This window comes from Lagenorhynchus albirostris, chromosome 16, assembly GCF_949774975.1.
Source record: "Lagenorhynchus albirostris chromosome 16, mLagAlb1.1, whole genome shotgun sequence".
Classification (NCBI taxonomy): Eukaryota; Metazoa; Chordata; class Mammalia; order Artiodactyla; family Delphinidae; genus Lagenorhynchus; species Lagenorhynchus albirostris.
Window position 1 is genome coordinate 10,746,328 of NC_083110.1, and position 144,179 is coordinate 10,890,506.

The 144,179-nt window shown below is 41.2% G+C and overlaps 1 protein-coding gene and 1 pseudogene across 2 annotated transcripts; both read left to right on the forward strand.

Moving 5' to 3' along the window:
• The first annotated feature begins 10,619 nt into the window (after positions 1-10,619).
• Positions 10,620-20,541, forward strand: LOC132507539 (zinc finger protein 33A-like; annotated as a pseudogene).
• A 15,713-nt stretch (positions 20,542-36,254) lies between these two features.
• Positions 36,255-82,393, forward strand: BMS1 (BMS1 ribosome biogenesis factor). Of its 2 annotated transcripts, none has more exons than XM_060126966.1 (23): positions 36,255-36,294; positions 38,199-38,408; positions 39,138-39,328; positions 40,331-40,410; positions 43,901-44,089; positions 44,726-44,868; positions 45,609-45,730; positions 46,042-46,235; positions 47,293-47,432; positions 49,437-50,197; positions 50,413-50,514; positions 51,421-51,578; positions 56,643-56,724; positions 71,755-71,828; positions 72,429-72,605; positions 75,782-75,970; positions 76,059-76,239; positions 76,442-76,500; positions 77,515-77,637; positions 78,403-78,550; positions 78,880-79,055; positions 81,154-81,315; positions 81,848-82,393. In XM_060126966.1, the coding sequence occupies exons 2-23, from the start codon at positions 38,233-38,235 to the stop codon at positions 82,076-82,078; spliced, it is 3,858 nt and encodes a 1,285-aa protein (XP_059982949.1). In that variant the 5' UTR covers positions 36,255-36,294; positions 38,199-38,232; the 3' UTR covers positions 82,079-82,393. The 2 variants fall into 2 exon arrangements, with proteins under 2 accessions (XP_059982949.1, XP_059982947.1); XM_060126964.1 differs by lacking the exon at positions 36,255-36,294 and adding an exon at positions 36,501-36,520.
• The last annotated feature ends 61,786 nt before the right edge of the window (positions 82,394-144,179 follow it).

Consider the following 144,179-nt stretch of genomic DNA (forward strand, 5'->3'; position numbering starts at 1 on the left):
CAGCTGGGCCCGCGCGTCTGGAGCCTGTGCTCTGCCGCGGGAGAGGCCACGGCGGTGAGAGGCCCGTGTACCGCAAAAAAAAAAAAAAAAAAAAATATATATATATATATATATATATTTACCAATAAAGATTTTCACTATACATTTAATGAAAAGACAGTCACACGGCATTATACCCTTTGTAAAAAAAAAGTCAGAGTTGGTGCTTAAAGTTAACTTTGAGAGCAGGGGTCTTCTTTTGGATTGTATTTCTTTTTTGGATTTTTTTCCATTTTTGTTTAATAATTGTGTAATTTTTCGAATCTAACGTATTTTGCAACCCAGGAGAAACCCTGATGATCATGGATATGACACTTTTTAATTGTTGGCCTCTGTTTTCAGCTTTATTTAAATGTTTTACGTATATCCATAATTGAAATGGACATATTTGTGGCATATATTTGTTGTAGTTTTATGTTAGTATAGAGTCAGGGTGTGATTATAGCCCATTTTTAAACTATGTCCTTGGAATTGTAAAAGAGCAATACCTCCAGAGAGAAGAGATTATTTGGGGGAGCACTAAAGGAGGGACCATTGAGGCTAATGGATGCTGAATTCAGAAATGTGACATATTGGGCCTGATGACACTGGGGAAGGAAGGTGCAGCCCTTTGCTCAGCACATGTGCAGTTCACTGTCTCCAGCCTCCTAAGGCTCCAACCTTTGTCTTCTGGAGACCTGGTTCAGGACAGAGAACGGGAAAGGAAGTTTGTGCACTTTTGGGTTCTGTGGAATTTGGCAGAGAGAAAAGGAGTTGAGACTAGCTTACAGTGGGTAGGATCCAAAATTTCTCCAAATGCCTCTGAATTGGGCCCATTAATGTTTTAATTTGTGTCCATAATATTTTTGTGCCTACCCTGGACTTACCTTCAGATAAAGGCCTTTGAGGATAGGCTGTGCTCCAGGGTCTGTGTTTTAGAGTGAAGGGGAGGGTGCAGAGGAGAGAGGGTGAGGACTGGAATTGAGCAGGGGATCAGCTGTGGTTGCATTTGTTACTTTCTTTGAGGAAAGCTCCCTATGTCGGTGGCCAGATGTGTGCAGTAAAATGTATACGTCTCTATTCCAGAAGATCTTTCTGAAGCTGTGTATGCCAGGGCGTGAGGTCCATGAGTGTGATTGAGAAGGGTTGTTAAAGGCTGTCCGGTAAGAGCTGGGCCTGTGGGGTGTTAGTGGTCTGTAGTAAAGCACACGGTTCAAGAGCATAGACTTTGGAGTTATTGTCTGCATACACGTCCAGATTCTATTACTTAATACATTTGTGAGTCTAGATAGGCAGTTTAACCACTGAAAACCTTAGTTTATCCCTGCCTAAAATGTGAATGACGGCGGTACCTACTTTATAGAGTTGTAGGACTTAAATAAGATAAGCAAGTAAATTCTAAATATATTTATTCAATCAATAGATATGAGTCAGTTTCTCAGTTGATTAGGAGTTATTTGAAAATCAAACAGAAAAAACTCTGTGGAGAGTTACATCACCAAGACAGCGAAGTAGGAGACCCCAGCCTTCCCCAACAAAGGTCAACAATTAGACAAGTTATCCAGGAACAAAAACAGCTGTGGGAGAGCTTAGGAATCCACTTAACAAACTTCAGCAACAGAGTAGAACAAAAAACCTGAGAAGAACTCCTCAAAAAGGGAAGGAAGAATCACTTCATTTTGCCTGCATCGTCCCACCCCGCTGGCCCGCGCTGCTCAATGCCAGACGGACCAACCTAGCTAGAAAGAGCTCTCACTGGAAAAGGAGGAGCAGGTGAGCAACCAGCCTCCCCAGCCTTTCAGGGTTCCAGAGGAAGGACCCACTTCAGTTTCACTCCACCCAGAGACCGGCACAGGTGAGATGTATAGAGGTAGCTAGGAACACGGAAGAAGAACAGAGGCTACCAGTATCACCCACACAGCAGTAGCAACCACGGTTCCCAGTGACCTGTTCTGCAGAGGATCCCAGCAGCTTTCCCACTGAAGAAACCAATAGGCAGCACAGCCACAGACTCCCTGCAGGTGTCACCAGTTTTTGCCCAACAGGTATTTGCATTTACAGACACCAGCTGCCTGAGTCCGCCTCAGGCCCTTCTGCTCCACCCCCGTCCACCAGAGCCTGAGATCCACAGCAGCGGCTAGTGAAGGCCTCCGCAGCCGCAGGAGTGCAAGGCAACAGCCTAGCCCTCACAGCTAACCCCCACGACCATATGCACCCTTGGGGTTACCTCCTCCAGCTGTGCATTTGCATGCTGCCAGCCCAACTCTTGTCAGCAACTTCCATTGCCATGTGCACACCTGGTATGCCGTCCCGCGGCCATGGAAGTGCATGTTGTCAGCCAAAGTCCCCATAAATGCTGGTGGGCCTGGATTCAGCCGTATCTCAAGTCACTGGCCTGCACCGCTGGGCTCACAGGCAGCTAGGCCCACTGCCAGCTGTGCACCTGCACCTCCCTGGCCTGAACTTTGTCACTAACATCCGCTGCTGTGTGCCTGTGGCAATACCTTACAAGAGTGCACGGCAACAGGGCCCCATTAACTGCATCGGGGCCCAGATTCGGCCCTCTCTCGCCACTGGTCTGCACCACTGGGCTCACCTGCAGCTACCCCTGCAGCTGTGCACCTGCACGCTCCTGGCCTGACTCCCTTCATTGGCCTCACTGCCATGCAAGTGCCTGTGGAGACACGCTGCAGCCCCAGGAGTGCACACCAACAGCCAGGGGCCCCACGGCAGCCAGTGTGCCCACAGTTGGCCGAGGTCCTTGTTTCTGGCCCTGGTCCTCACCACTCTGTGTCTGCAACCAACCCCTGCCACTTCACAGCAACTGCGGCCGGCCCCAGAGCTGAGTGTATGCGTGCCACTGGCTCTGGCCACCACTGCTGCCTGCCCTGATCCTTAGCTGCTGGACCTGGAGGTGCTGCTGAGAGCCCTATCAGTCCTTGCAGCCACCGGGGACCCCCACAGCACCCACCAAGGGCCACATAGTTGCCAGTGCCCTGCCCCCAGTGGCCTGAGCCAGTGAGACATCACACCTCCCCTCCACCAAGCCAGAGCTGCCACACACTCTAGCACTTGGCACCCTGCACCAGTAAACCTGCATCACAGAACATTCTGGCATGTCCCCACTCACAGGTGATAGTCTTTCCTTACTAAAGTCAGTCCATAACGTCTGCAAGAGGTGACTGCTTGTTCATATGTACAAACACCTATGCAAGGATACAGGGATCAGGAAAAATTAGGGAAATATGACAATACCAAAGGAACACAGTACACTTACAGTAACTGACCCCAAAGAAATAGAGATTCATGAATTGCTTGATTATTCAAAATAATTGTTCTAAATATCCTCAGAGAGCTGTAAGAGAACACAGATTAAGAATTTAGTGAAATCAGGAAAATAGTACAAAATCAAATTGAGAAGTTCAATGAAGAGAAAACATGAAAAAAACCACAACAAGATTTTAGTTGAACAACACAATGACTGAAGAATTGAATAGCTTCACCAGCAGACTGGATTTTAAAGAAGAAAGAATAAATGAACCCCCCAAAAAGAAAAAATATCACTTGTAATTTATCCAGTCAGAGGAGAAAACAAAAAAAGAGTGAAGAAAGACTATGGGACTAATGGGATACCATTAAGTGAAACAATGTATACATCACTGGAGACCCAGGAGAAGAGGGAGAAAGAGACAGAAAGCTTATTTAAAGAAATAATGGGGCTTCCCTGGTGGCGCAGCGGTTAAGAATCTGCCTGCCAATGCAGGTGACATGGGTTCGATCCCTGGTCTGGGAAGATCCCACATGCCATGGAGCAACTAAGCCCATGTGCCACAACTGCTGAGCCTGCACTCTAGAGCCCACAAGCCACAACCACAGAAAGCCTGTGCGCAGCAACGAGGACCCAACGCAGCCAAAAATAAAATAAATGAATGGAAGGGAGGGAGGGAGGAAGGGAGGGAGGAAGGAAGGAAATAATGGCAGGACTTCCCTGGTGGTGCAGTGGTTAAGAATCTGCCTGCCAATGCAGGAGACATGGGTTCAAGCCCTGGTCCAGGAAGATCCCACATGCTGTGGAGCAATGAAGCCCATGCGCCACAACTACTGGGCTGTGATCTAGATCCTGCTAGCCGCAACTACTGAAGCCCACACGCCTAGAGCCTGCAGCAAGAAAAGCCACCACAATGAGAAGACTGCGTACTGCAATGAAGAATAGCCCCCGCTCACTGCAACTAGAGAAAGCCCACGCACAGCAACGAAGACCCCACACAGCCAAATATAAATAAATTCATTTATTTATATATTTATTTTTTAAAGAAAGAAATAATGCCTGGAAACTTCCCAAACCAAGAGAGAGATTTGGACAGCCAGTTACATGAAGCTAATAGATCACCCTATAATTTCAATCCAAAATAATTTTTTCCAAGACACCTTATAATAAAACTGCCAAAAATCAAAGCCAAAGAGATAATTTAAAAAGCAACAAGAGAAAAAAATTTTCTCTCATACAAGGAAACCATCATAAAGCTATCAGTGGATCTTTCAACAGAAACCTTGCAAGCCAGGACTGAGTAGGATGATACACTTGAAGTGCTGAAAAAAAAAAACTGCCAATCAGGAATACTTTACCCAGCAAAACTGTCCTTCAGAAATGAAGGCACGATACTCTCCCAAACAAAAGCTGAGGGAATTCATTACCAATAGAAGGAGTTATTCAAGTACAAACAAAAGGTGCTAATTAATAACATGAAAATATACAACACGCTGGTAAATATAAGTATTCTAAGTCAGACTTAGAATACTCTAACACTATAATATGGTGGTGTGTTAAACATTTAACTCTAGTATAAAGCTTAAAGGACAACAGCATTGAAAATAGCTATAGCTATAATAGTAAATGGATATACAGTACAAAAATGTAAATTGACAACAACATAAAATGGGACGGATAAAGAAGTATAGCTTTTATATGCGATGGAAGTTCAGTTGTTTTGAGCTTAAAATAAACTGTCATGTCAATAAAATGTTTCAAGTAAGCCTCATGGTAACCACAAAACAGAAACCTATAGTAGATACACTCAAGATAAAGAAAAGGGAATCAAAGTATACTTTATGCAAAAGAATGAAATTGGGCTGTGTATATGCAAAAGAATGAAACTAGACCCCTATCTTACATCACTCACAAAAATAGAAATGGATTAAAGTCTTAAACATAAGACATGAAACTGTAAAACTCCCAGGTGAATGCATAGAGAAAGAGCTCCTTGGCACTGGCAATGATTCTTTGGATAAGACACCTGAAGCACAAGCAACAAAAGAAAAAATCAACAAGTAGGACCGCATCAAGCTAAAAATCTTCTGCACAACCAAAGAAACAAAATGAACCAGCAAACTATGGAATGGGGGGAAATATTTGCAAATCATATATCTCGTAAGGGGTTCATATCCAAAATATATTAGGAACTCACACAACACAATGGCCAAAAAACAAAACAAAACAACCCCCAAACAATTCGATTTTAAAATGGGCAGAGAAACTGAATAGACATTTCTCCAAAAAAGACATACAAATGATGTCGAAAAGGTGCTCAGCCTCACTAATCGTCAGGGAAAATCAAGTCAAAATGACAATGGCATATCACCTCACACTTGTTAGAATGAATCTTATCAAAAAGACAGTTAACAAAAATGATGCTGGTGAGGATGTGGAGGAAAGGGTAGTCTGGTGCACTGCTGGTGGGAATATAAATTGGTAAGGCTACTAAGGAAAACAGTACAGAGATTCCTCAAAGTGCTAAAAATAGAACTACCATATGATCCAGCAACCCCATTCATTGTATATCCAGAGGAAATGAAATCACTATCTCAAAGAGATACTTGCACTCCCATGTTCGTTGCAGCATTATTCACAATAGCCAAAATACACAAACAACCTAGGTGTCCACTGACAGATGAATAAACAGAAAATATAGAAATAATATATACATATTATATATATATATATACAATGAGGTATTATTCAACCATTAAAAAAGAAGAAAATCCTGCCATTGAAACAACACTGATAGACCTTGAGGGCATTAGGCTAAGTGAAATAAGTCGACAGTGAAGGGCAAATACTGTATGTTCTCACCTATATGTGGAATCTAAAAACTCATAGAGGGCTTCCCTGGCGGCGCAGTGGTTGAGAGTCCACCTGCCCATGTAGGGTACACGGGTTCGTGCCCCGGGCTGGGAAGATCCCACATGCCGCGGAGCGACTGGGCCCGTGAGCCATGGCCGCTGAGCCTGCGCGTCCGGAGCCTGTGCTCCGCAGTGGGAGAGGCCACAACAGTGAGAGGCCCGCGTACCGCAAAAAAAATAAAATAAAAATAAAAACTCATAGAAACAGTGTAGAATGGTGTTTGCCAGGGGCTGAAAGGTGGGGGAAAGGGGGAGATGTTGGGCAAAGGGTACAAACTCATTCATAAGATGAGTAAGTTCCGTGAATCTAAGGAAGAGCATGGGGACTTTATAGTCAACCATATTGTACTGTATAATTGAAAGTTGCTATGAGAGCATAGCTTCATTGTTCTCACCATAACGACAAAATGGTAATCAATGTTAAGTGAAGAATGTGTTAACTAACGTTACTGTGGTATACATTTTGTAATATACAAGTGTATCAAATCATCACATTGTACACCTTAATCTTACACAATGTTATATGTCAATTATATCTCAATAAAGCTCGGAAAAACCTCTGTCTTCTTATAGAGCTTATTTTCTAATGGGCACAACAAAGTACAAACAGGTACTTATGACTCACTCCACAGATCCACTCCCACATGAAGCAAGCAAAACTGATGAAAAAAAATTTTTTTTTAAAAAGTAAAGTCTCTGGAAATTGTCCTAAAGGCATATGGCGAAAAAGAAACATTCAAGGAAATCTACTTAAAACTCATTAAGAACAGCAAGAGTTTGTCATATTTGAACCTCAACTAGCTCCCCTGCCCCCCAGCTCAGTGTGACAGTAACTCCAGTCACTTGCAGCCAAAAGAACAGCTGTCTTGCCTCCCAGCTCCCAGTCGCATGCAATGGCATCTATCTGGGAGGGGCAGGCTCCCAGTGTTTCCTGTATTCCTCCAGCAATCTCTTTTAGAGGCTGCCTTGTAGGCGAGTGCCATTTAAAGAGAAGTCAAGAGCTCCTGTTCCTCCAGACCCCACTCCTGTTTCAGGTGTACCATGCTGAGAATACTGAGGCCCCAGTCACCCTCATTTTGACTAAATAGGGTAGAGCTTCCAGGCCAAGAGGGAAAATGAGAAGACCACAGGCTACTATGCCCATACGGCACTATGCGCCTAAAATACCTGTGTCACAGAGAGAAGAATGCCGCTGTGTCCACTCCTACATCTGGGGCATGGCTCAGAGATTTTTGCCAAGGGGGAAAGGCAGGTCATAGAATCAAGAGGTCCAAAGCTCTCTCCAAGGAACTGACTTTATTTAAAAGAGTGTACAGGATGGTTAAGCCTAAAGGCACTCAAAAATCAGTGAAGGTATGGTGAAAAGCAATTAAAAAGAGGCTGGTAGTTTCATGAGAGATCTAGGCTAAACCACAGAACAGGTAGTTTACTAGAGAGAAGCAAGGAAAAGACGAATAATAGTCTACCTGAGATCAAAATGAGCCCCAAATACCCAAAAACTTTTCACAGAAAGGCTTGGGTAGTAAATTGCAGTTAATTTAAGTCAATTTTAGTTATTAGCGTAGTAGTGGTTATCCATTCCCCACTTCCTAGTCCTGTGGCAGTCAGCTATTCACATGTTCCTGGAGCATGCAGGTTGCAGGAGCCTTGCATGCAGCTTGCAGGAGACAGGGTGGACATTAAGAACCCTGTCCTCTAAATATGAGGGATTTGTGCTATGTTTGCTCACTGCTGCTTCTGATTGTGGAGAGGCAGACACGGAGACAGGCAGCCACTGTTGCACCCCCCATACCACTGCTGTAAGCCACTCCCCCTCTGAATAAACTGACTTCTTAGGATTTAAAGGGCTGGCACTCTTTTCTCCTTCATTTTTCTCTTTTTCACCCTTTGGGAGTCATACATTTAAAGACGAGGATATTCAAAAGCAACCACAAATACAGGAAAATTTAGAAAGTACCACACATGCCCAAGGAGAGGTGCAGGCTCAGAAAAGACTTGAGAAGACCTTAAGTTTTCACCTCACACTGATCCCAGCCCAAAGACATCCTATAACAATTAAACAAACAAATAACACACTTAAAAGCCAGGGAAGGGAGAAAATCTGATCTTCAGAGACACGACGTTGTGCGATTCAAATGTCCAGGTTTCAAGAAAAAAAAAAAACAAAAACCACGAGGCATACAAAGAAAGAGGTAAAAAAGAATTTAAAGAAAATGTCTCTGAGAAACACCAGATGGTGGGCGTAGTAAATAAAGACTTTAAAACTGAAACATGCTCTAAGAGCTAAAAGATGATATGGACAAAGTCAAGAAAACAATGTATAAACAAAATTGAAATACCAGTAAAGAGGTAAAAAAGGAAAAAATTCTGGTGCTGAGGACTTCCCTGGTGGCACAGTGGTTAAGAATCCGCCTGCCCATCACTTTTAAGAAAGCTTACAATTGGGCCCTGTACCATCTCAAGTCCTCTGTAGCTCCTCTTGAACATTTTTTGCCATAATAATAATTATTATATTTTTTTAAATTTTTATTTATTTATTTATTTTTGCGGTACGCGAGCCTCTCACTGTTGTGGCCTCTCCCGTTGCGGAACACAGGCTCCGGACACGCAGGCTCAGCAGCCATGGCTCACGGGCCCAGCCGCTCCGCTGCATGTGGGATCTTCGCGGACTGGGGCACGAACCCGTGTCCCCGGCATCGTCAGGTGGACGCTCAACCACTGCGCCACCAGGGAAGCCCTGAAAGTTATTCTTTTAAACAGATTCACTCAACGGCTCCGCATCCCACTGCGGTGTTTTGCAGTCTCTTGCAGTCCTGAAAGAACTAGCCTCAGTGTGCTACAGAGCCAAGCCACGCGGGGTAGAGAAGCCTCCTCTTTCATGCATAACCCTTTAAACTCTCCGGGAGGGTGTAGCACCAGGGCTTATGGGAAATGTAGTCTTACGTTCCCTGGCTCACACTGCGCGTGGTTCAGTAAGCCCCTCTGCCGCGGCTCGTCCTGCGCACGTGCAGTTCACTAGCCCCGGTGTCTCGCTTTTCCGTGTCTTGCGGAGAAAATCCTGGACCGTCTAGGTCTGCGCGCGCTCAGAGAGCGGGTGCTGCCTGAGTCAGAGCTGCGGGTGAGCCCGAGTTGGGTGAGGGCCGAGGGGTTCCGGTGCGGCTTGAGGACTGGTGGGAGGTAGCAGTGGGAAGGAACCCCGCGGTGTGACCCCCGGTGAGAGAGCCTGCGCGGAAGGATGGGGGCGGCCTCGGCTGCGAGGAGGGATGGCGGGGTCGGGGCGCCTCTGTCAGGGGAAGGGGCGGCCTCGGTCGTGGGGATGCGGACGTACGGAGCCCCGAGAGGCTGCCGAATCCACGCGACTGCGGGAGGGGGGGCGTGAGTTTTGTATCCAGGCGGAGCCAGGTGTAAATTAATTACTGCTGGCAAGATGATTGATCTACCTGAGACGAGGTTTTCTCATCTGTAAAACGAGAGTATTGATATGTACCACACGGGGTTGTTCTGAGGATTAAGTTTTTACATACGTTTTGAAAATACGGACGTAAAGTTTTTACATATAGCACATAACGTATAGTTGATATTAGCTGATAAGGTGTTTGGAAGATACTTTGCTGTTTTCATTAGCTGTTTTGTTTAATCTTCACAACAGCCTTTATGTAACTGTTTTCTATTTTGACAAAAAAGGAAAACTGAGGCTCAGAGGGTTCAAGTGAAATACACCAGGTCACACAGCCACGGTAGATATCCAGCCTAAAACCAGCAGTGTATTCCTCACAGCACTTCCCGCGGGGCACAGGGAAACAATCCCAAAGTGTGTGGAGTGAATCTCACCTTGTGGTCAGGTATTCTGGGATTTCTTGCCATCTCGGAACCCTTGGGGCAGACTACATAATGTGTTGCTTGGTCTGCAACACTGTCCAATCTTCAGCATCCTCAGTGGCCTTGGAGTTTAGACAAGTAAGTTCTGTGACATTTGGAGCCCGGAATGAAACTTCTAAATAAGATGATTTTGTCCTTTAAGCCTAGGTTCCTGTTCCTTTGCAAGTAACAATCTTTATCCTGCTCAGAATGAGCAATGCTTCGCTAATATCACTGCATCCAGAAGACCTCACCATGATGGTGAAAGGTCTGGACCAAGTTTCAGGAAAGATAGGTGAGTGGGGCCCTGAGAGTGGTGGGCAAGGAAGTGTTCATTCTTTGGAGGGTTCACGTGGGCATGGTCTGCAGAGAGAGATCACTAGGCCCAGCTTTTAATAAGCATACCATGCCTTCAGCCTCCACTCACTTTCTCCAAATTCTGAGCTGCTCTCCTGTGACATCTGTCATGATGTGTGCCCCCTAGAGGGATGCTGGCTGCTGCATCTACCCTGACATCATAGAATAGGGTCATCTGTGTCTGCTTCATTTCAAAGCTGAGAAACCTTGACTGTGAGTGTACAAGTAACCTGCCCATAGACGCCCAGTTTGTTAGTGGTGGAGCCAGGAGTAGAAAAAGGCTGTCCATGTTGTAACGGGTAAGTCATCCACCAGGTTTTATTACAACTCAGTTAGAAACAAACAAGTTTTTAAATAGACCTTTTCCTGAAGGAACTCCCCCATCCCTTTCTGCAGGGTGATTTCTCTGACTCGAAGGGTAGGCAACTCAGTAGGATATAAGCAAACATATCTTGAGTACTTTTCCGTTGATGATGAAAATAATGGTTTGTCTTCTGATGTAATATTATTTGTTCAATTAGTCCTGAATTGGTTCTAAAAGAAAAATGAAATTAATAAATCATTAGGAAGTAAATCCGGGGTTAAATTGCTCAGCCAGGCTCTATAACTTGGCTGTCAGAGTTGCATATGTGAATTCTCCCTCCACATAGTTCTTGCTGACTCCTCAGAGACCAGAGAAACTTTTTCCCACAGAGGGGCATTTAACCAGCCGGTAGGCAGAAGTTCTTAGGAAGCTCAAAGATTCCTAGCAGCCAGATCTCACATGACCCACTCCTGTTTTCTTTTCCCATAGCTGTACATACAGCCTTCTCTGTACTTTCCCAAAAGGAACAGAAAAAGAACAAGTCCCCGGTGAGTTGTTGTTTATTCATTTCTCACATTGTCTTCCATTGCAAAAATGATTCAAGATTAAAATGATAAAAATTATTAAGGAATATATAGAGTTAACAGATCTAAAACAAGGAAAAGTCAACATTTAATTATATGGAGATAATCATAGCTGCTTTGTTAGTGTGTATATCACACATATTTTATAACTCATTTTTACAATAATAATTATGTGCAGATTTATCTCTGATACTTTGTACAAAAGGAAAATGCTTTGCTTTGACTCTAAGAATAAACAAAAGTAACTCGTCATGGAATATAAAGACTTTCTGGCCTGAAGTCTGAAAACAATTTCTTTGTCTTAATGAAAGTGTGGTAGTTGACAACCGCACTTAACAAGCGTGAAGTGAATGCTACCTCTGTTTCTCTTCTCTGACTGTTCTTTAGTGGGCACAGGAGGCAGAGAGCCAAAGCATGACTCAGTTGATGTAAGGTGATGATTTCTTCTGTCTGCTTCTTGGTATGGTCTTCTTCCTGTTGCCTTTTAGCAAAGCTTATCCCCACGCATTCCTCCTCGGTCCATTATAATTCTTAGCTTACTATTGTTCTTGACTAATTTCATACCATGTGGATTTTTAACTATATCCAAGGATGAGACAACCACTCCAAATCTGAAATTCAGAAGCTGAATTTTGTGCCTCGTTAAGTAAGTAAGACCTATCACTGGTCAGACATATTTTCAAAGCAAACTGTTGATTTTTTCCTATAGGGTTTTTGGAAAGAGTTAGTATATTAGTTTCCTATGGCTGCTACAACAAGTTACTGCAAATTTGGCGGCCTAGAACAACAGAAATTTATTGCCTCGCAGTTCTGGAGGCCAGAAGTCTGAAATCAAGCTGTTGTCAGGGCAGCACTCCTGCCTAAGGTTCTAGAGAAGACTCTGTTCCCCATCTCTTTTGGCTTCTGGTGGCTGTTGGGAGAGAGGGAGGAGATGGAATGGAAAGAAAACCAAGGTGAAGAAAAATATTCCTTAAACCCTGTATCAGTCAGGGTTTTCCAGAGAAACAGAACCAATAGTGTGTGTGTGTGTGTGTGTGTGTGTGTGTGTGTGTGTGTGTGTGTGTGTGTACACATATATGCGTATAACACATGTACACATACCCATATATATTCATACATGTATATATTCATCCATTTTAAGGAATTGGCTCGCGTGATTGTGGAGACTGGCAAGTCTAAAATTTGTAGGGCAAATTGGTAGGCTGGAAATTGTCAGTTATAAATATATATGGAATTTGAAAAATAATACAGCTAATATTTAGTACCAAGTTCCCCTTCCCTGAGTTCCTCTAGCTGCAGGTCTAGAATGTCTCCAGTGGCAGCAATGTCAGCAGTCCCACAGCTATTTCTTCTAAAACACCATTTATATTCAATTTGAATTTCATTTCTAAAAAACCCCTTTCATTTCTTTATTGCTCCTTCATCTTTGTTGGCCAGTTCCCTGTTGCAGTTAACTGTTTTTGCAAATGTCTTATTGCTGAGAGACAAGAGGCAACACAACTACATGCTTTGCTGTGTGTGGTGAATGCACAGCAACCAGTCACAGGCAGACTTTGGAAAAACCGACATGATTGATCATTGTTCATGATGTGTGTCTGTTATTTCGTAGTGATTTGTGGACTGAAAAACAAGCAGTGAAGTTTCTACTTTGTGCAATTACAGTTATCCTAGTAACTAAAAATCTGACCCGTGTTGTTGGGCTGGTGTTATTTAACTAAATTGTGGTGACTGAAATTCATGCCTATTAGAACCATGCGAAGTTGGACTATCTGTATAGACATAAACATTCATACATACCTATCTATTAACACAAATTTGTAGATGCTTAAAAGTTGTGCCTGGCAGTGTAGGTTATCAGAGACTTAGGAGAACTCTTGTGTAAAGGAATAATCCCAAGATTACACATCATCTATTCCCTGAACAGACCAGGGCATTTTTAAAAATTTATTTATTTTTTGGCCATGCCATGCGGCATGCAGGATCTTAATTCCCCAACCAGGGATCGAACCCGTGCCCGCAGAAGTGGAAGCGTGGGGTCTTAACCGCTGGACCGCCAGGGAAGTCCCTAGACCAGGGCATTTTATATCACTGAAGCCCCAAACTCAGTTCTCTCCTGATTTTATGCTATTTGTTAATCCAGTTTGCATCCATACCAGTTTCTAAGCTTTCTGAGGGTAGAAACAGTGTTTTATGTACTTTATATATCCACAGAAACTAGAACACTTTCATACATATAATGTATTTTATGCTTGTGTGGACATCTGTGTATGTATATACACTGTAAGGGAGCAAAATTTGCCACACCAAAATGTGTCTCTTCGGCATGAGGATTAATTTAGGCTGATTATTATTATTAGTTTTTTACATCTTTATTGGAGTATAATTGCTTTACAATGTTGTGTTAGTTTCTTCTGTATAACAAAGTGAATCGACTTTGTATACATATATCCTCATATCTCCTCCCTCTCGCGTCTCCCTCCCACCCTCCCTATGCCATCCCTCTAGGTGGTCGCAAAGCACCGAGCTGCTCTCCCTGTGCTATGCGGCTGCTTCCCACTAGCTATCTATTTTACATTTGGTAGTGTATATATGTCCATGCCACTCTCTCACTTCTTCCTAGCTTAACCTTCCCACTCCCTGTGTCCTCAAGTCCATTCTCTACGTCTGCATCTTTATTCTTGCCCTGCCACTGGGTTCATCAGTACCGTTTTGTTTTTTTTAGATTTCATATATATGTGTTAGCATACGGTATTTATTTTTCTCTTTCTGACTTACTTCACTCTGTATGACAGACTCTAGGTCCATCCACCTCATGACCAACAACTCAATTTTTTTCCATTCTATGGCTGAGTAATATACCACTGTATATATGTTAGGCTGATTATTTTTAAGAAACAGAAGACTCAGGAAGTCTTTCTTTTTACCTAAAGAATTTAGATATAGGGCCTATTCCTGGAGTAGAGCTGTCACCAGAGAAGCTGCAAAGAATGAAGGCTATATGTGGTTGGGGAAACTCTACAGCAGCGGTCCCCAGCCTTTTTCGCACCAGGGACCAGTTTTGTGGAAGACAGTTTTTCCATGGGATGGGGGCGGTGTTCGGGGATGGTTCAGGCGGTAATGTGAGTGATGGGGAGCAATGGGGAGCAGCACTTTCTTGCCCACCACTCACCTCCTGCTGTGCCGGTCCAAGGCCCAGGGTTTGGGGACCTGTGCTCTACAGGGCCTAGAGATCAGTGTCTATTCTGTGTTCCATTGTCTCTGCAGGCCCAGTAAACCTTTGTTCACCAAACTTCTGCTTTTCCATTTCCATGTAAATTGCCTTCCTCCCCTTTGAAGTCCCAAATCACTACCACTAACATCCTTTTTTATCTTTTGCTCAAGATGGTATTTAAAGTGAGGGTTTCAGCCATTTTGGCAAGTTACTTAGCTTTCCTGGGTCTCTCCGCTGTATACATTTTATTAAACTTTTGTTTGATTTTCTTTTATTAATCTCTTTCATGTCAGTTTATTTTTTTTATGGAAGTATAGTTAATTTACAATATTATATTAGTTTCAGTTATATAGCATAGTGATTCAGTATTTTTGCAGATTATACTCCATTATAGATTATTACAAGATAATGGCTATAATTTCCTGTGCTATACAGTATATCCTTGTTACTTATCTATTTTATACATAGTAATTTGTTTATGTTAATCCCATACCCCTCCTCCTCTCCCTCTCCCCTTGGTAGAAATGTAAATTGGTGCAGCCACTATGGAAAACAGTATAGAAGTTCTTCAAAAACCTAAAAATAGAATTGCCATACTATCCAAGGAATTCCACACCTGGGTGTATACCCAGAAAAAAATGAAAACACTAATTCAAAAAGGTACATGCAGGGCTTCCCTGGTTGTCCAGTGGTTAAGGTTTTGCCTTCCAATGGGGTCGATCCCTGGTCGGGGAGCTGTCCCGCATGCCTCGTGGTGAAAAAACCAAAGCATAAGAAACAGAAGCAATGTTGTAACAAATTCAATAAGGACTTTAAAAATGGTCCACATCAAAAAAATCTTTAAAAAAAAAAAGGTGCATGCATCCCAATGTTTATAGCAACTTTATATATAATAGCCAAGACATGGAGGCAACCCACGAGCCCACCAACAGATTATTGGATTAAGAAGCTGTGTGTTACTCAGCCATAAAAAAAGAATGAAATTCTGCCATTTGCAGCAATGTGGATGGACCTAGAGAATATTTGCTTAGTGAAATAAGTCAGGCAGAGAAAGACAAGTACTGTAGCACGTCGCTTATATGCAGAATCTAAAAAATAATACAAATGAATGCATATGCAAAACTGAAACAGACTCACAGATACAGAAAACAAGCTTGACCTAGAGAATATCATCCTTCCTTTTATCCATGTGGTGTAGCACATTGATTGATTTGCAAATGTGGAAATATTCTTGTGACCCTGGAATAAATCCAACTTGGTCATGTTGTATGATCCTCTTTACATATCATTGGATTTGGTTTGCTAATATTTTGTTGAGGATTTTTGCATCTGTATTCATCAAATATATTGGCCTGTAATTTTCTTTTTTTGTAGTGTCTTTGTCTGGTTTTGGTATCAAGGTAATGGTGGCCTCATAGAATAAATTTGGGAGTGTTCCGTCCTCTTCAGTTTTTTGGAATAGTTTGAGATATGTATCTGGTAGAATTCCCCTGTGATCCCCTGACCAGGGATCAAACCCGTGCCCCCTACAGTGGAAGCACTGAGTCCTAACCACTGGTCCGCTAGGGAATTCCTAAAGGGAGTTTTTAAATTACAGATTCAATTTCACTTCTAGTGGTTGTTTTGTTCAAATTGTTTGTTTCCTCTTGACTCAGTCTTGGCAGGCTCTGTGTTTCTAGAAATTTGTCCATTTCTTCTAGGTTGTCCAATTCGTTGGCATATAACTGTGTCAAAGCCTCTCTTACGATTTTTTTTTATATCTCTGTGGTATCCAAATTGGAAATGAAGAGGTAAAACTCTCATGTCAATTTAATTCTTAGAGCAGCCAGAAGAACCCAGAAGGGTGGAGAAAAATTTCTTCCTCTCTGACAACATTACGCATGAATTAATAGATTAATTGGGTATTTTCACTATGTTTCTCTTTGTCCCACCACATATACACAAAACAGGGAATATGGTAAACATAAAAACTTTTTCTAATAAACTCAACAGTGAACATGGTGAGGAATTAGTTCCTAAATATCTTTTTCTCTGTCATACAGTTGTGAATATTTCAGATTGATCAGATATATGCTCTTACAGGGATCAATTTCATTTGAGAATGTGACTGTGAACTTCACCCAGGAGGAGTGGGGTCAGCTGGACCCTGATCAGAGGACTTTGTGCAGGGATGTGACGCTGGAGAACTACAGAATCCTCATCTCATTGGGTAAGCAGAGCTTCTCTAAGTAACAACATCAGACCTATCCTTTCTTTGTTACCAAAGCATATGGATCTTTTGTAGAGGTTAATGATATTTAGGTTTGGACACTAGGAATATTGTTTGTGTTTTCACCTCCCCATTGAAAGATTCCAGTGGGCTCCTTCATTGTGCAGTTCCTGAAGCTGGTCCTTGGTTTTTCTTCTGAGTTCCTGAAGCCAGGCAGTGTTCTCTATGTCCTGTATCACTTTCCACTATCAGGGCATTGCATTGCCAAACCAGAGGAGATCTTCAAGTTAGAGCAAGAAGCACCATGGATATTAGAGGAAGAATTTGCAAGCCATTGTTACCCAGGTGAGTAATCCAGGGGAAATTAGATCCCAGGTGGTTGTTTTAGATATAAGCATCTTTGGAGCATTTTGAACAAATCTATTTAGAGGCTCCATCTGTTTGGAATTGACTAAGGATGTTTAGCCTACATGCCTCAGATACCTAAATTCACCACCAGATATAGTCTCACACATAAATGTTTTCTTTTTCGCTTGGCTTTTTAGGAGTTTAATCCCTATTACCTGTACCTTGAATTTCATTCCTATCTCATAATAAATATTTTATCTTAGTTAGTCCCCTTTCCTCTAAGCATTCTCAGTTGCCCACATTCCCTTCTATCAAGGACTTCTTTTGTTTTCAGGAGTTAATTAATTAATTAACTTAACCAATACTGCTTGAGCACTTGGTCCATGCCAATCATACTCTAAATGAAATAGATACAGCAGTGGGTGAAATAAGTCCCTTGCTCTCAGGGAATTTACTTATTAGCAGGAAACAGACACAGGAACCTGACTGCCCTGTGAGAAAATGATGTACAGGTGTGGCAAGAGTAGAAGCAAGGAGACCAGTCAGGAAAAGAGATAATGCCATTGACTAGGTTTAGGGGGACAGAGTGTATAAAGTGATGGAGTTCTGGGTGTATGTTGACAGTGGGGTTAACAAAATTGGCACATGGACTCTAATCTACCTCCTCTAAATACTTCATTCCTCTGGTAATTTCTTAGAACAACATCCTTGTCTACTTGTGCTCCCTGTCACATTTACTGCATAATTCTCTTGATTGGGCATATTTTACTGTGAATTCCACTCTTTGTAATTCATCCATTCTTATTGAACCTTTAATTCTCTATTCCTGATGTTTCTTTCACCCCTTCTATCCATTTTGGAAGGTATATTCGTGAAGGGCCACATAAATATATGTACATTCATTGCCAACTTTACTCTCCCCTTTTCTACCCCAGTAGCTTTGATTAGTTGGTTCACTGTCACCCCGTCCCCTCAGCTCCTCAGAAAAGTGGAGGAAATGGAAAAATTTATTTGGAACTTTTATTTTAGAAGAATGATTCTGAAACCAAAGAGTCAGATAAATAGTATTTGTGTATTAGCCCAATTTCATAAGTAGTTTAATTCATAATGTATGTTTAATTTTTCTTATTTTTAGGTGAATTGAAAGTTGATGGCATGATGAAGAGCAAAGAAAACCAAGACAGACATTTATGGCAGGCTGCATTTATCAATAACAAAAAAGTAGTTACTGTGAAAGAGAATGTATTAAGAAAACCATTTAATTTTTGCATAGACTGTATTCCTTCCAGAAGAATGCCCAGTAAATATAACCTAGATGGAATCAGTTTAGAAAATACATCAGAGTTAACCAATAATAATAGAAACTATTCAGGAAAGAAATCTGATGATACCAATGGGTGTGAGAAATTGATTCCTGAAATTAATCATGAGAAAACTCATATTGGAGAGAAACTTAATGATTTTAATAAAAATGAGAGCACTTGCTATCATAATGAGGATTTTATTCAGCAACAGGAGAGTCACGGTGTGGAGTAACTATTTGAATATAATGAACACATTAAAGAGTTCCACGGTAATGCCCTCTTCATTACTCAAGAATGAACTCACACAAGAGAGAAACTCTGTGATTATGGTGAATGTGAGAAAACGGTCAAGGATGAGTCAAACCTCATGTTACATGAGGTAATTTACTCAAGGAAGAATCACTATAAACTTAATGAATGTGGGGAAACCTGTGATAAGTCAGTCCTCTGGAAGAAACGTCATAGACTTCACATGGGTGAGAAATACCACGAGCGTAACGTATGTGGAAAAGCCTTCTTCCAGAAGTCAAACCTCACAGTACACCAGAAAACACACACAGGAGAAAAACCCTATCAATGTAATGAATGTGGGAAATCTTTTTACCGTAAGCCAGCCCTCACTGTATATCAAAGAATTCATACAGGAGAGAGACCCTATGAATGTACTAAGTGTGAGAAAACCTTCTATCAGAAGTCAGCTCTCCATCGTCAACATCAAAGAATGCACACAGGGGAGAGGCCTTATAAATGTAGTTAGTGTGGAAAATCTTTCTCCCAAAAGTCAGACTTGACTGTGCATCAGAGGTCTCACACAGGAGAAGAACCTTATAAATGTTATGAGTTTGAGAAATTCTTCAGTATAAAGTCAAAACTTACTATACATCAGAGAATAGGCTCAGGGGAGAAGCTCTACGAATGTAGTGAATGTGGGAAGATGTATCATATGAAGTCAACCCTCAATAAACATCAAAGACTTCACACAGGAAGAAAATATATGAATGCAGTGAATGTAGGAAGACCTTCTGTGGGAAGTCAGTTCTCCTTAAACACCAGAGAACTCATACAGGGGAGAAACCTTACGAATGTGTTGAATGTAGGAAAACCTTTTCTGAGAAGTCAACCCTCAGTAAACATCAGAGGATTCATACCGGGGAGAAACCCTTTGAATGTAACAAATGCAGGAAAGCTTTCTGCCAAAAGTCACAACGCATTCAGCATCAGAGAATTCATACAGGGGAGAGACCCTATGAATGTAACGAACGTGGGAGAATGTTTTGCCAGAAGGCCTCCCTCAATGTACATCAGAGAACACACACAGGAGAGAAGCCCTATGATTGTAACGAATGTGGAAAATCTTTCTATAATAGTTCATCCCTCGTTAAACATAAGAGAATTCACTCAGGGGAGAAACCCTATAATTGTAATGAGTGTGGGAAGAAATTCAGCCACAGACCCACTCTTGCCACACATCAGGGAATACACACAGAAGAGAAACAATGTAAAGACATTTATACAAAACACTCCTCCCACAATTCAGAGCCTTTGGTATGACAGAAACTATATCTGGGGAAGAAACTCTATGCATGTAATGAATGTGAGAAGTCCTTCTGCCAGAAGTCAGCCTTCAGTTTATATCAGAGAACTCACACGGAAGAAACCTTGGCAGTGTTTTTATCAATATACATTTCATTTTGCTACTCAGCACATTGCTAATCTGTATTTCTGAGTTTCTCTTGCAACCACATGGGACAATGTGAATGAGAACTGGCCAATGGAATGTGAGCATAATGATGTCATTCACTTCTAGGTCTGAGACATGATGGGCTCCGTGGCAGTCCTTTGTGTTCTCTGTTCTCTGTGGGGTAGGAATGTAGTTGCCTTCCATTGAGAGGTCTGTAGGCACTGTATGTTGGTGAACTCACACAAGAGTGGAGACTCCTGTCAAAATCCTGAATGCTTAGAAGCCTCATCCATGAATCAAACTCACTGTAATGGGAAAAATCAGAGTCAAGAAATCTATTGGTTACAACAAATGTAGAAAGGCTTTACTAAAAGGTGATATTTCACTGAACCTCAGGTAAATCAGAGTACAGTAAAACTTTATAAACGTTTGGCTTTCTGAAAGTTTTCAGTAAAACATACTTTATTATAGTTCAGAGAATTTTTACTGAGGGAAACAATTTAGAAAACAAATTTTTTTTAGAAAAATGTTTTGGTAACAAAACTTTTGCTAAATATAATAAAATATTTATATGTATGTAGCCGCTGTAGTACATGTGTTTTTGTAAAATATCACAAATATTTCGAATGAATCATGTATACAGCGTTATGTATGTGTGAAAATTCCTTGAGCTGTGGGAGACTTTTATATGAGTGTATTGTATAATATTTTCCGTGTTTAAAATTTTCACTGGAACCCAATAGAATCAAACTAAAACATCAAGATCCTTAATTTAATGACCATTATGACATAATTATCATTGTAAATGTCACTGCAGTCTTTTATATTTTAACTATATATATATATATTTTTTTAATTAATTTATTTTTGGCTGCGTTGGGTCTTCATTGCTGCGTGTGGGCTTTTCTCTAGGTGTGGAGAGCAGGGGCTACTCTTTGTTGCGGTGCGCGCATGGGCTTCTCATTGTGGTGGCTTCTCTTGTTGTGGAGCACGGGCTCTAGGTGCGTGGGCTTCAGTAGTTGTGGCATATGGGCTCCGTAGTTGTGGCTCGCAGGCTCTAGAATGCAGGCTCAGTAGTTGTGGCGCATGGGTTCAGTTGCTTCATGGCATGTGGGATCTTCCCAGACCAGGGCTTGAACCCGTGTCCTCTGCTTTGGAAGATGGATTCTTAACCACTGTGTCACCAGGGAAGTCCAAACACAATATATATTTTATGTGAGATTATATGTGACACATTTAAAGTATCATGCTACATGACCCTTGAATAACGCAGGGGTTAGGGACACTGAACCTCTGTGCAGTTGAAAATAAGAGTATAAATTATAGTTGGCCTCTGTATCATGGTTCCACATTCACAGATTCAACCAACCATATATCATATAGTCCTGTAGTATTTACTATTGAAAAAAATCCACATATAAGTAGACCCACACAGCTCAAACCTGTGTTGTTCAAAGGTCAACTGTACACACATCTTCTCTACTATGTCCTGGTGTATATTAATGGGTATGGCCATTGTTACTGAATGGTCTGTTCAGTAAAGAAGCCAACAGTATTTTCGCCAGCCACATGTTTCTCTAATAACAATTATTTACATACAAAATAGAGGCTAAGTTCACAATTTTTACCTCTAGCATAAGCCTGAGTTTAAGAAAGCAGCTGTGAACAGTAATGCTTGAGAAAACAACCCCCTCTTTCAATGTCCTGAAATGTTTAAATGGGGACCCTAAGTAGGTTTGAGTGTACCAGCCCAGTTTAGATGGAATTAGGAATTATTTGTATAGTAACATGCTATATATCGTTGTCTTTACTTCCTAGTATTAGCAACCATGGTATGGTGCAGAAGTTGGCAGACGTTTTCTGTAAAAGGCCGTATAGTAAATATTTTAACCTTGTAGGCCACATGTGCTTTCTGTCACTTTTTTTTTTACAACCTGTAAAAACCATTCTTAGCTCATGGCCCATTGGAAAACCGGTTGTTGGCCAGGTTTGGCCTGTGGGCCAAAGTTTGCTGACCTTTGATGTAGCAGTTAAGGGCATGGACTCTGGAACCAGAGTTACTAGACTCAAATCCCAGTTCTACTGCATATTAGCTGTGTGACCTGGGCCAAATCCCTTATCTGTTCTGCAGTTCCTTATTTGCAAAATGATGATAATGATATTACCTACCCCATAGGGTTCTAGTGGAGATTAGGTAAGTTAGTAAATGTAAAGTACTTAGACCATTGGATAGAGTGTAGTGTTAGCTTTTCTATGAGTAGCATAATTTCCTTGCAACAGATTTGTAGGAGCTTTTACAGACTTGTGATCAGTTATTCACCAGCTGTCTCTCACTTGTTCCATGCCAACAGAATGTTGTTTTTGTTTCACTGTCCACCTTTCCTCTGTATGATACAGGAGTTAATGATCTAACGTAATTTATTTTCAGCTTTTTGACTATGACTGTTAAATAAAATTGTAAGATACAGTTGGCCCTCCATACCCGAGGGTTCTACATCTATGCATTCAACCAACCACGAATTGAAAATATTTGAAAAATAAATTCTGGAAAGTTCCTAAAAGCAAAACTTGAATTTACTGCATGCCAGCACTGTTTACATACCATTTACATTGTGTTTACAACTATTTACATATTATTTGCATTGTATTGGGTATTATTTAATCTAGAGTTGTGTTTACAACTATTTACATATTATTTGCATTGTATTGGGTATTATTTAATCTAGAGTTGGTTTAAAGTACATGAGAAGGTATGCATAAATTATATGCAAGTAATACACCATTTTATATAAGGGATTTCAGCATCCACGAATTTTGGTATCTGATGTGGGTCCTGGAACCCTTTCAGGACATTTGGTCCTGTCCAAAACATCCATTGAGACATTTGGTCCCTGATCCATTAAATAATGCAAACATTTAACTTCATTAAAAATTTATGTAATTTTTGTTGTAATTCATGATGGATTTTGGATTTCACATTTATTCTTCCTCGTCGTGAAGTTTGGCAGGGTTACTCTTCAGTCGATGACCAACTGCTCCTGAGTATATATTGACCTGATTATTGGTTTCATGTTCGTTATATCTGCTAACAATTTTGGTTATATGAATTTGATTTTGTTAGTATCGTTGTGAAATTGGTGGCCCTCTTTGAATGTGACCACCAAGAACTGGGTGATAACTTATTCATTGCTTTGCTATTCATCCTTTAACACTTCAGTAAATCTCCAAATTGAAGGATGATGCACTACCATCAGCTTTGGAAATTTGTTATGCCAGCCTTTCACTGTGTTGTTTGTCCTCTGATCACCAGTTAGTACTGATGTATACACATTCCAAGTTTCTGGTGGAAATCTTGCAGTTTCTGGTTTTCTGCTTCTGCCATGCCTTCCATGAACATACACTCTCTCTACATAATCCATTAGGTATCTAAATTTTCTTTTGCAGTCTCCACAGTGTACTCAAAAGTTTCATTTATAACTTCCATAGAAAAATGGAAGTTCAAACAACAGGGATGTACAGGTGTTACTGTACACTGTCATATACCCTGGCTTTAGATCCAAAGAAGACATTTTTTACCACAGTGATTGTGTAACAAGCATCCTTTTACTTATGCACTTGGTAGGGGTAATTGAATCTTACTGATATTTGCAATCTTGAAATTCATCATGCATGATGAAGGGTTAATGTTGAGGTTTCTTTCCCATGCAAATTCAAGTACTTTCTCATACATGTATATCTGTGTCTTCTCATCCTTTCATTGTCAGTGCATAAATCAGTGGCATAGTATAACCCAGTACTAGACTGTGCACAGTAAATAATTGAGTGACATGTGTTGGTGTCATCTTGAAGATGCCATCAGTGAATCTTGTTGTACTGGCACTGATATAGTGAATATTGTCATCAGTTGTGTAAATAAGAATTCTTTTTTCATCTTGAGCACCAGAATCGTGCATAAAAAATGGTTTGCCTCATCTGGTCACTTTACACTCCTCTGGAATTTCAGTTCCATGCAATGATGTTGGGTTTGGAGGTCAGTGGGTTCTGGAGCTCCCACCATCTCCCCTTTGGAATATATTCAGGGTTTCATAAGCAGGTATGAGGAAACTGACATTATTAATTCAGCATACTTCCTAACCAGCAACCCCAGATTTTTATAATCTTGTTCATACACGAACTGCATGTTCCTTGGGAGTGTCAGTAGCTTCCATCATATTCTCTGAAAAGTTGATAACTCAAGAATGCAGTTCAAATGAGACCCCCAGGAAGCTCTCAGATGTCCTAGACTATGCCCCCCAATCACCTTTTCACTGGTTCAGTCTGCCTGGAGAGCAAGGTTAAAGAGTTGGAGCTGAGTGTCAGAGCTTCATTTGGAATTTTGTGATCAAATGTGTGGACTCAGCAATTGCTCCTATGACAACTTAAGTGGCCATGAAAAATCATGTAGATGGCTCCAAGAGAGGTTCAAGGGAATCCATCTGATCCTTCCTTGTCTTGTGATCTTTCTTAGCACAGAACAAGGAGCTTTCCCTTGTTGGCTCAATCAGAGCCCTTTTCCTCTGAAGTGAGGGATAAAGGACAAGATATCAGGTCTCTTTCTGCTTGAGGATAGGTAAGGACAATGATCTTTGTGTGGGCAGGATAGCTTTAACACCTAGAACTGTCTGAGGTTTTATTCAAATAAAAATCGCAAAGATTTGTTCCTTCAACTTAGGAGAGATGCTAGTAACAACTAGGCTGGTTTGATGAGTTACTATTGTAAAAGTTGCATGCGAAGAGTTAACAAATCAGAAGAGATACTCCTCAATCTGCCCTAGGTTAAATTTGTAAAGGTAAAGTGTTATTAATATAAATATTTCAGAAATTTTATGCTTTATGGATATCTCTGGAGATTTGTCAGTGCCCTCTCTGTTGATAATATGTTTATAACCTTAGGAATAAAATTCTTATGAAGTACTTACGTACAGTTCTTCAACAGAGAAGTGTATTCTCATTCTGTTATTATTTGCTACAGATATAAATTAACCACAGCCACCAAGTGTCTGTCATCTGCAGGTAGTTTTTCATTCTGAGGCTTGCCTGAGCACTCTGCTATAAGCTCAACAGGTCAGAGTTTCTGTCTTCAGCAAAGGACAGTCATGGAGCCCTATGGTATAGTACTGTCCAAAGTACTTCAATGATGGATACTTCAAAGAATAGACTCCTGGTTACAGCTTCTGAGATAACATCACTTGGACAACTTCAGACTTTACCAGTGGACTCGGGATTTCCAAGACTCTTCAGCCCAAAAGTAGATGGCTTCAGGAGAGCAGGCTAGTAACCCAAGACCCAGAGGAACAAGAATATATTACATTGGATCAAATGAATTGATGAGAAAAATTTTATTATTGCTGTTCATAGGAATATTTTATGTTGTTTTAATTTTCTATTTCCTGTATGTTATGGGATGAATTGTGTTCCCCCAAAATTCATATATTGAAGTCCCAACACCCAGTACCCCAAACATGACAGTATTTGGACATAAGATCTTTAAAGATATGATTAAGTTAAAATGAGGTCTTTAGGGTGGCCTTAATGAATCTGACTGAAGTCTTTATAAGAAGAGGAAATTTGGACACACAAAGAGACATTAGGAGCACACACAAACACACACACACGGGAAAGTCCACATGAGGACACAGCAAGAAGGTTGCCATCTGCAAGCCAAGGGAGAGAGGCCTCTTGAGAAACCAAACCTACTGACACCTTGATCTTGGACTTCTAGCCTTCAGAACGGTGAGAAAATACATTTCTGTTGTTTAAGCCACTCAGCCTTTGGTATTTTGTTACAGCAGCCTAGCAAAATAATTCACTGGATTTATGAGGAAACTTTTCTATTTATAATCCAAAACAATTTAGTAGACTCTGCTTTTGTAAACTGAAACTGAAACATTAAAACAGTCCAGTTCCCTGGACTGCCAGGCAAGTCCTGGGTATGATGTCATTTTTAAGGAACAAGGTCTATTTATGAAGCCAGTGCCTACAAAGCCCTCGAAGGAAAACTAGCCTGATAGTGTCTTACTGAATTCCAGCCTTACCTTGCAGTCAGAAAGATGATTTTCTGGAACGCCAGGAACATTCGCAGATTTAGAGGATTTTGAGAAAGAGCAATTCACCCAAATGTCTAGGTACCATAAATGTGATGAAATTTGGTGGAGTTTCTTGGGATGGGTTTCCTAGCTCCTGGGATACCAAATACTAGTGGCTTTAAAAAGTACTGCTGACTATCTCGGTAAGGCTAGATCTTTAGCATGTAACAAAAAGTTTCACATGGATTCAAGATTTAGCATTTAAAAACTGACCTGTCAAAAGTATTTTAAAGTATTAATAAAATGTTCTGTCGCTTTTGTAATTATTTACTGAGCATCAACTATGTGCCAGATCCTGTTCTATGGTTTAGGCACAAAGTGAGCAAACGAGACAAAGTTCTAATCTGAACAGAGCTTGCATTCTTGTGGTGGAAGCAGCCAGTAAGCACAGAAGGTATTCAATATAGTAAAAAAAGGTGATAGGGTTCTCCAGAGAATCAGAATCAGTAGGATATATATATATATATATATATATATATATATATATATACATGAAGCCCAAGGAAGTCACTTTTGAGCAAAATGTGTAACTCTTCAATGGTCCTTGGACATCTAATGAAATAAAAATTGAAACTATGCAATGTGATGACACAGAAATCACTGGGGAATTTACTGAAGGTAATTTAGAGCCGTGGGTGTGAAATCAAAATTGTAGTGCATTGAAAAGTAAGGTAAAGTGAGAAAATGGAGACTGAAAATTGACAATACTTTTAAGAAGCATCTCTTTATGAGGGAAGAAAGAAAAAGTATATGGCTGCTGGATAATGTGAGGCCAAAGGAGAGAGGCCATTTAAAAAGCTTTTTATTATAGAAGTTAAAAAAATATATACAAAAGTAGGGGGGATTGGATGATGCCCTTCACTTGGATCAACAAATGTCAACATTTTGATACACTTCTTTTATCTTTTTTTCTTTTATGTTTTCTTGTCAACTTTTAAAGCAAATCTCTGATACCATGTCATGTTACTCCTACATACTCCAGTATGGATCCTAAAAACTAGACATTTTCTTGTATAACACCACAGTGCTGTTATCAAACCCAATAACTTCAGTAATTCTTTAATGTTATTTAATGTCCAGTCTACACTCAGAATTCCTGATGGTCTCAAAAATATCTTTTTATAGTTGGTGTGTTCAAATCGGGATTCAAACACAGTCCACACTATGCATTTGGTGGTTAGGTCTCTCAAGTCTTTTTTAAATTGAATGCTGTCTCCCACCCCTCTTTTTTATGCCATTGACTTGAAGAAAACAGGTCCATTGCCCTGTAATATATTGTTGATTGTTGATTTGGCTGATTGCTTCCTGGTGGTGGCATTTGAAATTGTTCTCAAATCCCTTGTATTTCCTATAAGCGGGAAGTTAGAACTGAAGCCTTGACTAGATTCAGGTTCAGCTTTTGAGGGCCCGAATACTTGATAGGTGGTGCCGTATACGTTGTCATCATCATATGAGTAGACAGTCGTATAATCTTTGACACTCACACTTATAGTGACCCTAAGATTGATCACTGGTTTTAGGTGATGACAGCTTGGTGGTTTTGTAAAGTTCCCCATCAAGTTTCTTCTAATTCTTATATCATCATTAATAATTATTGCATGAAACAATTGTTTCATGAGGGTCAAAAATGTATTTTTCTAATTAGATCATTTCCGTATTTATGGTTGGAGTTATTTAAAGGAAAATTGTCCATCATTAATCTCAGAGTAAAGGGTTGATTTTCTAGCTTTCTCCAATGCTGACCAATGAGGTTCTGTTTTTCTTCTGCTCCCTCTCCATCTATCTCCTGTGTATTATTTGAATTCTTGGACTTTTACATATTTAAAGGTTTTCAATCAATTGCAGTCTATTCTTCTGTGCTTAAATGGTCCCATCTTTGGTCACTGGGAGTCCTTTCAAAATGACTCCTGTGTTCTTTTGACCCCACTGTCCTTTTGTTGAAATAAGGGTTACTGACAATAATAAGGCAACTACTGATCTGTTCTCCATCCTTAGAGTTTTGCCTTTTCTGCAATGTCATATTTTGGGGGCTGACTGCTTTCACTTAGCAAAAGGCATTTAAAATTCATTCATATTGTTGTGTGATTCCCTTTCAATACTGAATAATATTGCAATGTCTGGATGTATCATACTTATACATTCACCTGTTGAAGGACATCTTGGTTGCTTCACTTTTGGGTTATTATGAATACGTTTTTGCATGGAGATAAATTTCTAGTAAGTTGGCCAAATACCTAGGAGCATGATTGCCATATTGTGTGGTAAGAGTATATTTAGCTTTGTAAGAAATAGCCAAACTATCTTCCAAAGGGGCTGCACCATTTTGCATTTCCACCAGCAATGAATGAGCATTCCTGTTGCTCCACGGCCTCACCACCATTTGGTCTTGTAGATTTTTTTAAAAATTTAGTCATTCTAATATGCGTGTAGTATTATCTCATCGTTGTGGTAGACTTACTTTGAAAATCGTTTGGCAGTATCACGTGAGCTCCTCTGATCTGGCAATTTCACATATGTACCAAGAGACATTGTTTATAAGAGCAAAACCAAAAGCTAGTAGCAACCCAAACATATAGTAGAAAAATGAATAAAGTTATAATATTATATTCATATAATAGAATACTATGTAGCAGTCTAAAAATATTTAACTTAATACATAATTTATGGAAGTGTACATAGCAATAAAACTATAATGAATATGGTATTCATAATGATAAAATTATTAATAAGGGTTGCTTTTTCCAGGATCTCATTGAGGAGGGCACATAGGGAGCTTTAAGGTTATTGGTTATATTATTTTCCTTAAGTTGGGTAATATGTATGCCTGTGTTTCATTCTTTGTATCAAATATGTATTTTTTACATTGCATTTTTTTATACTGGTGGCCAGGGGCATTGCACTATTTCATAATGCAAAGAAATAAGTACTTGATAGGCAAAAATATTAATTCTCTTTACCCTAAATGCTTGCAGTCTTTGCTCATGTGTCTTTTTCTCATATGTAAACCTCTTCCTTATCTTCTTCAACCATGTTAACCATTCTTTTTTTTTTTTTTTGGGCTGCGGCATGTGGGATCTTGGTTCCCTGACCAGGGATCAAACCCATGCACCCTGCATTGGGAGTGCAGAGTCTTAACCACTGGACTGCCAGGGAAGTCCCTATGTTAACCCATTTTTTAAAATTAATTAATTAATTAATTTTTATTTTTGGCTGTGTTGGGTCTTTGTTGCTGCGCAGGGGCTTTCCCTAGTTGCGGCGACCGGGGGCTACTCTTCGTTGCAGTGCTTGGGCTTCTTATTGTGGTGGCTTCTCGTTGCAGAGCAGGGGCTCTAGGTATGCAGGCTTCAGTAGTTGTGGCATGGAGGTTCAGTAGTTGTGGCTCGTGGGCTCTAGAGCGCAGGCTCAGCAGTTGTGGCGCACAGGCTTAGTTGCTCTGTGGCATGTGGGATCTTCCTGGACCAGGGCTCGAACCCGTGTCCCCTGCATTGGCAGGCGGATTCTTAACTACTGCGCCTCCAGGGAAGTCCCTGTTAACCCATTTTTGATGAATCTTCTGAAAAATGCCCTGACAGCTCTAGCCCATGCTGTTCTTTCCCTTACCTGAAATCCGATAGCTTTGCCACTTGTGATAGTCAATTTTATGTGTCAACTTGAGTAGGTCACAGTACCCATATAATTCATCAAACACCAGTTCTGATGTTGCTCTGCAGGGTTGTTTTTTTTTTTTTTTTGAGATGAGATGAACATTTAAATAAGTAGACTTTGTTAACCAGATTGCGTTCCATAATGTGGGTGGGCCTCATCCAATCAGTTGAAGGCCTTAAGAGAGGGAATTCTGTCTCTAGAGACTCAGGCTGCAACATTAATTCTTCCCTAGGTCTCAGACTGGCGGCTTACCCTGCACGTTTCAGACTTGCCATTCCCACAATCATGTGTGCCAGTCCCTTAAAATAGATTCTCTCTCTCTCTCTCTACATACACACACACTCCTATTCTGTTTCTCTGGAGAACTCTAACATGTCACTTACTGTATATCCATTTTTGAGATAACATATTAAAAGCATCTGGAAGTGCCTGTCAAATTGTAGGTACTTATAAGCATTCATGTTTTTTCTCCGACTTCTGCTTTCTATCTTTATTGTTTAACAGGTTCATGTTTTGTTTTCCTGTATTAGTTATTTATTGCTGTGTAACAAATTACCCCAAAACTTAGTGGCTTACAGCAACACTTTTATCTCACAGTTTCTGTGGGTCAGGATCTGGGCACAGCTTAGATGGGTCCCTCTGGCCTAGGGTCTCTGACAGACCACAGTCTTGGCTGTTATCATCTCAAAGGTCGACTGGGGAAAGATAAGCTTCAAGGCTCACTCACCATGGTTGTTGGCAGGATTCAGGTCTGTGCAGGCTCTTAGCCTGAGGGCCTCAGTCCCTCACTTGAGAGGAACACTTGGAGGCTGTCCTCAGCCTGCTTCATGAAAGTGTGCAATCTGAGATGGCAGGAGAGAGTATACCCACAGGAAGGAAGTCACAGTCATTTATAACTTAACCACGGAGGTGACATCCAATCACTTTTGTTAGATTCCATTCATTAGAAGCGAGTCAGTAGGTCCGGCTTCGAACTCCAGGGTGAATTCAAAGGTGTGAATTACCAGCGGGTGGGGGTCATTGGGATCATGTCAGAAGATGCCACCACATTTTCATTTAAATCCATTCATTATTCAACAAACAGGTATTATATATGCCAGGCACTGTTCTAGCCACTTGTACCAGTGAATAAAACATACAAAATTCCCTGCCTTTAGCAGAGAGAGATAGTTAATTACATGTTTGTATGTTTCAAGGTGATAAATGCTATAAAAATTAGGTCAGGATAAGAGCACTGGGGGTGAGGGTAGGAAGTCAGAAAAGGCTTCAGAGAGAGGGGACAGTTGAGCAAAAGCTTAAAGGAGGTGAAGGAACTGGCTACATGAATATCTGAAGGAAGAGAAACCAGTGCAGAGACTCAAAGGCAGGAACATGCCTGCATCTTCAAGGAAGAGCAAGGAGGCCAGTGGCACTGAAGTCCAGTAAGCAAAGGAGAGTGTAATAGGAAATGAGGTCTGAGAAGATGGGACCGAAGTCTGCAGAGCTGGGAGGTTATTGTAAGGATTTTGACTTTTTCCTGAAGTGAAATGGATGCCGTTGAAGGGCTTTGAGCAGATGAATGACATGATCTTACTTGTTTTATAAACTTGAAAATTAAATATAATATACACTCAGAAAGCACACAAAGCACATGTGTACAGCCCAATAAATATTTACAAAGTAAACATACCCATCAGTTAGCACCAGATGAGGAAAGAGAACGTCACTGGCATTCGAGAAGCTGTCCCCAGGACCCAACCTAGTCATACATCCCCTCCTCTACAAAAGTAAATTATCTTGACTTCTATTGCCTAGTTTCAAATTTTATATAAATGGAGTCATACAACATATTCTCTTGTGTCTTGCTTCTTTTGCTAAATATCATCTGTGTTGTTGCTCAAGGCAGCTTATTTTCATCGTTACCTATTATTCCATTGTATGAATATACTATAGTTTATTCCTGCTTCTATTGATGGACTTTTGGGGTTTTCCAAGTTTGGACAATGCTATGAACATTCTTGTACATGTCTTTCAGTATATATTTCTGTCTCTGGCTTGTAGAGTAGGTGTATGCTCAGTAATAATAGATATGCCAAACCATCTTCCAAGGGGTTTATACCAGTTTAAATTGCGACTGATGCCTTATGTTTTTACAGGATCACTCTGGCTGCTGCATTGTGAAGTGACTGTGCAAGGGTAAGGGTGGTTGGAGGAGGACTAAGAGGCCGTGCAGTAACCCATGTGTGGTAAGATGGGGCTCAGCCCAGAGCAGGAGTACTGGAGATGGTGATACGTGGTTGGATACTGGTTATATTTTAAAGGTAGGATCAACAGCAATTTCCTGACAGGTTAGATATGGAGGATAGAAAAAGAGAGGAGGCCAGGATGTGTCCACGGCATTTGGCCTAATCATGTTTATGGACAGAACTGTCATCACCTGAGATAAAAGCTGGGCAGCCGGTTAGAGAGAAGATCATTAGTTCCATTAGGGCCTGTTACGTTTGAGATGTCTATTTGACATCCAGCTGGATTGTCAGGGAGGTGGCTGGAGTTCAGGAGAGAGGTCTGAGTCATTGATACAAATTTGGGAGTCGTTGGCAAATGATATTATATTGATCAGGGTCCAATCGGGAAAAAGAAACCACACTGTAATTTGAACAGGCAAAGTTTATGTTAAGAATTATTACAGGATGGTATTTTACAATTCAACAGTTACAGGCTACGACTTCTATGGAAGTATCTCTTTCTCATTTCCCTTCTTCCTCAACCCTCTCCTTTCCTTTCCTCTTTGAAATTTAATCTGGTGGATGTGGACTTATTGCTGCTGAGAGCCATCTTGATACCAAATGAAGCCTAAATACATGATAAAGGAAAACATAACCGCAAATGGAGAGATGTGCCATTATGTGTGCCCTTGAATCAAGCTTTTCTTGAAGTAATTTATACTCTTGGGCCTGTCAGCTCTATTAACCAATACATCCTCCATTTGCCCAATCCAGTTTGGATTCTATTTTCTAATACTACAGGAAGAGTTATAATACAGATGCTTAGTTTTCAGTGTGTTTGCAGTATTTTCTTGAGAAATATTAGTTTCTCATTTCTCCTGTATTAGCCTTGGTGTCAAACTACCTGGTTTAAGTCTTGATCCTGACACTGTTAAGAAATCACCAGCTACTAAAGCTCTCTTTGCCTCATTTTCCTTAGTAATAAATTGACAATAAAAATATACCTTACTGACTGTGGTTTTGTGAGGAATAAATGAGATGAAATGTAAAATGCTTACTAAGGTGTCTTTCCCATGCTAAATAAATGTTAGCTATTTTTACTGTTTAACAATTAAATAGTGGTTGTTATTATTTTCCATTGCTGAGAGATATTTGATTTATTCTGCAGTGTGTTTTGCTACAAATCTGCATATTTTTAGCCTTTAATTTCCCAATTACTGAATTTTAAGGCTTATAGTGTGTTCCAGAATAAGTCATCCATATCACTATTGCTGAAGTGTGTGTAAACATAATCTCTTCCTATAACTTATTTTGTACATGTCATTGGTGACATATCATAGCCTATGAAATTCTCTTATTTAAGAAACTTATAACAAATGATAAAAGGAGAATATAAAATTACTGAATTAACTGTGCAAAAAACCCCAAGAATTATTAACTACAACAGGGAATTAGAGCAATGAGTAATGGACTTAGTAAGAAGTAAAGAGAACTCTAAAGCCTATAAGAACAGCAGATGTGAGGAGCAGCCGCTACCCTAGGGTGGAGGTGGAAGGCCCAGGAAGAGGTCCCTCCCCCAGCCCCATACTTGCCCCCCAACCGCTGAGATCCAGACCTCATTGGAGGGGTGTGGCCATGGCCTACCAGTGTCAGGGGAGTCCCTGTGGTGCTGCACCACTGGAACTTGTTGGAAATCCCTCTTTAGGTGCTGGGGAAAGGGGCGGTGTCTTGGGAGAGTCACGCCACGACAAAACTGCTGGGAAGTTGGGATGGGGGAATGGGGGGCTGCTGGCCACCACATACCGGAGGAGCTGGCCCTGGAGAAGTACCCACCTTCAGAAGCCCAGCCAGGAAGCACAGCAGAACCAGGAAGAAAGACTGCTTCCTCCTGCAAAGTCTCTCCGTCACCCTCTATTGACAAAACCTAACATCATACCAGTGTCAAAGTAAATATAAAGGGCCTAACTCCATTTTTGCAGAGTGGGTAATGAAGGATGAATTTGTAGCACAGTTACAGTCAATCAGTGACTGATACAGATGGCATATAAAACTAAAAGACAGAATGAAATCACCAAGGGAATAAGTATAGACACAGAAGAAGACCAAAGGCTGAGCCCTGTGGGCTGTCACTTTAATAGGTCAGGCAGGAGTGGGAGAACCAGCAAAGGCCACCGTGGAGGAGCAGCCAGGGTGGTAGGTGGTATTCTGGGAGCAAAGTGAATCAAAGAATAGGAGGAGAGGAACCAGAAAACATATTGACAGTTCTTTTGTGAAATTTTGCCTCAAAGGGGAGCAGGGGAAAGGTGCAGTAACAGACAGAGGAAATGGGGTCAAGTGGAGTTCGTTTTGAAGATGAGAGAAATAACTACGTGCTGTGTGATGGGAATAGTCCAATAAAGACTGATGATGCTGGGGAAAGAATAGACGGGCTGGAGTGACGCCCTGGAGTAGTAAGGGATGATGGGATCCAGCACTCAAGTACAGAATTCCTTTAGGTGGACACAGGGGTAGTTCATCTACAGTAACAGGCAGGCAGCAGAGAGGGACACAGCTGGATGTGGTGGAAGTCTTTGGTGGCGGGAGTCTCCACTTCCATTTTCTCAGTGAAGTAGAAAGCAAGGAAGGGGGAGGTGGTGAGAAGGATTGAAGAGGGAAGAGGAGGTGTGAAATACACATTTAGAAGAATGGCATAGACCAGGCAAAGTTAGAATTATTAAAGTGAGAGTAGTCAGCATGGTTCTGGGTTTTCCTCCAGCCATGCACTGCTGTAGTATGGAGTAGATGGGCAATTGGCTTTATCCAGGGCTCTCAATTTACCAAGCAGGTATGATGAGGCGACAGGGAGGTGAGGGAGTTGAGGATGCAAGACACTGCTGATAATGATTGACCATGGAGTTTAAGCTAGGTTACTAGGGAGGGAGAAGTCATAAGGGAATAAGGTAGTACGATGTGGGTTGGAGGTGTGGGTAGGGTTACGAAGTCTTGATTTCAGGGCATTAGAGGGAGTAACCTGTAAAGAAAGCAGGTGGTGGTTATAGTGGGATGCTTCCAGGGTTCCATTCCTTGAACGGGACAAAGTCTAGGGTGTGTGATCACAGGGAGAGTGAGAGTCTGAGGTAAGAAAGAGGATAGAAGTGGGATTCATGGAGCCAAGAGGTTGTTAGAAGGATTACGTACCTGTACACTGAAATCTCCAAGAAGTGAGGGGAACAGTGTTGCAGGGTGTCACAAAATTATAAGCTCTTCACAGATGAGAGAAGTGTGTGCCCTATACAGTAGCCTCCCAAGCACAGCACAGAACGTGTAGTGTAGGCGGAGTGAATACCTGTGGGATGCTGAACAGGTCCGCTGTGGAAAGGCATGAAGCATAGATGAGCCTAGTTTTGTGAGGTAGAAGAACTGAGCCTCGGGTGCTTTGGTGGGATCATATTGAAAAGAAAGCCTCCAAGACAAGAGGGAGATTCAAACTCTGAAAATGTACCTAGCTTTGTAGGCACTAGGGCATTCTAGCTCACCCGAGAGGTGGGAATGGGCAGAGCCCTGGGAAGGCAAAGCTGTGCTTCAAGAAAACGGCAAGACGGGCATCCCCCAGGGAAAGCTCTTTTTCCTGCAACAGAGAAAGGCCAAAGCATTTCGTGCTGGGTCAGAGTCTGTCCCTGCCCTAAGAGGCTGTTGGTCCCAGCAAAAGAGGGTCCTAGCACTAAAGACGTCCGAGAAATCTCCAGCCCTGTCATCTTTAAGGATGAGCAAGCGGACCAACCATTGAGACTCCCAGCCGAGTGCTATTCCATTGGGCCAGTCGGAGGACGCAGTGCCTGGGGCTTCAGGAGTGGGCCGGCGCAGTGACTCCGGGATGACCAGGATAAATGTGTTATTTCTGGCTGTTGTCCCGAACCAGGGAGCTGGTACCATGCCGCACCGTCACCACGGCCTCCGGGTGAACTCGGTCGTGCGCTGCACCCGGGGCTCGGAGACTCAGGGTATCACCAGTGCCGTGCGTACGCTGGGCTGCGAAGCGGCGCCCCGCGGCGCGGCAGCGGCGGCGGGGCGGGGCTCCAGGTGGAGAGCACCGCGCAGAGTTTGCCTGCGTCCGCCCTCAGCCAATCACGAGCCGCCCTTCGGTCTTCCCCTGAAAGTCGTCCCTCCGCAGTTCTCTTTCTTTGGCCTCCTTGTTTCCCGCCGGCGTGTAGAGTCCTCGGGTACGTTGCATTTCCGTTTCCGGCGCTGTCTGTGCGGGCCTGAGGAGGAGCAGCAGTTGCGTTCCCGGTAACGGTCGCGTGCTGGGTTAGGCGGCGGCGGTGGGGTCTTCGGGGCTGGGACTCCGGGAGGGTCGCGAGTCGCGCGCGTGGTAAGGTCCTCGCTCGGTTCTCTCGGACAGTCTGCCCCCGGGCAGCGCCTCGTGGCCCGGGCAGACATATTTGGTACCTGCCGGAGAAGTGCTGAATGAATTCACGCAGAGAGCCGGGACCGGGAGGGGAGGTGACAGGGAGAGGTGAGAGGTCGTTTCCTACCGGGGTAATCCTAGCAGGTGACTTAAACCGGAGCCAGATCTGTGGACTCCAAATTGTGCTTTTCCCACCTCTATACCCCGAAAAAAGGAGGAAGGCATCAGTACAAGTCGGAACCCAAATATAGTGGAGAAAAAAAATAATGTCTCTGGAATTCTACAGCTGTTTAGTGAAAGCGTTCCTAGAACCCAGCTCTCCTGACTCCCGGCTAGGATTTTTTGACATTATGCTGGTATATGTGGACTTTCTGTTTCCTCTGGTGTGTGTCCGTGGGAAACCTCTGGCTGACCTCCAGCGGTTGTGCAGACTTCTGATGCGGCCCTTATAGCATGGTACAGAAGACATGGGTTTATATTTCTTCCACTAGTTCAGATCGCAGCTGTAGCCGTCTCCATGCACAATGCCTGGTGCATTATAGGCCGATGCAAATATATATCGAACTGAAATGAATTCAGTACCTTAATTGAATGAAGTGACCCCCCCCACCCCACCCCTTCTTTTTTTCAAGCAAGCGCAGCAGATTGTATGCGACCCAATTTTCTAAAGAACTCTCTAATCCAGTGGTTTCCCACTTATGGGCCATAAATTCCTGGGCCTCTCAGAAATCATTGTAAGGGTTTCTACAAATCCATGTGGTGTCCAGGCATCATCCAGAGTCAGTCAGATCTCACGCACGGAGATACTGCTGTTTTTTAAAGGCATATAGATGAGTATTAGAACTTGAAAATTTTACATATTCAACAGTTGTAAAAGTAATACTGCTATTATGTTGGAGGGTTGTTAAAATGATTTAGTTTTTCAGAATAAAATATCTTAAAAATAGTGTAAGTTTGGAGGCCACTTCATTAGTCCAGTTGATATTTAGGGCTGAGTTAGTATGGTAACCACTAGTCACATATGGCTATTTAAATTTAGAGTTGAGTTAATTAAAATTAAATAAAATTTAAAATTAAGTTTCTCAGTTTCACTAGGTACATTTTAAGTTCTCAGTAGCTACATGTGGCTGGTGGCTACTGTGCTGAAAAATATAGAATATTTTCATCATTGCAGAAATGGACAGTGCTAATGTAGACATTTAGGACAAATAAAAAGTAACTTAAGCAGAGGTAACTAATTTATAGCATAATAGAGATAAGTGAAATTGGTGATAATTATTTTGTCTTTGGCTGCGTTGGGTCTTCGTCGCTGCGCCCGGGCTTTCTTTAGTTGCAGTGAGCGAGGGCTGCTCTTCGTTGCGGTGCACGGGCTTCTCGTTGCGGTGGCTTCTCTTGTTGCCACGGGCAACACGGACTTGTTGCCACGGACCACGGGCTCTAGGCATGCCGGCTTCAGTAGTTGCGGCACGAGGGCTCAGTAGTTGTGGCTCGCGAGCTCTAGAGCTCAGGTTCAGTAGTTGTGGCGCACGGGCTTAGCTGCTCTGCGGTGCGTGGGATCTTCCCAGATCAGGGCTCGAACCCGTGTCCCCTGCATTGGCAGGCGGATTCTTAACCACTGCGCCACCAGGGAAGTGCCAAAAGTCGGGATAAAATTAAGCAGTTTCCACACCTGTTGGGTAAACAAATACATATCTTTTCGTAAAGAAGTAAATGAAATTTACTGTTTTTCTCTGGGTGTTTTCTGGATTGTAAAATGCTTCCCCTGCCCCCACCCAACTCACTGTAGGTTAGAGTTAGTTGTGGATTGGTAAAAAGCTACTATGGAGACTAAGGACCAGAAGAAACATAGAAAGAAAAACAGTGGGCCCAAAGCTGAAAAGAAGAAGAAACGTCGTCTGCAGGATCTCCAAATTGGAGATGAGGAAGATGCCCGGAAGCGAAACCCCAAAGCATTTGCAGTCCAGTCTGCTGTGCGGATGGCGAGGTCCTTTCATAGGTATGTTTAGCTGGAGTCTAGTGGTTCTTCCAATTATTCTTTTTAAATAGTAGGAGCCTCTCCAGAGGTTCGGATTCATGAGTCTGTTCCAACTCTGAAGGACATGGAGGTGCAAGTCATATTTCTTTTACTGAAATGTGAGAAGTCTTTGCTGTGGATGTCACTTTGCCTCCAGCATCTGCACACTGATGGGGTTCTTTTGTCCAAGAGAAAAAGAGTTTTTCTTTATAGAATTTGTTTTGTTTGTAAACTTTAAACAATCTCTATGGTAACAGGTGTGCTTGTGTTATTTTCTGGATATGTTTCATATAATTGGAGTATGTAGTATTAAACAGCTTTATTTAATGGGTCCTTATTATATGTACTTTAAAGGCAGTGTACTTTAAACATTATTGAATTAACTTCTCCTAGTAGGAGAGCCAAATTTAACCCAATAGCCTCTCCTTTTATTTATTATGGTACACTGCCTCCATGTTTGCCTCTTGTTTTCTTTTTAAACTATTAAAGTCAACTAATAAGGCAATCAGATTTAAGGTGTATATAGTTTTCAGCTCTGCTATTGTGTTGTATATATTTACTGAAGTGGTTATTTGGATTGGCGCCAGAAGTCAACAAGCTAATTGTATTCACATATTGTCCGTTCTGCTCTCTTTAAAGTTTGTGCTTCTAGGGATGATGCTTTTTATATTTTGAAAGTGAATTTACTTTTTTTTTTTTTTAAACAAATAGGACTCAGGATTTGAAGACAAAAAAGCATCACATTCCAGTGGTTGATCGAACTCCACTAGAGCCCCCACCAATAGTGGTAGTGGTGATGGGGCCTCCAAAAGTTGGAAAGAGCACTTTGATCCAGTGCCTCATTCGGAACTTTACCAGGCAGAAGCTGACAGAGATCAGAGGCCCTGTGACAATCGTGTCAGGTAGGAGGTGCTGTCACAGACTGACATGGCAGGTGTTGTCATCTGTGGGACATGCATGTCTTTGTTTAACATTTTCTTCACTGGTAAATGGTAAAGTAATATTGTCACTCCATGTTACTGCTCTTGTACTTTTCTTAAGGTGGCTGTAGCTTCAGAAAAGGATAGATTCCCAGAGATAATAATGGTGTAGATGTATACCTATTGTAACTGTTGTATGCATTTGCCAGCTGTGCTCCTCTGAAAGGCTTGGCAGGCCTGGGCAGGCTGGCTTGGTTATGGTGAGCACCTTCATTTAACAGATAATGAGTACCTGCTATGTACCAGGTGCACCTGTTTGCCCTCCTGAAGCCACGTTCTTGTGGAAGTGAGGGAGTTTTTCCTTTCTTTTTCCTGTGAGAACTTGTCTGCTCTGGGAAATGGTGATGTTTCTAAAGTCTGAGGGAGGATGAAACAAATTCCCAGATGGCAGTGGTAGAATCTGAAATCTCTTCTCATAGTAATAATATAGTTGGATTGAGGCTTTTCTTTTTCTTTAAGGCATTCCCATCATTTTGACTGATTTGTTTTTAGCTTAATTTGAAATAATGATTGCTCCATGAACATTCTGTTGCATTAGGTTTGAGGGTTTTTTCTCTGTAGTGAGAACAGGGGAAGCTTTGATAGAGATAGAAGCTTTGGCCCACTGCTGAACAGTAGGATCACAGCCATCATGAAGCCTACTTGTCTGCCCATTCCAGTTGGAATTTTACCTATTTGAGCACTTGATTCCTATGGGTAGGCTTTTGATATTATTTTAAAATTAGAGAACCTAACAAGAAAACTAATTTACTTTATTTGATATTTACTTTATTTGATCAGTTTTCTCCTATAAAAATGAACTTCTGGCATACTCTTGTGAATGTACAAGGTGCTTTACTAGATGCAATTAAAAATAATAATTAGAGTTAACAGATTTTTTTCCAAGGCTTTTTAAAAGTAAAATTTTCGTCTTTTCACTTATAGGTAAAAAGCGCAGACTCACCATTATTGAATGTGGATGTGACATTAACATGATGATTGATCTGGCTAAAGTAGCGGATTTGGTAAGTCATTGGGGGCAGCATGGGTTTCTGATGGGGATTTACAGCAATGTGATAAGTTATTTATCCCATGTTGAAGGGAAGAAAGATTTAAGATTATTAAAAAAATGATGAGTATCATCAGGGATACAAAAGATGTGTTTGAATTGATGATGACAATATTTGTTATAGTAAAAATAGAATGTGCATAATGAAATGTATTCTGAAATCTAAAAGTAGACCGTAGGTCAGAGAAAACCTTTAATGAATGTAGCTAATAAAAGCTCATTAAGATATGCATACATACATACAAGTTTATAATAGTACCATTTCTTGGACCCTTACTAGGCACTGTGCTAACAGCTTTCTACAAATTTAGCTCATCTAATCCCCCAGTATGCCTTAGAGGTAAGTAGGTGTTATCTCTAGTTTATGTATGATGAAGTCGAGGCTCCCAGAATTTAAGCAATTTTTCTGAGGATGAGAATTCTGCTCTTGATGGTGCCAGAAACTCTGTTCTTAATGATTATGATAAAATATGGATCTTTTTACCATATTGGGTAAAAAATCTCATGGATTACTCTTGAGAAGTTGTCAGAGTTTATAATAGAAAATCTGTACTGCACTCAGCATCTGGAAATTGTACAGCCTTGATTGCATTTACAGAAATGTTAATGTCTATTAATTACCTTTAAAACTAGCAAAAATAGGGCTTCCCTGGTGGCGCAGTGGTTGAGAGTCCGCCTGCCGATGCGGGGGACACAGGTTCGTGCCCCGGTCCGGGAAGATCCCACATGCCGCGGAGTGGCTGGGCCCGTGGGCCATGGCCGCTGAGCCTGCGCATCTGGAGCCTGTGCTCCGCAACGGGAGAGGCCACAGCAGTGAGAGGCCCGCGTACCGCAAAAACAAACAAACAAACAAAAAAAACTAGCAAAAATAAGCCAAAAAGGAAAAAAAAATTAAACCATATTGATTAGGAAGTGCGGGGTAACGGATACCTCGTTGGTTTTTTTTTTTTTTTTATTTAACACCTCTGAAGAGCTGTTTGGGACAATGAGCTACAGATTTTACCCTTTGACTCAGGAAGTCTCCTAAAACTAAAATAAAAAGTAATTTAATATAGATGTTACAGTTGTACCATCTTAATATCAGAAAATAAGTCCCATTCAAATTTTGAATATGTAATGCTGCCATTAATAAAAATAAGTGTGTTATTGCCAACACAAAATAGTATAAACTTATTAAATCTTGTGTACTTGAAATGATTGAAATAGTTCAGCATGTCATTAGTTTCTCTTTTATGTAACGTATATTGTATACTAATCTTAAAAGCATACACATATTAAGAAAGATGCCTTTCATATGCATCTTTTTAAGATTTAAAAAGGAACACATGCATTTGGTAAGATACTCAAACTGTGCTACAGGGTATGCACGATGCATGATTTTGCTTTCCTTGCTCTGACCCCTAGTCTCTCAGTCCCCCTCAGCAGTATTTTCCAGATACGTATATAAATACACATATAACCCTTTTAAAGCACACACTGTTTATCATACACAGTGTTCTGTGCTTTGCTTTCTTTCACTTAGTATGTCTTGGAGGTATAAAATAAGCACTAAGTTCAACCTCATTATTTTTAAGTATTCTGTTGTATGTACCATTATTTACTTAGCCTAGCTTAATTTTTTTTTGTTTTTGTTTTTATTTTCGTTTTATTTATATTTGGCTGCAATGGGTCTTTGTTGCTGTGTGCGGGCTTTCCCTAGTTGCGGTGAGCGGGGGCTACTCTTGGTTGCGGTGTGCGGGCCTCTCATTGCAGTGGCTTCTCCTGTTGCGGAGCATGAGCTCCAGGTGCGTGGGCTCTAGGCGCTTGGGCTCTAGAGCGCACGCCCAGTAGTTGTGGCGCACGGGCCCAGTTGCTCCACGGCATGTGGGGTTTTCCCGGACCAGGGCTCGAACCCATGTCCCCTGCGTTGGCAGGCAGATTCTTAACCACTGCACCACCAGGGAAGCCCAGCCTAGCTTAATGTTGATTGCTCTGTTCTGGGTTATAAAGCTTCCAAAGTCACAGCGAAGGCACACAGTACATGGATTCGCGCTTGTGTGTGTGTGCGCGTACACATGTATGAACATTGGAGGAGTAATAGAGGCTTTACTTATCTTTAGTCGACAAAGATTGTCAGCTCAGGGACTGTTTGCCACCCACCTGTTCTGACTCTACAACCGACTGCTTGCAACTTGTCACGCCATGGTATCAAATGGGGTGTAGGAATACTCCACAGCCAGCCCACACAGCTATGCTTCCTCACAATGCTCAGTGGTCCACCTTCATGTATTTTGTGGTTTAGGATTATGAATGTTCTCTAGTTTAATCAAAGATTAAGTTTTTCTGTTCTTTTTTTCCAGTTATTTTTAGTTAACTACAGAAAGATGAGGACAGAGATGTCTTAAGTCGCTAGGAATCAACTGTGAAATTGTTTTGCATGTTTGAAGAGTATAAATTTTAAAAATTGGTCTTATGTACTTGTATTTTCTTACAGATTACCATCCATGACTATCCTTTGACTCAGTTCTGAACTGGTAGACTTTTTTAGTTTCTGAGCAATTGCGTGTTACCAATTAACTTCTAAGGTAGAGCTTTCTTACTACATACTTCCCAGTGGAAAACTTTTTTTCCCCTGAGGAGATTGAAACAAAGATGTTTGGCTTTCTTCGTGTTTTTGATGTTTTTCATTGATTACCACTTCCTCCCATTCTTTTGGATATCAGAGATCTGTTATTTGGTTTCCTTGTTAGAGATCTGTTATTTGGCTTAAGAACACCTTACAAAAAACTTTATTTCTTGGGCTTCCCTGGTGGTGTAGTGGTTGGGAGTCCGCCTGCCGATGCGGGGGACGTGGGTTCGTGCCCCGGCCCGGGAAGATCCCACATGCCACGGAGTGGCTGGGCCCATGAGCCATGGCCGCTGAGCCTGCACGTCCGGAGCCTGTGCTCTGCAACGGGAGAGGCCACAACAGTGAGAGGCCCGTGTACCACAAAAAACAAACAAACAAACAAATTTTATTTCTTGAAGTGAGGACTTTTCAGGTAAGGGCCAAATTAGATCTGGCCCTTTCTAAGTTATTTCTCATATATGCACATTCTTGAAACATGGTTGAGACTGTGTCAAGGTTGCCTTTTAGAGCAAGTCAAAGGATAGTGTTTTCTCTATCGTGGTGATTCCCTAAATAATCATTTAATTTAGTCTAGAGCAGGAGTTGGTGAACTTTTTCTATAAAGGGCCAGATAGTAGATATTTTAGGCTTTGTAGGTCCCAGTTTCTATTACAATCACTGAACTGCGGTTGTAGCACAGATGTAGGTGTAGACAATATGTAAATAAGGCAACCTGGCTGCGTTCCAATAGAACTTTAGTTATAAAACAAGTGATGGGCCAGGTTTGGCTCATGAGCCATAGTTTGGTGATGGTCTATTTTGGGTAGCCTCCTTGAGAAATTGTGTCTTCTGTTTTTAGGTTCTGATGCTTATAGATGCCAGCTTTGGGTTTGAAATGGAAACGTTCGAGTTCCTAAACATCTGTCAAGTACATGGCTTTCCTAAAATTATGGGCGTTCTCACTCACCTAGATTCCTTTAAGTATAATAAGCAACTGAAGAAGACAAAGAAGCGACTAAAACACAGGTTCTGGACAGAAGTCTACCCGGTAGGAAGCGAATTAGTTATTGAATACTAACACTCTAATCCTTTAAAAATAGAATGAGTGGGAGAGATTAACAAACATCTTTACAGGATCACCTCCTTAGTTTCCTTATTATATCTGTTCATAGTACCTAGAATATTTCCTTGAGATAGTCTTTATTCCGGACCTCTTGATGTGTCTCATTTGTCTCTGCATCCCCCAGGACCAGGCAGTGTCTGGCTCTAAGTATTTTGGATTTGTGATTTAATAGAATTTGTCCAAAGTTTTTCCTTGTTACAGGACCAGGAACTATAGCGCACACATACTGCCACTCCTTCCTCTCCCCCATACTATTGTGTTGTGTCCCATCGGTCATAAAATATTTTCTGTGCCCAGGAGCCTCACTGTTTCTTATGTATCCATACTCCAGATAGATGCCACTGCTTGACTTGAAACTAAATATATTTGCAGTTCTGTTCATACAAAGCCCTAAAAAGATGAGTCCTGAAAGAAGCCAGAGAAGTTCTGGAAGCATTGGCATAGTGGGTCACTAGAAGTCTCCCTTTCTTAGGATTGCTTCTTATTTAAAGGGCTTTATTTTGGTGCAGTGTTGACAAGAATTTCATTGAAATTTAATTTTTTGTTTTTCTTAATATTTAGGGTGCCAAGCTATTTTACCTTTCTGGAATGGTACACGGAGAATATCAAAACCAAGAAATTCACAATCTGGGCCGTTTTATTACAGTTATGAAGTTTAGACCTCTTACATGGCAGACTTCTCACCCTTATATCCTGGCAGACAGGTAAAAAGTGAATGCAAACTTTTTCTTCCTGACCCATATGTTGCAAAGCTAAAAAGTTTGGAAAAGAACAATAATAGAGCTTATTTTGTCTTATTATTGAATAGTGGTGAGAGAACTGTACTTGATGGAAAATATCTACTTTTTTTGTATCATTACTTAAAGATGCTGTGGCTTCAGGAGTAAAGTATGAAATGTTTAGAAAAATGTGAGGATTCTGAAGCATTTAAGGCTACAGGATGTGGGCCCCATCCTGCTTTTTTATCCTTAATTTTCAGTGATGCTGCCTTTGGACCGTGGTGCTCCAGTCACTCAGATGTGCCCTGTGCTTTCCTTCCTTTATGCTTTTTTCATATATTTTGTCAGCCTGGAAAACCCTTTCTCCACCTGCCAAAATCCAAGCCACACTAAAAAATCCAGGTCAAAGCTTAATCTTCTTCCATAAATGGTTTTTCTGGATATGTTCTCTACTTTTCCTCAACTCCAGGCCCATGTTGTTTCCCATTTTTGGTGTCTTGCTTGTGGAATGTGTATCCTGTAGAGCCTGAGAGAGATGCAGTCATGTGTTTTTCCCTTTGCCCCTGGTAGATGGTGAACTCTGCTCCCTTATTTCTGTATTTTCTATACTTTTCTAAACAATATGTGTAGTGGATTACTGAATGTGATGAATCACTGAAATGTGAAGAGAGGTACAAGAACTATGACATTTATTTCTGCCATATAATTGGGTTTTATTTTTCTAGGATGGAAGATTTGACAAACCCAGAAGATATTCGAACAAATATCAAGTGTGACCGAAAGGTGTCTCTTTATGGTTATCTAAGAGGAGGACACTTGAAAAATAAAAGCCAAATTCACATACCAGGTATCCTTTTGTTGTAAAATATACTATATTTGTAAAACTCTTGGGATGACTTCATTTCTCAGGAAAACTGAAAAATGGCCAAACAAGATAGAGCCATCTTCCTGGAGGCTTTAAGAGTTAACTCAGGTCTGCATTGGCCACCCAAGGTGTTGAGTTGACCAAATTTCCTCTGCTCTGATGGTGTTTAGCTAAAGAGATACAGTGCTAGTGTCAAACCGTGCCCTTGTTGTGGTTGAAGCCTTCCGACTGTGGGCCATTTCTGCCACCAGTCACTTGTCAGCTGAAGCTATCTTCCTGTGTCTGTCTTCCAGGTGTAGGAGATTTTGCTGTGAGTGACGTCAGTTTCCTCCCAGACCCCTGTGCCCTTCCTGAACAGCAAAAGAAACGCTGTTTAAATGAGAAGGAGAAGTTGGTGTATGCACCTTTCTCTGGAGTTGGTGGTGTGCTGTATGACAAAGATGCGGTCTATGTCGACCTTGGGGGCAGCCATGGCTTCCAGGAATCGGTGAGAGGGAAGTCACGGGAAGTTATGTAGTCACCTTTTATTTACTGAAGCTTTTTCTCTTTAGTCACATTTATGATAAAGGCCACAGTGCATATTGTAAATGTTCAATATACTTAAATTGCACCAAGCAGAAAGTAAAAGTCACATCCTCCATACTTTCCTGCTGCCGAGACACACGGGATCCCATGTCCCCAATGTGAGCTTTGGAAGCAGTTTGGTGCCTGTACTTCCCATTTCTCATCATATAAAATCAATATGTTTTCTAGCTCTCTTTGGTCATTCTCTTTTTTTTTTCTGTTTTTCTCTAAACATATACATATTTATTTAGATTATATATCTAAATTATATATTATTTGCAGATACCATATATATGGTATTTGTGTGTGTGTTAGAAATAGTATTTGTTATATGGGATCCAACTGTAAATGCTTTTGCAACTTTTTGAGGGCACCTAAGAATATGTGAATCTGTTTTTCCCCTGTTAGTATTCATAGAACTGCTTCAGTTTTTTCATAGCTGTGTAGTATTTCATCGTATAGATAAACTTTGTTTACTGAACCAATCCTTGGAGGGCTATGGGGCTCAGTCCCAGTTTCCCCTGGTTTGAGCAAGTACTATAGTGAGTGCCTTCGCATATGCAGCTTTGCCCACTGGGAGGGGTCTTTTTATGCAGTAAATTCCTTGAAGTGCAATTTTTGTATCAAAGGTAACAGATTTTTAAAAAATATAGACTCCAGATTTTTATTTCTTTGACTGTTCTGAAATGGGATTTTTCTGTAAATGCTTTCTGTAGCATTGGCAACACAGTATTTAGGTTATCAGACTGTATACTCCATGCACTTTGGAAAAGTTTAATGAGCACAGAGATCAATTTTAGGCCTTGTAAGAATTCTTCTTTTTCTTCGTCTTTTTTTTTTTTTTTTTTTTTTTTGAGGCAGTAAGAAAGGTTCTCAGGAACTGTGTTTAAGGTAATTTTGAGAAACTGATTGAAACCAGTGTATTTTTCTTCAGAATCCTTGTGCATTCCTCACTTTCCCTTTCTTGGTGACCTTGACAGGAGGAGGTGAGGCCCACCCATGAACTGGTCCAGAGTCTCATTTCCACCCATTCCACTATTGATGCCAAGATGGCTTCAAGTAGAGTGACACTGTTTTCTGATTCCAAACCACTGGTGTCAGAGGATATAGATAATCAAGGGTAAGTGTGCTGTTTTTGTGTTCTTAAAAAAAAAAATTATATTACATAAGGTTATATCATACATCATTCTGCCATCATAAAACGTTTTGGTGGGATTCATTCCAGGTTGTTTGGTTTTGCTTTTTGCTTTGTACATGCTTGTATTTCTGAGGGCTCTTTACTTACGTGACATTACATGGAAGTATTTTCTTGAAATCATATGAAGGATTCAGTTTTTTAACAAACTCAGAATATTCCTTAAATTTCACAAAACCTTTTCCATAGGTTGCTTTTGTTTCTTAGGAGTCTTGAGGCCACTTCGCTTTATTTTAACGGCCAAAATAACAAGCAGAGTCAGGGAGCTTTTTCAGGTTGCTGTCCAGAAGCCACATACCTTGTCTCTAAAATTTTTACTTAGATTGTGTTGTAATATCTCCTGTGGCTTAATTTCCACTAATATAGGGCTTATGTGAATTATTATCAGTCTGGGTTGGGAATTTGTATATTTATACATAGTGGATATTTTGGTTTTATTGTAGTGGTTTATGACTGCCAATAAAAATTAGTCTGAAAATGATTGAGATCATCTAATGTATCATTTATTATAAGTATATACAAAAGCAGGAAAAATTTTTTGGAAAAAATGATCTGCTGCCCTCTAACTAGCAGATGGTATAGCATGGTAATTAAGTGCAGTGGGCCTACTAGTTTGAGGAAATCAATTAATTTCCTAATATCTCACAGGAGTTGTGATGATTAAACACAATAGTGCACATAAGCTACTTATCATGGTGCCTGACAGATAAGAAGTATCACTAAACGATCCCTGTTATTACGATCATTATTATTAGCTCTTTTCATTTTTGAGCATTCCTGTAATTATCCCTGTGTACATGGATACTCTAACATAGTTACAATTATAATACAGGTAACATTTTTATATCTATATTGTGAACATTTCCTTTTTCTATATAGTTTCTTATATATAGTCATCATTTTGTTATTATTGATGTGTTCAAACTTATCCATTCTCTTTTAGTACAATTTTTAGTATTTTTCTAATTGTTTTTTTACAGTTTTATATAATACTGTTACATTAAATAGCTTGATAGTTTTTTATTTCATCCCATATTTTTGGCATCTTGATGATTTTTCTTTATCAAGCATTGCATTGGTGATTTCAAAATGGGAATATTTTTAGTTAGCTGGCATTCTTTTTTTTTTTTTTTTTTTTTTTTTGCAGTACGCGGGCTTCTCACTGTTGTGGCCTCTCCCGTTGTGGAGCACAGGCTCCGGACGCGCAGGCTCAGCGGCCATGGCTCACGGGCCCAGCCGCTCCGCGGCATGTGGGATCCTTCCGGACCGGGACACGAACCCGTGTCCCCTGCCTCGGCAGGCGGACTCTCAACCACTGCGCCACCAGGGAAGCCCTGGCATTCTTTAACAAAGAGCTTTCACCCCTTTATTTTAGTATCACTGTTGACGAATGGAGTTTTAAAAAAATATTTGTTATTATCCCATTGCTATCACTAGTCTTTGTGATGCTTATATTGTCCCTTCAGTCTGTCTTCTGTGTCCTTTTGGTGTGTCCCTGTTAGTGCTTGAGCACTGTTTGCTTTCTGACAGCAGGATGTTCCAGGCTTATTTTGTACTTTCCCTGCCTTGGACCTGCAGTCAGCCATTTCTCTAAGGATCATCTGTTTCAAGCTTGGAACTAATGGGTCTTCTAAAAGATCTATTAAGCACTCACTTCCCTTTTGAGCAGTTTCTTTCTAAAATTAGACGTTTTTTAATAAAGGTTATCTCTTTATTTTCTCTATAAGTTCTTTTGTAGAGTGGTATTATGGAAATATGCATGAGTTTGCTTATTAACTATTCCAGTATTCATCACATCATTCCTTTATATGCTATGTCATTTAAAACCATTCCTTGACATTATTTTCTATTTCTTTGCATATTTATTGACTTGCAGATTAGCTGGTTATTATACAAACGGAATTATTTTGCATTTTCTCTTTAATATAGGCTGTGGATGCCAAAAGAGGAAAAGCAGGTGGATTTAAAAACTGGTCGAGTGCGTCGGAAAGCCATTTTTGGAGATGAAGAAGATGATTCTGGAGATAGTGATGATGAAGATGATAAAGAAATGTCTGAAGGTGACAGGTTGGAAAATAGCTCTAGTGATGATGAAACAGAAGAGGGGGAAGATGCTGAAATGACTGGTAAACAGTATATGTCTGGTAAAGGTATCAAACGGCAAAAACTTGAGATGGAAGAAGACGTTGAGGTGGATTTGCCAGCGTTTGCTGACAGTGATGATGACCTTGAGAGAAGCTCAGTAGAAGAAGCAACAGAGGAAGCTGATGAAAGCATTGAAGAAGAGGATTCCACTGCAGAGGAAGAGAGGGATATTTTAGAATCAAAAGCTGTTAGAGAAGGTGGTAAGCCAGGACTGTTACAAACTAATGATCTGAGTGATAGTTTGAATCTGGAGAAGTCTTTGACAATGAAAAAAGCAACCCTCACCACTTCAGATTCAGGTCATTGCACAGCTGAAGAGGCATTTGCATCTGAAGATGAATCTGAAGAAAACTCTCTCAGTACAGAGGAGGAGGACTCAGAAAATGAAGAGGTTATTAGGAAAAAGTTTCCAAAGCCTTCTCAAGTGGTCAGTAGTCAGAAACTGGGGTCAGAGAACCTAACTGATGAGACCAGTGATATAGAAGACTTACTCAGAGAGGAAGAAGATTATAAGGAAGAAAATGACTATTCCACAGAAACTTCAGGTATGCTTAAATTTAATTTAACTGCCGTTACAAACTTGGCACTGAAAATGTTCTACAAATAGAATGTCTACCATTTGGGGTCTGCTGTTTTGGAGATTTTGTTAACTGTTCAAGTATTACACCTCATTAAAGGATTTCAGGATGAATGAGTGATGAGCTTGAAGCAGAGAGGACAGACAAACAGAATTAACTGATGTCTGCGTTGGTCCTTTCAGGTGCCCTCAAGTGGAAGGAAGACCTTTCCAGGAAGGCAGCTGAGGCCTTTCTGAGGCAGCAACAAACAACTCCAAACCTTCGAAAGCTCATTTATGGGACAGGTAAAGGAGCTCTGGTTCAGATCTAGAAACATTTTAGTTTCTTAGACTATTTTCTGAAAAGGAGATGAAGAAATTGGTTAGAGGATTTGGGCGGTACTTTTGATATCCATAAGATATTCCTGGGCGTCATAGTTTATATTTGGCAGATGTTTTTAATCATCAGCTCATGAGGACCGTAAATCAGTCATACGAAGTAGATTTATGGGTTTGCCATAAAACTTTTGATAAGAATAGTCTTCATTATGTCATTTTGTACCCCCTGTAGAAAATCCTTCATGAATTTTTCTGTAGAATTTAGTACCAGAAAAATAATTCTGCCTGAAAAGGTGTTTTTTCCTCTCTGAGAATGAGTGCTCTGTATTACTCATTCTGTTTTTTCCTTTTGCCTTTCTCCTCTGATTTTATATTTTATTAAATTTGTCTATATGTTCTTTTTGGAAAGAGCTTGACTCAGTAATGCAGAAAATAAAGTGGTGAACCTGATATTGTGGTCCCTATTTACTGTATGGTTAGAACAAGGCCAAGGAGTATATGTGAGGTAGGAGCATGGAATCGGGGGTTGGTATTTACTGACTTCCATTCAGGTTTTGTCTAAGTACTCTTAGTGATTAGAGACTCAGCACTCTTCAAGAGAAACTCTTTATGATAATTGAAAGCTCTGTCTTTAAATGTCCCCTCCCTGCCCCATCCCCCAGTATTCTCCCTCCTCAATGGACACTTTGCTGCTGCCTTGCAGGAGGGCAGATGTCCTCCAGAGCTGCTCAGCAGTAGTTCCACGGCCTTTCTGTGTCTGTGGCTGATGCGCTTAGGGGCACACACCATACCTACTGCAAACAGAGACCCTCAGTCCCTAGTCCTCTAGTGGGTGGATTTATTCTCACTTTTCTATCATGTTGGTCTCTTTAGTGACAGAGGATAACGAAGAAGAAGATGGTGATACCAAGGAAGAGCTCGGAGGGTTGTTTCGTGTCAGCCAGTCTGCCAGCGAGTGTAAGCACAAGGCTGACTCTTTGGACTGCTCCAGATTTCATGTGGAGGTGCCCCATGATTGGGATTTAGAGGAGGTGAGGCTGAATATAAATAGTGTGTTTGACTTATGAGAAAATTAGGGAATATTTTTAAAAGATTATGTGATTTCAGTATTGCCTACCTGTTATTTGCTTCTTATTTTTTGTGTTTTTTTAACATCTTCATTGGAGTATAATTGCTTTACAATGGTGTGTTAGTTTTCAACTCTTAGTGTGAATAGATAGTATTGTTAATCTTTATTTTGAAGCATTGCACGTAGGTTTTCATACATTTGAGATACTTTGTGTTTTATAACTAGGAGATACGTAGTATCCCTGAGTTAACATTTATAATTTCTACTATTTGTAAGCAAACAGGAATCCATGACACTGGTAAATTTTCTTCCCCCACTCATCACCCTCTAGTCACACTAGAGAATTCATTCAGTTCTTAAACTTGCCAGGTTTAATCCCATCATAGACCTCTTGTCTTCTGTTTTCTTTTCTGAAATGTTCTTCTGATCTTCCCAAGGCTGACTTCTTTTGATCATTCGGTTTAGCTGAAATGTCACTCCTCAGGGAGGCCCAATGACTATCATATTATGTATTTTAATTCACTGGGTAGCACTTGTGCACTTTACGAGATTTTTATGTAAGCATTTTTTGGGTAAAATTTAATACAGATTATAGAAAACCACATAAAAGTAATTGTTTAACTTAATGGATTACTAGGTGAGTACCTCTGTAACCACCATGTGTCCATCCTAGTCATAGGCCTATCCTCCCTGCAGAAGGAATCACGACTCTTACGGTAATCATTTCCTTCTTTTCTTTATAATTTCATCCTTCAAGTATGTATCAGTGAACACCAAAGTTTAGTTTTACCAGGTTATTTTTGTTTATTTTTCTCTATGCCTTTTAAATCTCTCAATCTACAATATTCCCCTCCACCCATCTCTTTTTTCCTTACCTTTTCACTTGTTTAAGAAACCAAGTATTTGATATGTAGAGTTTCTCATATTCTGGATTTCCTGGGCGCATGGTATCCCTATGTGCGGTCTGTCAGACTTCACTCTTCTCTGTATGTCCTATAAATTGGTACAGAGCAATACCAATAGAATTGTCTATGGTGATGGGTAAAGAATTGTCTTATGTGGCTACTTGTGGCTGTTGAGCACTTTAAATGTGGCTAGTGAGACAGAAGAACTAAAATTTTAATTCTATTTAAGTTTTGTTTAATTTTAATTAGAATTTAAATAACCACATGTTGTAGCTACCCTCTGGACAATGCATCTAGAAGTTTGATTAGATTTAGGTTTGAGGTTTTCGTTTTTTGTTTTCGGATTTTTTGGCAAGACTGCTTCCTAGGTGGTGGTGATTTTTCATTAGGAGGCACATAAAGTCATCTTGTGATGTTAGCTATTGATGCTCAATGCCTAGATCCGTTAATTTGTTAAGGATGTAAAATGGTGATATTTTGTTCAAATTCCTCTTGTTAGCTGGAATACTTCTATAAAGAGAAACTTCTCATCTACTATTTGGTTACCCAGTTCCACATAAGCAGTATAAATGCTTGATTATTTTTATCAGTTTCCAGAACGATTCTCCAAAGGTGACTCTTTTTTTTTTAAGTTTTTTTTTTTTAACTTATGACTTTAAATATAGTTGACGTGTTTCCTTTCACTGCACTTGTTATCCTTGCTGATGATCATATTTATCGCATCTGTGACCAGTGAGAGTCTCTTCAAATTGGCTCCTGAGCCCTTTTGACATGATCCTAGTAGTCCTTAGATTGCTTCATTGCTGTCTGATATGATAAGGTGTTCCAGTATCATCTTGTACATTTCTGATGCCAGACTTGGAAACAGCCATAAGAAGTCCTGATTTTTCTTAGTACAAAATGGTATTTCAACATCACAGTCTAGGTCTATGTATACTCATTGCTATGGGTTGGTCATTGTTTCTAGGCCTTTTCAGTGACCAGAGCTAGGAAAATTCATACATACATTTTCAATTCAGATTCAGGACTACAGGCTTCTTACTTAATCTCTTTTATCTCCTGTTTATATCTCTTGTTTTTCCACTGTAGAATTAGTTCCTGTTTGAACTTGAAGATGATTAAATTAGAAAATTGTGTAATTATTTGCTTTATCCCATTTATACATAGAAGTGTCAGAATAACATTACACATGTTTCTATTAATATGATTACTAAAAACAGTTAAAGTTTTTTCCTTTATTTAAAAAAATATATTTATTTATTTGGCTGTGCGGGGTGTTAGTTTTGGCACGCGGGATCTTTGTTGCCGTGTGCGATATCTTTTAGTTGCAGCATGCGGGATCTAGTTCCCTGACCAGGGATCAAACCTGGGCCCCCTGCATTGGGAGCACGGAGTCATAACTGCTGGACCACCAGGGAAGTCCCCTGAAGTTTTTTTCTTATATGTTCTCCCTTTTGTTTTTTCAAAAGTGGCTACACCATTTTGCATTCCCAACAGCAGTATATATAGCTTTTGAGTCCTCCACATTGGAATAACATCACCAACACTTGTTATTACCTGTTGTTGTTTTTCTTGTTTTTTATTGTTATAACCATTCTAGGAGGTGTGATGTAATATCTCATTGCAGTTTTGATTCGCCTTTTCCTGGTGGCTAATGATGTTAGACATCTTTTCATGTGCTTGTTTTCCATTTGTATATATTATTTGAAGAAATATCTATTCATACTATTTTCCCATTTAAAAAAATTGGGTTATTTGTCTTTTTATCATTGAGTATGTATTCAGGATCCAAGTCCCTTATCAGGTATATGATTTGCAAATATTTTCTCCTATTCTGTAGGTTATCTTTTCTGTGCCCTTTGAAGCATGAAGTTTTAAATTTTGATGAAGTCCAATTTCTCTGTATTTTTGTTGTTGTTGGTATCATATCTAAGAAACCATTGCCAAATCCAAAATCGTGAAGATTTATTTCTATGGTTTGTGTAAGGGTTTTATAATTTAGCTCTTACGTTTAGGTCTTGGATACACTTTGAGTTAATTTTTGTATTTGGTGTGAGATGAGTCCAACTTCATTCTTTTGCATGTGGATATCTAGTTGTCCTAGCACCTGTTGAAAAGTCTGTTCTTTCCCCTATTGCCTTGTCTTGGCACCCTGGGTGAAAATCACTTGACCGTAGGTACATGGGTTTATTTATGGACTCTTAATTATATTCCATTGATCTATACATCTGTCCTTATGCTAGTACCATACTATTTTGATTACTATTGTTTTGTAATAAGTTTTGAAATCACGAAGTGTGAATCCTCCAACTTTGTTCTTTTTCAAGATTGTTTTGTCTTTTCTGGATCCCTTGGGTTTTCTGTATTTTAGAATCAAAGAATTCTTTGCAGAATCTTCTGCAAAGAAACCAACTGGGATTCTGATAGGGATTGCACTGACTTGGGTAGTATTGAGACCTTAACAATACCAAGTCTTCTGATCTGTTAACATGGGATGCCTTTCCATTTATTTAGATCTTTCAAGAATGTTTTGTAGTTATCAGAGTATAAGCTTTGCACGTCTTTTGTTGGATTTATTCCTAGTATTCTTTTTGATGTGATTGTAAAAGGAATTGTTTTTTGAATTTCATTTTTGGATATTCATTCCTAGTGTATAGAAATAAAGTTTACTGTTGTGTATATATATATATATACATATATATATATATTTTTTTTTTGGCGGTACGCGGGCCTCTCACTGTTGTGGCCTCTCCCGTTGCGGAGCACAGCCTCCGGACGCGCGGGCTCAGCAGCCATGGCTCACGGGCCCAGCCGCTCCGCGGCACGCGGGATCCTCCCGGACCAGGGCACAAACCCATGTCCCCTGCATCGGCAGGCAGACTCTCAACGACTGCGCCACCAGGGAAGCCCTACTGTTGTATATTGATCTAGTATCTTGCAATCTTGCTGAAGTCATTTATTCTGATAGTTTTTCAGTAGATTCCTTAGGGTTTTCTATATACAAGATCATACCACCTGTGAATAGAGATAGTTTTTCTTTCTAAACTGGATGCCTTTTATTTTAATTTCTTGCCTAATGGCCCTGACTAGAACGCCTAGTACAATGTTGAATACAAGTGATGAGAGGAGACATCCTTGTCTTACTCCTGATCTTAAGGGGAAAGCTCTCAGTCTTTCACCATTAAGTGTGATGTTAACTGTGGGGTTTTTTATGGATGCCTCTTATCAGATTTAAGAAGTTCCCTTCTAAGTTTGTTGAGGGTTTTTATCTTGGAGGGTCTATTTTTAAAAATTTATTTGGTCCCTGGTTCCCCTAAGTCAATTGTTAAGCTTCATGAAAGCAAGGATCTTTTGGAACAGTTTGCCATTCAGTGCCTGCAAAGCTTCTTGGCTCAGAGTAGATGTTCAGTAAATACTGAGTGATTATAGGCATGAAGGAATGAATAAATGAGCAGATTTGCTTTTGCATCCATTGTAATCGTGCTAGCTTCAAGGCTACTCTTTGAGAGTGAGGTTGTATCTGAAAAATGTGAATCATGATCAAAATGTGATTGAAAGCCGGGACCCATGTGAAGATTTCTTTATATGTGCTTTTGAGCCCTTGGCAGTGACTGACATGTGCTGTCCTAAGTCAGGTTCCCCAGGAAGCAGTCTGAAATAGAGAGTTGTGTACAAGTTTTAGCCTGTATTTGAGAGGTGCATCCAGCATCCACTACATGTGTGTACTGGATGATCTGGCAGATCTGGGACTGGGAGCCTCATCAATATTCTTTGTACTGTTGGGCTCATACAAGACATTTTGTCTTTGGCAGAGGAGTTACGTTTCAAACAGCCATGATAAGTCTGGATTAACGAATTAGTAAATATCTGTTTCTTTACTTATGAAGTCACTGGGCTGACGTTATTTTCCCTATCCACTGGTTAATTCTATAATATTTATGTTTTTATATCTGTTGTTATACTATATACATCAAAGTTATTTCATAGGTCCACTTGGAATGAAAATATCCATAGAACTGTCTTGAAAAGTATTTAAAGGCAAATTGTCACCTACTGTTTCTCAAAGCAGTTATTTATTGAATGATTGGAGCCTGTCAACTAAGCTGACTTTTCTGTATAAGGTTATGAACAGTATCAGAGATTGCTTCGTGACTGGGAAGTGGGAAGAGGATAAAGATGCAGCCAAGATCTTAGCAGAAGATGGTAAGTAAACAGCTGTATTCTTCAGAGAAGATTACCTTCTCTCTATATTATTTTCTTCCATATCTTTAATAGTCAACTTGAAAATATTAGTCACTTGTGAAATGGCTTGGGGAACTCTGACAAGAGTTCTGACAGGAGTAACATTCTAGTTCCTCCTTTCATGATGGTCTTATTTTCTTCCTCTGGTTAGTTGACTTATTAGATATGGACATTGAAGAAGAGTGGGAAGCTCTCCATAAATTTTATCATGCATTGTTAAAAATAGTCATTCTTGTTTATGTGCTGTGGTTAGATTCATGTTAAGATTCAGGTTAAGCATTTTTGGCAGGCATGCATAGGTATGTAGAGGCTTCCTAAGAAACATTTTCAGTTTCTTCTATGATCGTTGGTCAAACTTGGTTTTCTTGTAGTGGTGGTTGTGGTTTTTGTGTTTATATTTTGACATTTTCATGAGTTTTTTTTTTTTTTTTTTTTTGCGGTACGCGGGCCTCTCACTGCTGTGGCCTCTCCCGTTGTGGAGCACAGGCTCCGGACGCGCAGGCTCAGTGGCCATGGCTCACGGGCCCAGCTGCTCCACGGCATGTGGGATCTTCCCGGACCGGGGCACAAACCCGTGTCCCCTACATCGGCAGGCGGACTGTCAACCACTGCCCCACCAGGGAAGCCCATGAGATATTCTTCATAATATTTTCTGACAAGACTTTCAGTGAAATTTTGAATTTATAACAGAATAAAGCGCTCATCTGTTATTTGCACTTTCTCATTTCTAACATTGTTCCTTTTTTTGTGTGTTTTAGTTAGATTTGCACATTCTCTATTTTGTTAGATCCATAACTTTTGGATTTATTTTTCTTTTTACTATTTTTCTCATGATTAAAAAATTAACAAGGTTTGTTTTTTTTCTTTTTCTTGTATTTGTTAGTTGTGGGATTAGAAAAGGAATTTTTTGGTTTTGTTGTCAAGGAAAGCACTTTTAAAAATTAAGGTATAGCTTAATGTTCAACCTAATATATTTTGACAATTACATACATTTATATCCATCACCCAAAACGAGAATAAGAACATTTCTGTCACACCCTAAATGTTTGTCTGTGTCCTTTGCAGTCAGCACCCACCCCCTACCCCAGGCAGCCACTTTTGGATTTCTATCACCATAGATTTGTTTTGCCTGATCTTGGACTTCATACAGATGTAGTCAGACAGTATGTATTTTTTAGTGTTTGGGTTCTTTCCCTCAACACAATGTTTTACTTTTTGATAAATCAACCTTGTTGAGATATGTTTTACATACAGTTAAGTATACCTGTTTTAAGAATATTCTTATTTGGCTAGTTTAGACAATTGTATATGTTCATGTACTACCATTACAATCAAGAAATAAAGTATTTCCATCACCACAGAAAGAACCCTCATGCCCCTTTGCAGTCAGTCCCTACTCCCACCATCACAGCAGTCCCAAGGCAACCAATGATCTGCTTTCTCTCACTGTATATTAGTTTTGCCTTTTCTAGAATTACATAATAAAAATACTCTCTTTTGTCTGTAGATTCTTTTACTTAGCATACTGTTTTTGAGGTTCATTCATATTATAATTTGTTTCTTCTTATTGCTGAATAAGTATTCTGTTGCATGGGTATGCCAATCGTTTATCCATTTTTCTCTTGATGGCCATTTAGGTTGTTTCCAGTAGTTGACTATTACAATTAAGGCTGCTCTGAACATTCACGTATAGGTCTTTTTTTGTGGAAATTGGTTTTCATTTCTCCTTGGTAATACCTAGGAGTAGAATGGCAGAGCTATGGGGTGGGTAGATGGACAACCAACTTGATAAGAAACTAACAGAGTTTGACTCCATTTTTAATGTTAGACTGATGACAGCTCTTAAGCCCCACCTGTTCTGTCCCCCTTTCTGTCCTACATCTGGGCAAGCTGATAAAAAAGCCAAGTTGCTCCTCTTTTGGCATCAGGAGGGAGTTCAAACCATATACACTCTAGCTGTCACCAAAGCCCCACCACCTCCTAACTACCAATAGCTCAAGCTAGTCTCCTTTTCTGCCTGCTCTCCCAAGCTGTATTTGAACTAGCTTGGGAGGTCTGCCCAACTCTCCCCAAAAAGTCTCATTATGTGAATTATAAATCTTTCCATATCCTCTTGATTCATGTGTGTGTCATCTGTCTCAATATGCAAACCATATTTTGGGTGGGAGGTTCATCCTGTCTCTGTGGGTTGATTACAAAGTAAACTGCCCCACAGTTCTTCAAAGAGAACTCCAGCAGTGGATGACAATTTCACTTCACATCCTAGTGGGTGTGAAATAGTATCTCGTGGTTTTAATTTGTAATTCCCTGATGACTAAGGACATTGCATATCTTTTCATGTGCATATTGGCCAATTTAATATCTTCCTTTGTGAAGTATCCATTTAAGTCTTTTGCTTATTTTTTTAAAGTTTATAATAGTTTACATTTAGAGAAAAATCGTGAATATAGTACAGAGTTCCCACATACCTCACACCCAGTTTGCCCGATTATTATCATCTTACATATGGATGGTACATTTGTCACAATTAATGAACAGAGCACTAACAAAATCTTGGGTCTCTGCCAGTTTGAGCACCTTTCTGTGTGTTAGGGGGCCATTTGTATTTCCTTCCATGACTGTCTTTGAATATGCTTTGCCCATTTTCTATTGGGTTATTGTTGATATTTTTTCATACTTACTTATAAGAATTTTTTATATATTAGAGAAATAAGTCTTTTGTGATATGAGGTGCCACATTTAACCCCCTTATTTTAACATTTGTATTTTAACTTTATGATTCTTTCATGTAGAATTTTTTTTTTTAATGAAGTTAGATTTATCAGTTTTGCCTTAAATGACTTTTGGGATTTGTCTTATACTTAAAAAGGTCTTTTGTTAAAAAAAAAAAAATCTAAAAAAGGAGAAGAAAAATCTTCCATTGTTTTTTCTAGTGCTTCCTGATTTCCTTTTTTTTTTTTTTTTTAGCATTTAAATCACCGACTCATCTGCTGTTTATTTTAGTGTGAGTTGAGAGGCATAGATAGTTTTTCCCACGTGGCCACCAGGTTCTTTCCAATACTATTTGTTCTTTTCCCAACTGATTAAAATGCTCTTTTTGTCATATTCTTAATTGATAGATATAGAAAAAAGTTTTGGACTTTTCTAGTTTATGTCATTGATTTCTGTTGGTTTATTCATCATTGCTATGTTTAAAACCCTTATATAGCATTATAGTATGCTATTAAGACACCAACTATTAAAACTGGTATGACTGGTTCCTATCTCTCCCTGTCTCTGCTAGGTTTTTCAGAATTCTTCCGACTATTCTCTTACTTATTTTTCCACAGAAACTTAAGAATCATATCTTTTCTGTTTCCAAAAGAAAGTGTGGTGGATTTGTGTCTTTTATAGTAGCTGTATTGAGGTTTAATGGATATACAGTAAACTGCACATATTTACAGTTTGATAAGCTTTGACATGAGTATACAATCACCACAATCAAGATAATGAACATACTTTTCACCCCAAAAGTTTCCTCATGCCACTTGTTATCCCTCCCTTCTGTCCTTTCCCTATTACCAGGTAACCACTCTTCTGCTTTCTGTCACTATACAAGAGTTTGTATCCTCTGTAATTTGATATAAATGGAATCATACGGTATGCAGTCTTTTTAACTTATTGTACTCAGCATAATCATTTTGAGATTCATCCATGCTGTTGCATCTTCATTCCTTTTTATTGCTGTGTAGTTAATTTCTTTTTATTGGTGAGTAGTATTCCATTGTATAATGCAATACAGTTTGTTTATCTGTTCACCATTTGATCGACATTTATGTTATTTCCAGTTTGGGGCTATTGCAAATAAAGCTACTGTGAACATTCTTCTACAAGTCTTTGTATGAACAACTGCATTCATTTCTCTTGGGTACATATCTCAGAGTGGACTAAATGAATCATATGGTAGATGTAGTTCTAATTTTTTTTAAGAAATAGCCAAATTGTTTTCCTTAGTGGTTGTACCATTTTGCATTGCCACTAGCACTTTATGAGACTTCCAGTTGCTCCACATCCTTGCCAGTGCTTGATATGTTGGTCTTTTTAATTTTAGACACTTTTTAAGGTTTAGAGTGGTATCTCATTTTATTTTCCTAATGATTAATGATAATGAGCCTTTTTTCACATGCGTATTTGCCATCTGTGTTTCTTCAGTGAAGTGTCTGTCAAATCTTTTGCACATTATTTTACTTTGGTTGTGTGTTATTATTGAAGTTTAATTCTAAATTACTTTTGATACAATCCTTTATCACATGGAATTTGCAATTTTTGCCCATTGTGTAACAAAGACCATCATATATGATCTGTGAATGAAGACAGTTATACTTCTTTCTGTGCCATCTGGATGACTTATTTTTCTTGTCTTAGTACACTGGCTTAAACTTCCAGTACAATGTTGATTAGAAGTGGTCAAAATAGACTATATACATATTGTAATATTACACCTATTGTTAACCAACATTTTACCACTTTGAGTAACATGTGGAAACTTTTCTTCCATTTAGGCCCTTTTATCTTCCCCACTTAAGAAGATTTTTTATTATTATTATGTAAGTTACAGATGTACAATATAGTGATCCACACTTTTAACAGGTTATACTCCATTATAGTTATTATAAAATATTGGCTATATTCCCTGTGTTGTATGGGGAATATATCCTTGTAGCTTATTTTATACCTAATAGTTTGTACTTCTTAATTCCCTACCCCTCTATTGGCCCTCCCCACTTCCCTCTTCCCACTGGTAACCACTAGTTTGTTCTCTGTATCTCTGAGTTTGCTTTTCTTGTTGTTATATTTAGTAGTTTGTTGTAGTTTCCCCACTTTTAAATATTGGCTTGAATATTAGATAGTGGTATAATTTTTTTGACTATGAAATATGATTTTACAAATTCATAAGCTGGATAGTCTGTTCTGTGTATCCATATTTCTGTTCTTTTTCTCTTTTTTCTTTTGTTTTTTCTTTTTTTTCTGATAGTCTCAGATTTCTCCTTTTATAATTTCCTTTCTGCCTAAGAACTTCCTTTAGCCATTTTTTAAGGGTAAGTATGGTAGCTACAAATTCCTGTAGCTTTCCTTCATCTGAGAATGTCTGTTTCCTTCTTCATTTCTAAAGAATAGATACATAGGCTGTCATTTTACTTGGTGTGCGCCTACAGGTAATCTGTCATTTCTTTCTGGCTGCTTTCAGATATTTTTTATTTGTTTTTAGTTTTCAGAAGTTTGATGGGTGTGAATTTTGTTGGGTTTACTCTGTTTGAGATTAACTCATCTTCTTGAATCTGTAAGTTTGTGTCTTTCAACAGATTTAGGAATCTGCAGTCATTATTTCTTTCAGCTCCAGACTCCTTATGAGACTCTGATGATACAGATGTTGGGATTTTTTTGTTTCTGTCCCACAGGTGTTTGAGGTGCTCTTCATTTGTTTTTAGGCTTTCTCTATGTTGTTCAGACTGAATGAATTCTATTATGTGGCCTCAAGTTCTCTAAGTCCATCCTCTTTCATCTCTACTCTTACTATTGAGCTCATGTAGCCAGTTTTTTAATTTCTGTTACTGTATTTTTCAGTTCTATAATTTCCATTTTGTTCTTCAATTTCTTGTTGAGGTTTTCAGTTTTTTGGTTGTTGCTGTAAGATTTATAGTTGCTTCTTGAAGGGTTTTTTTTTTCCGGCTTTTATAATTTTATTTATAATGGCTGCTTCAAGGTACAAGTCAGATAGTTCCAACATCTGATTCATTTCAGTGTTGTTTTCAGTTGTCTTTTCACATTCAAATGATGATTTTCTTGGTTCTGGGTATGACAGGTGATTTTCTTTTGTAGCCACACATTTTGTTTGGAGACCCTGGGTCCTATGTAATTTTTAAATTTTAGCAGGCGATCATCCTGTTTAGGTTTAATGTACAGGCCCTGGTCTACTTCATGGGCTGTGGTTCCAATGACAATTTAATTTCAGAGCCTTTGTGGTACTGTTTTGCTGTACTTGGTTTATCTGGTGCTACTTATTCCTGCTGGTGCTACTGGTTCTTGCTGGTGCTACCTGGGGGGAACAGAGGAGCTTCCCTAGGCTGGGCCACCTAGTGTGGCTAGGTTGGGGAAAGTTGTTTTGGCCTCTGGGGCCAGTTTGCTTGTTCTGGGGGCATCTCCTTTGCTTGGTCCTGCCTGGACGCATATTGTTTTTAAGGTGGAAGAGGAGAGTCTCATGCCTGGTGGAATCCCTCCTTGCTGATAACCCTTGGGCACCTGGTACATCTTGGTGGAGGAAAGGAGATTCAAGCTCGTTGGGAAGGCTAGCACTTTCCTTCATCACTTGCTGTCAGTGGGATACCCAGTTTACCTGGATTGCTGGTGAGATCTGGTTCAATCTGAAGGAAGAATGGGCCTATCTCATTCTGCGGCTGCCTTCTGTTGCCACTTGCGGATTGGGAAATGGTGGCCCTAAGTTGCCTTTCTGTGGGTTGTGGTATAGTGAGACATAGGCCACTATGTCATTCCTCTGGTCATGGGGACGCTCACCAGCCCATCTTTGTCTTTCCACCTTTCAGAGTTCTCCTTTGGTTGTCTCTTGTGCACTTGCATCGTTTCTGGAGTTGATGGTTATACACAGTCAGGAGGAACAGAGGAGATATGTCTACACCATCTTTTCCAGACTGGAAATCCTTGGTGGTTATTTTCTTTTCTTTCTTTTTTTTTTTTTAACATCTTTATTGGGGTATAATTGCTTTACAATGGTGTGTTAGTTTCTGCTTTATAACAAAGTGAATCAGTTACTATGTAAAAGAGAGAATTAGAGTCTTCATGATATTGAGGCTTCCTTTCCAAACACATGGTGGTTTTACTTGTTCAGTAGATAACATTAATAATACCTCCTTTATTGAGTCATGTTGAAGAATATAGTTAAGGCATGTAAAACACTTAGAGCAGTGCCTGCCTGGTATATGAAGCACTTAAAAGCATTAGCTAAGGTTATTCCATGTGTCCTTTATTTTATTTTATTTTTTTATTGGAGTAAAATTGCTTTACAGTGTTGTGTTAGCTTCTGCTGTACAGTGAATTGAATCAGCTATATGTATACCTATATGCTCTCCCTCTTGGCCTCCCACCCTCCCCCATCCCACCCATCTAGGTTGTCACAGAACACCAAGCTGAGCTCCCTGTGTTATACAGCAGGTTCCCAGTAGCTATCTGTTTTACACATGGTAGTGTAATTATGTCAAACCTAATCTCCCAATTCGTCCCACCCTCCCCTTCTCCCAATGTGTCCACATGTCTGTTCTCTATGTCTACGTCTCTATTCCTGTCCTACATATAGGTTCATCTGTACCCTTTTTCTAGATTCCACATATATGTGTTAATATACGATATTTGTTTTTCTCTTTCTGGCTTACTTCACTCTGTATGACAGACTCTAGGTCCATCCACATCTTTACAAATGACCCAATTTCATTCCTTTTTATGGCTGAGTAATATTCCATTGTATATATGTACCACATCTTCTTTATCTATTCATCTATCATTGGACATTTAGGTTGTTTCATGTCCTGGCTATTGGAAGTAGTGCTGCAGTGAACATTAGGATACATATGTCTTTCTGAATTATGGTTTTCTCAGGCTATATGCCCAGTACTGGGATTGCTGGGTCATATGGTAGTTCTATTTTTAGTTTTTTAAGGAACCTCCCCATACTGTTCTCCATAGTGGCTGTATCAATTTACATTCCCACAAACAGTGCAACAGGGTCCCCTTTTCTCCACACCCTCTCCAGCATTTATTGTTTGTAGACTTTTTGATGATGGCCATTCTGACTGGTGTGAGGTGATATACCTCATTTTAGTTTTGATTTTCATTTCTCTAATAATTAGTGATGCTGAGCAGCTTTTCATGTGCCTCTTGGCCATCTGTATGTCTTCTTTGGTGAAATGTCTATTTAGGTCTTCTGCCCATTTTTAATTGGGTTGTTTGGGGTTTTTTTGATATTGAGCTCCGTGAGCTGTTTGTATATTTTGGAGATTAATCCTTTGTTGCTTCACTTGCAAATATTTTCTCCCATTCTGAGGGTTGTCTTTTCGTCTTGCTTACGGTTGCCTTTGCTGTGCAAAAGCTTTTAACTTTCATTAGGTCCCATTTGTTTATTTTTGTTTTTATTTTCATTACTTTAGGAGGTGGGTCAAAAAAGAACTTGCTGTGGTTTATGTCAAAGAGTGTTTTCCTATGTTTTCCTGTAGGAGTTTTATAGTGTCTGGTCTTACATTTAGGTCTTTAATCCATTTGGGGTTTATTTTTGTGTATGGTGTTAGGAAGTGTTCTAAGTTCATTCTTTTACATGTAGCTGTCCACTTTTCCCAGCTTCACTTATTAAAGAGGCTGTCTTTCCTCCATTGTATGTTCTTGCCTACTTGGTCGTAAATTAGGTGACTAGTCTGTGTGGGTTTATCTCTGGGCTTTCTATCCTGTACTATTGATCTATATTTCTGTTTTTGTGCCAGTACCATACTGTCTTGATGACTAGCTTTGTAGTATAGTTTGAAGTCAGGGAGCCTGATTCCTCCAGCTCTGTTTTTCTTTCTCAACATTGCTGTGGCTATTTGGAGTCTTTTATGTTTCCATACGAATTGTAAAATTTTTTTGTTCTAATTCTGTGAAGAATGCCATCGGTAGTTTGGTAGGGATTGCATTGAATCTGTAGATTGCTTTGGGCAGTATAGTCATTTTCATAATGTTGATTCTTCCAATCCAAGAACATGTATATTTCTCCATCTGTTTATGTCATCTTTGATTTCTTTCATCAGTGTTTTATAGTTTTCTGAATACAAGTCTTTCACCTCTTTAGGTAGGTTTATTCCTAGGTATTTTATTCTTTTTGTTGCATTGGTAAATGGGAGTGTTTCCTTAATTTCTCTTTCTGATTTTTCACTGTTAGTGTATTGGAATGCCAGAGATTTCTGTGCATTAATTTTGTATCCTGCAGCCTTACTAAATTCATTGATTAGTTCTAGTAGTTTTCTGGTGGCATCTTTAGGATTTTCTATGTATAGTATCATGTCATCTGCAGACAGTGACAGTTTTACTTCCTCTTTTCCAATTTGTATTCCTTTTATTTCTTTTTCTTCTGATTGCTGTGGCTAGGACTTCCAAAACTATGTTGAATAAGAGTGGCGAGGGTGGACATCCTTGCCTTGTTCCTGATCTTAGTGGAAATGCTTTCAGTTTTTCACCATTGAGTGTGATGTTTGCTATGGGTTTGTCATTTATGGCCTTTATTATGTTGAGGTAGGTTCCCTCTATGCCCATTTTCTGGAGAGTTTTTATCATAAATGGTGTTGAATTTTGTCAAAAGCTTTTTCTGCATCTGTTGAGATTATCATATGGTTTTTATTTCTTAATTTGTTAATATGGTGTATTACATTGATTGATTTGCATATATGGAAGAATCCTTGCATCCCTGGGATAAATCCCACTTGATCATGGTGTATGATCCTTTTAATGTATTGTTGGATTCTGTTTGCTAGTATTTTGTTCAGGATTTTTGCATCTGTATTCATCAGTGATATTGGTCTGTAATTTTCTTTTTTTGTGATATCTTTGTCTGGTTTTGGTATCAGGGTGATGGTGGTTTGGTAGAACAAATTTGGGAGTATTGCTCCCTCTGCAATTTTTTGGAAGAGGTTGAGAAGGATGAGTGTTAGCTCTTCTCTAAATGTTTGATAGAATTCGCCTGTGAAGTCATCTGGTCCTGGACTTTTGTTTGTTAGAAGATTTTTAATTACAGTTTCAATTTCATTACTTGTGATAGGTCTGTTTATGTTTTCTAATTCTTCCTGGTTCAGTCTTGGTAAATTGTACCTTTCCAAGAATTTGTACATTTCTTTGTGGTTGTTCATTTTATTGGGTTATAGTTGTTTGTAGTAGTCTCTTAAAATCCTTTGTATTTCTGCACTGTCAGTTGTGATTTCTTCTTTTTCATTTCTAATTTTGTTGATTTGTATCCTCTCCCTTTTTTTCTTGATGAGTCTGGCTAAAGGTTTATCCGTTTTGTTTATCTTCTCAAAGAACCAACTTTTAGCTTTATTGATCTTTGCTATTGTTTTCTCCATTTCTATTTCATTTATTTCTGCTATGATCTTTTTTTTTCACATCTTTATTGGAGTATAATTGCTTTCCAATGGTGTGTTAGTTTCTGCCCTACAACAAAATGAATCAGTTATATATATACATATGTTCCCATATCTCTTCCCTCTTGCATCTCCCTCCCTCCCACCCTCCCTATCCCACCCTGCTATGATCTTTATGATTTCTTTCCTTCTACTGACTTTGTTCTTCTTTCTCTAGTTGCTTTAGATGTAAGGTTAGATAGTTTATTTGAGATTTTTCTTGTTTCTTGACGTTGGATTGTATTGCTATAAACTTCCGTCTTAGAACTCCTTTTGCTGCATCCCATAGGTTTTGGGTCATCGTGCTTTTGTTGTCATTTGTTTCTGTGTATTTTTTCTATTTCTTTGATTTCTTCAGCGATCTCTTGGTCATATAGTAGTGCACTGTTTAGCTACCATGTATTTGTTTTTTACAGGTTTTTTCCTTTAATTGATTTCCAGTCTCATAGCACTGTGGTCAGAAAAGATGCTTGGTACGATTTCAATTTTCTTAAATTTTCTGAGGCTTGATTTGTGACCCAAGGTGTGATCTATCCTGGAAAATGTTCCGCTTGATTTGTGACCCAAGGTGTGATCTATCCTGGAAAATGTTCCGCGTACACTTGAGAAAAACCTCTATTCTGCCAATTTCGGGTGTATTGTCCTATAGATATCAATTAAATCTATCTAGTGTATTTTGTCATTTAAAGCTTGTGTTTCCTTACTTATTTTCTTTTTTGATGAACTGTCCATTGGTGTAAATGGGGTGTTAAAGTCCCCTACTATTATTGTGTTACTGTCGATGTCCCCTTTTATGGTTGATAGCATTTGCCTTATGTATTGAGGTGCTTCTGTGTTGGGTGCATAAATATTTATAATTGTTATATCTTCTTCTTGGATTGATCCCTTGATCATTATGTAGTGTCCTTCCTTATCTCTTGCAACAGTCTTTATTTTAAAGTCTGTTTTATCTGATACAAGTATTGCTACTCTAGCTTTCTTTTGATTTCCATTTGCATGGAATATCTTTTTCCATCCCTTCACTTTCAGTCTGTATGTGTCCCTAGGTCTGAATTGGGTCTCTTGTAGACAGCATATATATGGGTCTTGTTTTTGTATCCATTCAGCCAGCCTGTGTCTTTTGTTTGGAGTATTTAATCCATTTACATTCAAAGTTATTATCGATATGTATGTTCCTATTACCATTTTCTTAATTGTTTTGGGTTTGTTTTTGTGGGTCTTTTTCTTCTCTTGTGTTTCCCGCCTAGAGAAGTTCCTTTAGCACTTGTTGGTTTGGTGGTGCTGAATTCTTAGCTTTTCTTTGTCTGAAAAGCTTTTGATTTCTCTGTCGAATCTGAATGAGCTCCTTGCTGGGTAGAGTAGTCTTGGTTGTAGGTTTTTCTCTTTCATCACTTTAAGTATGTCCTGCCACTCCCTTCTGGCCTGCAGAGTTTCTGCTGAAAAATCAGCTGATAACCTTATGGGTATCCTTTGTATGTTGTTTTTTGTTTTTCCCTTGCTGCTTTTAATATTTTTTCTTTGAATTTAATTTTTGTTAGTTTGATTAATATGTGTCTTGGTGTGTTTCTCCTAGGGTTTATCCTTTATGGGACTCTCTGTGCTTCCTGGACTTGGGTGGTTTCCCATGTTTCCTTTCCCATGTTAAGGAAGTTTTCCATTATAATGTCTTCAAATATTTTCTTAGACCCTTTCTTTTTCTCTTCTTCTTCTGGGGCCCCTATAATTCAAGTGTTGGTGCATTTAGCGTTGTCCCAGAGGTCTCTGAGATTGTCTTCAATTCTTTTCATTCTTTTCTCTTTATTCTGCTCCTTGGCAGTTATTTCCACCATTTTGTCTTCCAGGTCACTTATTCGTTCTTCTGCCTCTGTTATTCTGTTATTGATTCCTTCTAGTGTATGTTTCATTTCAGTATTGTGTTGTTCATCTCTGTTTGTTCTTTAGTTCTTCTAGCTCTTTGTTAAACATTTCTTGAATTTTCTCAATCTGCGCCTCCATTCTATTTCCGAGGTTCTGGATCATCTTTACTATCATTACTATGAATTCTTTTTCAGGTAGGTTCCCTATTTCCTCTTCATTTACTTGGTTTTGTAGGTTTTTACCTTGTTCCTTCATCTTGACACTTGACATATTTTTTTATCGTCTTTTTTTTTTTTTTTTAATGGGTGGGATTGTATTCCTATTTTACTGGTTGTTTGGCCTAAGGCTTCCAGCACTGGAGTCTGTAGACTGTTGGGTAGAGCTCGGTCTTTGTGCTGAGATGAGGACCTCTGGGAGACCTTACTCTGATGACTATTCCCTGGGGTATGAGGTTTTCTGTTATTCCAGTGATTCGGACTCAGAGTTCCCACCACAGGAGCTCTGGCCCAACCCCTGGCTTGTGAACCAAGATCCTGCAAGCCATGTGGGGTGGCAAAAAAAAAAAAAAAGGAAAAGGAAAAAAGGAGCAGAACAATAACAAAGAGAAAATAAAATAAGATTAGAAAACTAACAGATATGTTAGAAAGAATAAAAAAAGAAAAATATAGATCAAACAACAACCGGAAGGTAAAAGAAAACTGCAGTAGTAAAAAGAGGAGTTAAAAAAAAAAAAGCCAAACAAGGCCTTGGCTATGGGGGTGGGGCTTATGCAGGGACAGGGTTTAGGTGGTGGGTGGGGCCTATGCTTAGAACCCACAGGGCTGGAACAGGCCCTGCAGGGTGGTGGGGGTTGGGGCTTAGGCTCAACACAGCAGGAGGTGCCAGGAGTGCCTCTGTCCCTGGAGGGCAGAGTACCAGGTCCAGGACCCCAGCAGGCTCACTGGGCCTGAGTGGGCAGGGGAAATGCTAGGCGCCTTCCCCCTAGTCCTCCGATCCCAGAGGACCCCTCCCCATTGGCCTCTCTTGTCCCCCCCACCCCCACCCCTCCCCATGCCCCTAGGACCCACGCGGCAGGAGAGGGCTCCGGAAGCAGGGAACCAGACCCCAGCAGGCTTCCTGGAGCTGAGTGGGTGGGGGAAATGCCCGTGGTGCTTCCCCTGATCCCCCGGCCCCAGAGGGTCTCCCCTGTCCACCTCTCCTCCTCTTTCCCTCTTCCCCCCTCCTCCCTTCCTCCTACGTCCCTAGGACCAGTGCAGCCCGGAGGGGGCCTCAGAGGGCTGGGGACCTGGCCTGGGAGCCCAGCAGGCCTCCTGGCCCAGGTGGGCTGGGGAAACACCAGTGGTACCTCCTCTGACCTGGCCTTAGAGGATTCCCCCCCACTGTCCACCTCTTTTCCTCTTACCCCCTCCTCCCTCCCTCCCACACCCCTAGGACCCATGAGGCCAGAGGGGACCCTGGAGAACGAGCACGGATGACTAGGTTGAGAGCCCAGCAGACTTCCCAGGGCCGAGTGGGTGGGGGAAACACCCACGGCACCTCCCCTGATCCTCTGGTCTTCGAGGTCCCCAATATCCCACCTCTCCTCCCTGTACCTCCCTCCTATGCCCCTGGGATCAATGCGGACTGGAGGGGGCCTTGGAGGGAGGAGGACCTGGCCCGGGAGCCCCGCAGGCCTCCTGGGGCCCAATTGGACAGGGGAAATGCCTGATCCTCCGAGCCCCTGAGGGTCCCTCTAGGCGTGGGAACCCATCCCCCATCCCAGCCACCCCTCAGGGGTGCCATTCCTGTCCGACCTCCACTTCTCCTCCCCCCTCACTCCCCCATGTCCTACCCAGTCGCTCTGGGGTTCCTCCCGTCACCTTGAGCATCGAGGGCCCCCACCAGTGTCCCACTGGCACCCTAGTTGTGTCTCCATGTGTCCTTTAAAAAGCATATTAGGGCTTCCCTGGTGGCGCAGTGGTTGAGAGTCCGCCTGCCGATGCAGGGGACACGGGTTCGTTCCCTGGTCCGGGAAGATCCCACATGCCACGGAGCGGCTGGGCCCGTGAGCCATGGCCGCTGAGGCTGCGCGTCCGGAGCCTGTGCTCCGCAACGGGAGAGGCCACAACAGTGAGAGGGCCGTGTACCGCAAAAAAAAAAAAAAAAAGCATATTAAAACTTAAAAAATTTTGAAACTAAAGTTCTAGTACATTTCTTGTTAGGATTATTCCTAAGTACTTTATCCTTTTTTGTTTTTTATTACAAATGAAATCTTCCCATCTTTTATACGTCCTTTGGTTGTTTGGCTCTTTCTTATATGAAAATATTTTGATACCTTTCTAAATGTTGCCTCCCAGGGTTTTAACTTGCCTGTTTCTTTTAAGGGTAGGATCCATAACTAAACTTAGAGCTCCAGAAACAAATTAATGAGCTCTTCTTATGGGCTTGACATTGTTTTGGATACTACTGTTACTCTAAATGATGTATTTTATGTAATCTCAGACCTTTCCTAGGTATGTCACATGGTTGTGCTGTGTTGATCTCATTGTTGAGACTCTTTTTCATATGTGCTGTTATCATGCCATGACTTTTCAAGTCACTCTTTGAACTGTTGGTTTGGGGACTGACATGCAGGGCCATGCATGCCACCTCTGTATGCATCAGTGCTACAGAATGTTCATCACCTATCCTGGAAAAATAGCTTGTGGCTAAGTGGCATTTTGAAATAGAATATGGAAAAGTAGATTGGGCCCATTTCCTTAACCTAAACAGGTGATGAAATACTGACAAAATTTAACAAGAAAAAGAAGGCTGTGTAAGTGCGGGATTCTTTAGGGATGTGTAGCAATAAGCACAGTAAAAATGAAGTTTGAGATGCCGAGCACATAGTCACTTGGTGCTGGGTGGTGCTAGAGTGTCACATGCAGGCCCTACTTACAGGGGAGTCATTTGGATGTTCTTTTCCCAGAGGAGCTCTATGGTGACTTTGAAGACCTGGAAACAGGGGACGTGCACAAGGGAAAATCAGGACCGGATACTCAGGTATGACCTGGCCATGGCCAGCCATCAACCACTGGTCCTTGATCTGTGGTCAGTATGTTCTGCAAGAGGCCCCATATGAGATGGATGGATTCCTTCCTAAAAGTGAAGAGGGTGGGAATGGACCAAAAGTTGTTGGTTTATTTGTTATTGTTAATTTTCTTGAGTGATACCTATTACCTCTTCTTCTTGTTATGATTCTTCAGTCATTGAAAGTTTTAGCTCCTGGGTCACTGTCTTGCCATTATTCTCCTCCACTTAATTTTAAGTGCCGCTTTAAAAAAATAATAATTCCCTGTTCTCCCTAAAATTTCTTTAGAACAGTATCTGGGAGCATCTGGGTTGGGAACAGTTGCTATTATTTTTATTCATGTTTGGCATTCCCAGCCATATTAAGGAATGGCAGCTAATTGTAATGCAGATGTCTAAATGTCTCTTGTTGCAGTACATGTTATTTAGAGACAAAGGCTGTTTTATTTTGTTTTCATGATGATCATAACTAAGATTTTCGCAGCTCAAATAGAACTTTTAAAATCTGCCTTAATGTTTAAAGAAGAAGTTCTCCACAAATTTTTACAAAATTTTCTCTCCTGGAAATTTAAGGTTGAAGATGTGGAGGAAGAAGTTAAAGAAGAAATTGACCCCAATGCAGAGGAAAGTGCCAAGAAAAAGCATTTGGATAAAAAGAGAAAATTGAAAGAGATGTTTGATGCAGAATATGATGAAGGAGAAAACACATACTTTGATGATCTTAAAGGAGAAATGCAGAAACAAGCACAGGTGAGAAAACTCAGTTCCTATCAGCCTAATTTCAGGGCTGTAATAGTGCTGTGAATACGTAACTTTGTTTAGGTCTTTGCTCCCTGCCTGCTTCTGGGCCTCCTGTTTGGGCTCCTAGGTCAAGATGCAAATAGGTGTGTTTATTCATGCAGTTATCTAATTGTTTCTTCAGTCAGACATTCACCAGAAAAATATCAGTGTCTGTTTTGTACCAAGCATTAAACGTTGTGGAAGCAGAAATGGCTGAGACACGGCCACCATTTTTGAGGATCTTACAGAGTAGTGATTTGAGACAGTGTGTTTATTTACATGCAAGCATTGCCTTAGTATTCTGATTGCCACTCCCTGGAACCATAACTGAATAATTTGAATGTGTACGTGATTCTTGGCCTGTGTGGCTTATGCATATACCAGTGCTCTCTGGGGATGGTTTTCTGAAAACCCACCTTGGTCAGAGTTCAGAAGATACTTCGAATGTAAGGTCAGATGCAAAGATAAAGGGAGCCTGTGGAATGCTGAAAGGGAGATAGTGTGGCCCTGCCGTCTGGGGATGCTGAGCAGGCTGTTTGAGTTGATGAACTGACTCTGAAGGAGGCAAAGATGTGTACAGTTGATGGCAAGTGTTTGAGATGCACTTTGACAAGTGGGGCCACCAAGAATCCCTGTAAACGGGAGCATACCCTAATATGTCTTCTGCAGATTAAGTATATGATTTGTGAAAATGCAGCTGACAGGGTTTGCTCAACCTAGGTCTTCATCTAGTTAAAGAAGTATCTCCTGGTTAGTCATTAACATAGTGATTCAAAGTGTGTTCTGACCTTTGATAGAAGTGACTAGGAAATGTAAGACTGGTTCTGCAGTCTTTGCTTTAGGCCATTTATAATTTAAAATCACCTAGGGGCTTCCCTGGTGGCGCAGTGGTTAAGAATCCACCTGCCAGTGCAGGGGACATGGGTTTGATCCCTGATCCGGGAAGATCCCACATGCTGCAGAGCAACTAAGCCCGTGTGCCACAACTACTGAGCCTGTGCTCTATAGCCCACGAGCCACAACTACTGATACCTGCGCGCCTAGAGCCCGTGCTCTGCAACAAGAGAAGCCACTGCAATGAGAAGCCCGCGCACCGTAATGAAGAGTAGCCCCCGCTCGCCCCAACTAGAGAAAGCCCATGTGTGCACAGCAATGAAAACCCAATGCAACCAAACAATAATAATAATAAAATAAAATCACCTAAAACCTTGTGGGTCATTGTAAAGAACTTCGAATTTTTTACTGTGAATGAAATGGCGGTCCATCGGGTTTTTTGTTTGTTTGTTTGTTTGTTTGCGGTATGCGGGCCTCTCACTGTTGTGGCCTCTCCCGTTGCGGAGCACAGGCTCCAGATGTGCAGGCTCAGCGGCCATAGCTCATGGACCCAGCCGCTCCGCGGCATGTGGGATCTTCCCAGACCGGGGCACGAACCATTGTCCCCTGCATCGGCAGGTGGACTCTCAGCAACTGCGCCACCAGGGAAGCCCGCATCGGGGGTTTTGAGTAGAGGAGAGACATGCATGATCTGCTTACCCCTTGAAAGGATTACCCTGGCACAAGTTCAGTAAGATTAACATGAGTTACACTGGGGAGGGGGTGGGGGGTTGCAGTGATGAGAGGAAAGAAAGAGTCAAATTCTGGCTATACTTTTTTTGAAAGGTAGATCGGTAGGATTTCCTGGTGGATTGAATGTGAGATGTGTGAGAGGGAAGATAAGGATGACTTACTGGAGGGATTGGGTTGTCATCAGTAAGAGGAAAGCCTTTCACTGATGTCAGTCTACCTGGGAAGATGAAGTTTGGATCTGTTAGGTTTGAGATACCTTTCAGACAAGAGGAGTGTCAGGTGGTCAGTTCTGGAGAGCTGTTGAGGCCAGGACTTAAATGTGATGTACTCAGGATCTGGGTGCTTTTTAAAACTATGAGATAGGTGGAATGACCTGGGGAGTAAGCATGGAGTCAGGAGAGGAGAGGACCAGGACTGGGTACTTCAGGAGACTGGGCAGAGACAAGGAAGCAGCAGTGGAGGCTGCGCGGCTCTCAGGAGATAGAAGAAATATAAGAGGACGTGCAGTATGCTGGAAACCACTGTAGAAGGAAGTGATAAATTGTTTCAAATCCTGCTGTTGTGTTAACTACAGTGAAGACAGAATTGACCACTGGATTAAGAACATGGAGGCCTTTAGTGACTTTTGCAAGCATTTCAATGGAATATTGGTTCAAGTACAATTTTAGGGGATTTATGAGAATATGTGCAGCGTAACTGGAACCAGACTTTAGAAAACTTCTGTGGCATTTTGCTTCAAAGATAAGCGGAGAAACGGGGCAATAGTGAGAGGAAGTGCAGTCAAAAGGTTTTAAGATGAGAGAAATAACAGGAAAGATTTGTTGGAATAAAGTCCAACAGGAGTGGATGATCTAGGGTGCAAGTAAAGGTTGGCATTAAATAGAGGCATGGATAATCTCTAACAGCTGCCTAGTAGAGCTTGCTGTGATTAAGGAAATGTATATCTTACTGTCTTATATTGTAGCCACCTGGCCACATATTGATACTGACCACTTGAAATACAGTTAAAGTGATTAAATGACTGAATTTTAAAATTTTATTTAATTTCAACTTAAATAGCCATGTGTGGCTACTATATTGAACAGTGCAGAGCTGTAATAAAAGGCTGAATATGGGTGTAAACCCTGGTAGAGGGGCTAACTGTGGAAGTTCTTTTAGGTTGCTTAAATTTTGAGTGAATTAGGAAACAGTCAACAGCTGAGAGTGAGGATGAGGGAGGAGATAACTGGGTGTTTGATGAAAAGAGAAAAAGTGTGAAATAATTGGGAGAGTAAGAAAAGAAAGTGTGGATGGGGAAGTTCAGAGTGTCGACCAACATTAAGGGCTGCTTTCAGAGTTGTTTGTATTTACTATAGTATAGCTTGGAGCAACAGAGAAGTAAACAGTTGGGGCATATCCTGAACAAACTGTATAGGTAAAACATATTATTTTTAATTAGGATAAAGCCTAAATAATTCTGTACATGGTTCCTTTCTTTAGAAATTGCTCTTTTTTTTAAATGTTAATCTTACATTTATTAAAAGTAACAGAATTATGGGTTTTTAATTGTTTTTGTTTTATTTTCCCCCTCTCATGTATAGCTTAACCGGGCAGAATTCGAAGATCAAGATGATGAAGCCAGAGTTCAGTATGAGGGTTTTCGACCTGGGATGTATGTCCGAATTGAGATAGAAAACGTCCCCTGTGAATTCGTGCTTAACTTTGACCCACATTACCCAATTATTTTGGGTGGTTTGGGCAATAGTGAGGGCAATGTTGGATATGTACAGGTAGGTACCCTTCACTGTATGCTTAACGATTGAGGTTCTTTGGTCATACTTGTACCAGTAATCTTACTGAAATCTCTTCTCCTTTCAGATGCGTCTGAAGAAACATCGTTGGTATAAGAAAATCCTCAAGTCCCGAGATCCAGTCATTTTTTCTGTAGGGTGGAGGAGGTTTCAGACCATCCCACTTTATTATATTGAAGACCACAATGGAAGACAGAGGCTTCTGAAATACACCCCACAGCACATGCATTGTGGAGCAACCTTTTGGGGTAAAAAGGGATTAGAATAAACTTGCTTGTAGGTTAATTTAAATCTTTTAAGCTTTATCATTGTAGTTTTGCTTTTTTCCTTTCATGAAATCCCAATTCATAAGATTTTTCTCTTTTTTTTTGGATTGGAGTATATATGTAAAGCAGGATCTAGAATGTGTGGCTCACTGTATTTTTTTTTTTTTTTCCTGTTTCCTTTAAGGTCCTATCACTCCGCAGGGTACTGGGTTCTTGGCAATACAGTCTGTCAGTGGCATAATGGTAACTATCTTTGATCATTTATTTTATAGATTGTGTTTGAGAAATAATGTCTGGATTATGGAATATGTACCTGAAACTTTAAGTTGAAAATTATTCATTTTAAGTATTTATAGTAAACTTCTCTTTGCTTTTAAATTTCCTGCATCTTTTTTTTTTTTTTTTTTTTTTTGCGGTACGCGGGCCTCCCACCACTGCGGCCTCTACCGCCTCGGAGCACAGGCTCCGGACGCGCAGGCCCAGCGGCCATGGCCCACGGGCCCAGCCGCTCTGCGGTACGTGGGATCCTCCCGGACCGGGGCACGAACCCCTGCCCCCTGCACCGGCAGGCAGACTCCCAACCACTGTGCCACCAGGGAAGCCCTTTCCTGCATCCTTTTAAGTAAGGTGTGAGAGTAGAGAAAAGGGAAATAGAAGAATTGTAATGGTACTGATGACATTTTATATTTTTATGCTTTTATATTTTATGCTTTTTAATATTATTCTAAAAATATTTAAGCAGTGCTCACCATGAGCTAACCACTCGACTAGGTTCTGGCATACATTGGATACCAGCTAGACATAAGACTACCCCCTAGTAATCTGGTTTAGCAAGGTATGTTCACACAGTCTTCATTTGACCAATCAGAGCAGGTTTTATTGGCCTCATTTAACAGAAAAGAAAACAGAATAATGGGCAAATGGAATCCATCCTTAATGTCCAAAATTTAATTTCTCAAACATTGTAGCCAAATCTTCATATTCCCTTTCATTCATTCATCTTTGTGAAACTGTGTTACTGTGAAATCACCCTCAGGAAAATGCTCAAGATATCATCATTAATTTTGGCGTATGTGTATTATAGTTTCAGATAGCTTTTGTTAAAATACTGTTTTGTATGTTCATATATTCTTTCTTACTTTTTCTTAGGTGATTGTAAGTGAATTGCACTTTGGTAATTTGTTGCATTACAGAGAAATGTAGTTCTTCTCTTGCTGACATTATTCCTGTATTCACATTTTGGGGGTTCCTTTTTAGGCTGATTTCCGGATAGCTGCCACAGGAGTTGTCCTTGATCTGGATAAATCTATAAAAATTGTGAAGAAATTAAAGCTAACTGGCTTTCCATATAAAATTTTCAAGAACACTTCATTCATTAAGGTATATATATATATATATATATATATGTATATTCATATGCTTATAAATGTGTATATTTTTAAAGGAGGAATGAAATATTCTAATATAGGTCTAAGATATAGTTCTAATGTTTTCAGAAAAGTATTTGAAATCTTTTATAAACTTGGTCTTTGATATTTTTAGTTCTTTATATTTTATATTCTTTATATTTAGTTTACTTCTTTAGATTTCTGAGCATATTTAAGTAACACAGAGCAATATAATATGGGAGGGTAGTTTGAGCAACATTTATTGAAAATTTCATCAGTAGAGGGTGTTTCCATTAAAAACACAGAGTTAAGATGATCATAAAATGTTCTTATAACGTAATACTACCATCAGCATTTATCTTGCAGTCTCTTTATTTTCTGAGTGTGTGCACCTAAGTAATAGGATATGAACTGTAGTCAAGCCCTGTGAGATGACAGCAAAGGCCATCTAGGCCAGGTCAGACCAATAAATATCTTTTTGATCTTCTCTTCTACAAAGATAGCAGTGATGAACATGTTAATGAGCCCACAATAGAGTCTTAATTAGTGTTATTTCAGGGAAGATAGAGTTTTATTCCTTTTGACCTAGTAATTCCACCTTTGGGGGAAAAATAGAGTTGATTTTTTTGTCACCTTTCAATGAATTATTTTTTGTTTTTTAACCAAGGATTATTTATGAACTAAGAAGTAAAATATCTGACTTTGTGTGTATGTATTTTTTTAATATATATATGTATATGTATATATATACCTGTAGGGAATGTTTAATTCTGCTTTGGAAGTGGCCAAATTTGAAGGTGCTGTGATTCGAACTGTCAGTGGAATAAGGGGACAGATCAAGAAGGCGCTCCGGGCTCCAGAAGGAGCTTTCCGGGCCACCTTTGAGGATAAACTGCTGATGAGTGGTAAATATCCTTTGTGGTGTGTTCTTAACAGCATGTTACCTACCATTCACTATTGATTTCTAGCCAGTGTGAACTATAGCTGGTAGTTTAGGTCTTTAGAAACAGGCATCAGCTGTAGCTCTCCCCAGTTGGAGCATCTCGTGTAGCACGCCCAGCCACACCCAGTAAAAGCTTTGTGTTATTCAAAAGTAGTTCACTTGGTGAAGTCTCTCTTCAAATACTGTGCAACCAGCTAGAGAAGTTTGGAGTGAATATTTTGTTCTTTTGTTTACCGAGATGGATATGAATCTTCTTTTGAAAATGTTAATGTAAATTTCCTCTCTTTCCAGACATTGTCTTCATGAGAACTTGGTATCCTGTCTCTGTTCCGGCCTTCTATAACCCAGTAACATCTTTGTTGAAACCAGCTGGTGAGAAAGACACCTGGTCAGGAATGCGGACAACTGGTCAACTCCGGCTCTCCCATGGCATCAAACTAAAGGCTAGCAAGGATTCTCTGTATAAGGTACAGTTAATCACCCATGTGCTCTGTAGATGGGTGTCACCCAGAAGCTTCATATGTAATGTTTTTTGTGGTTTGAATTTTCAAGTAGAAAGTCTAACATTAAATTTGAATGAACACGTTGTATATTCATAGACTATTTTGGAAGGAACACAGGACAAGTGGTAATAGTGGTTTTCTGTGGATTGGAAAGGAGACTTAAACTTTTCACCTCTTTTGAACTATATACCTCTTTTGAACTTTTTTTTGTACTATATACATGTATTAATTTGAAAAACATTAATGTACTGATTCTTATTGAAGCAAGGGGGAGGGGTTTTTTTGAGTTTTAATAAACTTTTTGTTGAAGTGTTAACATACACACAGAAAAGTACACAAATAATAAGTGTATACAGCTCATCGAATTTTAGCATACCTAAGTTGCCATCGCCTGGATCAAGCAATAGAATTACCAGCACAGTGGAAGTCCCCCTGTGACCTCTCCCAGTCACTACCCCACCTCCACCTCAGAGATAGCCGCTATCCCAACCCCTGACATGGAAATTACTTCTGCCTTTTTTTGAGTTTTATAAAATATACCGTGTACTGTTTTGCCTGGTTTCTTTCCTTCAGTATTATGAGATTCATCCATGTTCTTGTATATAGCAGACATTTATTTGTTTTTATTGTTGATTAGAATTTCATTGTATGAGAATGTCGGTTTTATCCATTGATGGACAGTGTTTCCAGTTTTTGGCTATTATAAATGCTGCCCTGAACACTTATATGCAACTTGTTTGGTGTGCATGTGCACACAGTTCCGTTCCATAGATCCCCATGGGTGGGATTGCCAGGTTACAGGGTACATGTGTTCAACATCAGTGTGTGATCCCTGTAGTATACTGAAATACCAGGTTAGACTTGAACAGCTTATCAGAGTTCTAGTTATTCCACATCCTTTCCAGTAGTTGGCCTCATCAGTACTTTAAAATGTTAAGTTCTCAGTGCCTGTCTGGATTCCCATTTTCATTCAAGTTTTGGTCTCTGAGAACGTCCATTATTTTGTTCACAGGTTAACAATGCATTTGAAAAGATTTGTTTGTGATAATGCAGGATATTTAATTGTTTTGTAATAAGAGGGTAATTCAGGGTATCGGTCTGCCATTCTGCTACAAACAGAAGTTTTCCGGACATTAGTTTTTCTGTAAAATAGTTAATAAAATTTGAATTCATTGCCATGAATTTCTCTTAAAATATACTTCAGAACATAGTACCTGTTGTCCAGTCTGTGGTGCTTACTTGTTTTTGAGAAGGAGATTTCTCTGATTTCTTTCATTCTAAAATATTTTGGTGTCTTAAACAGAGAATATTGAATATTATTGTGGGTGATGTCTTTAACAGTAAATTTATAAAGATACAGCAGACATATTCTCTATATAGTTGTCAACCTTGGTAAAGGTCTAGGGCAAAACTTTCAATTTATTAACTACTTCTGAGACAGTTAAGAATTTTGGTCATCTCAATTTAAGCATAGAATTTGGTTAGCTTGAAAACTGAATGTAGAAGGAGTTTTGCCTTCATTAGTCATTTAAATGTCACTTTTCTCAACCAGCCTTCTATTAGAAACAGAATAAAGTTAAACTTCTTAATGAGAATCAGGGATGGGGGCATTTCAGCTGCTCATTGGAGAAATAACTATATCCTTAAATCCAGAGAGGTTTATAGTCAAGATGAAAAGCTAGTTATTCTTGTTAGGCTAGAAAAACCTGTCTCAGTGCCCCAAAGATAAGGCCAGAGTCTTTCATTAACAGAAACTTTGGATCTTTTCATCTGCTCTGTTGAGATCCTATCGTCCATACTGTAGATATGGGCACAGTTGATTTCTTGGAAGAATTGTAAATATGTATATTCTATATATTCCTTTGTTTTGTTTGCAGCTGTGCATGGCCATTGAGGCAATATATATCTGATGGATGATTGAGTCCTCATTTCTGATGGTCAGCAAACTGTGGTGTTACTGATCTTGTGGAAAAATCAACCCATTGAGAAGATTTTATGCAAGTTTTAAATGTACATAGATCATAATATATGTCACAGTCTTTGTTTTATTTTTCTTTTTCAGCCAATTGTGAGGCAAAAGAAACATTTTAATTCACTGCACATTCCAAAAGCCTTGCAGAAGGCCCTGCCATTTAAGAGCAAGCCCAAGACCCAAGCAAAGGCAGGCAAGATTCCGAAGGACAGACTGAGACCAGCTGTCGTACGGGAGCCTCATGAAAGGAAGGTACTGTTGATGGATGGCTTCCAGCATGTTGCATTTAGATGTGAAAATAATGCTTTCAGTAACACACGTGGCATTTTTACTGCATTCTCACTTTTCATTAGGAAAGGATAAGGGCCAGACTTATTCAAGGCACTTGATCTGGAAGTTAGAAGAAAGGCCGGAGTCCATTTCACTTCTTTTGTTTAGTCATGCTCTGCCTTATGCGTGTTAATGGGGAATAATAGGCACACAGCTGGCAAGTCGCTCTTAGTTGTACAGAGTATCCACAGAGTGATTTAACAAAGGTGGTTTTGTGGTCAAGGCCATTATTTAAGTATTTTACTAAGTAAATATGCTCCTACTTATATTTCCATGCAAATTATAATTTCCTAGTTCAGGATAAATTTTCACTAGGTTAATATTCATTTGGATCATGAATTGATTGTAACTTTGATGCCATCAGCTGTGGTGTTTAGGCCTCCTGAAACTTAGAAGGAAAGCATGCTGTAGCTGTAAGAATATTCTGATGCTCACTGGGTTTTGCCGTTGTCAGATCCTTGCGCTGCTGGATGCTCTGAGTACAGTGCACAGTGAGAAGATGAAGAAAGCCAAGGAGCAACGGCATTTGCACAACAAAGAACACTTCAAAGTGAAGCAGAAGGAGGAAGAAGAGAAACTGAAGCGACAGAAGGACCTCAGGAAGAAGCTCTACCGAATTCAGGGTCAGAAAGAAAGAAGAAATCAGAAGTCCAGCCTGAAGGGGCCTGAGGAGCAATTGAAGTGATCTCCAGACAGACAGACAGACAGACAGTCATTTGAATCTGCAGTGATAAATGGTTTCATATATTGTAGTACTTTTAAATAACAAGTCAGGGGACTGGAGCCTAAGCACAACCTCTTTGTTGGATATATTGCCTAGACTGTGCCTTTGAGAGGAGAAATGGAGACTGCTGATAGGACACCTGTTCATTCTCAACATCTGGGTTATGTCACAATAAAGCAATATAATTGATGGTTTTCTAGATTCCCTCACATTCCTCTTACCTGTCTCAGTTTAATTTTGTGCTACAAAAGTATCATTAAAATATTTTCTTGTTAATTCTTGTCTCAGTTTAATTTTGTGCTACAAAAGTATCATTAAAATATTTTCTTGTTAATTTCTTGTTAATCTTGTTAATTTTCTTGTTAATTTTCTTGTTAATAATCTTAGTAGTTTTCATTAGGGAATGAATGCTTGATAATTGCTTACTCTACTACCTTCATGATGAGTCTTCCAGAAGGGAAAAAATATTAACTTGAATCCTCAGCATTAAGGTAAAATTTTAGAGAAGGATATATAGTTATTTTTATTTTTTTGTCTGTCATATGTTATATTCTTTGATTATTGACCCTAATGGACATTTTACATCTTATTTCACATGTTTTTCAAGTTAGTATAATAGCTAGTTAACACTAAATACTGTTTTAATGCTTTTAGACTAGGGATGACATCTGTGGAGGTAGTTAGCATTCTCTCTGAAGTTCATGTTGATATACCCTCTGGGTCTAAAATGCATGCCTGAGAGCCATCAGCACCTTGCTGGGTGGGAGTGGGTAGAATCTTCTAGGAATAGGAAGGGATCAAGATGAAACAGTCAGGTCTTAGTCCAGCGTTCTTTCCTCAGTATCTTCACTACCTCAAAGAACATCACCAAGTCCAATCCACATATGCAGGCCAGCGCCCAAGAAGCCCAGATGATCCTGCCGAGATGTCCATTTGACCAAAAGCTGAGCAGGTCCAGCTTAGCAAGGCTGTGCACAGAAGCCAGACACGTAAGTGACATGAACAAAGAGGGCAGCCTGTCTTTCCCAGTGTCTTAAACTACTTCCTGCAGACTTGACCATCCCAGTGCTAGGTGCAGGGAGGGTCTGGGTAGGGCTCCAGGCTCTGCCACTCTTCATGGTGTGACTGGGTAAGTTCCTGAGTATCTTGGAGTTTCAAGTTTCTTATGGGGATTAGTTTATCATCCCCAAGTAATATGGGGATGATAAACTAATCTGGCAGTCTGTGAGGATTTAATGAGACAAAATGCAAAGTGACTGGTACAGAACAGATTTTTAAATTTTTTGTTTCTCCTTCTGATCCCGTTTTAAAGAGTTGTATAGGTCTGTGAATTTGAACACTTTATATAGGTTTTAAAACATACCTATATATTCATGTAATCAACACCACTATCAAGATACCAAACAGTCCCATCTTTCCAAAGCACTTCCTCATGCTCTGCAACCCAAGCCTTCCCCGCTTCCCCACTCCCCACTACCAAAAAAACTGATGTGTTTTTCATCACTACAACTTTGTCATTTGAAGAATATCATGTAAGTGGAACAATGCGGTATGTAATCTTTTGAAATTGGGATCATATCTTTGAGATTCGTCCCAATTGTCCTGTGTATCAATGGTGCATTCCTTTTGATTACTAAATAGTTACCAGCTGTACAGACAGGCCACAGTTGGTTATCCATTCTCCAGTGGAAGAGCATTGTGGTTGTTTCTAGTTTTGGGCAGTTATGAATGTGGCTGCTGTAAATATCTGTGTAGAGGTTTTCGTGTGAACATAAGTTTTCATTACTCCAGGGTAAAAATACCCAGGAGTAGCACTTCTGGGTCATATGGTTTAAAAGAGCTGTCAGACTGTCTTCTGGAGGGGCTGTACCATTTTGCATTCCATCTCACTGGTTTTAATTTGCATTTCCCTAATGACTGATAATATTGAGCATCTTTGCATATGCTTACTTGCCTTTCATATACTATGTCCTCTTTGGTGAAGTTTATGTTCAAGTCTTTTGCTACTTTTTATTTGGTTCTTTTTTTTTTTTTTTTTTTTTTTTTTTTGGCTGTACGTGGGCCTCTCACCGTTGTGGCCTCTCCTGTTGTGGAGCACAGGCCCCGGATGCGCAGGTTCAGCGGCCGTGGCTCACGGGCCCAGCTGCTCTGCGGCATGCGGGATCTTCCCGGACCGGGGCACGAACCCGTGTCCCCTGCATCGGCAGGCGGACTCTCAACCACTGCGCCACCAGGGAAGCCCTGGATCGTTTTCTTATTGTTGATTTTGAGAGTTTTTAATATACTTTGGAAGCAGTCCTTTGTCACATATGTGATTTACAGATACTTTCTCCTAGTCTATTGCTGTCTTTTCGTTCTCTTAATGGTGTCTTTTGCAAAATTTAAAATATTTGTCAAGACTAATTTATTACTTTTTTTCTTTTATGAATCGTGCATTTGGTGTCATGGCTCAGAACTCTTTTCCTAACCACAGATCATGAAGATTTTCTATGTTTTCTTCTAAAAGCTTTGTAGCTTTATGATTTTCATTTTGAGTTAACTTTTGTATAAGGTGTGAGATTTAGATTGGGGTATTTTTTTTAAACTTACAGACAACAAATTGTTCTAATACCATTTGTTGAAAGACTATCCTTTCGCCATTGAGGTACATTTGCATCCTTGTCAAAAATCATTTGGGCACATTTGTGAGGGTATATCCTGGGCTCTCTGTTCTGTTCCGTTCATTGATTGATGCGTCTATACCGTTGCTGCAAGATCTTGATTATTGTAGCTTTACAGTAAGTCTTAAAATTGGGAAGTGTGATTCCTCTAAATAAATTTATTTCTCTTATTCAAAATTGTTTCAGCTGTTCTAGGGCCTTTCCCTTTTGGTATAAATTTTAATAAGCTTGCCTACATTTACCAAAAAATCCTGCTGTGATTTTGATTGCATTAAATCTGTAGATCAACTTGGAGAGCATTGACATTTTCACTCTGTTGGGTCCTCCAGTCCATGGCATAGCTCCCCATTTATTTAGGACTGTTTTTGGCTTCAAACTGTTTACTGCTAGTTTTTAGAAAAACGATTAATTTTTGTATGTTGAGCTTACATTCTGTGATGTTACTAGGCCCATTTATTAGTTCTAGATCTTTCTTGTGGGGGAGGGGAACACATTCCTTGGGATTTTATACTTAGACTATCATGTTGTCTGCAAGCAGAGGCAGTTTTTATTCCTTCCTTTCCAACTGTATGCCTTTTTTTCTTATGTGTTACACTGGATAGGACTTCCAGTATAATGGGAAATTGGACTGTTCAATTGGGCATCCTTGCTTTGGTCCCAATTTTTTTGTAGATGCTCCTTCTCAGTTTGAGGAAATTCCTTTCTGTGCCTGGTTAGCTGGGAATCTTTATCATGAATGAATGTTGAATTTTGCCAAATGCTTTTTCTTCATCAATTTATATAATCATGTAGTTTTTCATCTTTCGACTGTTAATATAATGATTACATTGATTTATTTTTCAAACCATATTTGAACCTACATGAATGAACCTACATAGATATTGCATCAAGTGTAGCAAACAAAATATTAAAAAATAATATTTACAATTGAGTGACGTTTATCCCAATATTGTATCCCTGGATGGTGTATTATTATTTTAATATTTTGCTAGATTTCATGCACTAATGTTTTGTTGAGGATTTTTGCATCTATATTTATAAGGGATATGGTTCTGTAGAGTTCTTTTGTCTTTTATCTGATGATGGTATCTGGGTAATGCTGGCCTTATAAGATGATTTGGGAAATGTTCCCTCCCCTTTTATATTCTGGAATTGATTGGGTAGAATTGTTGTTATTTCTTCATTAAATGTTTGATAGAATTTGTCAATGAGGGAATTCCCTGGCGGTCCAGTAGTTAGGACTCTGTGCTTCCACTGCAGGGGGCATGGGTTTGATCCCTAGTCAGGGAAATAAGATCCCGCAAGCTGGGTGGTACAGCCAAAAAAAAAAAACAAAACAGGATTTGTCAATGAAACCATCTAGGCTTGGACATTTAAAAAAAATTTTTTTAACAATGAATTTAATATCTTTAATAGTTACAGGGCTATTCAGATTATTTTATCTTGAGTGAATTATGGTAGGTTATGAAATGGAATTGATTTATTTCACCTAAGTTGTCAAATTTATAAGTATAAAGTTATTTGTAGGAAGGATTCCCTTACTACCCTTTTACTATCTTTTGGGTCTGTAGTGATATCACCTCTTTCGTTCCTGATATCGGTAATTTGTGTCTTCTCTACTTTTGTTGTTTTGTTTAGTCTTCCTAGAAGTTTATTAATTTTATTGATTTATTTTCAAAGAATGAGCTTTGGGTTTCATTGATTTTCTCTGTTCTTTTGCTGTTTTCAATTTCATTGGTGTCTGCTCTTTATTTCTTTTCTTGCACTTGCCTTGATTTTTTTCTGTTCTTTTTTCCTAATGTCTTAAGGTTGAAGCTTAGATTAATGATTTGAGACCTTTCTTCTTTTTTAATATAAGCATTCAATGCCATACATGTCCCTGTAAGCACTCTGTAGCTGCACGTCCCAGCCAGACTTCTGTGGGCTGTGGTCACAGTGTCAGTTCCGTTTACAAAGTCCTTGCAGTGTTATTTGGGTCAGTCCCACGTGTGGATTACCCGTAGCCTGGGTAGGACCGGGACATTGATCTATCTCTTAGGGACATTCTCAGAGTCAATGATAAGCTCTTTAGAGTCAGATCTATGCATGCACAGCTCAGGAGGGAGCCCAGGAGATCATTAACAAATTTGGGGGGTCACTGTCCTGAACTCCTCCCGTTCCATGATTTCCTGGTACTTTCCAGTCACCTGGGCTCTCCTTTTTAGCCCTCCATCCAAGACACTGCAGCTTCCTTACCATGACTGCCCACATCCAGGGTCAAGCAGTCAAAGGACAGAGAGTAAGAAAACAATGGTTAAAAGAAAAAAACAAGCCCACCCTACTTGGATCAAAAAAGAAGGGTGTGCCTGTGGGCTGCAGGGGGCTGGGGCAGGAGAAAATGGAGTAGAGAAGAGGGGGTATTTCTTGCACTCTCTCTGGGTGTTAGGAGACACTTTTCTGCTCCTCAGCCAGAACCAGAGGGCTTTCCTGAGCACTCTGTTTGCACCTATGTCCACCTCCGAGTTCAGGCTGCCTAGAGTGAGGATAACTGTGAGATACTAGGGAAGGGAAAATGGTACAACTCACCACCAGCTCAGTGTTACTTTGAATTATGGTCTCGTGTCCCAATTCTCCTGCTGTTATTTGATTTTAAAAGTCCTCGAATAGCTTCTCCGTGCATTCTATTCAGCTTTTACACTTGCGTTTCAGTGGGAAACAGCAAAATGTACTTACTTACTTACTCTGTTTTTCCCTGATCTGAAATCCTCTTTGTTTTTCTCCTTAAATTCCTACAAGTAAGATTCTGAGGCCATTTTTTAAAAAATTCTTTTTATTTTGAAATAATTAAAGATTCACAGGAAGTTGCCAAAAAATTACAGGGAGGTTCCTTGTGCCATTCCTCCAATGCTATCATCTAGCATAACTGTAATACAATATCAAAATCAGGAAATTGACCTTGGTACAATCCACAGAGCTTATTCAGATCTCATGAGTTGTTCATGTACTAATTTGTGTGTGTGTGTTACTCTGTGGTATTATCATGTGTGTAGCTTTGTATGTGTGTAGCTTTGATGATCACAATCATGATACAAAACTGTGCCATCACTACAAGGCTTCCTCAGGCTACCACTTTAGAGCCACACACCCTCACCGCATCCCTAACCTCTAACAACTATTAGTCTGTATTGTATCTCTATATTTATGTTACTTCACAACTTTATGGAATCATATAGTTTGTGTCCTTTTAAAACTGGCTTATTTCACTAAGCATAATTTCCTTGAGTTCATCCAAGTTGTTGCTAGTATTAATAGTCTCTTCCTGTTTAATGCTGGATAGTATTCCATAATGTCTATTATGTTCTGCAGTTCAGCATTCACCATTGAAGGACATTTGAGTAGTTTCCAGTTTTTGGCTATTACAAACAAAGCTGCTATGAGTGAATATACACGTATAAGATTCTGTGTAAAAGTAAGTTTCCATTTCTCCTGTAAAAACGCCCAAGATTGTATTTTCTGGGTCAACTGGAAAGTCCATTTTTAATTTTAAAAGGTACTTCCAGGGACTTCCCTGGCGGTCCAGTGGTTAAGACTCTGTGCCTCCATTGCCAGGGCCACAGGTTTGATCCCTGGTCGGGGAACTAAGATCCCTCATGTGGCACAGCGTGGCCAAAAATTAAAAAGAAAATAGTGGAGGGCTTCCCAGGTGGCGCAGTGGTTGAGAGTCCGCCTGCCAATGCAGGGGATGCAGGTTCGTGCCCCGGTCCGGGAAGATCCCACATGCCACGGAGCGGCTGGGCCCGTGAGCCGTGGCCGCTGGGCCTGCGTGTCCGGAGCCTGTGCTCCGCAATGGGAGAGGCCACAACAGTGAGAGGCCCGCATACCGCAAAAAAAATAAAAAAGAAAAAGAAAGGAACTTCCAAACAATTTTCCAGAGTGGCTGTACCATTTTACATTCTCACCAGCAACGTATGAATGCTCCAGCTCTCTGCATCCTTGCAAACATTTAGTGTTATTGCTTTTTAAAAGCCATTCTAATAGGTGTGTAGTCATAATTGATTGTGGTTCTAGTTTGAATTTTCTTAATGACTAATTATGTTGGCCATCCTTTCATGTGCTTATTTGCCATCTATATAGCCTCTTTGGTCAAATATCTGTTCAAATCTTTTGTACATTTTCAATTTTGTTTATTTAATGTTGACTCCTGAGAGTTCTTTATAAATTCTAGACATAAGTTCTTTGTTAGGTATGTGATTTGCAAGTATTTTATCCCATCTGTAATTTCTCTTTTCATCATCTTAGGATCTTTTGCAGAGCAAAAACAATTTTAATTTTGATGGAGTGTGGTCCAGATTTATCAACTTTTTCTTTTATGGATTATACTTTTGGTGTCAAGTCTAAGAACTCTTTGCCTAGTCTCTCCTTTCCCCTCCCCTTCTGCCAGTGCCTTGATCTTGGACTTCTCAGCCTCCAGAACTGTAAGAGAGAAACTTTGGTTGTTTAAGCCACCCAGCTGAATGGTGTTTTTGGTCTAGGAGCCCAAATGGACTAAGACAATGGGAGATAAAAAGAAAACCCAGGAGTTCAGTGCAGTGTCATCCCTCAAGTCCTCTGCTTCCCAGCCAGTCTGCTTTCCTCTTTCCACCTTATATTTTATTTATTTATTTTTTATCTATTAATTTTTATTGGGGTATAGTTGCTTTACAAGGTTGTGTTAGTTTCTCTTTCCACCTTACAGATTCCTTTTACGATCGTCTCTTAGATTATTTCCAGCGCATTTAGTCACATTTCGAGGGAAGGAGTGAGTGGTGAGTGGTGTACACCATCTTGTCATGGAATGCCCAGTCAATCTTTCAAGTGTTTGGAACGTATCGTCACAATGTCTGTCCCTTGGGAAAGGTGTAACAATTCATACTCCCACTGGCAATGTCTGCATGCATCCATTTTCTTCTTCCATGAAAAAGCATCTGGTGCTGTGATTTTGTTTTAAAATTTTGCTTCTTGTTCCTAATAAGACGATTAATTAATATGGGCTGCTGGCTCTAGTCTATGAATCCAAACCTTGGAGATGCCACAAGAGGGATAATTAATTGATAGAGCCCAGAACGAAGATGAAAACCCAGGAGAGATCCCGTGGAGGCAGAGCCCAGTGGGGTGAGGGAGGGGAGGGGAGGCACATTCCAGTTTGGAAGCTGCTACTTAGCTAACCAGGGCCAGGCTGGGACAGCTTCTTTCCTACCCGCTCCCTGGGGTCCCTGCCTGCCCAGCACTGCTCTTGTGAGGAGGAGATCCTGTGCCAGACACAGGCATCTAGGCAATGCCAGAGTAGCCCGGAACCTACCTGGAGTGAGTGCCACACCATCTCGGCAGGTTAGCGGGCTGCCCCATGGCACGTCCCCACCTGAGCGGATAGTCAACTATGATGCAGGTTGACAGCCGCTGGACAAAGACAGCACCCAGGCTGGAAGACAGGGAAGTTCCCTGAGGCCCAGACTAGCCCCTTGGGAATGAGTAAAATAGGGGAGGCTGAGCCAGGTAATCTCACCCTACTCTCTGCCCTGAGGAGCATCCTGCCCACCTTTCCTAGCCGTCCCTGGAAGGTGCTGCCTGGGGCTAAGGCTGCCGGCTCCTCCTCCCAAGTGACCAGCTAAGGTGGCTCACCTTCCTCAGGGAAAGTGAGCAGCTGTAGGGAAAAACGAGACTGTGAGAAGAGTAAACTCCGAGAGACAAAGACCACAAGCAAAGTGAACACCAGAGGGAACAGGTAAACAAGACAGGAAAAGCATTTACATGTGCATGATACATATCCTCAGGAGGATATTGGAAATACGAGGCTAGATGATGCAGTTATGAAGAAGAACCAGCTGGGGTTAAATGGCTGTGAACAATGGAAGTGTTGAAATGGTTAACTCAGTGCGAAGGTTAAAGGGCAGAAGAACAAACGAATGAACATGAAGGGGTTGAGGGCTCGAGATGGAGAGCTAAGGAGGGGCGGAGGTGGGAAGGGAAAGCTTGTTCACATTCATCTCCTATGAGTGCCAGAGGGGGAGGAAAAGATCAACAGATAAGAGGAAATCTTTGTAAAGTAACTGAGAATTTTCCCATTTCTGATTCCTGCCAGTGATGCATGTGCTCAATGCTTTTAATTTTTGCCAGTCTGCTGGGTACAAGAAATATTTCATTATTGTTTAAATTTGCATTTTTATCAGATAACGAGAGGGCTTTAGCATCTCTTCAAGTGTTTATCGGCCATTCTCATATCTTCTGTAATTTGTGCATCTCCTTTGCTCATTTTTCTGTTGGGTTCTTGGCCATTAGTGACTTTGCAATAGCTCCTTATATATTCTGGATGTAAACCCTGTGGCTATTTACAAACCTTATAAATATTTTTCCCCTAATATGACACTTGTCTTTTGGGTTTTTTTTTTTAAGATTTTTATACACATATATATATTATTTATTTATTTTTGGTTGCGTTGGGTCTTCATTGTGATGTGCGGGCTTCTCATCGCGGTGGCTTCTCCTGTTGCAGAGCACGGGCTCTAGGCACATGGGCTCAGTAGCTGTGGCTCATGGGCTCAGTAGTTGTGGCTCCTGGGCTCTAGAGCGCAGGCTCAGTAGTTGTGGCGCACGTGCTTAGTTGCTCCACAGCATGTGGGATCTTCCCGGGCCAGGGCTTGAACCCGTGTCCCCTGCATTGGCAGGCGGATTCTTAACCACTATGCCACCAGGGAAACCCTGACACTTGTCTTTTGACAAGTCCATGATGCCTTTCTTTGTATAGAGGTTTTAAATGTCCATAACAATCAAATCTGGTATTTTCCTTTATGGCTTTGAGGTTTTGTGTCTTGTCAGGGTGAGTCATTCCTACCTATTTAATTACAAAAATGACCCTCTATTTCAACTATCCTCCTATTGTAAAAAAAAATCTTTCCATTTGTTTTCTAAATTTTTAATTTTTATTTTTAGCTTAAAATATTTAACTCGCAATTATTAAAGTATTACTTTTCTCTTCAAATTAATATTATCAAGCTATTAATTATTGGTTTAATTTACTTTTATTGATTTGTTTTTCATTTAGTTTATTTTGAAGTAATATATGCACATATTTAGTTTGTAAACATTCCAACGTTACAGGAATAATGTAAAAAGAATGCTTTTCTCTTTAACTTCCTTCCAAACTCTCTGCTTCACAGCTAGCCACAGTGATCTGATTGATGTATATATTCCAGATCTTTTCTGGACACTTATATTCATGTATATTTATTTTCCTCCATGTGTTATCTTTAAAAAAGAAACACAAATAGGATTGTCTTGTTTGGAAGCTTTCTACTTTTTTTTTTAATTGGGGTAGAGTTGTTTTACAATGTTGTGTTAGTTTCTACTGTACAGCAAAGTGGAGTTCCCTGTACTATACAGCAGATTCTCATTAGTTACCTGTTTTATACATATTAGTGTATATATGTCAATCCCAATCTCCCAGTTCATCCCATCCTCCTTGGTGTCCATACATTTGTTCTCTACATCTGTGTCTCTATCTCTGCCTTGCACACTAGTTCATCTGTACCATTTTTCTAGATTCCACATATACGCATTAATACACAATATTTGTTTTTCTCTTTCTGACTTAACTTCACTCTGTATGACAGTCTCTAGGTCCATCCACGTGTCTACAAATGACCCAATTTTATTCCTTTTGGAAGCTTTCTATTTTTAACTACTGTATGTGTCTCAGAGGATCTTTCTATATCATTGCAGTGTGTGTGTGTGTGTGTGTGTGTGTGTGTGATCCTTGTTTGGTTTGCTAATCCTGTAGAGAACTGGGAGCTTCGCGTTTTCCCCTGTGTTTTGGTGACATCCATAACAGCATCCCCTGTCCCTGGAGGCTGATGGAGCCCCTCTAATCCCTTTTTACCTTTTTCATTCTATGTTTATTGTTCTTTTCAGGTTTTCTGCCTCTTGTTAAGCCTATTTTGGTGATTTAGATATTGCAGGAAAATCTTCCATTTCATCCAGATACAACAAAACCGACCAGGGTGAAGCTGTACCTACCATCTTCTTGTGGTTGAAATCACCTCCTTCATATCTGCAGTCGTGTCCCTTTGTTTAACCTCACATCTTCAGTTTCGTACCTTTCCCCTTTTTTCTTTTGCTTGACTTTCCAGAGGCTTGCTTATCTTAATGGTCTTTTCAAAGAACTGGCTTTTCGTTTTATTTATCAAATCTACTTTTATTACTGCTGTTTTCAAATTAAATTAACTTATTTCTTATTTCATCCTTTTTAAAAAAGCTTAGTTATATCTTTCTTATATTTAAGTATACATGTGTATATCAAGGCTATAAAATGTCCCTTTGGACATATGCCACAGGTTTTGATAGGCCATGCTCTTATTGTACATCTCTTCCTCAACTTACAATGGGGTTACATCCTGATAAACCCATTGTAAGTAAAAGATATCATAAGTTGAAAATGTATTTAGTATACCTAATCTACCAAACATCATAGCTTAGCCTGGCCTACCTTAAACATGCTTAGAACACTCACATTAGCCTATAGTTGGGCAAAATCGCGTTAACACAAAGCCTATTTTATAATAAAGTGTTGAATAGCTCATGTAATTTATTGAGTACTGTACTGAAAGTAAAAAACAGAACAGTTGTCTGGGTACAGAATGGTTGAAAGTTATCAGTTGTTTATCCTTTTGATCATGTGGCTGACTGGGAGCTGTGGCCCAGCATTGCGAGAGGGTACCATATTGCATTTCGCTAGCCCAGGAAAAGACCAAAATTCAAAATCTGAAGTACAGTTCTACTGAATACACATTGCTTTCACACTATTGTGAAGTTGAAAAATCGTTAAGTCAAAACATTTTAAGTCAGGGACCATCTGTATAGTCTGTTTCTAAAGAGTTTTTCATTTCAGTTTTTATTTTCTCTTTAACATAAGTTGCCTTTCTCTTTTTTCCCCTTTTATTCTGTTTATTACAAATTCATTTGAGGATATAGATTTCCCTCTAAATGCCAGTTTTGTTGAATTCCATATTTTTATATGAATACCTTACTGCTATTGAGATCCAAACATTTTATAATTCCCATTGTGGAAATTAATTTTGTTTCCAAAATGCATTTTTAACATTCTTATTGTCCCTAATTGTATTGCAACCTGGGGACCGAATGTGATCTGTGAAAGATGCTGAGGGCTTCTTGCTCACCCAGCACAGCATCAATGTTTCCAAATGCTCTACGGGAGCCTGACAAGAACATATGTTCTCTGTTGGGTTCAAATCTTTCTGTAAAAAGCGAGTTACAGATATTCTGATCTATTTTACTGTTTTGTAATAGCCTCACTTGTTTTGTTTGCTGAAATCTCTGGCGCTGGTGAATCTTTTAACATATCCAGGATGTTTCTCTGCTTAGGCTGAAGGGGTAGAGTGGAGAGAGGCCAGATACCTGTTGTCCAGGACTGGCACCTTCTCATTTGCTCTCCTTGCGTATTGCCAGGTAAGTGCTCCCCTGTCTCAGAGCGTAGTGAGCACAGTAGGCAGGAGTTGCAGGGTGGGGTGCATTTCTCCTGGGTTGGGGGTGTGTGTGCCATCTCTGCTGTTGTAGGGGAGACACTGCCCACTTCCCTGCCTCGTGACAGATATTGTTGGTCAGGTGGCTCCCACCTGGCCTGGGCTCCTGGCCGGCCCACTGTGGGGAGATGGTCCCCGCAGGGATGGAGAGGAATGCAGGCTCCTGGGAGAGTACCAGGGCCTCCCAGGGCCACTGCTGCTCTGACACCAGCGTGTCTGGGAAGCCCCACACGTCTTCCCCAGCGGGCCGTCCTCCTCCTGTGGTGATTCTCAGGGTGCCCCCCTCAGCCTGCAGCTGTCTGCCTTACACTCCGTCTTACCCCACTCCATCACCTCCTTATCCTCTGCTCTCCCAAACTGACTCACGTCTTCCCTGAGGTTTATGAGAAACAGCTCTAGCATGGTGCTCTAGCAGGGTGCTAAGAGTTGGAGTTTCTGAAATCAGGGACTCAAACAGATATTTGCACACCCATGTTCCCAGCAGCATTATTCCCAATAGCCAAAACTTAGAAGCAACCTAATTGTCCGTCAGTGGATGAATGGATAAACAAAATGTGGTGTATCCACACAATGGACTATTATTCAGCCTTAAAAAGGGAAGGAAATTCCAACATATGCTACGAGGTGGATGAACCTTGAAGATATGCTTAGTAAAATAAGCCAGACACAAAAGGGCAAATACGATGTGATGCCACTTATATTGGTACCCAGAAAAGACAAATTCGAAGGGATAGAAAATAGACCAGTGGTTGCCAGGGGCTGGGGGGAGGGAGAACGGGGAATTGTTTCATGGGTTTGGAGTTTCAGGTTGGGAAGGTGAAAATTTTCTGGAGATGGATGGTGGGGACGTTTGCACAACATTGTGAATGTACTTAATACCACTGAACTGGATACTTAAAAATCGTTAAAATGTAAGTTTTATACATATTTTATCACAATTAAAATTTTAAAAAAACGCATGGATTTTGGAGCCAGTCTGCCTGTATCAAATCCTGCCTTGGCCATTAAGTCGCTGGGCATTAAGCAGGTTACTAAACCTCCTTGTTCCTCATTCCTCATCTGTAACGTGGGAATCCTAGTGTTTAAAGCGTGGCTCTGGTGGGTAACACTGGCAGAGTTGTTAAAGCGGCCTGGCCCAGTGTTAGGGACAACTGCAGCCACCTTCCCTGGGCTGCCTCCACGGGGCTGGGATTGCGAGAAAGGAGCTCTTTTTACCATCTTGTTTATCCCCAGCCCTCTTCCAGGAGGGCTTGGCCATGCTTCTCCTCCCACCCAAGCCTCAGCACCCCTGCCCATCGTGCCCTACTTGTTCATTGACCTCTAATAACATCTCGTCATGCTCAGCTCTAGAGTGGCAGGCACCAGCCCCTGACCATTGGCATCTCGGTTCCCCGTGGGCTCGACGCAGGCGTCCACCTGATTTCTCCCAACACTTTATTGCATCTGTTTGTTGAGACACCTGCTTCCCCCACTGGCCGTCAACGTCCTGGACAAGGTGCTCGGCTGTGATTGACCGAGGCCGCGGGGTCCTCTTGGGTCCTCCGCTACCGCAGCCTGCCTGCCTACCGGGCTCGGCAGTGCGGCCCCCTCCCGGGAACTGACCAAGATATCGCGTTCTTTGCTGCCCTAACACCCGGCCCTGCTGCCTGTCAGCAAATGCTGTGGGCTGGACTGGTCCCCTTCTGGGGGCCTCACTTTCCCCGTCGGTGATGTAAACCAACGAGGTCTTCATAGCTCTGATACCGTGTGCCTTTCTGACGGGGAGCGGTGTCAAGCCCGTGTAAGCTTAGCGGGGCCACCCAGGTGAGAGAGATTGTACGTGCACACGTGTGCGTGCGTGTGCGTGGGTGCGACTGCGCCGCGTGTACGTGCGGGCAAATATGCATATTTGTGTGTTCAGACGGAGGAAGGCCCCAGCTCCCAGCAGAGCGGGAGGCTTTCTTCCTCTCCAGACCCTGGAGTGTAGAGGAGGAGGGCCGTTTCCGAACTCTTCGGTGAGTAAGCTCGCCGCTCGCTCTAAGCTCGCCGCTCGCTCTGCTTGGGCTCCGCGGGGAGCTACACGCAGAGGCCGGGAGGGGGCGCCCCAGACAAGCAAATGCAGGGCGACGGCAGGTGGGCCTCCGCCTGATTGCCAGGGAGGGGGTAGCGCACGACTCGGATCCTTGCCTACCGCTGACAATGGGAATAATAATAATTATTAATCACGACAGTTACTGCTTATTTAGCGCTTATGCTCACAGGCACCGGGCTGACTGCATAACGTGCATTATTTCGCCAATATTTGGAACCCTGTATTTTTGTAAGTCTGTTATTAAAAAGCTCCCAGAGTTGAGCTAAAAGTATAGAGACCCGAGTTCTGCCACTCAGTAGTTGTGTGACTCTGGACACGTCTTTGAGCCTGAGATTCTTCTACATAAAATAGATTTTTTTAGCCTAACTGTGTGTGTGTACATACACACAGGTGTGTGCAAGTGTGTGCGTGTGTGCATGCACACATGTGTTTTCATGGATGTGTGTGTGTGTTTGCACGTGTACATTAAAGACCCTGGAGTTGGAGTTTGAGGAGTCTAGAGGACATGCCAGGAAGGCAGTTGACACCAGGCATTTGGTGCCCAGGAGAGAAGCAGCGATCCCCATGCATCCTGCGGGGGGTGTTCTGGGGAGAGAGGCTCAGAACCTGCTTACAGTAAGGAAAGAGGGGCGCTGGGGGCTGGACCATGGCAGTCCTGTGCTTCACGGGAGGTGGAGAGCATGCCTGAGAAGATGGAGAGAGTGGTCAGAGAAGGGAGTGGAAATAGGGGGCATCGAGAAATGCACAGGCTGCCGGGAGGGCATCTCGGCACCTGGGCTGACGCTATCCCTTGGGAAGGAGGCTGCCGTAGGGACTGTGCTCGCTGGTTGGAACAGAAGCCCTAGAAGGAGGCCCATGAAGTACGGCCGAGTGGGCATAAGGCAGTGACGGTGCCACAAGCAGGAGAGAGATGGGTTATTCCACAAGTGTGGTTGGGACAACTAGTTAATCCACTGAAAAAACATAAAGTCACTCCTTACACTATGGTTAACATAAATTCCAGATAGATTAAAACTTTAAATGTAAAAAAAAGAGGAAAACTGAAGAGACTTGTGAGAAGGTGGTTAATTGGGGGATTATCCCAGGAAGCAGGAGTGAGCGAGTGGAGACGGGCGGAGGTGGGTCAGATGCTGACTGTGGGACTTTGAGGCTGACAGCTGCGTCGGGGGTTCCTCCTGCCACTGCTCCCCCCAGAAGTTCTTCTGAGGTCTGGATGCCTCACACACACAGTCTCCCTGAGTCAGGTAAGAGAAGCGTTAGGTGAGATGCAGCGTCTGAAGTCAAGGGCCACGGAGAGTGTCGTGGGCACCCGCTCCCGTAGGTTGGGAACGAGAGAAAAGTCCTGACCCTGGAGACTGCGGCTTGAGGACCTATTTGAACTTGCTTAGACCCTTCCACGCCTTTTTTAGGTCCACATATTTTTCCATGGTTGCAATCATGGAAAGGTACGCTGCTAAGCAGTCTTGACTTATCCACTTTATTTTATTATTTTTAGTTTTTATTTTTCGGCCATGCAGCTTGTGGGCTTCTAGTTCCCCAACCAGGGATTGAACCCAGGCCCCCTGCAGTGAGAGCGCAGAGCCCCAACCACTGGACCGCCAGAGAAGTCCCAGTCCACTTAATTTTAGGACTTGGATCTCTCTTATGATACTGCTTAGTCCGGGTGTTGCTGTTGCTGAGACCTCCCTGTGGCTGGGCACTCTGGTTGTCGTCAGCATTCTGCTCCCCCGCCTCGGGGCTTCCCTGAGGCCGGCTGGCGTGGACTTTCTGGGGTGGACCACGCTCTGCACTGCGTTGCTGTCCCCATCCTCACCGTCACTGCCAGCACTAGTGGACAGCTTTCCATGCACCAAGCCCAGTTTCAGGTGCTTTATAGGAATTTTCTCTCAGCCCTTGTACTAGAAGCAGAGGCACGGTCGTCACTCCCTTTACTGATGATGTGCTGGAGCTTGCAGAGGTTAAGTGACAAGACCAAGGACATCACTTTCCATCTGGTTTGCCACCAGCCCAACCCTTCTCCCTGTGTCCACGTCCCTTCCCACCTTAACAGAGATACCATCAGGAGCCTTGCTGGGTCCAGCCAGGGGGCTCTGGGGGCTCCATCAGCCCCTCAGTCCCTGGGCTTCCCTGAGGTACAGAGCTGACTGGTCTCTCCCAGCTCTGGGAAGGTGCGCGTCTTGCCATCAGGGTCTCCACAGGGCCTGGCATGGGGTCCTGGAGAGATCTTGTTCTATGAGCCCCCCACCCTGCACGTGTGCACACACACACATGCACACACGTATGTACACACGCGCCCCCATGCCCTCTTGTCTCTGAACCTTGAATTATACCCTTCCCTGCCCATTCTTGCCTATCCTTCAGGACCATCCTCAAAACCCCATCTCAGCCATCTCTGGTTCTCTTTTCTTCCCTTCCTCATAGAAGAAGTGATGCTGTCCTCTGTCACCAAACGTTCGTTAGGTGCTTAGTGAACGCCGGGCCCTCCTGTGTCAGGTGCAGCTACCGAGTGCAATCTGTGTGCCGAGCCCAGGCTCCTCTGGGAGTCCCACGGTGGGCTGCCCCTGTGTGCATCAGCAGGCCTGTGTCCTAGTCTCTAGGTGTGTTCCTTCATGCCTGCATTTGTACATTTGTTCAACAAATTGATGTTGAGAAACTCTCATATGTACTTTCTCACCATGGTCAGGACATAGGACTATAGAGTTAGCTACTCTGGGCAGCTAACATAAAGTATTCTTAGAGAAGAAACCAGGAGGCCGCATTATAGGACGTTGGCCTTGGGTGTATCCCTTAGTCTTCTGTGGTTGGGTTAATAGGAGTTGTGTCCCCAGGGTACTGAACTGCAAAAATGAAGAAGCAGACTTTGAGATCATCCCCTCACCCCCACCTCATCCCACCCCAGCCACTAACTCCAGGGGGGATGGTCCTGTCTTCTCTTTCTAATAACAATCAACTAAAGACAGCCGCTATCATCTACTGAGTAATGTCTCTGGGCCAGGCTCTGTGTTTAGTGCTTTATATATATTCTTTTATTTTGAACCTCAAAACAACCCTATACTTATCCCCATTTCACAGATGAGGATATTGAGCCCCATTGAGGTTAAGTAGATTCCCCCAAGGTCCCGGAGCCAGTAGGTGGCAGCACTACAGTTGGCTTCACCCCCAGAGCTCCGGGGCTTATACCCACAAAGCCGCATCGTATCATCTCTGTGCCAGTGTCTTCACAGCAGTCTTGACAAGCAGATGTGATTGGTCCTGCCCCCCTGAGGCGCAGGCAGGCTGGAGCGAGGATGGTGGAGCTGGAAAGAGAGTCCAGAGCTCGTTCCCCTGAGCAGGGGGCCCTGATGTGAGGGGGTGGACTCAGATCCACGCCTACCTGCTGCACGCAGGTTTTCTAGGCAGCCCTCCTTACCTGTAAAACTAGGAGGGCCTAGGATGTGGGCCCGCTGGGCAGGTAACTGGGCCTTTGCCTGACAGGTGTCTGCACACGTGATCGCTGGGGAGGGTGCCTGGGGCTTGGCAACCAACGCTACCCGCTGGCCCTGTGATGGCCCTGATCCCAGGTGGGGCGGCCCCTCCAACCTCCTGCCCTGGGTCCCAAGCCCCGGCCTTCCCTCGTTCTGCTCTCTCTGGCACTGGTTGCCCTAAATCGGCCCCGCGTGAGCAGTAGCCCTTCTAGAAACCACGTCCTCCAGGGAGATTTGCTTATGTCCTGGTGGTGCCACCTCGCAAATGCAATCAGGAAGTTTCCTCAAGACTTCAGCTGCTTTGCCGGCAGCCGGGCCTGGCTCCCTGGATGACCACGCTGCTCCTTGGCTCACGGCTTCTCTCCAGGCTGGACGGGCCTCAGAGACCCTCCACCATCCACGCCAGTGCCCACAGGGAGGGGCCGGCTCTGGGGCACGGCCTCGCCAGAGTGTCTTGTTGTTGCTTTCCTTTCTCCTCCCTCCCTTTGAGGTCCTTGGCTCTGGTTTTATTCAGAATCATGGAGAGTCTTTATCTGTTTAGAGAAAGCACTCAGCAATGAGGAATCAGTACCTTAGACCTTCCAGACAATGGCCATTTTCCATCAAGGTTAGGCTCTTAATTGAAGATTTTAAGAAGAGAGGAAAATTGGGGAGAGTCCAGAAATTCTCTCCAGTATAATCTGTAATCAGAACCAAAGAGATGTATTAATTCCCGTGGGTTCTCTTCCTGGGATTGCCCAGAGTGTGGCGTCAGCAGACACGGGGAGTCGGGGTGAGAGGGCACTGATGGGGTGAAACATTCCGGGAAGCAGACACGGGGAGGGCTGGGGCACACCTTGCTCTTGGTTTCCCTGTGCCTCTACCTCCTCACTCCAGTCTGACCTCAGAGGCAACTCGGTGTCGTGCCATCTGAAAACGTGGGGACAGGGCCTCCAGGGGTGAGTATGCGCTGCAGCTGGGCAAGCGGGGGCCTTGGGGGCAGTGCAGAGTAGGTGGTGGTCAGGGTCTGGGGCTGAGTTGAGGGTCTGGGTTTTCCCAGCCCGGCAGGAACTAGAGGTTGAAGGTGAGGATGATGCAGGACCAGCGGAGGTTTCCCAAAAGGTGGCCGGAAGAGCCACTTCTCCAGGTGCATCGGGCGGCTGGGGCCCGGCTCCAGGGGCACATGCTGCCTGTCCCATGTGCCCTCTCCATGTGACCCGAGTGGAATTCCCTCTGGCCTGGCCTCCTCACTCCTTGCACCCTCTGCAGCGCGCTGTGGCTTCTGAGAGTGGAGCTGTCAGGAAGGAGGTGCGATGTTAGCTGTCCCCTGGGGGTTTCTTAGCCCGGATCTGCACATGGGCTGAGGGTCCCCCGACAGATGCCGCTGGCTTCAGCAGAGGTCCCCACGAGCCCACTCCATGGCCCCGCTTTCTGACCAGGCAGAGTAGCTGTCGGTTGGACAGAGAACAGACGGGGCCTTGGACCTGGGGGCAATCATGGACAGGATGGTGATGATGACACGGCCACGTCGTTGATTTCCACACCAGCCTGATCCAGTCCCACCTGTGACTTCTCTCCCTTTCCTGCTTAACAGTTCTGAGGGCTCCAGGCCTGAAGTGAGAGCTGGGTTGGTTGCTCTTTCTGTGGGTCAGGATGGAACCCAGGAAATTAGAAAAAAGTACCGTTACCATGTGTTGAGACCCTACTACATGCCAGGAGCTTTAAGATTCCCTAAAACAATCTTGCAGGTTATGCTCCATCACCCTCCTGGTGACACAGGAGGAAATGGGGCTCCTGGAGGCTCAGTGACCCTCCCCTGAGGGTCCAGGTAACCTGGCCCAGATGACAGTGCCGACGCGGAAGTGAGGCTGGGATTGGAGACAGGTTTGTCCAGGTCCCTGGCCCTCCCTCCACAGGCAGCGCTGTGAGAGGAAAGGGTGTCAGTGGACGGTGGGCTTGGCTCCCTTGGAAGACCTGCCAGCCACCGCATGCTGGGCTCCCTGGGGGAGCTTGGAGGGCGGGCACTCCCTCCTTCCTACTTTCTGCCTGAGTCCTCTGGGTGCCTTCGGGCCACATGGCGGCGAGCTTTTCTGTGCCCCCGAGGGGACCAGGACCCCTGAGAGGCGGCGTCCTCCCATCTCCTGGCCCAGGAGCCCGAGCACTACTTGCTGCTCTGCCACTTCTTCCTCCTTTATGTTCGTGCCTGTCACAGAACAAAAAGCAAGGCTGTGTCAGGGAACCAGGGCGGTGGCCAAGACTGCCACCCATTTCTCTCTTTTTTTTTTTTCCTCTGGAAAGCCCCACGGTTTGGCTTTCTGCCTGCCACCGGTTTCTGACAGTACTCACTTTTGGATTAATTCGGAAAGTGACCTACATTGATTACATTACTGAGTTCCCACAGAAATGTGTCCAGAACCAGAACTTAAAACATGGCATTCTGAGGAGGTTGGAGTGAGATCTGGTCCCACGAAGAACGTCCCCGTATTAGTCAGGCAACCACTGGGGACCCGCCGATGTCTTCAGGCCTTTGTATGAGCAAACATGCAGTAACAGGTCTCCTGCAGTGGGTTGGGAAAATACTGATCTTTCCGAACAAATGACTATGGCTGCTTGTCCTGGGTAATGAGAATTATAATATATCCTGTTTTCCTTTTTACCTTGGCTTCTAGGAAGCTCAGCGCCAAGTTTTATGCTCAGCTCCAGACCGACTTTCCTTGGCCTGGTTCTCTGGTACGGCCCCTGGTCTCTCTCTATCGAATGAGGCTGTTGCTCAATTTTCGTACATTTTCCCCCATTATTGCGGATTGTGGGACATCTTTTCTGGAAGGAGGTCAGGCATAAAGAGTGAGTAAGAAATGACAGCAGGTGACTTTGTCCTTGAAGGGCTCTCTGCCCAAGTTGGGTTATGGCTTATGGGCTGGGAAGGAGTGGGACCGAAGGCCTCAGGGGTGGTAACCCGGGAACAGGTGTCAAGGAGCACACACCTACAGGGGTGTCATGGCATGTCATGTGACATGGACACTAGAGTTACACAGAAGTGTTCCAAATGAGCATGACTGAACCTCACTGTGCACAGGAGGGAAAACCGGATCACAGTGGTCACTACTTTCCTGTTTCTTGACTGTCTCGGCTCGTACTTGTGGCGACATTGCATGTGTCTGTGTTGTGCTTTGCTCACTAACCTTGTGGCAGAAAGAGAAGCCTCAGGCTTTACACCAGCTCATGTCTGACAGTGGCCTTCTTACGTCTTGCTGAGACCCAGATTTTCCCTATTTTTTTCCCCTGATGAAGATAGTGCTACAGTGCGCCTGCTGGAGCCTAGAGCATTTCCCTTCTCTTCAGTCATTTCTGGGGGTAATCGCCCAAATGTGAAATTTGTGTGCCCGAGGAGGAGCATTTGAATGCAGGCAATGTGCGGGACCAGCCTGAAGGACGGGGCCAGTTCCCAGGCCACGCCCCCCCGGATGCTTGCTCTTGTACCCCAAACTTGTCACTACTGGGTTTGGCATTAAGACACTAATTTGGTGTAGCACTGAATCTGAATTTCTTTGGCTGCTATGTGGTTGGACAATTTGCTCTAGTTTTTGTTCTTGTGCGATTTTTTTTTTTCCATTTGTGTTTTGTTCTCACAAACTATCTGTTCAAACCCATCACACCTTTATCAATCAAGGACTTGCTGAATTCATTAAAATTTGAGTGAATATTTTGTAAAACTAGCTATAGGTCAGTCATATTTGATAGAGACAGTTTCTAGGCTGGTTTCCTTCTAATTTTAGTTTTTTTCTTAGAAATTCAGATTGTTTTCTACTCAAGTCAAGGCCCTGATTTTGCTGGTGAGAGGGGACCGTCCCTGTCCCGATGCAGTTCCTCACCCCGAGTCTGGGGGCCAACTGAGCCTGGCTGGGAGGGGTCTTGGGGGGCACATCCTGTGGAACTGAGGCCTGGACGTATCGTGCTTTATTCCCACTCGGGCCCCAGAGGCCTGGGACCTGGGGCAAGGTGGACACCTGGACAGGGGTTGGGGGCACACGGTGCCTTCTGAAGGACCAGGGTGGGTGAGCTTCCCACTCAGCCCCGGGAGGGCGGTTGCAAAGGAATTCTTTATTTTATTTTTTTTGTGTGATACACGGGCCTCTCACTGTTGTGGCCTCTCCCATTGCGAAGCACAGGCTCCGGACGCGCAGACTCAGCGGCCATGGCTCACAGGTCCAGCCGCTCCGCGGCATGCGGGATCCTCCCGGACCGGGGCACGAACCTGCGTCCCCTGCATCAGCAGGCGGACTCCCAACCACTGCACCACCAGGGAAGCCCAGGAGTTCTTTTTTTTTTTTCCAATTAATTAATTAATTTATTTATTTTTGGCTGCGTTGGGTCTTCGTTTCTGTGCGCGGGCTTTCTCTAGTTGCAGCGAGCGGGGGCTACTCTTCGTTGCAGTGCGTGGGCTTCTCAATGCAGTGGCTTCTCTTGTTGCGGAGCACGGGCTCTAGGCGCACAGGCTTTAGTAGTTGTGACATGCGGGCTCAGTAGTTGTGGCTTGCAGGCTCTAGAGCTCAGGCTCAGTAGTTGTGGCGCACGGGCTTAGTTGCTCTGTGGCATGTGGGATCTTCCCAGACAAGGGCTCGAACCTGCGTCCCCTGCATTGGCAGGCGGATGCTTAACCACTGCACCACCAGGAGAGCCCCTGAAAAGGAATTCTTACCTGCGCTGTGTGGCTCTCCACCCCCACCTGAGAAGGGAGGTCCCATGACCCTCAGGGGCCACATGGCCCTCCATGCTGGTCTGTGCTGGATGAGCCCTGGAGGACACTGTAGGGCTGGGGTGGGGAGCACCCCTAGTGGAGGGTTTTGTGCGGCAGAGTCAGAAACAGGGAGGGGCTGAGTCACAGGCACTGAGCAAGACCCCTCCTAGCTCTTCTCGTTCTGCAGACCCAGCATCTCCTCAGCCTTCTGCCCACCTCGCCCTCCCCTTGGGGTTCCTTGGCAGACAGTCTCGCTGATCATGTACTGTCCTCTCCCCACGACCCTTCCCTTGCCGGCTGCTGCAGTCGATCCCCAGGCCTCTGTGCAGCACTTCCTTGGCGCGGCATCCTGGAGGACTTCCTGGTAGAGGTGTCCCTGCAGGCACAGGCTGGCAGTGTACACGGCCCACAGCTAGGCGCAGTAGGTGGTTGTCAGACTAATGTGTTTGTTGGATGGTAGGTTCTGGCAGGCAAGTGAGGTTCCCTTCAGGTCCCTGTGGGATTCCCCTCAGCCCCTTAAGATGGGAGTGTGGAGTTCAGGGTGCTCTGGGTGGAGTGGGAGGCTGGGAGGTGCTCCTTTTCTGCCTCACTGCAGAGCCTGGGCACAGTTCCGGAAGGCAGCCAGACGTCCCCCTGTCTCCGGCCTCCTTTGTGTATGAGTCACCATCTGCAAGTTGCCCTCATTTGTTTTAATTTAACAGGACTCGGCTCATTCTGGGAGCACGGCCACTGGTTTGTCCTTCCTTCTACTGTAGCTTTATGCTTCTGTGAAAAATGGGGGCAGGGTGCAGAGTGCTTTGCAATAAAGCACTTCCCCCTCATCATCTTTTAAAAAATTTTTCTTAACAGAAGCAATGGGAGAAATTTACTGGCCTGTCAGAAAAGCCATCGCTCATCAGACTGGAGAAAGGAAAAGCAGAGGTCATCAATTCATGGGCAGTGTCTCAGGAAGGGATTAAATCATTTAGCAACATGTCCTTAAGAAATCATTGCAGCCTCACATTGCCATTTTCTTTTCCTGGACTTTCCCATCAAATACATTTTCCAAATGCAAGGCGAGTCCGCTGCTGATGGTCGGAAGGCTGTGCCTGCTCCATTTCTAGAAGAATAGGCAGACCCGCGTGCATGTGGGCTTGTGGATGATGCACACACGTGTGCCTGCATGAGCCAACAAATCGGTATTTGTATGATACAGTTCCATAAACATACGCACACAACCATTGTCTAGCTGTGATGTTCAATTTTTTTTCTTTTTTTTGGCTGCATCGCGGCATGGGGGAATCTTAGTTCCCCAACCAGGGATTGAACCTGTGCCCCCTGCATTGGAAGCACAGAGTTGCAGGACCCTTGATAGTCAGTGGACCAATGGTTGGGAGCTTTGGCTTTGAGGCCTGCTGGACCGGTGTTCAAATTGCAGCTCTGCACTAGTGAGTTGTGTGGCCTACCCTCTCAACACTGTCCTCCTTGGGCCACATGAGCCTGGAACACGAGGTGCTGTGACTGGCATTTACGTTGATGGATGGGGGTCCTTTTGCTTGACAGTGTCCCTGAAGTTCTGGCAGCCTCTGTCAACAGGACAAAGAGAGCACCAGGACACTCCACTAGCCATGAGGCATGAGGTATGGATAACTAAGATATTGTGGCTAATTTTATGTGTCAACTTGACTGGATGATGGGGCACCCAGATTAAACATGATTCCTGGGTGTGCCTGTGAGGCTGTTTATGGATGAGATTAGACTGAGTAAAGCAGATTGCCCTCCCATGTGGGTGGGCCTCATATAATCAGTTGAAGGCCTGAATAGAACAAAAAGTGGAGGGGGGATTTGGTCCCTTCCTGCCTGTCTGATTGAGCTGGGACACCAGTCTTCTCCTGTCCTTGGACTCAGGCTAACATCATCAGCTCCCCAGTCTCAGGCCTTTGGACTCAGGCTGGAATTACAGCACTGGCTCTCTTGAGTCTCCAGCTTGCAGATCCTGGGGCTTCTTAGCTTCCATAGCCACAGGAGCCAATTCCTCATAAGTCAGTCACTTATCTCTCTCTCTCTCTCTCTCTCTCTCTCTCTCTCTATCATCTCTCTCTACCTATCTATCTATCATCTATCATCTCTCTCTCTCTATCATCATCTATCATCTATCTATCTATCTATCTACCATCTCTCTCTCTACCTATCTATCATCTGTCATCTCTCTCTCTCTATCATCATCTATCATCTATCTATCTATCTATCTATCTATCTATCTACCATCTCTCTCTCTACCTATCTATCTATCATCTGTCATCTCTCTCTCTATCATCATCTATCTATCTATCTATATCATCTATCTATATATCATCTATCATCTATCTATCATCTCTCTCTCTATCATCATCTATCTATCATCTATCTATCTCTATCATCTATCTATCTAATCTATCTATCTATCATTTCCTATTAGTTCTGTTTTTTCTGAAGAACCCTGACTAACATAGATATGAAGGTGATCAAAACAGCCCAGCCAGCCATGAAAAACAAAACAAAACAGATGAAATATCCCTGTTGGAATTAAGTAGGAAAACTTTCCAAGCACAAATTGCTCCCTTTTCTTCATCCAAAAAACACTCACTGAGTGCCTCCCTGCGCTGGGCCCTGGTCTAGGGAACCAGGGATGGACAAGCTGCCTGTCTGTCCTCATGGGGCTTGAGTTCTTGGCGAATGAGTAGAGAGGCGCAGAGGGTGGACGCTGTGCCGGCAGCGGCAGGGCCATGGCAATGCTGGGGGGACGCATGAGGATGGCCAGCCTCTGTAGAGGACAGAGCACTGTGGGCACCACCCGCCTCATGGGGGGGTGCGGGTGCGAAGGTGGGAGAAGCTCAGCAGGTCCGTGGAGCAGCACGGGGCTTGGGGAGCTGCCAGCCCCCACAGGAGCCGCCCCAGACAAGGCAGCTGTCACTTGGCCAGGCTGACGGGCTGCATCTTCGGTCTTCATTACCTCCTACAGGAGGCACTGAGGCAGAGACTGCCCGGGGCAGGGGAGGCGTGAGCCGCAGCCCTTGCCGGGCCCTGAGGATCTGGAGCATCCCGCTCCACCCTCCCTCCCTGGGGCATCTTCTATTTTCCTCTCCTCGTGACAGTGTCGTGCTTCCTGCCCAGGCTCAGAGGGCCCGTCACGCTCCTTCACCTGGTCTTTCCACAGCGTTACCTGCAGTCTTCCTGGCCCCTAGCAGGAGTCAGGGGTATGGCACAGGGCCTGGTAAGCGATGGATGGCCTCAGCCAATGGGGAGCTGAGAGTCCCCGGTGCCGGCATGATACCTGGAGATGAGCCCCTTCCGCCACCTTGGTGGGCATCATGTGGGAACTGGGCCACGCCTCACCCACAGTCACTCCTGGCAGGTTCGTGGGGCAGCTTTTGCTCGCTACCCCTACCCCTGTTACTACGTAAGTGGCGACAGCTGGAAGTGCCCCTTGGGCAGCTGGAAACAGGGGTGGATGGGGCTATGCCAGAGACGCAAGGCCAGAGGCGTGCTCATGTCAGAGGACAGTGAGATCTGGAGTCGGCCCGGCCCTCCTGCGCCACCTACACCTCCCTCCTGGAGCTCTTAGTCACCAAGGGCTCTCCGTGTGTCTGTCCCAGGGCTGACCCTTAAGGCATTTGGGGCCCCTCCCTGGAGCCTCAACCCTTTCTGGGCTCTAAGGGATCGCCGTCGCATTCACAGCCCAGCCTAAGAGGTGCCTCTGTGGGCATCCCTGTTGTCCCTCCCGCCACGTCCCCCTCTCCCTGTAGGTGGATGTGAGTCATGAGAATCAGGCACTGAGCCTTACCATGTTCTCCATGGTTCTGCTTCCCCCAAGAGAGACCGAGGGCTGAGGTCAGAGACACACCAAATCCATCTTTCATGCTTATTAAACAAGCTGTAAGTGAATACGTCCCCATGCCTGCAGGCACTAACTGGATGGGGGACGCAGAGTTAAAAACTGTGGCCCCTTCTCTCCAGGAGCCAAAGCCTACGGGGTTAAGGCATTAAGTTCTTGGGGGACTTCAGGAGCACACAGGATCGGGGTCAGGGGGCGACAGGCTCCCCAAGTAAGCCCTAGAGAGGGAGGAGCTGACCTCGAGGGGGAGAGGGTGATCCAGGCTGAGGCGACAGCCAGCACAAGACTGGAGGTGAGGGACACGGTGGGCAGAGTGAAAAGCTCGTCCCTCTGACCAGGACTTCCCTAGTTTTAGCAATAAAAATCCCACGGGCCAGAAAACCAAGCCCAAATGGGATGGTTGGTCCCCCTGCTGGGAGGCAGGGTGTGGGTATAAGAGGAGAGGCCAGGAAAGCAGGCCCAGCTCAGAGGGTGACAGACATGCCCAGGAGCTTCAACTGGACCCTTGTGCGGTGTGGAGCCACCAATAGGTTTGATCCAGGGGGCCCACAGGGTCAGACGGTGCTTCTGGAAGGTCCTGAGGCTGCACTCAAGGACGACAGGCAGGGGGAGGCAGAGGTCGGCCAGGAGGCTTCTGGTGATCAAGGCCAGGTGTCAAAGTCCCTTGAGTCGGCCACAGTGGGGGAAGGGGAGGCAGGCAGGAGGCGAGATCAAGGACTCGGGGACCCAACGGGCGTTGAGGTGAGGCAAGGGCCTGCCCAGAGTGCGGCTCGGGTGTCCAGGGCTGGGTCGAGGGGATCCATTCCTCCAGGGGGGCTGGCTGGCTCTGTGTTGGACCCATGGAACAGGAGGTGTCCTTGACTGGGTGAGACAGAAGTGCGGGGGACCCAAGCTGGAGTCACCGTGATCGCAGTGTTCCCAGTGAGCTGGTCACTGAAGGTCCAGCTGGGAGTGTGCAGACTGAGGGCAGCTGGCGGGCAGGTGGGGGTGGGGAGAGCAAGGGGGCCCCATGGAGGGGGGCATGGGGCATGGACAGCAGAGGGGAGAGGTGGCCATCAGGGCCAGGGAGGGGACAACAGACGGAAGGGGGTCCTTCAGGTTTGCCAGTTCGCTGCTTCATGGGGAGACCAGCATGAACCAGTGGAGACAGTGGTGTGGCCACTGGTTCCCCAAGTGGGTGAACAGCTGCCTCATTACCTTCCTTGGTGGCGTGAGTGTGCAAGAATGAGAGACGAAGCCAAGGGTGCTGGAGGAGGAGGGCCGGCCAGGCTGACCCCGCCCAGGGGAGACCCCAGACATCACTGCTCCCTCAGTCTCCTAGTGTGAGTGAAGTGGCAGGTCCCCTTGTCCACAAACTGGCAGAGCTTGTCTGAGATCAGATTTGTCTGAAAACATTTCATGAACACAGCTGTGGGGATCTCTGAACCTGACTTCGTTGTTGTTGGTTCTGTGAGTAGATTTTAAATTCTTTTTTTTTTCATTTTTTTTTAACATCGCTATTGGAGTATAATTCCTTTACAAGGGTGTGTTAGTTTCTGCTGTATAAAAAGTGAATCAGCTATACATATACATATATCCCTATATATACTTCCTCTTGTGTCTCCCTCCCACCCTCCCTATCCCACCCCTCTAGGTGGTCACAAAGCACTGAGCTGATCTCCCTGTGCTATGCGGCTGTTTCCAACTAGCTATCTATTTTACTTTTGGTAGTGTATATATGTCCATGCCACTCTCTCACTTTGTCCCAGCTTACCTTTCCCCCTCCCCATGTCCTCAAGTCCATTCTCTATGTCTGCATCTTTATTCCTGTCCTGCCCCTAGGTTCTTCAGAACCACTTTTTTTTTTTTTTGAGATTCCATGTATATGTGGTAGCATACGGTATCTGTTTTTCTCTTTCTGACTGACTTCACTCTGTATGACAGTCTCTAGGTCCATCCACCTCACTACAAATAACTCAATTTTGTTTCTTTTTATGGCTGAGTAATATTCCATTGTATATATGTGCCACATCTTCTTTATCCCTTCATCTGTTGATGGACACTTAGGTTGCTTCCATGTCCTGGCTCTTGTAAATAGAGCTGCAATGAGCATTATGGTACATGACTCTTTTTGAATCATGGTTTTCTCAGGGTATATGCTCAGTAATGGGATTTCTGGGTCGTATGGTAGTTCTATTTTTAGTTTTTTGAGGAACCTCCATACTGTTTTCCATAGTGGCTATATCAATGTACATTCCCACCAACAGTGCAACAGGGTCCCCTTTTCTCCACACCCTCTCCAGCATTTATTGTTTGTAGATTTTTTGATAATGGCCATTCTGACCGGTGTGAGGTGATACCTCATTGTAGTTTTGATTTGCATTTCTCTAATGATTAGTGACATTGAGCATCCTTTCATGTGTTTGTTGGCAATCTGTATATCTTCTTTGGAGAAATGTTTGTTTAGGTCTTCTGCCCATTTTGGATTGGGTTTTTGTTTTTTTGATATTGAGCTGCATGAGCTGCTTGTATATTTTGGAGATTACTCCTTTCTCAGTGGCTTCGTTTGCAAATATTTTCTCCCATTCTGAGGAATGTCTTTTTTTCTTGTTTATGGTTTCCTTTGCTGTGCCAAAGCTTTGAAGTTTCATTAGGTCCCATTTGTTTATTTTTGTTTTTATTTCCATTTCTCTAGGAGGTGGGTCCAAAGGATCTTGCTGTGAGTGATGTCATGGAGTGTTCTGCCTATGTTTTCCTCTAAGAGTTTTATAGTGTCTGGTCTTACATTTAGGTCTTGAATCCATTTTGAGTTTATTTTTGTGTATGGTGTTAGGGAGTGTTCTAATTTCATTTTTTTACATGTAGCTCTCCAGTTTTCCTAGCACCACTTATTGAAGAGGCTGTCTTTTCTCCATTGTATATGCTTGCCTTCATTATCAAAGATAAGGTGACCATATGTGCGTGGGTTTATCTCTGGGCTTTCTATCCTGTTCCATTGATCTATATTTCTGTTTTTGTGCCAGTACCGTACTCTCTTGATGCCTGTAGCTTTGCAGTGTAGTCTGAAGTCAGGGAGCCTGATTCCTCCAGCTCCATTTTTCTTTCTCAAGATTGCTTTGGCTATTCTGGATCTTTTGTGTTTCCATACAACTAGTGAAATTTTTTGTTCTAGTTCTGTGAAATATGCCAGTGGTAGTTTGATAGGGATTGCATTGAATCTGTAGATTGCTTTGGGTAGTATCGTCATTTTTACAATGTTCATTCTTCAAATCCAAGAACATGGTATATCTCTCCATCTGTTTGTATCATCTTTAATTTATTTCATCAGAGTATTATAGTTTTCTGCATACAGATCTTTTGTCTTCTTAGGTAGGTTTATTCCTAGGTATTTTATTCTTTTTGTTGCAGTGGTAAATGGGAGTGTTTCCTTAATTTATCTTTCAGATTTTTCATCATTAGTGTATGGGAATTCAAGAGATTTCTGTGCATTAATTTTGTATCCTGCTACTTTACCAAATTCATTGATTAGCTCTAGTAGTTTTCTGGTGGCGTCTTTAGGATTCTCTATGTATAGTATCATGTCATCTGCAAACAGTGACAGTTTTACTTCTTCTTTTCTGATTTAGATTCCTTTTATTTCTTTTTCTTCTCTGATTGCTGTGCAGACTATGTTGAATAATAGTGGTGAGAGTGGGCAACATTGTCTTGTTCCTGATCTTAGTGGAAATGGTTTCAGTATTTCACCATTGAGAACGATGTTGGCTGTGGGTTTGTCATATATGGCCTTTATTATGTTGAGGAAAGTTCCCTCTATGCCTACTTTCTGGAGGGTTTTTATCATAAATGGGTGTTGAATTTTGTCAAAAGCTTTTTCTGTATCTGTTGAGATGATCAGATGGTTTTTATTGTTCAATTTGTTAATATGGTGTATCGCATTGATTGATTTGTATATACTGAAGAATCCTTGCATCCCTGGGATAAACCCCACTTGATCATGGTGTATGATCCTTTTAATGTGCTGTTGGATTCTGTTTGCTAGTATTTTGTTGAGGATTTTTGCATCTATGTTCATCAGTGATATTGGCCTGTAATTTTCTTTTTTTGTGGCATCTTTGTCTGGTTTTGGTATCAGGGTGATGGTGCCCTTGTAGAATGAGTTTGGGAGTGTTCCTCCCTCTGCTATATTTTGGAAGATTTGAGAAGGATAGGTGTTAGCTCTTCTCTAAATGTTTGATAGAATTCGCCTATGAAGCCATCTGGTCCTGGGCTTTTGTTTGTTGGAAGAATTTTAATCACAGTTTCAATTTCAGTGCTTGTGATTGGTCTGTTTATATTTTCTATTTCTTCCTGGTTCAGTTTTGGAAGGTGTGCTTTTCTAAGAATTTGTCCATTTCTTCTAGGTTGTCCATTTTATTGGCATATAGTTGCTTGTAGTAATCTCCCATGATGCTTTGTATTTCTGCAGTGTCAATTGTTACTTCTCCTTTTTCATTTCTAATTCTATTGATTTGAGTCTTCTCCCTTTTTTTCTTGATGAGTCTGGCTAATGGTTTATCAATTTTATCTTCTTAAAGAACCAGGTTTTACTTTTATTGATCTTTGCTATCATTTCCTTCATTACTTTTTCATTTATTTCTGATCTGATCTTTGTGATTTCTTTCCTTCTGCTAACTTTGCAGTTGTTTTGTTCTTCTTTCTCTAATTGCTTTAGGTGTAAGGTTAGGTTGTTTGAGATTTTTCTTGTTTCTTGAGGTTGGATTGTATTGCTATAAACTTCCATCTTCGAACTGCTTTTGCTGCATCCCATAGGTTTTGGGTCGTCGTGTTTTCATTGTCATTTGTTTCTAGGTATTTTTTGATTTCCTCTTTGATTTCTTCAGTGATCTCTTGGTTATTTAGTACTATATTGTTTAGCCTCCATGTGTTTGTATTTTTTGCAGAGTTTTTCGTATAATTGATATATAATCTCATAGAGTTGTGGTCAGAAAGGATACTTGATACAATGTCAATTTTCTTAAATTTACCAAGGGTTGATTTGTGACCCAAGATATGATCTATCCTGGAGAATGTTCCATGAAAACTTGAGAAGAAAGTAATCTGCTGTTTTGGAATGGAATGTCCTATAAATATCAGTTAAGTCCATCTTGTTTAATGCATCATTTAAAGCTTGTGTTTCCTTATTTATTTTCATTTTGGATGATCTGTCCATTGGTGAAAGTGGGGTGTTAAAGTCCCCTAGTATTATTGTGTTACTGTCAATTTCCCCTTTTATGGCTGTTAGCATTTGCCTTATGTATTGAGGTGCTCCTATGTTGGGTGCATAAATATTTACAATTGTTATATCTTCTTCTTGGATTGATCCCTTAATCATTATGTAGTGTCCTTCTTTGTCTCTTCTAATAGTCTTTATTTTAAAGTCTATTTTGTCTCATATGAGAACTGCTACTCCAGCTTTCTTTTGATTTCCATTTGCATGAGATATCTTTTTCCATCCCCTCACTTTCAGTCTGTATGTGTCCCTAGGTCTGAAGCGGGTCTCTTGTAGACAGCATATGTACGGGTCTTGATTTTGTATCCATTCAGCCAGTCTATGTCTTTTGGTTGTTGCATTTAATCCGTTTACATTTAAGGTAGTTATCGATATGTATGTTCCTATTACCATTTTCTTAATTGTTTTGGGTTTGTTATTGTAAGTCTTTCCCTTCTCTTGTGTTTTCTGCCTAGAGAAGTTCCTTTAGCAGTTGTTGTAGAGCTGGTTTGGTGGTGCTGAATTCTCTTAGCTTTTGCTTATCTGTAAAGGTTTTAATTTCTCTGTCAAATCTGAATGAGATCCTTGCTGTGTAGTGTAATCTTGGTTGTAGGTTTTTCCCTTTCATCACTTTAAATATGTCCTGCCTCTTAGTGTAATCTTGGTTGTAAGTTTTTCCCTTTCATCACTTTAAATATGTCCTGCCTCTCCCTTCTTGCTTGCACAGTTTCTGCTGAAAGATCAGCTGTTAACCTTATGGGGATTCCCTTGTATGTTAATTGTTGCTTTTCCCTTGCTGCTTTTAATATTTTTTCTTTGTATTTAATTTTTGATAGTTTGATTAATGTGTGTCTTTGTGTGTTTCTCCTTGGATTTATCCTGTATGGGACTCTCTGCACTTCCTGGATTTGACTATTTTCTTACCCATATTAGGGAAGTTTTCAACTATAATATCTTCAAATATTTTCTCAGTCCCTTTTTTTTTCTCTTCTTCTTCTGGGACCCCTATAATTCGAATGTTTGTGCATTTAATGTTGTCCCAGAGGTCTCTGAGATTGTCCTCAATTATTTTCATTCTTTATTCTTTATTCTGCTCTGTGGTAGTTATTTCCATTATTTTATCTTCCAGGTCACTTATCCGTTCTTCTGCCTCAGTTATTCTGCTATTGATTCCTTCTAGAGAACTTTTAATTTCATTTATTGTGCAGTTCATCATTGTTTGTTTGCTCTTTAGTTCTTCTAGGTCCTTGTTAAATGTTTTCTCCATTCTATTTCCAAGATTTTGGATCATCTTTAGTATCACTACTCTGAATTCTTTTTCAGGTAGACTGCCTATTTCCTCTTCATTTGTTTGGTCTGGTGGGTTTTTACCTTTCTCCTTCATCTGCTGTGTATTTCTCTGTCTTCTCAGTTTGCTTAACTTACTGTGTTTGGGGTCTCCTTTTCGCAGGCTTCAGATTCGTAGTTCACATTGTTTTTGATGTCTGCTCCCAGTGGCTAAGTGTGGTTCAGTGGGTTGTGTAGGCTTCCTGGTGGAGGGGCCTGGTGCCTGTGTTCTGGTGGATGAGGCTGGATCTTCTCTTTCTGGTGCTCAGGACCACGTCTGGTGGTGTGTTTTGGGGTGTCTGTGACCTTATTATGATTTTAGGCAGCCTCTCTGCTAATGGGTGTGGTTTTGTTCCTCCCTTGCTAGTTGTTTGGCATAGGGTGTCCAGCACTGTAGCTTGCTGGTCGTTGAGTGGAAATGGGTCTTAGCATTGATATGGAGATCTCTGGGAGAACTTTCGCTGTTTGTTATTACATGGGGCTGGGAGATGTCTGGTGGACCAGTGTCCTGAATGCAGCTCTCTCACCTCAGAGGCTCAGGCCTGATACCCATCCAGAGCGCCAAGCTCCTGTCAGCTACACGGCTCAGAAGAAAAGGGAGAAAAGAAAGAAAGAAAGAAAGAAAAATAAAACAAAATAAAGTTATTAAAATAGAAAAAAATTATTAAAAATAAAAAAATTAAAAGGTAATAAAAAAAAAGAAATAGAGAAAGAAAGAAGAGAGCAACCAAACCAAAAAACAAATCCATCAATGATAACAAGTGCTAAAAACTATACTAAAACACCACTACCACCAATAACAAAAAAGTAGACAGTCAGAACCCTAGGACAAATGGCAAAAGCAAAGCTATACAGAAAAAATCACACAAAGAAGCGTATACATCTATACTCACAAAAAGAGAAAAAGGAAAAAAATATATATATATATAAGGAAGAGAGCAACTAAATCAATAAACAAATCTACCAATGATAATAAGCTCTGAATACTAAACTAAGATAAACATAAAACCAGAAACAAATTACAGGCAGAAAGCAAACCCCAAGTCTACAGTTGCTCCCAAAGTCCACCGCCTCAATTATGGGATGATTTGTTGTCTATTCAGGTATTGTACAGATGCAGGGTACATCAAGTTGACTGTGGAGATTTAATTCACTGCTCCTGAGGCTGCTGGGAGAGATTTCCCTTTCTCTTCTTTGTTCGCCCAGCTCCTGGGTTTCAGCTCTGGATTTGGCCCCACCTCTGCATGTATGTCGACTGAGGGTGTCTTTTCCCCGACCAGACAGGACGGGGTTAAAGGAGCAGCTGATTAGGGGGCTCTGGCTCACTCAGGCCGGGGGGAGGGAGGGGTACGGAATGCGGGGCGAGCCTGCAGTGGCAGAGGCTGGCATGACGTTGCACCAGCCTGAGGCGTGCCATGTGTTCTCCTGGGGAAGCTGTCCCTGGATCACAGGACCCTGGCAGTGGCGGGCTGCACAGGCTCCCGGGAGGGGAGGTGTGGATAGTGTCCTGTGCTCGCACACAGGTTTCCTGGTGGCTGCAGCAGCAGCCTTAGCATTTCATGCCCGTGTCTTGTGTCCACACTGATAGCCGCAGCTTGCGCCCGTCTCTGGAACCCATTTAGGCGGTGCTCTGAATCTCCTCTCCTTGCGCACCCTGAAACAATGGTCTCTTGCCACTTAGGCAGGTCCAGACTTTTTCCCGGACTCCCTCCTGGCTAGCTGTGGCACACTAGCCCCCTTCAGGCTGTGATCACGCAGCCAACCCCAGTCCTCTCCCTGGGATCTGACCTCCAAAGCCCGAGCCTCAGCTCCCAGCCCCTACCTGCCCCAGTGGGTGAACAGACAAGCCTCTTGGGCTGGTGAGTGCTGGTTGGCACGGATCCTCTGTGTGGGCATCTCTCCGCTTTGCCCTCCATACCCCTGTTGCTGCGCTCTCCTCCATGGCTCCGAAGCTTCCCCCCCCTCCCGCCGTCTCCACCAGCGAAGGGGCTTCCTAGTGTATGGAAACTTTTCTTCCTTCACAGCTCCCTCCCACTGGTGCAGGTCCCGTCCCTATTCTTTTGTCTCTGTTTTTTCTTTTTTCTTTTGCCCTACTCAGGTACGTGGGGAGTTTCTTGACTTTTGGGAAGTCTGAGATCTTCTGCTGGCGTTCAGTAGGTGTTCTGTAGGAGTTGTTCCACATGTAGATGTAGTTTTGATGTATTTGTGGGGAGGAAGGTGATCCCCACATCTTACTCCTCCACCATCTTGAAGGGGCCCCCTGATTTTAAATTCTTAATGTTCAAGGCATATTCAGGTTTTCTCTTTCTTTGTGAGACTCTGTAAAAAGTTTTGTTTCTTCAAGTTATTGTCCATTTTCTAAATGTTTTCAAATGCATTGGCATTATAATGATCTATAGTTACCTTTAAATTTTCTGTTCTTTTGAAAATTATATCCTCTTGAGTCCTTATATTATATGCTAATATTTTTTCTCTTTTCATTCTCTTCATCATTTGTTCTAGCAGTTTGTTTATTTTTATTTTCAAAGAACTACCTTTTTGAGTTTGTTGATCCTTTCTATTTTATCTTTATTGTCTATTTCATTAATGTTTGCTCTGATCTTGATTATTTCCTTCTTTTAATCTAAAGATTTATTATTTTATTTTTATTAACTTCTTCATTTGGACTCTAAGTATTGTTTCCTAACAGATAACATTAAAAAGTCCCCTAAAAGTACCTTTCAGTGGCATCCCTCAGGTTTGGATATGTATTATTTTCATCGATGATGTGTTATAAGCATTCATACAGTATGAATTGTTATATGCCTCACTTTTTGCACTCAGTATTTTGTTTGTGAGATTTATCCACATGGTTGCCTGTTGCTGTAATTTATTCATTTTCTCTGTTACATAATATTTCATTGAATGATTATGTCATGATCTGTCCATCCTAATGTTGGTGAATATTTGGCTTGTTTCCGATCTTTGGCTATTATGAATGATACTGCTGTGACCATTCTTGTACATGACTCTTGAGATACATGTCCAGACATTTAGATTGGGTGTATATCTAAGAGTGAAATTTCTGGGTCATAGGATATGCTTATATGAAACGTTAGTCAATGATGCCATCTGTTTCCAAAATGTTGGTACAATATAAACTCTTGTCAGCAGTGTGTGAGTACCCACCCCATTCTCCACAGGCTTGATAACACTTGATATTGTCAGCCTTTTAAATTTTAGACATTCTGGTGGATGTGTAATTGTGTCTCAAAGAGGTGTGAATTTGCATATCCTTGACTACTAATGAATTGAATAATCTTGCAAGTATATTACCCACTGGCATATCTTTCGTATGAATTCCGTGTTCAGTTTTCTAGGCTGTTTTTCTTTTGATTTGCCTGTCTTTTCCTTATTGATCAGTAGGCTATATAGAGAGAATTAAATAATTTGGGTCTTTTATATGTATTGTAAATATATTCTTCCAGTACATGGGTTGCTTTTTCACTTTCTTAGTGGTATCTTTTGATGAACAGATATTCTTAACTTTAATTTAGTAGTCCAACTTAGCAATCTTTCTTTATAGTTAGTGCTTTTTGTATCCTGTTTAAGAGGTTTTTCCCTACCTCCCAGATCACTCTCCTATATTATCTTTAGTACCCCTAAAATTGATATTTATGCATGATGTGAAGTAGGAGTCAAGCTTTATTTTTTCCCCAGATGGATATGTGGTTGTTCTAGCACCATTTATTGAAAACTCCATCCTTTGTTCTCTGGCCTACAATGACAACTAAAATCAAGTGCCCGTAGATGCATGAGTCTGTTTCTGGCCTTTCTGTTCTGTTCCACTAATCTGTTTGTCTATTCTTGCACCAAGACCACTCTGTCAGACAGCTTAAAATAATTTTTATTGATATTTGGTAGAACAAGTCCCGTCACCTTGTTTGTCTTCTTAAAGCATGTCTTAGCTGTTTGGGGGCCATTTCATTTCTATTCTAAACATTTTTAGAATTAGTTTGTCAAATCCCCCTAAAAACCCCGGTGGGATTTTGGCTGTGATTGATTGATTGCATTGAATCTATTTATCATTGTGGGGATGATTAACATCTTTACTTTATTAAATCCTCCAATCTAAGAACATGATAGATCCCTCTAGTTATTTAGGCGTTGTGTTTCTTTGTAGAGCTCCAGCACACACTTTGTTAGATTTTTTCCTGTGTATTTGATTTCTTTTTTGATGGTTTTTTATATTATATCACTTAAAAATTTTAAATTCATGTTTGTTGCAGATATATAGCAATGCAATTGTTTATTTACTTATTGAAGTATAGTTGATATACAGTATTGTGTTAATTTCTGCTGTATAGCAAAGTGATTTCAGTTATACATATATATACATTCTTTTTAATACTCTTTTCCATTATGGTTTACCACAGGATATTGAATATCGTTCCCTGTGCTATACAGTAGGACCTTGTTGTTTATCCATTCTATATATAATAGTTTGCATCTGCTAATCCCAAATCTCCAGTCTATCCGTCCCCCACCCCCCTCCCCCTTGGCAACCGCAAATCTGTTCTCTATGTCTGTGAGTCTGTTTCTGTTTCATAGAAATGTTCATTTGTGTCATCTTTTAGATTCCACATATAAGTGATATCATATGGTATTTGTCTTTCTCTTTCTGACTTACTTCACTTAGTATGATAATTTCTAAATCCATCTATGTTGCTGTAAATGGCACACTTTTTTATGGCTGTGTAGTGTTCCAACAGTGCAATTGTTGTTTCTATATTGATCTTTTATCTAGCAAGTTTGCTAAAATTATTTATTCATTTAAAATTTTATCTGTGGATTCTTTTGGGTTTTCTGTGTATACCATTATAACATCTACAAATGAAAGCATTTTTATTACTTTGTTTTCATATTTTAATTTGTTTGCTTGACAAAGGCCAAAGTTAATGAATATCAATAAACTCCTCTCAAGAAATACCTCAGATCACTGTCTTGTATCCCATTTTACTCTTACTCTTCTCTAATATTTTAGTTCCCACTTGTTTTGTAGAGCAAGAGTTTTAAAATTTTGATAAGGTCCAACTTACTAATTTTGATAAGGTCCAACTTACCAATTTTGTGTCAAGTCTAAGATCTCTTTGCCTGACTCTAGACCCCAGGGATTTTTCTCCTATATTTTTTGTTCTAAAATTTTATAGGTCTACCTTTTACATTTGAGTCTATGATCCATTTTGAGTTAATTTTTGTATAAGGCATGAGGTGTCGGTGGAGATTTATTTTTTACTAAGGATATCCAATTGCTCCAGCACCATCTGTTGAAAAAGCTATCCATCCTTCTTTTTTTAAAATTTTTTTAATCCTTCCTTCTTGAATTACTCTGGCACCTTTGTCAAAAATAAGTTGGGAATATTTATGTCAGTCTATTTCTGAGTTCTTGAATCTGTTCTATTGATTTATGTCTCTGTCCATCCACCAATACCACACAGCTTTGATTACTGCATATATAGTAAGCCTTAATATTGGGTAGAGTACTTTATTTTATTTTTATTTTATTTTTATTCGTCAAGATTATTTTAGTTATTCTAGGCCCTGTGTTTTTCCATGTAAATTTTAGAATAAGCTTGCTTATGCCTACAAAAAACCTTCCTGAGAATTTGATAGGAATTGCATTAAACCTATAAATCAATTTGAGGAAAACTGACATCTTTATAACAGTGAGTATTTCAATCCATGAACACAGTATGTCTCTACATTTATTTAGGTGTTCTTTGATTTTTTCCATCAGTATTTTGTAATTTTTAGCATACAGACCCTGTACATGTTTTGTTAAGTTCTACACTTAAGTATTTAATTTTCTTCAGAGTGATTATAGTTGGTATTGCATTTTAAATTTCAGTTTTCACTTGTTCATTGTTAGTATATAGAAATACAGTTAATTTTTATGCATTGATCTTATTTCCTGAGACATTGTTGAACTCCCTTCTTATTTCTTTTTATTTTATGTGTAGGTTCCTTAGGATTTTCTATGTAAACAATCATGTCATCTGCAAATAGGGACAGTTTATTTCTTTCTTTCCAATCGGTATGCCTTTATTTCTTTTTCTTGCCTCACTGCAACAGCTAGAACTTCCATCGTTATGTTAAATAAGAGTGGTGAGAGTGGACATATTAAGGGAAATAATCCCGTCTTTCATCATTAAGTGTGATCTTAGTTGTATGTGATAAAGATGCTCTTTATCAAGTTAAAGTATTGATAATTCCCCTCTATTCCTAACATGATGAGAGTTTCTGGGGTTTTGTTTTTATCAAAAATGGGTGTTGGGTTTTGTCAATGCTTTTCCTGCATCACCTGATATGATCACATGATTTTTCTTCTTTAGTCTGTTGGTATAATTGATGACATTGCATACTTGGAATAAATCCTACTTGCTAATGTTGTTGGAATTGGTTTTCTAACAGTTAGTTGAGGAAATTTGTGTCTAAGTTGATGAATGATATTGGTCTGCAGTTTTCTTTTTGTATACTCGTTTTATCTGGTTTTATGTGATAATACCAACCTCATAAAATGAGAAGTGTTTCTTCTTCTATTTTTGGGGAAGATAATGTATAAATTTGGTGTCATTCCTATTTTAAATATTTGGGAGAATTCTCCAGTGAGATTATCAGGGCCTGGAGATTTCTTCTTCAGAAGATTTAAAATTACAGATTTAAAGTTCAATTTTGTTAATGATTGTAGGATTATAAAATTATGCATTTCATCTTTGTTGAGTTTTGGTAATTTTACTTTTCATTCACTTGAGAAATGGGACTCCACCTCCATTTTAATATAAGCATTTATTGCTATAAGTTTCCCTTTAGCACTGCTTTAGGTGCATCCCACATATTTTGATATGTGGTATTTTCAATTCATACAGTTCTATGTATTTTTGTAATTTTACTTTGAGACTTCTTTGACCTATTTCTTCTAAATTGTTGAATATATGAGCATAAAGTTGGTCATAGTATTCTTGTAATATACTTTTTTTTTTTTTTTTTGCGGTACGCGGGCCTCTCACTGTTGTGGCCTCTCCTGTTGTGGAGCACAGGCTCCGGACGCGCAGGCTCAGCGGCCATGGCTCACGGGCCTAGCCGCTCCACGGCATGTGGGATCTTCCTGGACCTGGGCACGAACCCGTGTCCCCTGCATCGGCAGGTGGACTCTCAACCACTGCGCCACCAGGGAAGGCCTTGTAATTTCCTTTTAATGGCTGCAGGATCTTTTATGAGTTCCCTGTTTCATTTCTGATATTGGTGATTTGTGTATTCTCTCTTTTTATCTGTGTAAGTCTTGCTAGAGGTTTATCAATTATATTGATGTTTTTTGAAGTATCAGATTTTCATTTTATTAATTTCTCTACTGTTTTTCTGTGTTCAATTTTGTTGATTTCTGCTCTTTATTATTTCTTTGCTTTGCTTTGGGTTTATCTTGCTCTTCCTTTTCTAGTTTCTTAGATTATTGATTTTGAGACCATTTTGCTATTAGTTTCCCTTTTAGACTGCTTTAGCTGCAACTCACATTTTTGATATATTGTATTTTTACTTTCATTCACTTCTTGGTATTTAAAAAATTTTCCTTTGGGACTTCAACTTTGACCACATGTTATTTAGAACTGAGTTACTTGCATGTGTTTAGAGATTTCCTTGTTGTCTTTATGTTATTGATTTCTAGTTTGATTATATTATGGTCAGAGAAAAACATCTGTACAATATCTATTATTGTAGATTTGTTGTGGTATGTTTTGTGGCCCTGGATATGGTATGTTTTGGTGACTACTCAATGGACACTTGAAAACAAGGTATATTCTGCTGTTGTTGGGTGGAGTGTTCTATTGCTATCAGTCAGATCTTGTTAGCTGACTGTGTTCTTCAGATCTATATACTTGCCAATTTTCTGTCTAGTAGTTCTAACAGTTGCTGAGAGGGAGGTATTGAAATCCTCAACTATAATTGTTGATTTTCTATTCTTCCTTTCAGCTCTATCAGTTTTTTTTTTTAACATTATCAGTTTTTGCTTCATGTATTTCGAGGCACTGTTTTTGGTGCATATACACTTAGAATTTTTATGACTTCCTGGTGGATTGATTCTTTTATCATTATGTAACGTTACTTTTTGTTTCTAGTAATTACCTTTGCTCTGAAGTTTATGTAAGTGGATAATATAGCCATTCCTGCTTTTTTAAAACTAATGTTCATAGGATAAATAATTTTTAAATTTAATTTTATTTATTTTTGGCCGCATTGGGTCTTCGTTGCTGCGTGCAAGTTTTCTCTAGTTGAGGCAAGTGGGGGCTACTCTTTGTGTGGCACATGGGCTTTTCATTGTGGTGGCTTCTCTTGTTGCAGAGCATGGGCTCTAGGCACGCAGGCTTCCATAATTGTGGCATGCGGGCTCAGTAGTTGTGGCTCGCAGGCTTTAGAGCACAGGCTCAGTAGTTGTGATGCATGGGCTTAGTTGCTCCAAGGCATGTGGGATCTTCCTGGACCAGGGCTTGAACCCGTGTCCCCTGAATTGGCAGGTGGATTCTTAACCACTGTGCCACCAGGGAAGCCCTAAATTTTTTTTCTATCATTTTACTTTTAACCTACCTATGTCATTGAATTTGAAGTGAGGTTTCTGTTTTGTTTTGTTTTGGTAAATAGTAGGTAGTTGAACTATGGGTTTTTACGTGCTTAATCTACTCCTTCTATCTGTCTCTGTGTTTATATATTTAGACCATTTACATTTAAAGTAATCATTCATATGTTAGAGCTTAAGCTTGCCATTTTATTATTTGTTTTCTGTTTGTTTCCTCTGGTTCTCATTCCTGTTTCTCTTTTATTGTCTTCCTGTTGGTTACTTCCATAATTTTTAGTATTTCATTTTTATTTGTTTATAGTGCTTTTGAATTATTTCTTTGTATAATTTTGTATAATGTAGTTTTCATTTTGGTTGTTCTACATATTACAATATACATGTGTGACTTAGTACAGTATCAATGTACTAAGTACTAGTAAATGTACTAGTACTGAGTACTAGTATCATTGTTTTACCACTTAAAGTGAAATGTGGAAACCTTTTTTCCATTCAGGTCTATTTACCTTCCTTAATTTTATATACTGTACTCTTCAGCATCAGATAATGCTATAATTTTTATTTCAATCTTTAAATATGCTTTATAAAACTCATGAGAAAAAGGATAGTCTATTTTTGTATATTTCTGATTATTCTGTTTTTCTTTCTTCCTTTCTGATGTTCCATGATTCCTTCTTTCATAATTTCTTTCCTGTTTGAAGATCATCCTTTAGCCAATTTTTAAGGATATATCTGGAGGTGACAAATTATTTGTTTTCCTTTATCTGAGAATGTCTTTCTTTCCCCTTAATTTTTTAAATAGATCTTTATTTGAATATAATTGCTTCACAATACTGTGTTAGTTTCTGTGGTACAAGAAAGTGAATCAGCCATATACATACATATATCCCTATATCCCCTCCCTCTTGAGCCTCCCTCCCACCCTCCCTATCCCATACCTCTAGGTCGTCACAAACACTGAGCTGATCTCCCTGTGCTATGCTGCTGCTTCCCACTAGCTATCTATTTTACATTTGGTAGTGTATATATGTCAGTGCTACTCTCACTTCGCCCCACCTTCCCCCTCCCCCCAGCATGTGCTCAAGGCCATTCTCTATGTCTACGTCTTTATTCCTGTCCAGCCACTAGGTTTGTCAGTAGCATTTTTTTTTGAGATTCCATAAATATACGTTAGCATACAGTATTTGTTTTTCTCCTTCTGACTTCCTTCACTCTGTAATGACAGACTCTGGGTCCATCTGCCTCACTACAAATAACTCAATTTCATTTCTTTTTATGGCCAAATAATATTCCATTGTGTATGTGTACCACATCTTCTTTAACCCTTCATCAGTCGATGGACATTTAAGTTGCTTCCATGTCTTGGCTATTGTAAATAATGCTGCAGTGACCACTGGGGTGCGTGAATCTTTTCGAATTATGGGTTTGTCCAGATATATGCCCAGAAGTGGGATTGCTGGATCATGTGGTAGTTCTATTTTTAGTTTTTTAAGGAACCTCCATACTGTTCTCCATAGTGGTTGTACTAATTTACCTTCCCACCAACAGTGTAGGACCAACTTTTCTCCACACCCTCTCTAGCATTTGTTATTTGTAGAGTTTTTAATTATGGCCATTCTGACCGGTGTGAGGTGGTACCTTATTGTAGTTTTGATTTGCATTTCTCTAATAATTAGCAATGTTGAGCCTCTTTTCATGTGCTCTTTGGCTATCTGTGTGAAGAAGACTCTGATTCTTATTTAAATTTTCTATTTTAGCAGACGATCACCTTGTTTAGGTTTAGTAAAAGGTCCTAGCTTACTTTTGTGGGCTGTGGTTCCAATGGCAATTTAATTTTCAGGCAATTTGTGGTGTTATTTTTATTTTCTTGGTTTTACTCATGCTGCCAGGCTCCCATTGGTCCCTGCTCTTGCTACCTGGAGGGCTGAGGGGTTTCTCTAGGCTCGTCAGCCTGTTGTCACTCAGTGGGGGAAGGGAGTCTCAGGCCCACAAGGGCAAAGAGGTCTTCCTGTCTGGGCCCCTGTTGTGGCAGGATCTCTTCTGCTTGTGGGGGACAGAGAGTGCCTCCCAGGTTAAGTGTTTGTTGTGGTGGGATTCCCTCTGCCAGTGCCCTCTCCCCTACCCTGCTATATCTGGTTAGGGAGGCAAATCTCAGGCCTGCAGAGAAGGTGAGCACTTCTCCTGGCCATTTATTGATAGTGGACTCCCAATCTGTACCACCTTGCAGGTGGTACTGAGCTTTTCACAGGGAATGTCTAGGGAGAACCCTCTTGTCTAATGGTATGAATCCCCGTGACATACGTGGAAACTCACATGGTTCTTGGTTACACCAGCAGAAACACTGCCAGAGTGGACTGAAGAGTATAGAGAGAACACAAAATGAAATGCATACAAAACAGAAGGCTGTGGGACCCCCAAAATTCTACAGGCAAGAAATGGCAGCCCATAACACTACTCATGTGCTACCTTTAAGGAAAAAGAAGGATGACTCTGTGGGCAGAGCCACTAGCTCAAAGGGCTAAGCCTTGAGCCACAGAGGATTAGTTCCAGACCTTGGAACAAAAAGAGTCTACATGGTGGGGGACAGCCAAGAGGCCTTCTCTGTTACCTTCAGTGTGTCCTGGATGCCCTCCCTGTCTCAGAACCCCTGCAACCATCCCCTCAGAGGGCAGAGAGCATCTACCTCACAGGCTCTCTACCACCCCCCTTCACAGTTCCTCTGTGTTCAGGGCCCTCTTGGCTTCCCTTCTGTCTCCTAAGCCCACCTTCCCTGGCACCCAGGCTCCTGCCTATGCTCCTCAGGTGTTATCTGTTCCATCAGAACTTCTTGCTGGATGGGTGTGGGGAGGACACTGTGTCTTAGTAGGGAGGAGACTCTGTCCTCTGGGACCTTGCCTGAGGCCATCTTATACCACATGTACTAATTTTTCCTTTCCATGGCAAGTTGATTGGATTAACAGTGACTACTGTTTCTGGATCCTGTTAAACAAGGTACCCCAAGGTCTTCATGACCTATTCTAGATGGGTTGTCCATTTGCCAGGCCCCTATTAGGAATCCTTTGTTGTTTGAAGTCATGCTTGCTTTTTATAGATCCGTAAAACACCATGGGGAAAACTGCCCATTAGTGTCTCAAATAAGATAAAAAGGAAGCTACAATTGGATGTTGCCTTAGTAACACAATAAAGGAATACAAACATTTGTCTCCCATGGGATGCTCACTTGGCTATTCCTATAGGGGCTCGCTATAAGTTGAGAGCAAACCTGGTATTTTAGCTACTCATTTCTGTGTGACAACCACTCCATGTATAGTTTCTTATAAGTGAAGTAGAGAATCTGTTATGCTGTTCACACTATGAAGATGAATCACCTCCTTGCCTGTTTCTAGCTGTTTATGCTAACAGAGGGTGTGTGTTCCTCCATGTTACAGAAGGGCTAACTTCTTTTGCCTTGACCTTGGAAAGTGTACAGTTCCAGGAGGAATATGTGTATGTTGGAGAGGAGAGGGAATGAATGATATATTTAAAATTTATAAAGGCATTTATTTAAGATAATTTCTCCCTTTATCCCCATCACAGTCTCTACCTATTTAAGTGAAACAGGACTGAATTTGAAATTCATGGACCCTAAGAAGGGGACTAGGGTGTGGATCTATTTCATCTTAGTTTGGAGAGATGTGGGCATGGCAGACAGTTGATGAGTATGTTCTTAGCTAGAATAAAGAAAAAATCTGGGCTTCCCTGATGGCTCAGTGGTTGAGAGTCTGCCTGCCAAAGCAGGGGACATGGGTTCGAGCCCTGGTCTGGGAAGATCCCACATGCCGTGGAGCAACTGGGCCCGTGAGCCATAACTACTGAGCCTGCGCGTCTGGAACCTGTGCTCCGCAACAAGAGGGGAAGCGATAGTGAGAGGCCCGCGCACTGTGATGAAGAGTGGCCCCCGCTCGCCACAACTAGAGAAGGCCCTTGCACAGCAACGAAGACCCAACACAGCCAAAAATAAAAATAAATAAATAAAAAGAAATATAGTAAGCCCATTACATGTTAACACAGATAGCATATTAAAAAAAAAACTTTAAGAAAAAATCCCCTTGTAATGTGTATTTCATTTGTCTCTCTTATGAGCCAGCATTTGGTGGAAGTTTAGGGTTAGGGTTCAGGACTGCTCAGAAGCAGTGATAGCTCACAGGAAAAAAAACCCGTGGGGACTTTCCTCGTGGTCCAGTGGCTAAGACTCCAAGCTCCTAATGCAGGGGGCCTGGGTTCAATCTCTGGTCAGGGAACTAGATCCCACGTGCCGCAACTGAGAGTTTGCATTCCAACTGAAGATCCCGTGTGCCACAGTGAAGATCCCACACGTGGCCACGAAGATCCCGTGTGCCGCAACTAAGACCTGGCCCAGCCAAATAAATAAATAAATAAATATTTTTAAAAAGGGAAAAAGCGCCATGTTTCATGTGGTCTTGGCCACCTATGTTTGCCAGGAATAAAGTGAGAGGACAGAACTGCTAGATCACCCAGCAAGAGACCCAGTGAGAGCTGGAAGCCCAGCCTGTCACAGCAGCTAGAGGGCAAGTTCCTTCAATCTTCTGCTTCCCAACATCCAAGCAACCCCCTCCCATAACTCCTATAAACACATAAATCCATTTTCTCATCAGGGTGATGACTCTCCTTGAAATGGGGCTTCTCCACGAAGTGGGCATCAGAAACGCTGGCTCAGGACCTGCGGTTCCGAATGCTCACTCTGCGTCTGGGGTGGAGATAACTCCTAGAACTCTTTGGGAATCAGGATCATTTATAGTTCTGGGGGCTGGGGGTGCTTTTTAGGTCAAGGAAGGCATCAGTCTGTGTCTTGGAACGTTCTGTCTCTTTTCTCCTTTTTTCTGTAATAAAGTGAGGAGAAACCTTTAAATGCTGACCTTGGAAAAGGAAATGAATTTCCCCTCATTTCTTGGAAAAGGAACAGAACTAGGCCTGGCAGAAGCTCAAGTTGTTACAAGCAGACCCTGAGGCCAGGTCTGCCGCCCCGCACCCCATCCATCCCCATAAAGTAAGGAGCCCTGCTTGCCTCTTTGAACTAGGAAAGTGGCTTTGGCTGAGCAGGGAGGATGTTCTTGGGCAGAGAAGAGAAGGTAGCAGAAGGTGGCAAAGTTTTTCCTTCAGCAGTGGGTGCTGGCTCAACCACAACAGAAGGCAAATCCAAGGTGTGTGCATCACAGTCCGAGGCCTCGGGCGCTGGGTAGGGGCTTTTAGAGATGCCCTGGGCAGGGCAGAAAGGAGCTTGGGCCAGGGGATCTGAGCCCCTGTTGTGGCCCTCCCTTCCCCTCACTGCCTTTCTGCAGGGGCCACTTCTGCTGAGCACCGAGAAGAGGGTCGCTCTGGAGCACTGGCTCCAGAGGCAGGCTCTGCTCTGCCTCCTTTGGTGACACCTTTCACAGGGACACAGGGCAGGACCCCACTTGGCTCCCTATTGTTGACCACAGTGGCCTGGGTCACCCTGAGCTGTGCTGTCAGGAATAAAGACACGGAGCATTTCAGCTTACAAAGGCGGTGTTCGTGGTGCTCTGAAAGGAGAAGGGCTTCACCAACTCACAGAAGATCAAGCAAAACAATACTAGAGCCCAGTAGCTACGTGAACACAAGGATCCACCTTTGAAAGCCAGACAGAGGGGATGACAGCTGGATTATGAAGACTGTTGTAATGATGGAATATGAAAGTCACAAGTTGAATAAAAAGGCACAACTAGAGGAAAGGCTTATGCATACTTTGTGCGTGGTGTCTGTGTGTCTGTGTGTGTGGTAGGAAGAAAGGAGATGAGGTAGGAAGCAGGAAGATTGACAGGTTAAACTCGTGCTTCTTTTTTATTGACCTCTGTGAGTTAGCTTGGCCATACATATGTAGACTCTTATGCGTGTGTGTACATACGTGTGCCTGTTTTAGGTCAGGGAGTGAGGGGTAAAAGAAAGTGAAACCAGATAGACTGGAGTTCCACCTGTCAGCTAGGTGACCTCTGGGCCTTTGCACATGATATTCTTTCTGCCTGGGAGACTCCCGCCCTGCTCCTGGCCTGCTAACTCCTATCCACAATTCACTTCTCAGTTTGCAGTTTGGAAGCCTTCTCCCACACCTACTCCCACCTCCGGGTTGAGACAGGTACTCCTCTGCTGCCATGCATCCTGGCCTTTCCCCAGGTGTCACGCTGCACACGCTATCCTGTGATCGCTCTCTCACACACACGCCTTTTGATGAAACAAAATGTGAATATACATATAGAAGGAACTTATACGATGCAATTATATTGTTTACATAATAATAATACAGTGAACATCTGTGTACTTGCACCTGGTTTAAGAGTAGGATATTTTCAGTCACTTGGAATATACCCTCCCCCTTCCTTTCTCACTCCCCTGCCAGAGACAACCACTCTTCTGACTTTGGTGATAAACAGCCTTGCTCTTCTTTATTAGTATATATAATGAACTTTATATTATTGCAATTTTATTGCATGCATTCTTGTTTGTTTTTTTTTGTTTTTTTTGTTTGCGGTACGCGGGCCTCTCACTGCTGCGGCCTCTCCCATTGTGGAACACAGGCTCTGGACGCGCAGGCTTGGCGGCCACGGCTCACGGGCCCAGCCGCTCCGCGGCATGTGGGATCTTCCCGGACCGGGGCACGAACCCGCGTCCCCTGCATCGGCAGGCGGACTCTCAACCACTGCGCCACCAGGGAAGCCCCATGCATTCTTTTGTGATGCTCACTCTCCATGAAATTTTTGGAATTTAGCTATGTTAATGCATGTAGCTATCTACAATTCGTTCATTTTCACTGTTATGCAATTTTATTCCATCATATGTATATACTATAATCTATTTATTTTCTTCTGTGCTAATGTGCATATGGGTTGTTTTCACTTTTTTCCTGTTGTTCACCGTGCTCCCAGGAAGTGTATGAGATGCATGGGCAAGAATTTCTCTAGGGTGTGTGTGTGTTATTTGCAGGAAATATTTATTTATATTTGTATATATATTCACAGGAGAGAAAGTGCTGGGTTGCAGGGTGTGCACAGTTCACCTCTTCTAGGAAATGCCAAGTTGTTCCACCAGTGGTGAGTCAGAGTTCCCGTTGATCAAGTTCCCATTGATCAACATTACAAACACTGTATTGCCAAACTTTTAAATGTTTGTCGATCTGGATGTAAAATAGTATCCAATTGTGGTTTTGATTTGCATTTCTTTCATCAGTAACATGGTGGAGCATCTTTTCATATTTTAGTGTCCATTCAGGCTTTCTCTTTTATGACTTCATAAAAGTCCTCTCAAGTCTTTTGCACATTTTCCCATCGAGTATTCTTTTCTTATTGACTTTTGTGATGGAGCCGCTCGTACCAGGCTCATGAGAACTGACTGTGCCCATCTCTTCCCTCTGCACTCAGAGACCTCATGTTGGTGGCTTGAAATCGGCTATGTGGGAGTATTTATATCATGGAAATCAGCAAATGCTACAAATCAGAACCTTTTTTGGTTTGGAGAGTCTGTCGTTAGACATTTTCTAGCACATCACTGCTTATAGGAATTTTTTATGTTTCCAGGCTCTGGTCATTTGTTAATTACATGTGCTACAAATATTTTATACCATATCGTGGTTTTTAAAAATATTCCATTTAAGGTACCCTGATTAACAGAAGTTCTTCATTTCAATGTGGTTATATCTTTAAAAATTTCCCTATATGTGTAGTATGTTTTGTGTCTTATTTAAGAAATCATTCCTACTCTGACGATATTAAGAGATTCTCTCATATTTTCTTTTGAAAGTTTTGGAATTTTGCATTTTACATTTGAGTCTATAACACACCTGAAATTGATTTGTGTGGGTTGTGGGATAGGGGTCCAATTTCTTTTTTTTTTTGACATAGACCATTTTCAAAATCTTCACTGAATTTGCTACAACACTGCCTCTGCTCCATGCCTTGGCTTTTCTTGGCCCGGAGGCACGTGGGATCCCAGCTCCCCAACCAGGGATCAAACCCGCACCCCACCATTGGAAGGCAAAATCCCAACCACTGGACTACCAGGAAGTCCCGGAGAGTCTGAGTTCTTAACCAAGACAATAGTAAGCTATGTTCAGACATCACCTGCACTATTTACAGCCCTGTGATATATGTGAGAGTTGGCTTCAAACATCCAAACAGTCCAGAACCCCTGAGCTGGCATGATTCAGTTGGTTTTAGGATTAACACAGAGGAATTTATCTGCAACCCACCATCCATCTCTGTATGTCCTTCACCTAGCCTAGTGTCACCATCCAACGCTTTGTCCTACTTGCTTTATCTCTTTCTCTCCCTGTCTTTCTCTCTCTCCATGTATATACGTTTGCTATACCCTTTGAGAATAAGTTTCAGTTATCACAACCATGCCTAAGTATTTCAACCTGTCTCCTAAAACAAGGACATTCTTTTATATAACCATAATACGATTATCTAATTTAACATTGATTTTTTTCTTTTACATTTTTGAACAGTAGAATGTGTTTTATTTAAGTTTGATGTTCTTTCATGATAAATTCAGGTTATGCATATTTGGCAGAAACATTGCAGGAATGATGTTGTATCTTTCTTAGGGCATTCATCATGATGCTGGTTTGTCCTATTACTTGTGATATTAATCTTGGGTCAATATCAAGCTAGTGTCTGACATATTTTTCCATTGTAAGGATATCTTTTTTCACCTTTAAAACTGATATGTAATTTGTATAAATAATCTATTCATCAATTAACTTCTGTCTAATGGTTTAGCATCCCTTGATGGTTTTTTTGCCTGAATCAGTTATTGCAATGGTGGCTGCAAAATGGTGGTTTCTAACTCTAGATCATTCCTCGTAAAGAAGGGTGTTCATTAATTCGTTTTATAACTTACACTAATAGTATGAAACCATGTATTCTATTTTTTTTTTTTTTTTTTTTTTTTTTTTTTTTGGTACGCGGGCCTCTCACTGCTGTGGCCTCTCCTGCTGCGGAGCACAGGCTCCGGACGCGCAGGCTCAGTGGCCATGGCTCACGGGCCCAGCCGCTCCGCGGCATGTGGGATCTTCCCGGACCGGGGCACGAACCCGCGTCCCCTGCATTGGCAGGCGGACTCTCAACCACTGCGCCACCAGGGAAGCCCCATGTATTCTATTTTTATTTGCTGTCTTATAATGTATTACTGTCATTTTTCATTTTCATGCTCAGATTATCTCAGATTTTGCCAGTGGGAGCCTCTTCACTCTTGATACTGTGTCCTTTGTCATGCCTAATGAGTTTTCAAGCACTTTCTTACTTTCTGGCGCAAGAAAATGTGCCACAAAGTACTTTTCCTGCCTCAGTCTTGGATTTAGCCATTTTGGCCAGGATTTGTTTGTTTGATTTTTTTGGAGAGGGGATGAGGGTAGAAGGGAGAACTTTGACTATCAATTTAATTTTAAGTTTTCTGTGTTTACCCATTCACATTCTTCTTATGAACTTTTGGCTTTCTCTATTTTTATAGGATTTTATTCATTTCATTTAGGGTTTCCAATTTTTTCACATGTAATAAAATACTCCTCTGTTATTTAAAAAAATATCCACTGTATTTGTAGTGAGGTGGATGGACCTAGAGTCTGTCATACAGAGTGAAGTAAGTCAGAAAGAGAAAGACAAATACTGTATGCCAACACATATATATGGAATAAAGAAAAAAAATAGTTCTGAAGAACCTCGGGGCAGGACAGAAATAAAGACGCAGATGTAGAGAATGGACTTGAGGACACGGGGAGGGGGATGGGTAAACTGGGACGAAGCGAAAGAGTGGCATGGACTTATATATACTACCAAATGTAAAATAGATAGCTAGTGGGAAGTAGCTGCATAGCACAGGGAGATCAGCTTGGTGCTTTGTGACCATCTAGGGGGGTGGGGTAGAGAGGGTGGGAGGGAGACGCAGGAGGGAGGAGATACGGGGATATATGTATATGTATAGCTGATTCACTTTGTTATAAAGCAGAAACTAACACACCATTGTAAAGCAATTATACTCCAATAAAGATGTTAGAAATACATATCCACTGTGTTTGCAGTTATTACCCTTTTTGATCTGTATTTTCTCTCATGTTTGCTTTTATACTTGTCTTTTTTCATTGAGGAGTATTGTGAGATGTGTGTCTATCTTATTAACTTTTACAATGACTTCAGTTTTGCTTTTGTTAATCTTCTCCATTGTTTTATTTGCTTGATCTCTGCCCTGATTGTTATCATTACCTTCTATCTTGTTTCTTTCTTCTTTTGTTGTTTTTATAAATGTATTGGCTGCGTTTGGTCTTCGTTGCTGTGTGTGGGCTTTCTCTAGTTGCAGCAAGCGGGGGCTACTCTTTGTTGCAGTGTGCGGGATTCTCATTACGGTGGCTTCTCTTTGTGTGGAGCACAGGCTCTAGGCACGTGGGCTCAGTAGTTGTGGCACACGGGCTTATTTGCTCCACGACATGTGGGATCTTCCCAGACCAGGGTTTGAACCCGTGTCTCCTGCATTGGCAGGCGGATTCTTAACCACTGTGCCACCAGGAAAGACCCTATCTTGTTTCTTTCTTTGGCTTTACTTTGTTGCTCTTTTTCCAACTTTTTAAATTGAATGCTTGGCTTGTTTGTTCTTAATCTTACTTTCTCACAAATGCATTTAAAGCTATAACTTTCCCTCTGAATATGGCTTTTTGACAAATTGTGTTTTTATCTTTTAGTTTTAAGTATTCCTCAATATCTTTTTTAACCCAAGGGCTATATTTATTTCCCAAAATTGTGGGATTAAAAAAAACTCTCTTATGCTGTTTTTGTTGTTGTTGTTGTTGTTGTTTTGCGGTACATGGGCCTCTCACTGTTGTGGCCTCTCCCGCTGCGGAGCACAGGCTCCGGACACGCAGGCTCAGCGGCCACGGCTCACGGGCCCAGCCGCTCCACGGCATGCCGGATCCTCCCAGACCGGGGCACGAACCCGCGTCCCCCGCACCGGCAGGCGGACTCTCAACCACCGCGCCACCAGGGAAGCCCTCTTATGCTGTTTTTAATTGTATTGTATTATACTTAGGAAACATGTTCTCTGTGAAATTCATCCCTTGAAATTTATTAGGGCTTCCTTTGTGTCCTAGTGCATGGTCAAGTTCTGTGCATGTTCCATGTGTGCTCTAATTCAATGTGTATCAAATATCCGTTGGGTTTAGAGTTCTTTATATATCTATTTAGTATAGTGTTCAGGTCTTGGTATGGGTGCTTCTTTTCTTTGTCTGCTTGATCTATCAGTTTTGGAAATGGTATGTTAAAATATTGTTTCATCTATATAAGCTGCAATTTTGTCCACTGTGGCTTTATATATGTTGATACTATAATGGTAGTTACACATATTTTCATAAGTGTGATATGTATATTTTATTTTTCCTTTCAGTAGTTTACAGTATCCTCAGTTTTCCCTAACATTTTATCCTAAATTGTATTTTGTGAGATACCATATTTCTTTGTTTCTAACTCAAGCATTTTTCCACATTTTAACATCTCTAAGTTGAGTTTCTTCTTACACTTGCTGTCAGGGAGGCAGCAGATGTGACCTAGTTGTCATTGCCTGTATTTATGTGCACATAATGATAGCTGTTCTTTTTGTCATTACTTCAATTGAATTATGTGCATCATTGGTACTATATGTGTTGCATTTGGAACTGAAATGAAACATTATAATATATGCACAAAGACATGGAAATAGAGCATATTAGAGCTCTTAATATTAAATACATATAATATTAAGAAAATAAATATTTTTCATTGGAAAAATGAATTCTAAATTATTATACAAAGCAATAATCAAATGCTTCATGGAACCCAAGAACTGAAGATACAAGTAGATGGAGGTATGTTTCTTTTATTACTAAGATTCATACAGAAGGGCTCCCTATCACACCAAGTGCTCCAATCAGAGGGAAGCTACTTTGTCAAATTCCTTGGAATGGATGAAGAAAATTAAAAACAAGTGGCTAGTATGGCCTATTGATATGTCATGCACGACTAGAGTCATGGTGTCAAATATCAATTTGTCAGAAACTTCCTGCTGACTTGATCTGAAGCTATTTAACTTCCAGTAACACGTGTTTCAGTTGGGAAAAAAACATGAAGCTATGAATTACATCAAATAAGAAATGCTAATAAAACCCTGATGCTTTTGTGGAGCCACTGCTAACGTTGCTTTATTATGAGCACAGGTTATAACAAGTAATGCATCACTATGTTGCTATGAATAACTACCAAAATGAAAAGTTGCCACCATATTTAATTTTAAACTACAGAGCAATAACTAAGAGTGAGATATTTCTCCAAATATGGTACTGTGCTGGCACTGAAAAGAAAAGTAGGACATTAGGTAAACTGAGAACAGACTAACTTAAAGAATATGAATAGGTGTCCAGGCAACCTAAGCAACTAACCAAGTACATCTGTATTGATGTATCTGATCAGCTAAAGAATAAACTCATTAAAAAGTGAATTGAGTTGGTTGTTATTTCCATGAGGCAAGACCAGAGTATGACCCCTTGATGATTCCATCAACAAGCCATTTAAGAACTATTTGAAGAAGGAAAATGATTTCTGTTTGTTGTCTGAAAACCTTCCACTGGCAAGTTCTGGTAAGATTGTAAAAGCACTAGCATCAACTTACAGATTGGTGTCAGGGTCTCAGAAGAAAAGAGAGAACAGTGCCAAAGAGAAGAGCGGAGCACTCTTAAACAGTGCTTCATCACAAAATCTATTATTATCCTGGAGGACATTTTAGTGTACTTAAAAACTTGGGTAACTGAGTGAAACATTAATTCAGAAGAGTTATACTCTGATGTGAAGAAGTTTTAATTTTTCCTTTTTATGTATTAACAAGGGTGATATATGATAAAAATCTACATCTAAGTAGGTATGAAAGAGTTATTTTAGGGGCTGGTCCACCTGCCGATGCAGGGGACACGGGTTCGTGCCCCGGTCCAGGAAGATCCCACATGCTGCGGAGTGGCTGGGCCCGTGAGCCATGGCCGCTGAGCCTGCGCGTCCAGAGCCTGTGCTCCGCAACGGGAGAGGCCACAACAGTGAGAGGCCCGTGTACCGCAAAAAAAAAAAAAAAAATTAAAAAGAGTTATTTTAATGCATATAAAATAAAAATCTAAGTGATAAGAAAGCATTGTGTCATGATTTAATCAGTAGGGATTTTTTTCTTTCTTAATTATACATAAAATAATATAACTGATGAAACCTCAGATACAATGCAGTATAGGTATTACAATTATTCCACAAGCTTTTTGTTTGTTTATCTTTCCATGGAATGGCTATTTGCACCTTTTATTTTCAACTCTTCTGTGTCTCTTTGTTTTAAAAGTTTCTTCTGGAGACTACATATTGTTGGATACTGTTTTCTTGCTGTCGTTTTACCCTCAGCCTTTTAACTGTTGGATATAATCCTTTTATATTTTTGTAATTATTGTGATTATTTCTGAGTACTTATTTCATATTTCCATTTACTGTCTTCCATTGAATATGTTGTTTTCTTTCGTTGATTTAAAAGTTACAACTGTTATTTTTACTCATACGGCAATTGCCTTAAAATCCAAATACGTGTTTATTTACCTCTTTTATTTTCCTAAGCATATTAATATGTACATCTTTCCCCTAACGATGTAAGTACATTAGATGTTCACAACACTTTCAATCTCTTCCTGATCCCCCAATCCCTGTCATCTTGATATTGTTTAGAATCTTAATTCTTTTTTTTTTTTAGTAAATTTATTTATTTGATTTATTTATTTTTGGCTGTGTTGGGACTTCATTGCTGTGTGCAGGCTTTCTCTAGTTGCGGCAAGCAGGGGCTACTCTTTGTTGCAGTGCGTGGGCTCTAGGCATCGTGGCACGCAGGCTCTAGAGCGCAGGCTCAGTAGTTGTGGTGCACGGGCTTAGTTGCTCCGTGGCATGTGGGATCTTCCTGGACCAGGGCTTGAACCCGTGTCCCTGCATTGGCAGGTAGATTCTTTTATTTTTTTAATTTAATTTTATTTATTTTTTTATACAGCAGGGTCTTATTAGTCATCCATTTTATACACATCAGTGTATACATTGTCAATCCCAATCTCCCAATTCATCACACCACCACCACCCCCCCCCCACCGCTTTCCCCCCTTGGTGTCCATACGTTTTTTCTCTACATGTGTGTCTCAATTTCTGCCCTGCAAACCGGTACATCTGTACCATTTTTCTAGGTTCCACATATATGCGTTAATGTACGGTGTTTGTTTTTCTCTTTCTGAGTTACTTCACTCTGTATGACAGTCTCTAGATCCATCCACATCTCTACAAATCACTCAATTTTGTTCCTTTTTATGGCTGAGTAATATTCCATTGTATATATGTACCACTTCTTTATCCATTCATCTGTCGATGGGCATTTAGGTTGCTTCCACGACCTGGCTATTGTAAATAGTGGTGCAATGAACATTGGGGTGCATGTGTCTTTTTGAATTATGGTTTTGTCTGGGTATATGCCCAGTAGTGGGATTGCTGGGTCATATGGTAATCCTATGTTTAGTTTTTTAAGGAACCTCCATATTGTTCTCCATAGTGGCTGTATCAATTTACATTCCCAACAACAGTGCAAGAGGGTTCCCTTTTCTCCTCACTCTCTCCATATTTGTTGTTGTAGATTTTCTGATGATGCCCATTCTAACTGGTGTGAGGTGATACCACATTGTAGTTCTGATTTGCATTTTCTAATAATTAGTGATGTTGAGCAGCTTTTCATGTGCTTCTTGGCCATCTGGATGTCTTCTTTGGAGAAATGTCTACTTAGGTCTTTTGCCCATTTTTGGATTGAGTTGTTTGTTTTTTTAAATATTGAGCTGCATGAGCTGTTTATATATTTTGGAGATTAATCTGTTGTCCACTGATTCGTTTGCAAATATTTTCTCCAATTCTGCGGGTTGTCTTTTCGTCTTGTTTGTAGTTTCCTTTGCTTTGCAAAAGCTTTTAAGTTTCATTAGGTCCCATTCGTTTATTTTTGTTTTTATTCATTACTCTAGGAGGTGGATCAAAAAAGATCTTGCTGTGATTTATGTCAACGAGTGTTCTTCCTATGTTTTCCTCTAAGAGTTTCATAGTGTCCGGTCTTACCTTTAGGTCTCTAATCCATTTTGAGTTTATTTTTGTGTATGGTGTTAGGGAGTGTTCTAATTTCATTCTTTTCCATGTAACTGTCCAGTTTTCCCAGCACCACTTATTGAAGAGACTGTCTTTTCTCCATTGTATATCCTTGCCTCCTTTGTCATAGATTAGTTGACCGTAGGTGCATGGGTTTATCTCTGGGCTTTCTATCCTGTTCCATTGATCTATATTTCTGTTTTTGTGCCAGGACCATATTGTCTTGATTACTGTAGCTTTGAAGTATAGTCTGAAGTCAGGGAGTCTGATTCCTCCAGCTCCGTTTTTTTCCCTCAAGACTCCTTTGGCTATTCGGAGTCTTCTGTGTCTCCATACAAATTTTAAGACTTTTTGTTCTAGTTCTGTAAAAAATGCCATTGGTAATTTGATAGGGATTGCATTGACTTTGTAGATTGCTTTAGGTAGTATAGCCATTTTCACAATATTGATTCTTCCAATCCAAGAACATGGTGTAACTCTCCATCTGTTTCCTTCATCTTTAATTTCTTTCAGCAGTGTCTTATAGTTTTTGCATACAGGTCTTTTGTCTCCCTAGGTAGGTTTATTCCTAGGTATTTTATTCTTTTTCTTGCAGTAGTAAATGGGAGTGTTTCCTTAATTTCTCTTTCAGATTTTTCATCATCAGTGTATAGGAATGCAAGAGTTTTCTGTGCATTAATTTTGTATCCTGCAACTTTATCAAATTCACTGATTAGCTCTAGTAGTTTTCTGGTGGCATCTTTAGGATTTTCTATGTATAGTATCATATAATCCGCAAACAGTGACATTTTTACTTCTTCTTTTCCAATTCGGATTCTTTTATTTCTTTTTCTTCTCTGATTGCCGTGGCTAGGACTTCCAAAACTATGTTGAATAATAGTGGTGAGAGTGAACATCCTTGTCTTGTTCCTGATCTTAGAGGTACTGCTTTCAGTTTTTCACCATTGAGAATGATGTTGTATATGGCCTTTATTATGTTGCGGTAGGTTCCCTGTATGCCCACTTTCTTGAGAGTTTTTTCATAAATTGGTGTTGAATTTTGTCAAAAGCTTTCTCTGTATCTGTTGAGATGATCATATGGATTTATTCTTCAATTTGTTAATATGGTGTATCACATTGATTGATTTGTGCATATTGAAGAATCCTTGCATCCTGGGTTAAATCCCACTTGATCATGGTGTATGATCCTTTTAATGTGTTGTTGGATTCTGTTTGCTAGTATTTTGTTGAGGATTTTTGCATCTATATTCACCAGTGATATTGGTCTGTAATTTTCTTTTTTTGTAGTATCTTTTTCTGGTTTTGGTATCAGGGTGATGGTGGCCTTATAGAATGAGTTTGGAAGTGTTCCTCCCTCTGCTATATTTTGGAAGATTTGAGAAGGATAGGTGTTAGCTCTTCTCTAAATGTTTGATAGAATTCGCCTATGAAGCCATCTGGTCCTGGACTTTTGTTTGTTGGAAGATTTTTAATCACAGTTTCAATTTCATTACTTGTGATGGGTCTCTTCATATTTTCTATTTCTTCCTGGGTCAGTCTTGGAAGGTTATACCTTTCTAAGAATTTTTCCATTTCTTCCAGGTTGTCCATTTTATTGGCATAGAGTTGCTTGTAATAGTCTCTTAGGATGCTTTGTATTTCTGCAGTGTCTGTTGTAACTTCTCCTTTTTCATTTCTAATTCTATTGATTTGAGTCCTCTCCCTCTTTTTCTTGATGAGTCTGACTAATGGTTTATCAATTTTGTTTATATTCTCAAAGAACCACCTTTTAGTTTTATTGATCTTTGCTATTGTTTTCTTTGTTTCTACTTCATTTATTTCTGCTCTGATTTTTATGATTTCTTTCCTTCTGCTAACTTTGGGTTTTGTTTGTTCTTCTTTCTCTAGTTCCTTTAGGTGTAACGTTAGATTGTTTATTTGAGATTTTTCTTGTTTCATGAGGTAGGCTTGTATTGCTATAAACTTCCCTCTTAGAACTGCTTTTGTTGCATCCCATAGGTTTTGGATCGTCATTTTCATTTGTCTCTATGTATTTTTTGATTTCCTCTTTGATTTCTTCAGTGATCTCTTGGTTATTTAGTAACGTATTGTTAAGCTTCCATGTGTTTGTATTTTTTCCGTTTTTTTCCCTGTAACAGATTTCTAATCTCATAGCATTGTGGTCCGAAAAGATGCTTGTTATGATTTCAGGTTTCTTAAATTTACTGAGGCTTGATTTGTGACCCAAAATGTGATCTATCCTGGAGAATGTTCTGTGTGTACTAGAAAAGAAAGTGTAATCTGCTGTTTTTGGATAGAATGTCCTATAAATATCCATTAAATCTATCTGGTCTATTGTGTCATTTAAAGTTTGTGTTTCCTTATTAATTTTCTGTTTGGATGATCTGTCCATTGGTGTTAGTGAGTCGTTAAAGTCCCCCACTATTATTGTGATACTGTCGATTTCCTCTTTTAGAGCTGTTAGCAGTTGCCTTATGTATTGAGTTGCTCCTATGTTGGGAGCTTTTATGTTTATAATTGTTATATCTTCCTCTTGGATTGATCCCTTCATCATTATATAGTGTCCTTCCTTGTCTCTTGTAACATTCTTTATTTTAAAGTCTATTTTATCTGATATGAATATTGCTACTGCACCTCTCTTTTGATTTCCGTTTGCATGGAATATCTTTTTCCATTCCCTCACTTTCAGTCTGTATGTGTCCCTAGGTCTGGAGTGGGTCTCTTGTAGACAGCATATATATGGGTCTTGTTTTTGTAGCCATTCAGCGAGCCTGTGTCTTTTGGTTGGAGCATTTAATCCATTCACATTTAAGGTAATTATCGATATGTATGTGCCTGTTACCATTTTCTTACTTGTTTTTGTTTTATTTTTGTAGGTCCTTTTCTTGTCTTGTGTTTCCCACTTAGAGAAGTTCCTTTAGCATTTGTTGTAGAGCTGGTTTGTGCTGCTGAATTCTCTTAGCTTTTTTTGTTGGTAAAGCTTTTGATTTCTCCATCGAATCTGAATGAGATCCTTGCCGGATAGAGTAATCTTGCGTGTAGGTTCTTCCCTTTCATCACTTTAAATATGTCATGCCACTCCCTTCTGGCTTGTAGAGTTTCTGCTGAGAAATCAGCTGTTAACCTTATGGTAGTTCCCTTGTATGTTATTTGTCATTTTTCCCTTGCTGCTTTCAATAATTTTTCTTTGTTTTTAATTTTTGCCAATTTGCTTACTATGTGTCTCGGTGTGTTTCTCCTTGGGTTTATCCTGTATGAGACTCTCTGTGCTTCCTGGACTTGGGTGGCTGTTTCCTTTCCCATTTTCAGGAAGTTTTCTACTGTAATCTCTTTAAATATTTTCTTGGGTCCTTACTCTCTCTCTTCTCCTCCTGGGACCCCCATAATGTAAATGTTGTTGCATTTAATGTTGTCCCAGAGGTCTCTTAGGCTCTCTTCATTTCTTTTCATTCTTTTTTCTTTAGTCTGTTCCACAGCAGTGAATTCCACCATTCTGTCTTCCAGGTCACGTATCCATTCTTCTGCCTCAGTTATTCTGCAACTGATTCCTTCTAGTGTATTTTTCATTTCAGTTATTGTATTGTTCATCTCTGTTTCTTTGTTCTTTAATTCTTCTAGGTGTTTGTTCTTTAATTCTTCTAGGTCTTTGTTAAACGTTTCTTGCATCTTCTCGATCTTTGCCTCCATTCTTTTTCTAAGGTCCTGGATCATCTTCACTATCATTATTCTGAATTCTTTTTCTGGAAGGTTGCCTGTCTCTACTTCATTTAGTTGTTTTTCTGAGGTTTTATCTTGTTCCTTCATCTGGTATATAGCCCTCTGCCTTTTAATCCTGTCTATCTTTCTGTGAATGTGGTTTTTGTTCCACGGCTGCAGGACTTAGTTCTTCTTGCTTCTGCTGTCTGCCCTCTGGTGGATGAGTCTAACTCCAGGTGGATTCTTAACTACTGTGCCACCTGGGAAGCCCTTTTTAAAAAAATTTATTTTATTTTTTCTGATTCTGTGGATGAAACTTATTTATTTGTTTATTTTCAGAGAAGAGACTATTTATTTAGAATGAGAACATATCACAACAAATTATAAATTTTAAAAAGATGACAAATGTTATAAGCTCACAAAATCCAGAAAAATAGCACTACAATCAATTTTAGAACATTTCGTCACCCTGGAAAAACTCTCATACCCATTAGCAATTATTCCCCTTTTTACCTCCCCTTCCCTACAGCCCTAGGCAACCACTAATATACTTTGTCTCTATAGAGCTGCCTATTATGGACATTTTAAGTAAATGGAATCATACACCTTGTGTAGAATCTTAATTTTTAATTGCCATAATTATGTTCTTTTCTTTTCTTTGTTTTTATATTTCTTTTCTCCTTACCTCTTCCCTCTCTTCCTTCCATCTTTCCTTTCTTCTTGCATTAATTTTCCCCTATTTTCCTTTCTTTCTTTTTTTCATCCCTCATTTCTTTCTAAAACAAAGACAGTATTTGCTGATGTATTTCAGGACCCTATTGCCCACATCTTCTATATCATACTTCTGAATTTGTTTCTCTCCTTATTTCTTTGTTTCTGTAGAACTCTTCTCATTGTGGGTTTTTGTGAGTCTTTGAGTGACAAGGCTGAGGCCCTATATATGCCTGAGTATATTTTTAATATTCTCTTAGGTTTTTGTGGAAAATTGGCTGGAGATTAAAATTCTAATTTCAAAGTTCTTTTTCTTCAATACTTTTAAAATATTTTTCAATTGCTCTATTGCTTCCAGTGTTGCTTTTAAAAAGTTTGAGGCCAGTGTGATTCTTACTCCTGTGTAAGGTTTTCTGTAAGCTTTTAGAATTTTCTCTTTGTCTCTTGTTTTCTTAAGTTTCACTGTGATGAGACTGGGTGTGTCTTTATCTTGGCTGTTTAGCACTTTATGAGCCCCTTCAATTCGAAGTCTTTATTTCTGGGAAATTTATCTTTGCCTTTATTCAAATCTGTCTCTCTCTCTCTTTTCCATTTGTGTGTGTGTGTGTAGGATTCTATTACCTCCTTCCCTTCTGGATGTTGGCACTTCCACATCTATCCTCCATGTCTTTTAGCTTGCTTTTATAGTTGTAAACACTTTATTCTTTTCTGCCTTCTGAAATGTTCTCAACTTTTTCTTTCAATCCCCTGACCTGCTCCTTAGCTCTCTCCAGCATGCTTAAGGCCCAGGCTGATAAATATTTAGGTAGTTTCCAAACGATGTTTACTATGAAAAAATAGTGCTGCAGTGAATACCCCACACCATTTCACATATGTGAAAGGATGTCTATAGGATAAATCCCCCCCCCTAAATTGGAAATGCTGAGTCAAGGGCCATCTGATTTTGTGATTTCTGATAGTTAAATTGCTCTCCATAGG

Bases quoted from the DNA above. Each gene is read 5' to 3' on its own strand.
- BMS1 (XM_060126966.1), top strand. From the start codon at position 38,233: ATGGAGACTAAGGACCAGAAGAAACATAGAAAGAAAAACAGTGGGCCC. The intron at 44,869-45,608 runs GTAAAAAGTGAA...TTATTTTTCTAG, and splicing joins CCTTATATCCTGGCAGACAG to GATGGAAGATTTGACAAACC. The intron at 56,725-71,754 runs GTAAGTAAACAG...TTCTTTTCCCAG, and splicing joins CAAGATCTTAGCAGAAGATG to AGGAGCTCTATGGTGACTTT.